Source organism: Paroedura picta, chromosome 12, assembly GCF_049243985.1.
Source record: "Paroedura picta isolate Pp20150507F chromosome 12, Ppicta_v3.0, whole genome shotgun sequence".
NCBI classification, from domain to species: Eukaryota; Metazoa; Chordata; class Lepidosauria; order Squamata; family Gekkonidae; genus Paroedura; species Paroedura picta.
This window is the reverse complement of record NC_135380.1, coordinates 36,408,966-36,552,686: the sequence shown is the minus strand read 5'-3', so window position 1 is coordinate 36,552,686 and position 143,721 is coordinate 36,408,966. Positions and strand designations below refer to the sequence as shown.

The following is a 143,721-nucleotide window of genomic DNA, read 5'->3' as shown; positions in this document are numbered from 1 at the left end:
TGCACGGGGGAAATAACGCACATTTGGGGTGGAATGGCGGCGACTAAAATCACCGATAACGCACGGTGCCGGCTGCAACCGGCTGCAGCTTCGGTGCATGCCGCTGAAAAAGCCGCGTTAGTGAAACGCGGAAGAAAGCGCAGCTTCCGGGTGACCGGGGCACAACCAGAAGCGGCACCGGGAGCACTGCGTACATAATCGGTTACTCTGGGTTTTGCCGCCGTCGCACCCCGTCCCGTGCATAACCGGTGTGCTTCGCGTCTTCCCCCTCTGCGTTTACCATGTGACCCGAAATCGCAGTTTCGGCGGCCGTGCATAATGGGCCTGACAGATGCCCATGCCAGTTCTGAGGACACATATAGTTGTTCTGCTCAATATGCCAGTAGGACGGTGCTTTGAAAAGAAACACTCCTTAAATCTTGGTGTCAAAAAGAAAAAAAAACTTAACATTCCTGGATAAGCCAATGTTTCCGCTGAAACTTTTACGAGACCTTGCAGGACCAGTTTCTTTTGAGGAAAAAAAATGGGATTCTTCCCTTCCATGCTACTCATAAGGTGACTAAATGCCTTGGGCGGGGAAACGCAGAGAAGAATCGTATACCTCTTGCTCATCCAAGCCTTCTTGCCAAAAAAAAATGTCAAACTACCAGAAAGTCTAATTTTGGAAAGTCACATAAATGAAAGGGGGAAAGTGATGTCATCACTCCAGCTGCCGTGAACTTCATTCCTCAGCAGATATCTGCTGGTTTGTTTTTTTTTACCATGTCCAAAAAGCTTTTTGAATAAACCCTTAATTCTTCCCTCCGAAGTCCCATCTAGAGGCCGGCAGTCTTATGCCTCCATCAGGGCTGCTGCTTGCCATGGCAGACCCCAATGTGGTTCTCAGACTAGCTAATCCCTTTTTGAACCCATCTAACCATTAAAGGAGCCTCTTGTGGCGCAGAGTGGTATGGCAGCAGACATGCTGTCTGAAGCTCTGTCCAAGAGGCTGGGAGTTCAATCCCAGCAGCCGGCTCAAGGTTGACTCAGCCTTCCATCCTTCCGAGTTTAGTAAAATTAGTACCCAGCTTGCTGGGGGGGGGGGGTAAATCGTAATGACTGGGGAAGGCACTGGATAACCACCCCATACTGAGTCTGCCATGGAAACGCTAGAGGGCATCACCCCAAGGGTGAGACATGACTCAGTGCTTGCACTGGGGATACCTTTACCTTTAACCATTAAATTCATCTTCAGGTGCCCTGCTTCAGAGGCCTCCAGCTTCTAGGTGATATAGATTATATAGATTATATAGATTTGTGGAACACAATTGAGTCATACACACACTTTAGCCACAGTCTGTCTATGGTTTATTTTTAGGTCAGGCAGAATGTATCTTGAGTTCATTGTTGGCTGCTGTGACACTATGTGTATAGTTATTTCTTTGTCTCTCAAAGTAACCTTGAATTTGTCAAAAGCAGATAGCTCCTGAATGTAGCATTCCTCCATATAAAGGAATGTATTCTTTGAAACAAAAAGCGAGAAAATTCTAATAAGATATATAGCCATCCGTGATAGTTCAGATTGTATGACCTTCGTCATTGACCTGATTGGTCAAAGGGACAGTGAGGGAGTGAGCGTCAGGATACCTCATGATAACGTATCAAGGTGAGCTGCACTGATGCAGACTTCAGAGAATGCACCAATTAGCTTTCTCTCCATGCTTGCAAACATGTATCCTAAATAAATCCTCTTGCTGCTTAGCTGTCTTTGTTGTGGTCTTGTAAATTTTACACTGCATGATCCATAACACAGGAGAGGCATTTCTCAGGCATAGCACAAAACTCTTGAACTCTCTAGCTAAATCATAAGGAATAATGGTTACAAGAATTCACATCTGCAGCAACATGCAGTGAATTCACATTCTAGGTAGGGATTTCCAGGAACTCTGGGATTACACAAGAGCTCCCCAGGGGTCCTGCAGCCTTTTCCAGAAGTTTGGATGGCCGCTGGTGTCACTAGACCACTCCCCCTATTGCTCTACTGGCCTGTTATTTTTCTCAACAATGGAACTGGTAAGTGATCAATTGATTGGCTAGCTGGCTGGCTGCCACTTTCATCATAATTCTACTCCCACTTCTCTGAGGAGGCATGTTACCGCTTCCTGGGTTCCTAGGAGCCTGACAAATATCTAAGGGATTCCTCCATGGTTAAAAGGCCAATTTATGGGATGGGATAGGCTTTGCCATTTCAGCAAGACCTTATATTATATCTTTCCTTTTCTATTTGCTGATCATCTCCAAGATAAGAGCGGAAAGCAGTCATAAAAGGTAGTAGATCAATTCTTTTATTGCCATTCCTGGGCATGAATCAGACATTGGAATCCAGATGACTACTGAAAGTATACTCCTCAGAAATCCAGATTTGCAAATATGCAAAAAGAAAAGGAAATCCTCAAGAGCAAAAAGTTCACTGTATGAGGATGACATTGGACACCACACCTGGATGACAGTGGATACCACACCTGTATGAGGATGACATTGGGCACCACAAAGCTGGCTTTTGAGTTTCTGAGATCACTCAGGATCTTCAAAGCGGGAAGGCCTTCTTTCACCAGAGGTTGGCCTACAATATGAGACACCCTCTTCCAAGTAACTGCAATAACTCAAGTCTGACTCAAGCACTAACAGAAACCCATGCATACCGAGGCTTGCTTCCTATGTAAGTGTACAGTTATAAATCATAGGTAAGTCAATATAATATAGTTTGTTTCAGTAGAATACTTACCTTCCATTCAGCTACCTGCTTCCATCTGGCTCCTCGCCATTTATCTACAGTTGCTGGCTTGTCAACAATTTATTTATCTGCTTCTCTACAAAATTACCAAGTTAAGGCGCTTGTTTGTTTGTATTCAGCTCATTATATATGTCGTTCTGCCAGACTGTAAGCCTAGGACTTTCTTATGTTACAGGCTCATGTAGACCAGGGGTAGTCAACCTGTGGTCCTCCAGAGGTCCATGGACTATAATTCCCATGAGCCCCTGCCAGCATTTGCTGGCAGGGGCTCATGGGAATTGTAGTCCATGGACCTCTGGAGGACCACAGGTTGACTACCCCTGATGTAGACTGTTGCAATGTCTTCTCATTATTCGTCCAACTTAACATGGAAGGATCATACATAATTCACTTGCAATGACTATAAAACATAGGAGGCATAAATCACATGGATTTCTTGTTTGTTCCCAGTTTATTACACTGTGATCTCATGTAATTTTATACTGCAATTCACTAGAAGGTGGTTTTGTGTGTGTTCATAGATGCAAAGTACTGTGTGTTTTCTTTTGGTTGTTTGGTTTCGGAACAGAGGAGAAATCAGTCGCGTGAACGCCTGACAGAGCTGGACCGCTAAAGCAAGAAACAGAAAGCAAGAGTCAGGTTTTTTTAAAAAACAGGATAAAAATTTGCCAATTCTGACCAGATCTAAGCAGTTATGAAAACTTCCTACATACCTTGCAAGGCCTATTCGTCCTGTGTTTGTGCCTTTAATTGGACATGCAAAAGAAATGCAGCTGTTCTGCACTAGGGAGAAAGAATTCTTGCCCCACACTGTCAATTAAAAAAGGACCTTTTCTCACAGTGGGTTGAAAGTTCTTCTCTTCCTGTGTTGGGAGTGGAAAGAGCCGCCAAGTTGCAGTCAATTTACGGCTACTCTCTGTGGATGGCTTGAATGATCAACAGAGAGGTACGGTACAACTTTAAAAACCAAACTAACATAATTCCATATATTTCAGGTTTGATTCCGCGCTCCCCAACATGCAGCCAGCTGGATGACCCTTGGCTCACCACAGCACTGATAAAGCTGTTCTGACTGAGCAGGAATACCAAGGCTCTCTCAGCCTCCCTTCTCTCATAGGGTGTCTGTTGTGGGGAGAGGAAAGGGAAGGCGAATGTAAGCTGCTTTGAGACTCCTTTGGGTAGAGAAAAGCAGCATGTAAGAAACAACTCTTCTTCTTCTAGAATCTATCAGCTGAGAAAAAAGTAGAATGAAAATATTAACACGTCAGCTGATAGAAACTATAGGATAATAGCAAAATAGAGAGTGTGTGGGGGGAAAGCAGAATCACAATGTCCTTGTAGAAATGCATAATTCAGAGAGATTTAGTTCAGGTCACTTCCCCATCTCAAAAAGGAGCTGGAAAGTCATAGAAAGCGAAAATCAAAGCAATAAAACACCTTCCCTACAAGGAACACCTGTTGTTGTTGTTGTTGTTGTTGTTGTTGTTGTTTAGATTTATTGGCCACCCCTCCCTGATGGCAGGCTCAGGATGGCAGACCACAATTTTAAAAAATACAAAATAGATATAAACACATTTGCAAACAGAAGAATAAAATGTAAACTATATCACCAAGGAGAGTGCTCGAATTCTGGCCACATAAGTCAGAGAGATTCTGACACTGATGTTGTATCAGTCTTCAGGTCGTAGGGGGATGGAGAGGAAGGAGAGGGGAGTTAGGGAGTTTTCAGGTTAGGAAAAACAAAACAAAATGTGGAGAGGGGGCAAACTAGACATGCCAGTAGACACAAAACCTGGCGTGAACTGAGAACCTTTTCTTCCCTCCATAAACATTAAAATGCAGGATAAAGATAAGCAGTAGTTTCAAGACTGACCATTTTTAGACAGGTTGTTTAACTGAGAAACTCACCGCCACAAGATGAGGCAAAGGCCACATGTTTAGGTGGCTTTAAAAGGGGATTAGAGAAATGCAGGGAGGAGGCATCTTCTGACAACAATCAGCCATGATAGCTCATGCTAGAACCTCCATGATCAGAAGCAGTATGACACTTCATAATGGCCTTCCCTCCATGATGGTGGTTTCCCCATAGACTGTGGGAGACAGCCAGTCCAACTTTATGGCACTAGGCCATAGGCCATTGCAAGGTCAGATAACAATAAAAGAAACACAGATTATCTCTTAACCAGAATAAAAAATTACACTTAACCTATACCTTCTGCTCATTAACCCACAGCCTCTGCCACAAGGCCAGCTCGAATCTTTCTTGCGGCCAAAGCAAAGGTGGCAACCCTTTGTGTCACGAGTGTATCAGAAAGCAAAGACCCTATTTTGTCATGAGCTGAAGAAAATGCCCCTGGAATGATTTTATTTAGAAATTTCCTCCTTGGATCTATGTAAAATGGACATTCCAATAGATAGTGTGGCAGATCTTCAACTACTGGGTTCTCCCAGGTACAGTGACGTTGTAAAAGAGGAATTTGAGCATATCTCCCAGTCAGAACAGAAGAGGGCATTGACTGAAATCTCAAGGCTGAAAATGCTACCCTTAGCTAGCTCACATTTATATTACCCAGATACAGGGCTCTGCTGTGACCTTTTTTAAGGGTCTTAAACCATGGAGCACACCTGGACTCCACAGTCTGTCAGTTTTTGCATCCTGGAGGAAAACCCACTCTCTTAAGCCTTTATTATTTCCTAGTTCTGCTAATAAATCATCTGGGACAGTGTAATGTGAAATAATACCATCTATGAAGTCAGAAAGTAGCCCTTTAACGTCTATGGCAGAGTTAAAGCACTGATGGCTAAAAGAGTTTGTAGTAGACAGTATATTTTCCTTCCACCATTTTAGCAGGGCTAGATGAGCGCGACCTGTGGGAGACAGCATGCTGTAGATCAGTGGTCCCCAACCCCCGGTCTGGAGACCGGTCCTGGTCTGTGGATAAATCGGTACCGGACCGCGGCTCCTCCTCATCCTCCTCCCTGGCTGCTGCCTCGGGGGCTGCCCTGCCACTCTGCAGCTGGCTCACCTTTGGTGCTCTCCAGCGGCCGCCATGACCGGGGCTTCCCCTTGGCGTGGCACTGCACAGCTGCTGCTGGCAGCGCCCTCAGCAGGCAGTGGGAAGTCAGGGGCACCAGCGGGAAAGCAAGTGGAGCAGGGGCTCAGGCAGCGGCGACATCCCTCGGAAAAAGACTAGCCCCCCCCCTCCCCGGGCCTCAGTAAAATTGTCAAGCGTTGACCGGTCCCCGGTGGTAAAAAGGTTGGAGACCACTGCTGTAGATGATAGATGTTGGGTCAGATTCAGCCATGTCCCTTTCATGCTATTTAACTTGGAATAAAGCAAGCCAAACTCTGGGAGCATTTTTAGGGACTCATCAAGGAGAAATGGGCCTACTCCAGAAATGTGGAGCAACTTGTAAAAGAAGACATCATTGTGGGGGTATACAAATCCCACCCAAATGACCGGTGTGGGCACACTTTGCAGCTAGATTGCAGGAACCGCCCTGAACGTGCCTGGCCAGAAAGGAAATGCCATTTCACTCGACAGTTCTTCACATTTTCTTGCCTCAGCATGCGAGCATATGTGCTGCAGAGGACTGGAGTGACTCCAAAACATCTGACAGTGGTGTGATTTTCAGCGAGAGGGAGACACTTCCTCATTGTGACTGCTGCTGGTGGGATTTCATCATGGCCACAGGCACCCCAGTGTTGCTATTTTTAAGCTAACCACCTCTGTGGTAGGCATTCATGAGAGACACCGCATGGGCTCCTCCGCAGCACATCCTTGCCATAGGAATGGCAGCCAAACCATCCATCCATTCTGCCTATTTGGGCTCCTGTTATCAGAACCTGGGGATATCCTTCTGAATGTTTTGAGGGCTCCCAGAGACATGCTGGAATTTCTAAAGCCTAAGGTAGAGAAATCAATATATTATTCTAGTCTAAGACAGTATAAATAAACATGGTGTGGGAGTGTGGACTTCTAATCTGGCGAGCCGGGTTTGATTCTCTGCTCCTCCTCCACCTGCAGCCAGCTGGGTGACCTTGGGCTCGCCACAGCACTGAGAAAGCTGTTCTGAGCAATAATGTCAGAGCTCTCTCAGCCTCACCTCCCTCACAGGGTGTCTGTTGTGGGGAGAGGAAAGGGAAGGCGAATGTAAACCACTTCGAGACTCCTTTAGGCAGTAAAAAGCAGGATACAAAAAAACAGCTCTTCCTCCTCTTCCCCCCCCCCATTGCCTCTTTCCTCTTCCTCCTCCCCACTCAGCTGCCTCCTCACCCAGCCAGCTGCTAACCACTGGGTCAACTGGCCTGGAACCATGACAGCCTACTCTTTTTGGTTTGTTTGTTTGCTTGTTTTTAATTCTGGCTTCCCTCTTATTGCACTTCTCTGCTTCAGATGTTAATATTTGCTTTTTGTTGGGGGGCAGGATAAGAGTTGAAAAAACCAGGGTGGGAAATTCCTGGTGATAGGGGTAGAGCTTGGAGAGGGCAGAGTATAATGCCATAGAGCCCACCCTCCAAAGCAGCCATTTTCTCCAGTACTTTGCAAGCTGGAGATCAGTTATAATTCCAGGAAGTCTCCAAGCGCTACCTGGAGGTTGGTAATCCTAGGCAAGGTAGGGAGAGATGCTTAGTTTGCAGCAGCAGCTAATAGATACTACGTCCTTGGATCTCTCCTGATTTTCCAATGGAAAACCACCAATAGCGGCCATTTTGTGATTGCTGCTATGAAGTGCAGTCTTAATATTAAGGCAGAATCCGCTAGCCCTTCTCACAGTTTCCGGAGGGACTCAGCAAGGTTGGAGAGCCCCATTCTAGCTGATAGTGGCTCCCAGTTAGGCAGCTCACATTACAAGACCTGAACAGCCACATATCACATCCTTCATGAACACCATTGGCATGCACCACCAACATAGGCTTGTTCCAGTTCAGCTGAACAAAGAATTCCTGTTACAATACTGTGTCGATCATAGCAATGAGTCTGCTCAAATGTTCTTGGGCGTCCATTGTGAAATAGCAAACAGCGGTCTGCATGCAACCTTTCATCGTGCGGATGTTACTTGTGAAGTTCCTCTTCTGGAACACAATGATAGCACAGCACAAGAAATTGTTCCACTGAGACCAATTTTGCACAGCGGCAGCCACACCAGGCCACCCCTGGGGGGGTTGCAATGGGGCCATTTGCCTCGCCACTTCCTGTGTCTCCATGGGGAACTGTTATTTGGCAGTGTACTCTGTCCACCCCAGATTTCTGTCTCCACACGATGTAACCGGAGTGGATAGATTCTGCTGCATAGGGGGGCAGGTTTTTAAATATGTTCATGAAGGTAGGATCAAAAATGAATGAACTGGGAGGGAAGATAGTACAGACGCACTGGGAAACCAATATGGCAATAAAAAATATCCAAATTGGACTTATATAGAGTTGTCTCTCTTCAGTTTCAGTAATTCTTTTATTCTTATTTCACTTGACTAAGGTCATATAATAGCTAAACTTAGCTTGTAGCGTTTCAGGCAATCTGTATGAGAGTTGTTGTTGTTGTTTTACATTTCATTTAAGTGCTTTTATCTGATGTACTGTATTATATTTTACATTTCTTCTAATGCTATCTCTGATGGTCCTGGGTCATATAATAAATCTTAAGACAATAACAAGTTTAATGTAGGAATTTTCAATCTATCTAATTCTGAGCACAGGACATAAAGTGCAGATCAAAAACTGTGCACAACAGGGGCCTCTTCAGATAAAGGGGATTATTTTTTTTAAAAGAGAAGCATTGGAAACCTGGTCTTTGTCCCTTTCCATCAAGGTGAGGTCATAGCCAGTCTCCCCCACCCCCCAACATGGGACCCAGGGCAGCTGCCTGTATTGCCCATGGGCTAAGATCACCTCTGATGAAAAGATGACCAGGGTCTAAACCTCCCCCACTGAGCCATAGTCCCATATGATTACTCCAAGGGGACCTCTTATTTCCTATGAAATGTGTTCACTGATTCTGACTGTATGAAGAAATACCTCCTTTGCCAAGTACCACAGGGAACACACATCACATGTGGCTATGGTTGTCTGTAGTGACTTTGAAGAACTCCTATAGAGTCTAGGACAGAACCAGGGTTTCATGAAACCCTCGGGTTTCTTGACAGCCCTGAAAGAGTTTCCCAAATGGGTGGGAGTACATACATACATACATACATACATACATACATACATACATACATACATACATACATACATACATACATACATACATACATACGTGTGTGTGTGTGTGTGTGTATATATATATATATATATAGGTATAGGTATAGGTATAGGTATAGGTATAGGTATAGGTATAGGTATAGGTATAGGTAAAGGTAAAGGTAAAGGTAAAGGTAAAGGTAAAGGTAAAGGTATCCCCTGTGCAAGCACTGGATCATGTCTGACCCTTGGGGTGACGCCCTCCAGCGTTTTCATGGCAGACTCAATACGGGGTGGTTTGCCAGTGCCTATATAGTTAAACATTTATTGAGTGATATGACCATATATGGTCAAGATTACCTGCTCCCCCCTCCCAAAATGGCCAATGATGGGCCTGGAGGGGGTGGGAAGGGGAGGGACCCCCAGTGGGCGTGTCCACAGCCATGCTTCCCAGCCATATTCTGCACAATTTCACCACTTCTGGGGTTTCTCAAAGCCTGACGATTATTTCAGGGGCTTCTCAATAGTACAAAGGCTAAGAAAGGCTGGTCTAGGAGCAAAAGCTGAGTGGTATTAATATACTTGCTGTGTCCCCTACTGCCCCCAACACTTGCATCCCCCAGCACCAACCCCCACGATCCAGGAATGTGCCAAACCATAATAACATGAGCAAGTTCCCCTAGAAGGGAAGGCATAAACTGGAGAGTATAATGAGGGGGGGGCTGTCTTATGACAAGTTAGTCAGCTCCAATTCCCAGTTAATTCAAGCATCGTGACTGCTCCAGCCAAACAGAATGACAATATCAGGAATAACAATGGGCTAAGCATGAGTCCCATGACTTCATTTTCTCCCTTTGTTTTTTCTTGTGCAGACTGCCAGCACTTCCAAAATCGCAACATTCAAAGCCCTTTCCCGATAAGGCATAAGTGAAACACAGACAAACACACTTGCCAGTATTTGCTACTTGAAACTACTCAGGCTTTTTGATGTCTCATGATTTACTGCGAAGACTAGGCAGAGATCCATTGCTGTGATTTATGGTTGACGTTAATCAAACAGACAGATTGAATTTCAGCGCCCCCCCCCCTCCCTGGCATGCACATATGCATATGTACACAAGGACAAATGCTTCTTTGCAATAAGATTTACCATGCAATAAGATTTACCCAGCTCAGAAGAATGACCATTGGACTCTTCCAGGGCCTGATGGTATCCTGCTAGCAGAAGGACTGTGACAGGATCGGGGAAGCTATTCAAACATTGTGGTTTTGACATTTTTAATTTGTGGTATGGTATATACTGTCAGCCAGGCCTGAGTATGGTCACTGGATGTCACAGGATAAAACCACCAAAAGTGCAGCGGAGATGACGGTGGCTGACTCAGTAACCATGGAAGAAAAGGAAGAAGAAGGGCTGGTTTTCTATACCCCGCTTTTCAAAACCCAAAGGAGTCCCAAAGTGCCTTACGATTGCCTTCCCTTTCTCTCCCCACAGGGAGGACCCTGTGAGGCTGGTGGAGCTGAGGGTACTGTAAGACAGGGGTACTCAACCTGTGGTCCTCCTGATGTTCATGGACTACAAATGCAGGCAGGGGCTCATGGGAATTGTAGTCCATGGACATCTGGAGGGCCATCGGTTGACTACCCCTTCTCTAAGAGAACTGTGATTGGCCCAAGGTCACCCAGCTGGCTGCATGTGGAGGAGGAGTGGGGAATCAAACCCAGCTCTCCAGATTAGGGTCTGCCACCAACTCAACACAGTTCCTCACTGTGGAGTTGGAAAATTACCCAGATATTCAGCTGCCACCCAAATTCAGAGATGGAATCTGCCTTTTCCATCAAGCCCAAAAGGAGTCCCACAATTTGTTCCCAATTGAGAAGTGTCTGTGTATGTACTTGGGGGTGGGGGGTGAGGATGGTAACAAGGCACCCCACACTATGAAGGTGCCTCAATGGTACCATGACATGGGTTTTTTTCAAAATGGCAGCTGGGGAAAGCCCTCCCACCTGGTAAAAGAAAAAAAGGTTTGATTTTTTTAAATCTACTCTTATTTGGACAGGGTGACCCACTCCTGCCTCTTAAAGTGGCCAGTGATGGGCCACACAGTGAGTCAAACTTGCCCATCTGAGTGGGCTCAACATCCAGAAATGGAGAGGTGGGAAGAACTGGGTGGGGAAGCCTCTTGTGCAATCAGGAGGCTGTCTGGATGGAGAGGGGAGGAAATGAGAAGGAGGTAGAGATGGTGGTCATGGAGGAAGTGATGCTCAGGGATCATGAGGCTAACTATCCCGAGCCCAGGGGGATGGGGAAAAGCGGATGCTGACCCTACCCCCATTCTAAGACCCCCATCAGCACCTCGAACCTCCATTCCCCTAAGGTGGCTGAAGGTGGCGCACCCCAAGCGGCGGCCCAAACCGTAACACAGGGCTACCTCCATATGTAAGTGGTTTTAACAGGATGCTCCGCATTCACAAAACAACCTTAGAACAGTGCCAGGCAATGGATGGTTTTGGCACTCCTTCCTAAACATTGGTCCGTCTACCTTAACCAGCCGGCTGGTTGTATACCTGGCCTGCCATCTCGTCTTGGGAACTGGGGACCCAAGTGCTGATTGACATACACCTTCATTTCGGCCATTTATGTGATAGGGACAGGGCCATTTTTGTCCACACTGTGGCCGATTTATCTCAAAATGGGATATAGATATCGGGCGATTTCCAAAGTCAAATTGTATGTAGGAGACAAGCTATTCAGCGCAATCATACCGAGGGCCTACTAAGAAATAAGATGGAAAGCATTTAAAATGGAGTTGATTGCCAGGTAAGTATGCACAGCACTGCTTGCTTAGTCTTTTCCCAGAAACCTAATTACATCACATGGCATTAGGGACGCCAACCTCTAGGTGGGGACTGAAGATCTCTTGGTTTTCCACTTGATCTCCAGACTTACAGAGATCAGTCGACCCAAATAAAATGGCTTCTGGGGAGGGTGCAATCCTTGGCATTGCTCCCTGCTTTGGTCCCTCCTTTCCCCACAGCCTGTCCTCCTCCCGGATCCACCCCCAATCTTAATTTCCCAATCCACAGTGGCATCTTGTCCCTCCAATGGACAATAGTAAAGGTAGGTTCAGACCCTCAAAGTTCCATCTTGCTCAGGCTTCTGCCTCCACCACCAATATGTCCCCAGAGACAATCCTGAGACAGGAAGACAATCATTCACCACCCAAATATTTAAGAAGCAGATGCAATATCCAGCAACTTGCCAAAAACAAAAGCCAGACTTATCTGTCCAGCCAACATCCTCATTAGGCAAGGGGAGGAACGAAGCCCCACTCCTAACATCCTGGCTGATGGTCATTTGTTTCGATGCAGTGATGTCTGGATGTTGGTGGGGTAGGGAGAGAAGCCAGCTTACATTCACTGAAGATAACTGTGCAATGTCTGAGAATGACTACAAACATTCCAGAACAACAAACTCCCATGAAAGGTTCAGCTTTGCAGAAGTTTTTGGGTGGTTTTTTTTAGTTTTTTTTTTTTTAAGAAAAAGGCATGCTGACTGTCACATCAGGACATTGGCAAGATCAAGCAATTGTAGGGCACGAATCCAGGACTCCTGGGAAAGGAGTAGGAACTCAAAAGCTAGGTGGAGTTTTGTCTTCCTGGGGGCTTGCAGATCTGGGCAAGTTACATGGTATGTTGAGTTTACTCCCTGTCTTTGGGATAAGATGGTTACCGGCAATTACCTTGTAAGATTGGTTCGCACTGGTATGGGAACAGATGGGGCAAGCAACATATGGTGATGTGATAGCCTTTGATCACATTCACAGGCAGTTTTATTTCTCCCATGTTTGTGTGAATAACAACTGAATTTCAAGGGAATTGATTGGCTGTTTTGGCAAAGAATTATCATTGGCTGTAATTGGATGTGTGACACAGTTTATTAAGGACACAGTCCTCAGTCTGACGAAGAGTGCTTGTGCTCGAAAGCTCACGCCTTGAATAAATCTTTGTTGGTCTTAAAGGTGCTACTGGACTCTGATTTTACAGTTGACTAATGTAACAGAATTAATTTTTGCTATATATTCCCACAGTCATGTAAGGAGTTCTTAGTCTGACGAAGAGTGCTTGCACTCGAAAGCTCACGCCCTGAATAAATCTTTGTTGGACTTAAAGGTGCTACTGGACTCTGATTCTATTGTGCTACTTCAGACCAACACAGCTACCCATTTGAATCTATGTAGAAAACAAGCACACCAGGGATTCTAAATAGGCCTCCATTAAAAAAAAAATCCTTGCATACAAGAAGTGACAGGGGACTGGATGCTGTTCCACAAATACTAGTTTTCCATGTGCAGGAAATCTTCTTGATATGGAGCAAAATTTAGTAAAATCCTAGAATCATAGAGTTGGAAGGGACCATACAGGCCATCTAGTCCAACCCTCTACTCAGTGCAGGATCAGGCTAAATCATCCATGATAAGTAGCCTCTGTCCAGCCTCTGCTTGAAAAGTACCAGTTAGGGGGGAGCTCATCACCTCCTTAGGCAGCCTATTCCACTGCTGACCTACTCTGACTGTGAAATTTTTTTCCTGATATCTAGCCAGTACTATTCAACATCTAGTTTAATGCTATTATTGACCGTTTGTGCACTGGGAACTTCACTGCCCCATCCCCCTATCAGGAGGACAGATAGGGGGTGGATGAGGTGCACCAGGCCAAATGCTCCCCCATGTGGGGCAACCTGCCATGACTAAAACTCCAGCCCGGCATGAAACCTCCAGTGCATAAACGGTCCTGCCCACAGGAACTGCTCTCTGCCGTCCTCCAAGTGACAACCTTTCAAATACTTCAAAGAGAACAATCATGCCCCCTCTCAACATTCTCTTTCTGGGTGAAACATTCCCAAGTCCTTTCCTCATAGGACATGGTCCCCAGGTAATATGTGTAGGATGGCCTGCAACCAGCTATTGGAATTGCAGCAGGGGAGGGAGGGGGTGATATGAAGCAGTGCCCTATCAACCCAAGAACGGAAGTTAAGCTTCCCACATGTCAGCTGAAGGTCATTTGCCAAGTGATGCATAAAGGGAGGAGACACAGATCCTTTTTCCTTTGCAGCCCACGCAGCCCACGGCCAGGAAGAAGGCAGGCCCCAGCAGCAGCACTGGCTGCCTGATGACAGGTGGAAGCCACACCCATCGCCTTTCCCTCACTAAGAAATGCTTGTATCCCAAGCAGCCCACCTGGTTCACTTGTGCGTTGAGCCATGTCTGGTGCTTTAAACCCTAAGACTAGGGATTGCCAACCAGGGTGCCAGGAAACCCTGGGGTACCACAAGAGCTCCCCAATGGCTATGTGGCTGTTGAGAGCCAGTTTGGTGTAGTGGTTAGGAGCTTGGACTTCTAATCTGGGGAGCCGAGTCTGATTTTGCTTCTCCTCCACAAGCAACCAGCTGGGTGACTTTGGGCTTGCCATAGCACTGATAAAGCTGTTCTGACCAAGCTGTAATCTCAGGGCTCTCACAGCCTCACCCACCTCACAGGGTGTCTGTTGTGGGGAGAGGAAGGGAAGGTGGTTGTAAGCTCCTTTGAGAGTCCTTCTGGTAGGGAAAAGCAGCATATAAGAACCAACTCTTCTTCTTCAGTAATATCAGGGCTCTCTCGGCCTCATCTCCCTCACAGGGTGTCTGTTGTGGAGAGAGGAAAGGGAAAATGAGTTTAAGCAGCTTTGAGACCCCTTCTGGTAGGGAAAAGTGGCATATAAGAACCAACTCTTCTTCTTCTTCTTCCCTAGAAGGTTGGGTGGCCACAGAGTACCATATGGAATCCCCTGTTCCTGGGCTTTCTATTAGCAATTTGGGGGGTACATGTGTGATAATAAGGAAGTCAAGATGGATATAACACACACAAATTTTTTACAATCGTTTGGAAAGAGTAAAAAAGATTATGTAAGAGCATCCTACCTAAACAATATGAGCAGCTTGATTCTTAGAAGTGCTTTTACTGTTCTTTGTTTTCAGACCATGTGGACAGCTGTGTTGGAGGGACGTATTGCTTGTGTCCCAGCTGATTTAAGGTTCTGTGCTTGTGGGAAGCAATTTGTGGAGGACATGATCCATTATCTATTACACTGTCCTCCTTAAGTTGATCCTACATTTAAATTTCTGGGAAGTTTCCTTGTGGAGTACAATGGACTGAAAGTGTTAAAATGTACTTGTTCCTATCAGATAATGACCCTCCTGTTACTCACAAGGGATCCCTTTTCGTAGTGGCTGCAAAGAAAATTAGGGTGAGATTTGTGACTAATGATTTTATTGATAACTTAATGTGAAAGGGAAAGCGACTGTAAGCCGCTTTGAGACTCCTTTGGGTAAAGAAAAGTGGCATCTAAGAACCAACTCTTCTTCTTCTGAATTTTAAAGTTTTGTGATTGTGCTGGAATTTTGGATATATTGTGTATTTATGTATTTGTTTATTTGTTTGTTTATTTATTTGGATTTTTATACGGCCCATTCTTTGTGGCTCTGGGCGGTTTATATGTCTTGCAATGGTTTAAGGCTATAAGCAATAAAATGCATGACTGACTGACTGACACTGACAGATGTCAGTTTGATTGATTGATGGGCTGGCTCTCAGACTTTCTTCCACACCCACTCCTCCAAAGGGGCATGCTACCACTACTGGGATTCTTCAAAGTCTGAAAAAACATTTCAGGGGCTCCTCCATGGTCCAAAGGTGGGGAGAAGATACCCTAAGGCAGGGGTAGTCAAACTGTGGCCCTCCAGATGTCCATAGACTACAGTTCCCATGAGCCCCCTGCCATCAAATGCTTGCAGGGGCTCATGGGAATTGTAGCCCATGGACATCTGGAGGGCCGCAGTTTGACTACCCCTGCCCTAAGGAAAAGGATGAGCAGGTACCCATAGATTCCCTCCAACCTTGGCTAAAAGAAGCTCCGGGAGGATCAGATTCAATCAGTGAGTGGAGGAGTGCTCCTCCATCTCCTTAGCACTGCACCATGGATCCACAGATCCATCCTCTTCCCTGCAGCTGATCTTTAGGGCCAAATGGCACCTCTATAATTCCACCCACAAAAGCCTAGCATCCCTGGTGGTGGTGGTTGTTGTTAGGTGCGTGTCCGACCCATCGTGACCCCATGGACAATGATCCTCCAGGCCTTCCTGTCTTCTACCATTCCCCGGAGTCCATTTAAATTTGCACCAATTGCTTCAGTGACTCCATCCAGCCACCTCATTCTCTGTCGTCCCGTTCTTCTTTTGCCCTCGATCGCTCCCAGCATTAGGCTCTTCTCCAGGGAGTCCTTCCTTCTCATGAGGTGGCCAAAGTATTTGAGTTTCATCTTCAGGATCTGGCCTTCTAAGGAGCAGTCAGGGCTGATCTCCTCTAGGACTGACCGGTTTGTTCGCCTTGCAGTCCAAGGGACTCGCAAGAGTCTTCTCCAGCACCAGAGTTCAAAAGCCTCAATTCTTTGACGCTCGGCCTTCCTTATGGTCCAAATTTCACAGCCATACATTGCAACTGGGAAGACCATAGCCTTGACTAGACACACTTTTGTTGGCAGGGTGATGTCTCTGCTTTTTAGGATGCTGTCTAGATTTGCCATAGCTTTCCTCCCTAGGAGCAAGCATCTTTTAATTTCTTTGCTGCAGTCCCCATCTGCAGTGATCTTGGAGCCCAGGAAAATAAAATCTGTCAGTACCTCTATTTCTTCTCCATCTATTTGCCAGGAATTGAGAGGGCCGAATGCCATGATCTTCATTTTCTTGATGTTGAGTTTCAAGCCAACTTTTGCACTCTCCTCCTTCACCCGCATCAAGTGGCTCTTTAGTTCCTCTTCGCTTTCTGCCATTAGAGTGGTATCATCTGCATATCTGAGGTTGTTGATATTTGTCCCTGCAATCTTGATCCCAATTTGTGACTCATCTAACCCTGCCTTTCTCATGATGTGCTCCGCATACAAGTTAAATAGGCAAGGCGACAGTATACAGCCTTGCCAAACTCCTTTCTCAATTTTGAATCAATCAGTGATTCCATGCCCAGTTTTCACTGTTGCTTCTTGACCTGCATATAGGTTTCTGAAGAGACAGATAAGTTGCTCTGGTATTCCCATCTCTTTAAGAACTTGCCACAATTTGTTGTGTACCACACAATCAAAGGCTTTAGCATAGTCAATGAAGCAGAAGTAAATGTTTTTCTGGAACTCCCTAGCTCTCTCCATGATCCAGCGTATGTTGGCAATTTGATCTCCAGTTCCTCTGCCTCTTCGAAATCCTGCCTGTACTTCTGGAAGTTCTCGGTCCACATATTGCTGGAGCCTAGCTTGCAGTATTTTGAGCATACCTTTGCTAGCATGAGAAATGAGTGCAATGGTGCGGTAGTTTGAACATTCTTTGGCATTGCCCTTCTTTGGGATTGGCATGTAAACTGACCTTTTCCAATCCTGTGGCCCCCTCGTGGTTACTCAGCCCCAAAATCCAGAACTTAATCCACATCCTACTTCTCACTGGAACCAGCCAAATGCCACATAAGCGGCCTGCAAGTCTTCAAGAACTCTTCTTCATTCTGGATATTACAAAAAAGAAAAAAAAATTAAAAAGTGAAGGATAGAAAAACCTGCTGAGTTGCATTATAAATGTAGATGTAAGGTGTAGTTGGGAGGCTCATCTTCTTTTATTAGCAAAAGGGCGTCCAATGGGTACATTTTACAGTCACTGACACATCGCAGGGGTAATTGTGCCGGGTGCCGCTCCTCCCGTCATTACAGTGTTCAGCAGAAAAAAGCCACCTCAGATGAAACCGCCACCACGAGGCCCCTCTGTCTAGACCTGAGCAATCGTTCTCCCCAGAACTGGGCCTGGGAAGCAGAGAGTCAGAAACGCCGAAGGTGAAGAGAAATGACAAGAGCCCAGTCAGCCAAAAGATAAACAACCGTCAGCATTGGCAGGAATTTATCCTGTCAGCCTCTTACTTCGGGACATGGCAGCAGCAAACACTCCAAAGCCCTGAAGAGCCATCAGCAGGGATGGGTGTGCACAGCTGGGCCATAAAAGGTCATGGGCAGCTTTGGGGAGCACTGACAGACAATGTTCTCCACAGCAAACTCACATTGGCTTGCCATCCCACTGCTCCTCTCTGTACACATGCAGAGAAAAACAGGAGGCATGATGTTCTTCCTCTCTCTCTCTCTCGGGCCCTGCCCCCCAATTTTTTTTGTATAACAACAACAAAGGAGTCTTGCGGCCCAGGAGGTGCAATGCCCCAAGCCCCCATGGGTTGGACAACTAGTTTAGAGAAGGAAACACTCATCCCCCCCTTGGTATGAACGGTTTGAAGACATGACTACAAACGCATGAACCAACCCAACGATTTCAATACTTCACATTTCCCCACCCTTTCCCCTTCCATATTGAATTATCATAAGAACCCTGTGAGGTGGAGTGAGGGACCCAAATTCATGGCATTGTGGATTTGAACCCAGGAGCCTCCGAAGGCCAACACTCTAACCATTACACCGCACTGTCTTTTGTTAATAGCACTGCCTCCTCTTCCTATGAAACAAAACCCTGTGACAGTAGCAACATGACCTCAGCCTACAAGTCATAAAATCATCGAATCATAGAGTTGGAAGAGACCTCTTGGGTCATCTAGTCCAACCCCCTGCACTATGCGGGACACTCACAATCCTATTTCTCATCCACTCTAACCTGCCACCCCTTGAACCTTCACAGAATCAACCTCTCCGTCAGATGGCTATCCAGCCTCTGTTTAAAGATTTCCAAAGTTGGAGAACCCACCACCTCCTGAGGAAGCCTGTTCCACTGAGAAACCACTCTAACTGTGAGGAACTTCTTCCTCATGTTTAGACGGAATTTCTTTTGAATTAATTTCATCCCATTGGTTCTGGTCCGTCCCTCTGGGGCAAGAGAGAACAACTCTGCTCCATCCTCGATATGGCACCCTTTTAAATACTTGAAGATGGTTATCAGATCCCCTCTCAGTTGACTCCTCTCCAAGCTAAAGTAAAGCTGAAGAATTTGCAAGGAAAGGTGATGCGAAAACTAATTTTTGGCACCAAAAATCCACTAACCACAAAGCTGCTGCCTGATCTTACCTCCTTGACAAAAAGCTTATTTCTGTCACCAAGTGAGACAATATGTGTTGTGCTAATGCCAGAATTTCAGAATTCCTATTTTACTCTTTTAAAACTTCGAAACTTCCAAAATCCAACAGCTAGACTCCTTTTTTTTTTTTTTTTGAAGGGGGGCGGAATTACTGGACTGCATCCAGCTTAAATGAATAATCACTACATTCCATTGGATTTCTGTTTGTAGCAACTACTGTGTCCCTTTTGGTTTCTGTGTACTTAAACCCGAGGGATTTTACATGGACAGGAGCCCAAATGCCATCGATACATTCCAAGGTTTAAGATGCCCATCCACCTGCCAAGGAAAATACCTTCGCACCTTGAAATAAATAACACCCAGCATCCAATTCTATAACCTTTGATATTATCAATGCAAGTTCATACTGGAGTTTTTCCGTTCAAAAAAAAAAAAAGGGGGGGGGGAGAAATTTAGGATGCCTGAATCAGTTGCAAAATTATGCCTATTGCAGCAAGATGAAACTCCCGCACCTTACCCCGCTCCAGGATGATGGAGCAGGCGGGACTTTCATCCAATCTAATAGAACTCTTTTTATAAGATTAAATTATTTAAAAAAAAAAACTTGGGCCAAGGTCCTTTGCAATCCCTTCTCCTCGACATCAGAGCTGTTTCTTGCTTCTGTTTTTTTGTCCTTTTTTAAAAGGGGGGGGGGTGACTGTTTTTTCTGCCCCCCTCTTTATTTTAAGAATGAAAATATCCACTTTAGGGGGGATGAAAGTTAGGAATATTCCTAGTCCCCAGAAATTCTCTCAGCTTCAACAGCAGAGGCGTTTGAAATGAGATTTGCCCTGGTGCTGGCTTGTTTGAAGCCCTCACTTCTGTCCCTTTGCTTTGCTTTTCCAAATAGGGTGACCCCCTGGCCCAGGGGTAGTCAAACCGCGGCCCTCCGGATGTCCATGGACTACAATTCCCATGAGCCTCTGCCAGCGAACGCTGGGAGGGGCTCATGGGAATTGTAGTCCATGGACATCCGGAGGGCCGCGGTTTGACTGCCCCTGCCCTGCCCTATCCACATTCCTTTGGGCCCCGGGCAAACTCTTGCTCTCGTGATCCCCTTCCTTCCCCTTCGGGGACTTTCCTCACTTCCTCCTCGAGAGCAATCCGATTTCCTTTCGGGCGCAGTGAATGCTGGCGGAGTTTTTTTCCCCGAGCACGGAGGCGTAGGTTGGAAAGGGCGTGTTACTATGTGCCGGCTGCAATGCGATGGGATGAGTTGCGGCGTGCGCATAAATAGGGCCGGACTCCGAGCGGGATCGAGAGGCAAACCGCTACCATGGACAGGGCTGCAGACATCCCCCTGCAAGGCAGCCCGCCCTGGCCGGCCAGGCACCGCTGCAAGCGGGACAGCCGGGGACAGCTCTTCGGCTGCCTCCTGGCCTTTTGCCTGCTGGCTGTCTTCATGCTGGCTTTGCCCGTCGCTTACCTGCTGTCCAAACACCTCGGGGAGCCGCCAGCTTGCAAGGCAGAGGTGAGCCAGGAGGACCGAGCTGGGTGGGTTTGTGGCAAAGGGGGACGCCGGCAGAGAACACATGGGGGACCTTATGGGAGTTTGTAGCTATTGGGAGGAAAGGGAAAGAGGGAAAGGAAGCGAGACAGCATCCCTGTCCATTCATTTCCTCTCTGCCTTCTCCGTTTATGGCTGTTCATTCAGGCCTTTTTTCATAAAGGGCGTTTGACTGGCGATAGGGAAGAAGGGACAAGCTTTCTAGCTTTAGAAAATGCAACAGGTTCTGAAGTGCCTCTGAAGACCTCATGAGTGATAGGGATGTGAGTGTCCTGCATAGTGCAGGGGGTTGGACTAGATGACCCAGGAGGTCCCTTCCAACTCTATGATTCTATGATTTTATATTCAGGTCCCAGCATCTCTGGCTAAAAGATCTTAAGGAGCATGTGCTGGGAAAGACCTTTCTTTTCCTGAGACTCAACAGACCCACCAATAGTCAAAATAGACAAGCCAGAGCTCGATGAACCAAAGGCAAGAACCAGTACAAGACTGTCTCATGCCTTGTCCATTTGGATGGAGCTAAAAAATCTCCAAGAATGAGTTATGTGGAGTTAAATTTGAGTCTGGTGGCACCTTTAAGATCAACAAAGTTAAAAGTGCCACTGGACTCAGCGCTCTGCTGCTTCAGACCGACATGGCTACCCACCTAAAAGTGGAGTAGGTGAAGGGTGGAGGAGCCGAATGGAAACAAGTGACAGAAGCGGGCTCAGATGGTGTCTCTGCACGGGGAAGTATGAAAGATGCAGCTGTCCCATCTGCAGTAGCGTAGCCCATTCTGCAGTCAATTTGGTGTAGAGATTAATAGCGGTGGCTTCTAATCTGGCAAGCCGGGTGTGATTCCCTACTTCCCCATATTCAGCCAGGTGGATGACCTTGGGCTAGTCAAAATTACCTTAGAGCTTTTCTGACTGAGCAGTTATGTCAAGGCTCTCTCAGCCTCACCCACCTCACAGGTGTCTGTTGTGGGGGAGAAGGGGAGATGATTGTAAGCCACTTTGAAATTCCTGGTCGAGAAAAGCAGAATATAAGAACCTTCTTAGCCTTCTCCATGTCTCTAGACAGGACCTTGGGGAGGCTCCCAGGGGGGCAGTAAGAGCCAAGAGGCTAGAAATGTGTATGGCCTGTTCCTTTATTTCTGAGTTCTTCTGCAAATGGGAGTTCTCCCACTGAACAAAAGTAGCTGGTAGTGCCTCAGATCATTGATCCATCTCAACCAAATGGATTCTGCTCATGTGTTCCACTGAGGAACTCCCCAGTCTGAACAAAAAGAAAAGATCTCTTCCATTGTCACTGGGTAAGGAAGAGAGATGTCTGTGCTGAGGAGCACCTTGGTTATGCAGATTAGTGACTCCATTAGAGCCCGGGCAGTCAAACTGTGGTCCTCCAGATGTCCATGGACTACAATTCCCATGAGTCCCTGCCAGCATTTTCTGGCAGGGGTTCATGGGAATTGTAGTCCATGAACATCTGGAGGACCACAGGTTGACTACCCCTGCATTAGAGAACAAAGCAGGAGCCTGGGTCTTAATTGTTCCATGCAGAAATCATTGCAGCGTAGTTTTTCAACAGACTATATTCAATGCAGAACAACAATTGTAGTATAATAAAGCGGTCTAAACTGGTTGGCTTTTAAACTGTTTCATTTGGCTCCATGCAAAGTACTTCCAGGTGTCCTTTTGCGCCAGAGAACCTTCCCTGGGTGGGCAACCTAGCAAATGAGGTTCAGTGTGGGCAAACACAAAGTAATGGATGTTGGAGTAAAAAATCCTAACTATAAATATATGGAGTTCAAACTGGTAGTAACTGGCCAGGAAAGAGATCTTAGAGTCATGGTAGGTAAATCGCTGAAAATGTCAACTCAGTGTGTAACTGCAGTAATAAAAAAAAAAGGCAAATGTTACGCTGGATGACATTAGAAAGTGGATTGAAAACAAATTGGCTAGTCTGATAATTCCCTTGTACAAATCTACAGTGCAGCCTCACTTGGAATATTGTGTACAGTTCTGGTCACCGTTCCTCAAAAGATACTATAGCATTAGAAAAATGCAGAAAAGTGCAAGTAAAATGCTCCACACCTTCCTTATGAAGAAAGGTTCAAGAGAGTAGGGCTTTTTAGCTTGGAGCAATTATGATCGAGAGGTCACATGACTGAGGTTTCCCTATCCCTATTCATGGGATAGGGAAGGTAGAGAAAGTGCATTTCTTCCTCTCTCACAATACAATAATTCATTGACAGTTGGCTGTTCCAGGTGCAGCTAGAACATTCTGTCTGTGGCAATGATGCTCTGTATTATTGGTGCTTGAGGGGCAACCATGGGAGGGTTTCTGGATTCTGGCCCTGCTGGTGGACTTCCTGATGGCACCTGGGTTTTGGCCACTGTCTGAGTAACACAGGGACCATTTCCGCACTAGAAGCTTCACAATGGGATGCAGGCTGGAGTTTGAATTGGGGCAGGTTGCCCTGCTTCTTCCTGTTCCCGCACAGGGAAGCATTTGACCCAGTGCACCTCATCTGCCCCAGATTTGTGCTCCTGCTCGGGAACTGGGGCAGCAAAGTTCCCAGTGCGGAAATGGTCAGGGTGTTGAACTGGATGGGCCATTGGCCTGATCCGACATGGCTTCTATTCTGATCTTACATTTTTAAGTTACAGTTGGGAATGAGCACTGGAATGTATGTTGCTATGCGCATCCCACCAAGAGTAGTCAGATTGTCAGTCTGGCTGGGATTAAAGTCTCCCTGGGAGGAGATGGCTGTGGCTTCTGATTAGCTCCCTCTTGGTTTAACCGTATTCCATACCATGCGAGACTCTGTCCATGTGGTTCTCACTGCCCTGACTCTATCTCACACATTTTGTTAGATTGCCCCTTATATGAGCAGTGTCGGGATGACAGCTTTGTTGCTTTGCTGGAAATTAAGCCTTCTGTAAGCAAGTCTATGACCTTGCAATTCCTCCTCTCTGACAAAGACCCAGAGGTAACCATTAGAGTCACCAGAGTCTTAGCTAAGATGCTTTTATAATATTCTGCCTATTTTGTATTTTATATTTTATAGCAGGGGTAGTCAACCTGTGGTCCTCCAGATGCTCATGGACTACAATTTCCATGCTCGTGGGAATTGTAGTCCATGAACTTCTGGAGGACCACAGGTTGACTACCCCTGTTTTATAGTTCATCTTATCATTTTAAGATCTGTTTGGTTATGTAACCCCATGGCCTATTTTACTATTTTGTTGCAATTTTAAGCCCTACTTCTATGTTTTATACATATTTTATGCCAATAAAAGGTTACTGAGCTCCCACTTGCACAAGAGTTCCCTTCCCCAGCAAAGAGTAAAGTATATTGACTCAGCAGAGGAATAATATCCAGATTGAAAATTACTCCAATATCCCTCCAAGCAGCTGGGCCAAGAATTGAGTATGTCCATTTGAAACGCGAAGCCTGTTTTTCAAACATTTTCTTGCGGTACGACAAGCCTCTCCAAGAATCTGGAATTTATCCTCATGCATTTCACGCAGGCTGCTACGTAACACCTATGAAGCAATTGGCACATGCAGAGGTTGGCGTGAATGAACTTACGCATAGACTTTGCTGACTCTTGTGTTCATTCAAAAGGCTGCCGATTCACACTGCCAGACTGTAAGAGTCATCACTGGAGGCAAGCCATCTGGATCTTGGCCCAGTGGGAAGGGAAGCAACTATGTCAACAGGACTCAGCTGATTAAGATAGGCTATAAAACTTCCCTCTGTGTAATTCCATTCACATAGGCCAGCTGCTCTAATCAACAAAATAAGCCATTCATTCGAATCCTAAACATTAGCATATGGATCATGGCCCTGTTTCTGTTACAGTGATGGGACTTTTTTTCTCTCTCCAGGCCTGTTGGCAAACTTATTTGGGGGGACCAAAAAAAGAAAAGAAAAGAGGATTCTGTATCCCGGGTGGCCAAACTGTAGCTCTTTGGATGTCCGTGCTGGTCAGGGCTCATGGTAACTGCAACCTTTGACCACCCCGGTCTAATACTACATCGATTTGGGGCCCTGCCATTTCCCCACCCATGCCCCTAATCAAAACCTGAGCTCTTTTCATGGTATGGTGAGAAGGCTCATGATATCGCATTGTTACTGAAGCTTAGGATGTCTTCATTTAATCAGAGCTAAAATGGAAACCCTCTAGAATCATAGAATCATAGAGTTGGAAGGGACCTCCTGGGTCATCTAGTCCAACCCCCTGCACTATGCAGGACACTCACATCCCAATCGCTCATCCATTGTAACCTGCCACCCCTTTGCCTTCACAGAATCAGCCTCTCCGTCAGATGGCTATCTAGCCTCTGTTTAAAAATTTCCAAAGATGGAGAACCCACCACCTCCCGAGGAAGCCTGTTCCTGAAAGCCTCATAGATGATGCTGTCTTAATTCTCATGCAATCACTGAATAGTGCTAAGAAGCTTATTTTAGAGTGGCATGCCTGCTTATTGTTCCTCTTTTCTTCAAATATACCATATGCCTATCCCTCTACGCCCAGGCTGGATTAAAGCCAGCTGATGCTCTAAACCAGGGCTCCCCAGGGCTCCCCAGGGGTTAGGCAGACTTCCCCAGGAGTTATGATGTCTGCGGACATCACTGGAGCCCACTTTCCCTGTTGTTCTTTAGAGCTAGACTTTTCCTCCACAATGGAAATGACAATGGATCGTTCGATTGATTGGCTGGCTCCTGCATCTTTCTTCCGCAACCAGTTCATTGAAGGGGCATGTCACCACTTCCAGAGTTCTCAGAAGCCTGAAAAATATTTCAAGTATTCCTTCACAGTCAAAAGGTTGAAAAAGGCTGCCCCTCAGCCCTTCCACTGCTTAGAAGAAGAGTTGGTTCTTATATGCTGCTTTTCTCTACCCAAAGGAGTCTCAAAGCGGCTTATAATCACCTTCCCTTTCCTCTCCCCACAACAGACACCCTGTGGGGTAGGTGAGGCTGAGAGAGCCCTGATAATCCTGCTCGGTCAGAACAGCTTTATCAGTGCTGTGGCGAGCCCAAGGTCACCCAGCTGGTTGCATGTGTGTGGGGGGGGGGCGCAGATTCAAACCTGGCTTGCCAGATTAGAAGTCCGCATTCATAACCACTACACCAGGCTGGTTCTTGTTGGCTTAACCAACAAGATGGCTTAACCAACAAGATGCAGTCAGTTCTCACTATGCCAAAGAAAATGTTGTTGTTTTTAACCAACAAGATGCAGTCAGTTCTCAGTACGCCAGAGAAAATGCTGTTGTTTTTTTTAACACTGTCGATTAAAGTCGAACACAGCAAATAAGGGCAATTGCAAAAAAAAAAAAAAAAAAAAAGCCGATTAAAGTCGAGTGTGGCAGTGAAGGAGTTAAGGCAGGTTTTCTCAACCAGGGTTTCATAAACCCCCACGGTTTCTTGGCAGCCCTGGAAGGGTTTCTTAACTGGGTGGGAGATAATTAATTTTTAAATATATTTTAAAAATTTGTTAAACATTCATCCGGTGATATGACCATATAAAGGTAAAGGTAAAGGTATCCCCTGTGCAAGCACCGAGTCATGTCTGACCCTTGGGGTGACGCCCTCTAGCGTTTCCATAGCAGACTCAATACGGGGTGGTTTGCCAGTGCCTTCCCCAGTCATGACCGTTTACCCCCCAGCAGCAAGCTGGGTACTCATTTTACTGACCTCGGAAGGATGGAAGGCTGAGTCAACCTTGAGCCGGCTGCTGGGATTGAACTCCCAGCCTCATGGGCAAAGCTTTCAGACGGCTGCCTTACCACTCTGCGCCACAAGAGGCTCTATGACCATATGTGGTCATGTAAAAAAAAAAAACTCCCCAAATGGCCAATGATGGGCCTGTAGAGGGTAGGAAGGGGAGGGTCCCCGGTGGGCATGTCCACAGCTTGATAGTGAAGAGAGAAACTGTAGTGCGTCTTTTCCTTGGTTCCCTAAACCCGTGCTTATTTTTGCTGAGTGGTTAATCCAGGGCTGCCCGACGCATGTCGTTCATTCTAAATACTCATCCCTCTAAAGGAGATTATTCTGTGCAAGATAGGAAGAGCAGGATGACTTTTGCCTGTACAAATATTAACATCAGGCTGTAAAAGAAAATTTGGTGGAGGCAGGGAGCTCTAGATTTGGCCCCGGATTAACTGCTTGGGTATTTCCTTTTTTTTTTTTTTTCAGGAGAAAGCTTTCAGGATGCCTGAATTCCAGAAACAAATTGGGACTCCTCCTGGTAAGTCACGCATGATTCCCCCACCCCGGTTATCTTGCTTACTTTGGCAGAGTCTAAGGACATTCTTGCGGCACAAATTCCTTTAAGCAACAAAATACATTGTTGAGAAGATGACTAATTAGGGCCTGACTAGCCGGGACAGCAACCATCCGTGTTACTCCTAAGCATCCCCCCCCCCCCAATGGGACAGTGCCTTCTCCAGTCTGTGAGCACAAACCCCAAACTTCTTTTTCAAAAAAAAAAAAAAAGAGTGGGGGGATGAGAGAGGAAGGATGGATGGGGGGAGGGGGTTGGGCATTCTGCCAACCCAAAAGCAACCCAGCAGGAAATCCCCTCCTCATGCAATTATGGGACAGCATTATTCCTGCAAGCTACAGCAACACAGTCCGTTTTGGCAGACAATCGGGATAAAAATGTAGTACATCAATAATGAATACAGTGATAGAGGAGGAAAAAAGACAGAAATGGGGGGAAGGATGGCAGAAACACCAGAAAAACTTGTTGATTTTTAATTTCTCTGTTTCAAACAACCTGTTTCTTTACTTGTCTTCCCAACAATATTAAAAATAGGATAGCCTCCACGGCTCACATTATTCCCTAGAGCAGGGGTAGTCAAACTGCGGCCCTCCAGATGTCCATGGAGTACAATTCCCAGGAGCCCCTGCCAGCGAATGCTGGCAGGGGCTCCTGGGAATTGTAGTCCATGGACATCTGGAGGACCGCAGTTTGACTACTTCTGCCCTAGAGCAAAGAAACCCCCCAAAAAACCTCCAATTGTACATTAGAATGCATTTTGTCACGTGCTTTATGTTCCAGATTTGTCCCATTCCTGTAGAAAAAGAAGCTGCACATCTATAACAGCAATAAAGGAGTCTCCCCCCCCCCCAGTCCTACAAACACACACTGCACCATGACACTTTGTATAGAAAGCCACACACTGATACTGGAAATATGTTTTGCAATGCCAGATGTTTCTTCGTCTTCCAGAAGTTTCCCGGAAAAAAACACAGTACAGGGAACGCTGACATCCATCATGATTGCTGATTTTTGCTAAGTCCCAGCAGAATGATGTCAACCCTACAGGCCAGCCAATTAGAATTGATCAGACCACCATTAATTTGCAGCTCTTCTCCCAGACTTTTCCCCAATTGATTTTCTCGTTCTCAGATCTTGGCTGCTTCCCAATGGGAGCAGGAAAAGGCACCCCACCCACCCACCCCTGGAAGCCACCCACAAATAATGGCATGGAATGGACAATAGAAATACGCATGTAAGATGGGAGAAACCAGCAAACATCACACAAAGCAATGGTCTGAACTGGGCACCACATGAATGGGAATTGAAAAGTACTTGCAGCTCAATTGTGATTGCTACACAGAACACAGGGAGGCAATCTTGGACCTAACTGGATTCACTGTAATATGTAAATTGGTGATATATGTATGCTGTGCCCATTTCATAAACTGGGATTTGGTATTTTGCTGAAAACTCAAACCAGGATAAGCCTGTTTTCTTTCTTGAAACAAAGATCCAGCCATAACCCAATTTTCTCCCAAAAACATTCTACTCAATCTCAGGAGAACAAACCCTCCTAGGTACTCTGTATGGACTAAAACCAGATTAGACTTAAAGCATGGTAAATAATTACATTTTCTCTCTCATTTTCTTTATCTGTAGCTACAGAATTGAAGCCATGGGCCCACTTGACAGGTAATTTTTAATGACTGCTCAGATTACCAGGGTTGGGGGTAGGATTTGAATTCAAAGCCCAAAACGGGGAAGGGCAGTATTTCTAAGCACAATGAGAATGTTCTCTGTATGCTGTTTCTAGAATCTTAAAGTACAGGATGTGCTGTAGACCTGACTGAATCGGAATCACAGAATCACACAGAGCTGGAAGGGCCCACCAAGGGCCATCCAGTCCAGTCTCTCACCTTCTTGGGGACTTGAAAATCACACCTTCCTGACAGGTGCTTATCCAATCTCCTCCTAAAAACTTCCAAAAAAAGGAGACTGTCACTCCACCACCCTCTGAAGCAGCATATTCAATATGTGAACAGCCCTCACCATCACAAAATGCTTCCTAATATTTAAGTCGAGCCTTCTTGCCCCTAATATGAACCTGCCATTCCTAGTTTCTAAAAGCTGCAGTCAACAACTTAGCCGCCTTTTCAACATGTCTACCTTTTACATAGTTAAACATAACTATCTATCTATCACTCCTTGCCCTCCTCTTCTCCAAGTGACACATACCCAGCTCTCTCGACCTCTCTTTTTAAGGGATGGATTCCAACCCCTGAACAATCCTAGTAGCCCTTCTCCAAACATATTTCAATTTGTCAAGATCCTTCCTGAACTCCAGTGCCCACAACTGGACCCAGTTTTCCAAATGAAGTCTAACCAATGCAGAATAGAGAGTAATATAACTTCCCTTGCTCCTATTCTATGCTCTTAGCAATGTAGCCTAATATCTCATTGGCCTTCTTAGCTGCCATATTGGTTCTATTGGATCATATTCAACGTATTGTCCACCAGAACTGTTAAATCCCTTTCACATGTACTACTCTCAAGCCCAAATTATTTAGTGTTGAGTGCAAATCAGATTTCAGGATGCTATGAAAGCCATTAAGACAGAGGAAAGAAAAAATTACCACAGCAAATGCACAAATTTCTTGAATGTTTTTCATATGTCCAAAACGGTGTGAAAAAATTAAATTATTCTCCTTTTTCCTTCAGTGTCAGCCCCACATGAATTAAAATGTGTGCCAGGATTCCCATCCCTCCTGTGGAAAGATGACCAAACACTGCAGTCTAGTCCTAAAGTCAAGATACATTACGAGAATGGATTCCTGGTGATCTCAAAGCCCGGGGATTACTTTGTGTACGCTCAGGTTACTTTCCAAAATCAAATTACAGAGAAGGATAATTGTAGCTCGGGCAAGGTTACCCGCGTAACACAGACAATCTCAACATCCTCAAGCCGTTACCCTGTTCCAGTCGAGCTACTGAGAAGTAGCCGTACCGTTGGTGAGATACAGAACTGGAAACATGCAATTTATTTGGGGGCAATTGTCCATCTACAAGAAAACGACACCTTGTTTGTGAATGTCAGCAGCGCTAAACTGGTGAATAACAAACACGGGGAAACCTTCTTTGGTGCTTTCTTAATCTAGCCGCTTGTAAGGGATCATAGGGATAGACCTTCCCCCTCTCGAAGCCCCGTTAGGATTCATCATTCTACTTTGCACTATGGAAATCCTACAAAGTTTGGGGTGACTGTAGAACTACTATTATCTAAGTGCGGCCCGTATCCTACCTCTTTGGCTTGAGCTAAGCCTTGCAAGCCATCCACCAGCCACAGGAGGGGCTTCATCCAACTTCAGAGGCTCTTCTTCTGCCAGAGACATTTACAAAGACCTGCATAAGGGGGAGTTAACCCCCCATAAAAAGATTAAATATAATAAAGAATAAAGAAATAATATAGAATGCTGCTGACCAAATCAATGAAAACCTATTAACTTTGGTAGAAAGATAAAAGAAAAGTGATTTGAAAGTCATGAAAAATGTGAGAAAGAACCAATTAAGAAGTTTTGCAAAGGTTCTGGAATGTACTGTAACATTCTCCCTTTTTAGAAATCCTGGGCACGGGCCTAGTTGGAGAAAGGTCCATTATGTTGGAGGAAAGTTTCAGATAACACTGAGCAGAATAGCAGAAGGTTGTGGGGTGGGGTGTTAGTTTTGGCAGTGGGTAATATTGTCTTTCTTCTTCTTATCCCCGGAAAGCTCATCTATTGTGTGGAGGTGCTATGCACATCTTTATTGAATGGTAATTAGGATCACTAGGAATCTGCAAGAGCTCTATGAATTTACCATAGAGTTTCAAGCAATTCCTAGAGAGTTGTGTCATCACTTCTGATTTCCCCAGAAGTAATGTCACACGGTCACTGATGACACAGTCCTTTGACCTGACCCTTCCATTTCTCACTGGTTGCCTGGCTACCCTAAAGCACCCTACAGCAATACAATAGCAGACGTTGTATATTTAAAAGACAGAGCCTTTTCTACTGTGGTACCACAACTATTTGATTATCTATTTATTTAGAAATGTATACCCACTTCTCCAGAGACCTCACCAAAGGTAGCCTGTAAGAAAACTACTAGAACCATTAAATTCAAAACAAAGTCATTAAATAAGCCACTAAAAACAAGCTGACACAATTAAAACAAAAAAAAATTCAAACACCCTCCCCAAAACATGTTCACCTGGGAATCCCTATATTTGCTTTACGGTGCTAGCTAGATCAATGTTATTTGCTCATACTTCTGACAGAGTATAATGTATTGCTTACATGGTAGATATCGTTCTGCTGCTCTTTGAATGTGTTTTATTGTCTTGTATTATGTTTCAGAGAAAAACAGAACCTTTCCAAGGCAATTGGTAATAAATTTTATATATCAATAATTTTTTAAGGACCAACCAAAACGGTTTCTAGGTATACTCCGTTTTCACAATTTTTCTTCAGTGGTTGATTCCTTATACTCTTAACAAGCAATTTATATTTATATAGATAGGCCACCGGCTCTGTAAAGTACTGTGGGGAATGACAGTCAAAAAACATTCCCCTGTTTTTTTACTGTCATTCCCCACAATACTTTACAGAGCCGGTGGCCTATCTATCTATATAAAAATTGCTTGTTAAGAGTATAAGGAATCAACCACTGAAGAAAAATTATGAAAAAGGAATATATCTAGAAACCGTTTTGGTTGGTCCTTAAAAAATTATTGATATATAAAATTTATTACCAATTGCCTTGGAAAGGTTCTGTTTTTGTCTGTTTGTGTTTTGAACCTTTCTTCCTTTCTCGTGTTGTATTATGTTTCTCCTTGTTTAAGTCTATTGTGTGGTGCTTTGGAGATCATTTGATCAAAAGACAAAGTCTTTTAATATATAATTACTGAAATCCTATTATTAGAAATGTAACACAAGCATACATACATGATATCTTTGGAATTTATATATACATATACATATGATACACACACATAGGCACACACTTTTTATATTAGAATTAATAATAAATTTATCTTCTCTCTCCAATTCTCAAAATCAACTTCAGCAAATACTTCCCTCAGCAGCTGCTACAAAGGTGGTCACTTTACCTGGGTTGGAAAATGGAAATAAAATTTTAGATTAACTTTCCCTGAGAACGAGACCCTTGTAGTCACCCAGTTCATTGTATGTTTAATCAATCAATGTTTATTTGTATAATCTCCCCTTTCTAGTTGGCTCAGGGCAAGTCACAACATATTAAAGCAGACATAAAGGTAAAGGTATCCCCTGTGCAAGCACCGAGTCATGTCTGACCCTTGGGGTGACGCCCTCTAGCGTTTTCATGGCAGACTCAATACAGGGTGGTTTGCCAGTGCCTTCCCCAGTCATGACCGTTTACCCCCCAGCAAGCTGGGTACTCATTTTACCGACCTCGGAAGGATGGAAGGCTGAGTCAACCTTGAGCCGGCTGCTGGGATTGAACTCCCAACCTCATGGGCAGAGCTTTCAGACTGCATGACTGCTGCCTTTCCACTCTGCGCCACAAAAGGCTCAAAGCAGACATAATTATATATTAATTTATATAAAATATTTTTATATAAATTATTTTAAAATCACCTCTTAAAGTGTCACTCGAGGTAGATTCTGAGCAAATTCTGAGTGCTCTTTGAGGGGACAAGCTTGCACACCACTACTCCGCAACAATTCTAAACTTCAAGTAACTCTAAATTAAATATCATAAAATCAGGTCACTACAGCTTCCCCAGCTGGACAACATTTGGATCAAAGTGTGAACATTTTATGATGGTTTATACCAAGTCAGACTATTAAGAGCCAGTTTGGTGTAGTGGTTAGGAGTGTGGACTTCTAATCTGGCGTGCCGGGTTCGATTCTGCACTTCCCCACATGCAACCAGCTGGGTGACCTTGGGCTCGTAACGGCACTGATAAAGCTGTTCTGACTGGGCAGTGATATCAGGGCTCTCTCAGCCTCACCCACCTCACAGGGTGTCTGTTGTGGGGAGAAGAATGGGAAGGCGACTGTAAGCCGCTTTGAGCCTCCTTTGGGTAGGGAAAAGCGGCATATAAGAACCAACTCTTCTTCTTCTTAATCCCATTCCGCTCAGTAGTCTGTTTGGACTGGCAGCAGCTTTCCAGGCAGAAGGAGAAGGGGTGTCTCCAAATACCTGCAGCCTTGATACCCTTTAATTGGAGATGCCAAAGGCCTCCCAAATGTAAAGCAAATGTTTCACTCCACAAGGCCTCTTTGAAGTCAGAAATCAATTTATCATTACAAACAAGGACTTTTATCTCCATGTGTTTTTCTCTTCTATGAAAACTGGTGCATTATGTAGGACTAAGATGTTTTTTTTCCCCATAAGTGAATAAAATCCCAAGGAAATTAGGCAAATCATGAAAAAGGAACTGCTGGGGATGTGGGGGGGGGTAACTCAAGGTCAGGGGTAGTCAAACTGCGGCCCTCCAGATGTCCATGGACTACAATTCCCAGGAGCCCTTGCCAGCATTCGCTGGCGAATGCTGGCAAGGGCTCCTGGGAATTGTAGTCCATGGACCTCTGGAGGGCCGCAGTTTGACTACCCCTGCTCAAGGTAATCCATGTGTGCTATCTAAAAACAAGGAAATATCCAATCTAGCCTCCACTGAAAAGGAAATAAGCAGTCCTGTTCTGAGACTCCTGTGTTGACTGTAGCAAAATGTAGCAATAATTGTTCTACTTGTTGTGAAGCCATCTTTTGTTCTTCCATTTATATCTTGAACTGGATTCAAGACTATATTTTTGTATACTTCTTTGTCATTCCCTTTTGGTAACTCTTGCTATAATGACAAATATCCCAAGTTTAACAATCATGTATCATATATAATCTGTTTTATTGTTATTTAGAAATGAAAGGTGTTGTTAAAGGGAAAAGGGACATTAAATACTGGTAGTTGTGGGTTTTCCAGGCTGTGTGGACGTGGTGGGTACTTCTTGTTCCTGTTGTTTTGACAGCAATTGCGGCTGGCATCTTCACGTTCCTGGTAAGCCATCAGTGACTAAAATTTCCAGCCCGAAAACCCACAACACTCCATTGACTAAGGTCATGAATAGACTTTGGAAATTATATAGATTTTGTAAAAGAATTCACCAGCTATTTTGTGCATGAAATCTTTCATTTATACTTCATGAGAATGTTCTTAATCAGAGCCAATTTGATTTTTGTAAATATTTATTTGATATTGTCAAACCAGTCTCTATTTAAAGAAAATAAATAATTTTTTAAAAATCCTGAACTAAATAAATGTATACAGTGTTTCTCATTTACATTTTCCCCCTTTGAGTCCCGCTCTGCAAACTCTTTTATTTGCGCATTTAGATAGGAGAACTTATGAACCACTTCTTCAGTTATAAGGAATCTCAGGATGAGCAACCACAAGGGAAGCAAAATGCATGAGAAAATCAACAAAAAATTAGTCAACGTAACTGAACCTTTGTGTGGGGCCTGGGGATCCCCCAGAATTACAGCACATTTTCAGACTGAAGAGATCAGTTCCCCTGGAGAAAATGGATGCTTTGGAGCAGGGGTAGTCAAACTGCGCCTCTGCCGATGTCCATGGACTACAATTCCCAGGAGCCCCTGCCAGCATTCGCTGGCAGGGGCTCCTGGGAATTGTAGTCCATGGACATCTGGAGGGCCGCAGTTTGACTACCCCTGTTTTGGAGGGTGGACTCTGGGGCATTGGACTACACAAGGGTCCCTGTCCTCCCCTGTCTCCATCCCCAAATCTCCAGGATTCTCCCAACTGGGATGTGGCACCTTTGCACCTTCATTCCCCTCTGATGGCCAGGGGACAACCCAGGAAGTCTAACGAGCACGAATGATAGAGAAACACTCTGTGCTCAGTAGGAAAAGCCTTGTCTTTGGTTTTAACCATTCCTTTTAAAGACTTCACCAACTAAAACTTCACCTTTTTAAAACTTCACCAACTCGTCTTCACCAACTAAATATTTCTCAAGCTGTTTGGGAACACTCAGGGAGAAGCTGGGCCGTGCACACACATGTATTGAATTGCCTTATTTACTTCCAACTGGGAATTTTCAAACCAAATGCCTCCAGCATCCTTTCATATAAACCTGCAAAGTGGACTTACCTGCAATCGCTGCTCATCAAGTGGTCTTCTGTACAGGCACACATGGGGGCCTCACAAGGACCGTTTATGCACTGGGAACTTCACTGCCCCAGCTCCTGTGCAGAAGCACAAATCAGGGGCGGACGACATGCACCAGGCCAAATGCTCCCCCATGTGGATGCAGGAAGAGGTGGGACAACTGGCCACGACTAAAACCTCAGCCTGCAGCCTGGCATGAAACCTCCAGTGCATAAACGGTCAAGTACAGGCCACTTGGGGAGAAGATCTGGCAAGCTTTATTACAAGTTTCTAGACCTCCAGAGTGCTCCCCCTTTCCACCATCTCCAGTGTAGACTTTCCCATCCCAAAGTACACATGATGGGGGAGAAACAAGCACCGTTCCCACCGTTCTCTTTGATGCTTTCAGGAGCCAACTTCAGTTTTAGTCTCATGCTCTTGCTTCTAGCCCTGGACTTGCTTCTAGGGATGATGAAGAATAAGAGTTGGGTTTATACCCCGCTTTTCACTACCCAAAGGAGTCTCAAAGCAGCTTACAATTGCTTTCCATTCCTCCCCCCACAAGAGACACCCTGCGAGGTAGGTGGAGAGCTCTGACAGAACAGCTCTAACAAGACTGTGACTGGCCCAAGCTGACCCAGCTGGCTGCATGTGGAGGAGCAGGGTATCAACCCCGGCTCACCAGATTAGAAGCCGGCACTCTTCACCACTATACCACGGTGGATATTTGTCCACATTCTGCTGGCAATACAACCTTTAATACACAACTGGGGATAGTCAGTATTTTTCCTTTAAAACTGGGCCAGAGGTTGATTGATGCTATCAGAGACTGATTTGTCCCATTTGGTTCAGCCATGAAGAGAAAGGGGAATGAACCACTTTCAAGGCTTGTATAACTCCTGGAATATACTCCCCCCCCCCCACACACACACACATACACTTATTATGGAAAAATCTATTTATAGCATTTGCACATGGTTTTGCATTGCTGGACATTGTTCTAAGTGGAAGGGTCCAAGATAAATCTGTCAGAAAGAGAATTCCCAGATAGGAGAAGGGTGTAACCTGCTGAATATTAGACATGTTGGCTGTCTATTGATGTGGGCTGCATTTTCTAGTCTTGGTGAAAACTAAGATCTTAGATTTTAAAGCAGGATTGCAAAGCCCTTTGCATACCAACCCTGGTTTGAGACACTGTTGCACCCTCATAAGGCAGGATAGAAGAAGAAGTGTTAGGTTTTATACCCTACTTATCACTACCCAAAAGAGTCTCAAAGTGACTTACAATTGCCTTCCTTTCCTCTCCCCACAACAGACACCTTGTGAGGTAGGTGAGGCTGGGAGAGTCCTAAGAGAACTGCTCTGTGAGAACAATTCTGTGACTAGCCCAAGGTTACCTAGCTGGCTGCATGTGGAGAAGTAAGGAATCAAATCTGGCTCTCCAGATTAGAAGCCACTGCTCTTAACTAGTGCACCAAGCTGCCTCACACAAGTCTCAGCCAGTTTCATTTGGTAGCATCAGTCCTTAAAGACTGGAGCTAAATTGTTTAGATATAAAGAAGGTGCCAGAAAACATTTCCAAGTTAAGTTTGTTAAATGCCCTTCACACTCGCAGCATACTTGGGTAAACATGGCTGAATATAGTCACTGGATAAGTCCTAGCAGCCCTTTGTCCGCCACTCTTGGCCTGCTATAACTATGTTGTTAAGGATTAGTTGTGGGTTCATGCTTTTATGATATTGTTTTAATGGGATTGTTTTAATGGGATTGTTTTATGTAACCCACCTCGAGCCTCCGGGGGGAGGCAGGATATAAATAAAACGATAATAATAAAATAATAATAATAATAGTAGTAGTAGTTCAATTACTTTTATTCCACAATCCAGAGTGATCTCTAGAATGAAAGGCCCCCTTAAGGTCCATAAAGGCTGCATATAACCCTTCCTCCAACCCCCCCAAAAGATGATTATTTCTCAGCCAAAGGGATTGTGGGATTGTGTCAGTGCTTGGCTTTTGTGGCCCTTTCTTGCCTGCTCAGGGAAATGCCAATTGCAACTTTCAGGAGGAAAATTTCCACCAGGCCAGACTGGCCAGGGATTCTCTTTTTTGGGGGGGGGAGGGGGGCAACATCTTGGCATGGAATTGGGGTCACTGTAGATGGGCAGGTAGTTGTGAGTGTCCTGCATAGTGCAGGGGACTAGATGACCCTGGAGGCCCTTTCCAACTCTGTGATTCTATGATTCTATGAAATAATAGGGAACTAGACAATGGTCATATATCAAAGAACTGTGCCTAAAGCTTATTTGTTCATGCTCCAATATGGCTTCTAATTCCATCCGATCCAAAAGTTTCTTAGGTAGATACACAGAATATAACTTTCCCGAAGAAGAAAGGAAGATAATTGGATAATAGAAGGATAGGCCCAGTCTAGACCACTTTTAAAATAGCCGGGACAATAATCAAATGTCTCCATGAATCAAGCATCTGCTCTCTGATATTAATTTGAGTCAAAATTGGGGCCAAGACTGTGGCCTCCCATTGTGGATCAGCACTGAATAACTCATTGGGAATTAGATCAGAGCCAGCCTAAGTTTAATCACTTGACATCTCAGGTCAAGAAGCTGGTAAATGAAGAGAAATAATAGTCGAAAATGAACTAAGCACATTAGCAACGGGAAATAGTCCCTTGAAGTGGTCTATCTACCTTGAGGGGGCAATCCAGCAATGCATTTTTAGATCTGGATTGATAGCAGTGTTAATAAAGGACCAGAAGGCTTTTTAAAAGCTGAAGTGAGACATCCCCATTCCTTACTCAAGGCCATCTGTCTCCACACCTGAATCAGATCTCTATACATTTTCTTCTGGTCCAGTAACTCTCAGAGAATTGATATTGTACATTTACTTTTACTCAACAATGCTTCTCTTGGGCTGGTGTTAGCACCTGGGTTGTTGCAAGCTAGGCCCCCTCTCCCTCCCCAATAGTGGGTGCATCAGTCTTTTGGGCACGGGGATAGAGTTATTGATCGCCTTGATTGCTGTGGTTTTTCTGTATTGTATTGGTATGTCCTTTTAATGGGGGTTTTAATGGATTTTATAATGAGGACTTTGTGACCTGCCATGAGCCATTGTATGGGAGTGGTGGGTTATAAATAAATAAATAAATAAATAAATAAATAAATAAGCTTCATTAGTCTGCAGTCACTATTCAACCAGCTGTTCTGCTTGGCTTCAAAAGGTTCTTTTTCACATTGGGAGAAGTTATACAAACAGCTGGAAACCAAGTCTGACTGCAGAAGCCTATTGAGTAAGATGCTACAAAGAATGGAACCCATTATTGTTGTTGTTAGGTTCGAAGTTCTGTCCAACCCATTGCAACCCCATGGACAATGATCCTTCAGGCCTTCCTGTCTTCTACCATTCCCCGGAGTCCAATTAAATTGGCACCAACTGCTTCAGTGACTCCATCCAGCCACCTCATTCTCTGTTGTCCCCTTTTTCTTTTGCCCTCAATCGCTCCCAGCATTAGGCTCTTCTCAAGGGAGTCCTTCCTTCTCAGGATGTGGCCATTGTATTTGAGTTTCAACTTCAGGATCTGGCCTTCTAAAGAGCAGTCAGGGCTGATCTCCTCTAGGACTGACAGGTTTGTTCGCCTTACAGTCCAAGGGAATTGCAAGAGTCTTCTCCAGCACCAGAGTTCAAAAGCCTCAATTCTTTGACACTCAACCTTCCTTATGGTCCAGCTTTCACAGCCATACATTGCAACGGAGAACCCATTATAATCAAGCCTTATCACTAGAGTCAGAGCATTACTGGCCAACAAAATTTGATTTGAGGACAGAGAAAAAAAATTGTGCTGAAACAGAATAGTGTTCCATAGTGGAATCTATAAGAAAAAAGACTGGGAGATGATAACCTACCATAGCATCACCAACTTTTAAGTGTTTAAATTAGGAGCCAGAATATAATCTATTACACTAGCACCTCTCCCATATGTAAAATCACCAGCTCCATCAACCTCTAAATAACCATTCAATGGAGAAAAATTATCTGGATTGCAAATGTAACCAACTCTAAACCACCACTGTTTATGTCCTCATCCTTAGCTTTTCTGATGTACCAAGGAGGGGAGAAATTCATCATTATCAGGACCTAATAATTTGGAGAAAAGATGATAGTCACTACCAATTGCATTGAAATCACTCAGTAATACTAGAGGAATACTTGGAAATTGGGTGTACAAGCCATCAATAATTTTCCCCAAGTGGACCCATCTTTGAATTGTTACATTGGGCATGTTTAGAAGCACGGCCTTAAACACCTAATCACCTCTGAACACCACTTTGCCTGTGTGGAATTTTGTGCAAGGTGGGTCACAGCTAAGGGTGCCCAGTTCTCCCTCTCTGTCAGCAGAGCTAGTGGCTACCAGGAAGACTGATATGATAATAATTATAGCAACTGGGTTGACCGGTGAAATTCTGCAGACCCTTTGTAATAAAATAGTAATGAACACTTGATATCTAATACATGTAGGTCCTTCTGGGAAGGAAGGATGTGGGGAAAGGTTGGGGGAGAGGTGAACCAGGAGATGTCTTGGTGCCAATGGAACGCTGAGAGCACCTTGGGCAAGAACTTTAAGCTAGGCCTTAGGGCAGCCCCATGCTCATGATTTAAATGAGTCGTCTGCCCTCAAGGCTGAGATCTCACTGATCGTTCTCGCTGATGTAATAGCAGCTAGGAATGCTGTCTTATGAGAAAGGTGTTCAGTCAAACATGAGGCCAGAGGTTCAAATGCGTGAGGACCAGGGATAGTGACCACTGTGGAATTGATAGCATATTTGAGGATAGTTTACTCAAATCCTTTAGAAAAATTTGAGCCATAGCATGCAAAAACTGGGAATGGCTCTCTATATGGGAACAGAAAGATGACATCACTATCAGATGATTTAGACAAACCTGATTGTTTAAGGGGTACCAGATAATCAAATATCGCAAATCAAGAGCAGGAAGCCACAGAAATCTTTCTAGCAGATAGCCAGTTACCAAGCCTTAGTAGAGGTTTTTTGTTTTGTTCTGTAGTTATGTAAAATTGTCAAAACTGAATTAGAGAATCCGTAGGCATGGATGTCAGGTACCATGCTGTTAAGCACAGGAGGTAAAACCTGGGTGGAATAGACCCTGAAATCCCAAAAGGTCATGTGTTAGTGGAAGATGAATGTAACTGTTCCCTGATCTTTGTAAGACAATCAGGAACAAGATTTGTCTGGGCCGGAATGGCATTATAAAAATACAGCACGTGAGTCTGCCTCTATCTTCTAAACTACACTCTCTGTTAAGGGAAGAGTTGGAAATGCAAAAGTCTGGTTCCAGGAAAGCTTCCCTCCCTGCTCTGGAGCAAAACAGTGGGGCCTTGGGGACCCCATTCATTGAAGGTGGGGTACAGGTATTCCTGTTGAATGGAGCATTCATGGTGGTGTGCTTTGTTTGGATTTTCCCCCATTGACCAAGAAGAGGGCAGTAAGTTTGATTAAATATGAACAAATATTCAGGGTTGTTATGAGTGAATGGTGGGGTACACTTGAAAAGTTAGTTATATTACATTAGATACATTTAAAAAAACTTACTCTTTTTAGGAGTTGTTGACCTTGAATTTCAAGGCTATACATACAACAAATTTCAAGTTTTGGGAAAAGATTTGTGCTTTGCACCCTGATTCTGTGAGTCCTCCCTAACACGCTGGTGCAGTCACAAAAGACTCCACTGGAAGCTTTGCACCTGCATGTGCCAGAGCAGAGCCAAGGCCTTCTCTGGGGAATACTGGGCAGGGCGTTGCTTCCTGGGATCCCCCGGACAGTGTCCCGTCCTTCTCCCCCCCAAGCATTCCATTCCCTCCACGGCGCCTGACAGTGGCACTGAGCCAGCTCCGTGATGTCATGGATCTCTCTCCTGTTACGAGAGACATCAGTAATGTTTTGTTTGTTGCAAACAACATTCCAAGTGCAAAATACAGTCTGATTGAAAGCAGACTGTGATCGGAAGCACCCTAACACCCCCACTGCATTGTCTTTCCAAAGAAAAGCAGCGCTGCACAGTGATTACAGATGGCCAGCATGCTTGGAAACCCCAAATAAAACATTCTTTTTCCCCCCATGAGGTTGCAGTGAGAAAAATGTGTTCAAGATCTGCACCCCAAAAAGGTCAAACGGGCATCAACCAGGGCCTGGTAGAACACTCTGCTGAATAGGATCAGGGCCATGAGGGACTTTCCACAGTTCCGCAGGGCCTGTAAGACGGAGCTGTTCCACCATGAAAATAACATCAAATGTCTGACCTCCTACTTAAAGTGTACAACTTACAAGTACCACCAACCAGGAGTGGTTTACATATTTACGGGAGTTAATCTAGCAGAGTACAATTTCTGTGAGAGTAGCCAGATTGGGAGTAGAGGGCCCACCCACAGGGGAAAGGGGTGTCATTCTATGTCCTTAGAGAGTGAAAAGGTGGGAGGAGAGAAGCTAGGGGCCTCATCCATGGGGGGTGAAGGCAACATGTGGGGCCCCTGGAAATGTGGGGCCCATAACACATGTACTACACGGAGAAAGTGGCCCTGCCACCAACAATATGGACACAATTTGCATGCACCTCTATCTCAAAAGACAAAAAGTCGGCCTGCCTGAAACTTTGAGCTTTTTTTAATGTTAATAATTTTTAAGACTGATGATCTTATTGATTTTACTTGCCAAAAAGCCCATCACATAAAAAAGGCAATGGGCGCTAGCGGGGGCTCTGATGGAAAGGGGGGGAGGCGAAGCACCTTGGGGCACTGTGGAGGCATGGGTGAAGTCCTCAGGTGGCGAAGCATATTGGCGGCGGGGTGACCCCTCTGCGAGGCTGCAGTGGCCCATGGACAAGCCCTCGCCATTCTCCCCCAGAGAGGCAGTGGATGTGCTTGGCGGGTTGCGGGGAAGGCCTCCTCGTCCCCTGCCTACGACTCCCCTGAAATCTCAAAAGCCTGCTGGTTCTTGGGAGACATCAGGGGGATTGATTGAAATGTGCAGCCCACTGTGCTAGTCTCATAAGAAGTGTAGCAGGCCACTGAGAGGTGGCTGGGCTCTCTCTGCAGGTGGAGGAAGCAGGGGCAATCGGGACTACTGCTGCCCCCATGTCCTGTAACACGCTCACCCCTTGGCCCAGTTCTGAGCCTCTTCAAACCCAAATGGGGCAGAAGAAGGCAATGTCGGCTTCATTTCAGACTTTCTAGATTTATGACTTGATGCTTAAATGCTCTCAGTAATCAAACCAGTTAATTCATTAATTAACCAGAAAGAATATGGGAGTAGAGAAAGGCCTTTATTCAGCAGCTGCTGAACAAGATGAAGAAGAGTTGGCATTTATACCCCACTTTTCACTACCTGAGTCTCAAAGCAGCTTACAATCCCCTTCCCTTCCTCTCCCCATGACAGTCACCCTGTGAGGGAGGTGGAGCTGAGAGAGCTCTGACAGGACTGTGGCTGGCCCAAAGTCACCCAGCTGGCTGCATGTGCAGGAGTGGGGAATCGAACACCCGGGTCTCCATATTAGAAGCCACTGCTCTTAACCACTAAAACCCAAGAATCAGCCAAAAAGAAGCCAGCTGAAATCCAAATGCAGCCAGGATTTACACATATGCATATTCATACAGCCTGATGGACAAAGGAGCCCCTGAGGACCAAGATGCTGACGTTCCTGATTATGTCAAGCACCAAGCAGAGTAAATTCCCAAAAATAAAATTATAAACAAATAAATAAGCAACCATCTGGCCGCCTTACGGTCAGGCTAAGCCAGGGAGTGTCTTCATGTTATCCCAGCATTCAGCTGCTAGTTCACAGGGAGGAGCATGGGGCCAAAGCTGGGAGGAAAAGCTGACTTTGGGCAAGGCTGTAGAGCAGTGGTTCTCAGCCTTCCTAATGCCGTGACGCTTTAATACAGTTCCTCGTGTTGTGGTGACCCCCAACCATAATATCATGCAAGGGTTCTTTCACAGACATTAAAATGAAACTGACCAGTGGTGTGAAGATCCATTGTTCATGACTGCATATAAATTGTTTTTTTCCCTGCGTTTCTCAGTTTAGTTCTGCCTCTTGTACTGCCGAGCTGCGCCACTACCTGGAGCGCCTGGCAGGAGGCTGCACTGCGCTGGAGGCGCTGCTGGAGCGGCTGGTGTCTGCAGGAGGAGCAGCAACAGTGGCAGCACCCCCCCCCCCCCCGTCAAGCTGCTTGTCCTGCTGAAACTCCTGTGAAAGGGTCATTCGGCCCCCAAAGGGGTCCTGATCCCCAGGTTGAAAACCACTGCTGTAGAACAACCCCCCCCCCCATAATACATGACGATGATCAGAGGAGAAAATTAATTTAAAAATGGCAGCCTGGAACTGTCTAGAGCAGTGGTCCCCAACCTTTTTATCACCAGGGACCGGTCAACGCTTGACAATTATACTGAGGCCCGGGGGGGGGGTAGTCTTTTGCCGAGGGACGTTGCCGCCACCGCCACCGCCGCCTGAGCCCCTGCTCCACTTGCTTTCCCGCCGGCGCCCCTAACTTCCCGCCACCCGCCACCTGCTGGGGGCCACTGCCAGCAGCAGCTGCGCAGTGCCACGCCGAGGAGGACCAACTCATCGACGGAACGGGGACCACTGGCCTAGAGAACCCTGCAAGAGACAGCCTCGTGCTATTTTCATGTCTTACACAACCATCTCCCCATGTCATCACTGTCATCAGTTTCAATTGGCTTCATTTGCATCCGTTGCATCACCTCGTTTTCCCACTAAAATCACTTGTCTGGAGTGGACAAAAATAAATATGTGGTAAGTATCATGAGAGAGCATAAGCAAGACTGTGCTGTGATTGCCCCCCTCCCCCACAGTTCCACAATGACTGGGAGTTTTATGTGAAAGTCAATTGGCTCAGTTACTTACAAATATTCTTTTCATTAGGTTTCCCCACATCCATCTGATGCAGCAGCTGAACGTTTGAGCCCAGTGGTACCTTAAAGACCTACAAAGTTGATTTAAGATATAAGCAAGGTTGGGGTTTGGGGAAGGTGATGAGGACTTACTACCCTCCCTTTGGCCTTTGAGGAACTCAGAGGACAGTGTCATTCACGAGGCAGGGATCAAATTAACTGAATTCTGTATAGAGCACAATTTTCTGATATTAAATGGTCAAAGCAAGTTTCCTACATCTGCAGATTTCACATTCACGTCCCCTCGAGGACAGACTGTGATTGATTACGGCTTATGCACTTTTAACTGCTTCCAAAATATTTCTTCTTTCTCTAGAGAGGCACGTACTGAGAGTGACCCACTGACTCTAAACTGGGATCATACTGGGATAGATGTTTACAGTCCCAGTGTATCTCTACCAGCAGCTCCCACTGAATCTTGTTTGAAACGGATTAGATGGTCCGCTAAGATGGAGAAAGAGATTACATCTCTTTTGGAATCTGAAAGAATGATAGAACTTTGGGAGACTTTAATTAACTCAAGCTCACCTATGACTGCTGTAGAGCTGTATTCTCATATAGTTGACCTTTGCGGCCTTAAAGCACAACCAGTCTGTAACAAAGGCAGCAATTCCTCCTGGTTTGACCAAGAATGTCATATCTAAAAAAAAAAAAACTGAGGGAGCTATTTAGACAGGCCCAATCGTCAGAGGATCAGACTATTATCTACAGTTACTCTGAAAAAAAAAACAGTATAATTATCTTATCTGAGAGAAAAAACGGCTTTATTCTCACGATAATTGGGCCCGCCTATTTGATATGGTTAAATCCAAAAATTCCAAAGCATTCTGGTCAGCTGTAAGAGGACCCTTGAGTGGGAAGACTGGTAATTTAGAACTTATTATTGCCCCCCAAGTTTGGGTTGATCATTTTTCTGCTCTATTTAATGTCCCAGCAGCTCCAGAAAATCTGCTGAATGACTCCATCCCAACTAATGTCCCTAGATGGTCCCCAGTTTTGCCTGACGAAGTAGAGGAACTAATTCTGAGCCTTAAGATAGGCAAAGCCCCAGGCCAGGATGCCCTATCAGCTGAACTTCTAAAAAACAACCCTAAATGGTGGGCTCCACCCTTGGTCAACTTATTTACCTTAATTGACTTACATAGGATTGTCCCAAGTTCTTGGTTGAATTCAATAATTGTTCCCATGTTTAAAAATGGTGACCATGACAACCCTAATAATTTTAGACCTATTAGTTTATTATCAATTATAGGTAAGATTTATGCAAAACATCTTGAACGGCGCCTAACTGATTGGGCTCGCTCTCAAAGAATTATAGGTCCTGAACAGACTGGTTTCTTGCAGGGTAACTCTACTATAGATCATTGTTTAACTCTCTCATGCCTGGCCAAGAAATATACGTCCCAAAATGGTAAGAGGCTATACACAGCTTTTATAGACCTTAAAAGTGCTTTTGATAAGATATATAGGGATATGCTCTGGAATAAATTGCGATTAATGGGTATGGAACCGAGACTTGTGTTTCTTATCCAAAAACTTTATGTGTCCACCTCCTGTCAAGTCCGGTATTCTTCAAAGGGAGACTTAACCTCTAAGATCTCAATGTCCATTGGAGTTAAGCAAGGCTGTATTCTGGCCCCCTTGTTGTTTAATTTATTCATTAATGATTTAGTGCAAAAACTGGAACCTATTAATGGTCATCCCCCAAAACTTGGTTCCCAGCATATTCCTTTGTTGTTGTATGCCGACGTACTACAATACTCTCATATACAAGGGTTGGCTTACAACGATACTTATCCACCTTTTACCAATATTGCCAAGATAATAAGTTAGTAATTAACTATGGTAAAACAAAAGTTTTGGTTTTCTCTAAGAGCGGGCATGCAATGACTTGGTCTATTGGAGGCACTTCAATAGAACAAGTCAAAACATTTAAGTATCTAGGTGTTACCTTCCAATATAACCAGAAATGGCGCTCCCACTGCCAACGAGCTATCAATCTGGCCAAAACCTCATCTTCCTTGATAAAACAGTTCTTTTTCTCTGCGAAAGGTAACCAATTTATTCCTGCAGCAATTAAAATTTTTAATGCCAAAGTAATGTCCCAGCTCCCGTTTGGATGCCCCTTATGGGTTCCTGCCCTTAATAAATCTATTGAGGGTGTTCAATCTGCTTTCTATAGGCAAATTGCAGGGGTTCCCAATTGTGTCTCCTACCATGCCATTTGCGCAGAATTTGGCCAAATTAGGGTAGAGACAAGGGCCTGGATAGCTACTTTTAAATTTTGGGTGCAGAATCCAAAGGCAAGGCTAGGTGAAATTCTTGTGCAGAATCCAGAACGCACAACAATGCATGTGTCATGTCCCAATGTCAATCTTAGGTGTTTGTCCAGGGCTGGAGGTGGGTTCCTCTTCTCCTCTCCACCCCTCCCCTCTTTCCTGTTTTTGCCTCATGCCACAAAATGCAAATGGTATCTCTGAAACATTAAACAATGCTTGTAGCGACTAGGAGTGGAAGGCTGGGGAGATAACCCAGCCCAGCTGGCACCAGTATTTGCATCTCTGAGTTCAAACGCTTCCACTTGAGAACCTGGTAAACCACCCAGATCCTAGGGGGGGGAGCCCAAACCTATATATACTCCCAAAGTCCTTTGTTCAAATTGTCTTCATCAGTTTCCTTGCTGAGATGAATCTCCATTGAAGCCTGCTCCTCCTGTATGTTTCTTCTAATAAACCAGCTTTGATCAAGTGCCTGATGCTCTGGGACTTTGCTCTGTTGAGACAGAAGGTAAACTTCTGGGTGAGCTTTCCATGGGTCATGATAGCGTGGCAAACAGGGTGAATTCTGCATGGGTTTTTTTACCCACTCCCAGTTTGAATAAATCTCTCCCGTCTTCACTGCATTTGATTTCCATATAGATTTTGGGCATTTTCAATTTTCCCTCTGCAACATGCATGATTGATCCAGAGTGACCCTACCTTTCTCCTGTGATATCCAGGAGTGGCTATATTTTTTACTTCAGTTTATATGTCGCCGCTCAAAGACTTCCTGGTTCCCGGTTGCAAGGCTTGTCTTAAAGTAGTTTTTTTTTTAAATATTTTATTTTAATAGACATAGAAAGTAAAAAATAACAGTGACATCACAGGTACTGTGTAGAAAAAAAAGAAAAACGAAAAGCCAATTAACAACCACCGAACAAACACAATATGATTAACTAAATACACAAACTAACATATTTACATAATTAACTCCCAAACAATGCTATTTAAAGATTTTTTTTGCATTCTATAACATTTTTCCAAACTAAATCAAATTCATTCCTTTGTCAGACTCCTTGAATTGTTCTTATATTGTAAGTTATTTTTTCTAGTATCATAAGTTGCTTTAGTTTATTCCGCCACTTATGTATCACCAAGTGTTCAGTTTGAAACTTGAGGTGCTGTGAGCTTGGTTGTGCCCATTAAAGCATGACAGCATAAGAAAAAGCTAAGAATTTAGGGAAACAGGAACTGACTGGAGCCCTGTCTGCCTTGCCTTGCCTTGCCTTGCCTTGCCTTGCCTTGCCTTGCCTTGCCTTGCCTTGCCTTGCCTTGCCTTGCCTTGCCTTGCCTTGCCTTGCCTTGCCTTGCCTTGCCTTGCCTTTTGGATTCTGCACAAGGATTTCATCTAGCCGTGCCCTTGTTTGTGTGCATAAGTTCTCTGAATCCAAGGTGCCCCCCCCAAGTTTGTTGGTAAATCTTCTTTCCATGTGAATGGACTCCTATCCATGGATTTAAGTATCCATAGATCCCCCCCACACACACACGCACACTATTAGATATATAGATCAGAGGTCCCCAACCTTTTTATCACTGGGGACCGGGCAACACTTGACAATTTTACTGAGGCCCGGGTGGGGGTAGTCTTTTGCCGAGGGACGTCGCCGCTGCCTGAGCCTCTGCTCTGCTTGCTTTCCCGCCGGCGCCCCTGACTTCCTGCCACCCACTGGGGGGCACTGCAAGCAGCAGCTGCGCAGCGCCACGCCAAGGGGGAGCACCAGCCATGGCGGCCGCTGGAGAGCACCAAAGGTAAGCTGGCAGCAGAGTGGCAGGGCAGTCCCAGGGAAGGAGGACAAGGAGGAGCTGCGGCCCAGTGCCAACTGATCTATGGTCCGGTACCGATCCCCGGACCGGGGGTTGGAGACAGCTGATATAGATGATGATTAAGCCATCTCTCTTGCAAGCAAAACAGACATATCTTTCTTTCTTTTAAAAAAAATTATTTACTCATAAATCAGACATATACATAATTTTTAAAAAATCATACAGAATACATTGCAAATTTGTTCCACTCCACAAACCCGTAGACACGCCCACTCAGGGCCCCTCCCCTCTCCACTCCACCAGGCCCATTATTGGTTATGGAGAGGGCAGATTGACATGACCATACAAGGTCATGTCAATCTGCCCCCCATAACCAATAATGATGACCAATAACGATGACCATAACCAATAATGATACAAGGTCATGTCACCCAAAACGTGTTTAACACATTTTTAAAAGATATAAAAATCAATTAATTCCCTCCCATTCAGGAAACCCTTCCAGGGCCTTCAAGAAACCCCAGAGTTTCATGAAAACCTGGTTGAGAAAGCCTTCACTAGTTCAGTTAGTTTTATTACGGTCATAGACCAGCACAAGATGATACAGAAACATCCATTAAAACAAGGAATTAAAATATCTTAAAACATAACAATACAAAATAGAATAATAATAAGGTACATGAACACAGCTGTCCAGTTCACTTGAAACAGACCATCCTGTTACGAATTTTGATCGTTGCTGTGCAGAACTTGGCAACTCTATAGGTTGTATCATTATCTAAATCTGTAAGCAGAAGAGAAATGTAAAATTCTCCTGAACGCCCTGGGAATCTCCCTAACAGTGGAAGAATTAGACTAATTTGAATGTCATTATAAAATCGCCACTGAAGGAGAACATCTTCCATGGTTTCTATATGTCCAGAGCCACGGGTACATTTCCTTTCGATATAGGGTATTTTCCTATATCTTCCTTCTAGTACAGCCAAAGGGAAGGCATCACAGCATGCCAATCTTGACTAGGTACTTCAAGCTTGGCCAAATATGTCATAGAGAAAGATGAGTATCTATTGGGTTCACTAATAATGAAAGATGGGTTATTAGCTAGGTCCTGTTGGCGTTCTATGTCAGTCAATCTCTGCTTAACAACTTCTTTGGCCTTATCATATCCCATACTCAGTAAGAACTCAGGAGAGAACCCCAAGAGTGTAATTTTAGCTCTGACGTTTCGTCACCATAAATCTCTTTTATTTTCAACAGCTACAATCTTAGGTGTATTGTTTTGTTATCATATGCAAAGCTATCATTCACTGACCGCCAGGGATGCCAGTAAGTAATTCAGCAGTGGTGCCTCTGGTTCACAGGGGATTTGTATAGAAAGCCCACTAGACCAAAACTGACACTTCTACTTCTGCAAAAGATTTCCCCTTCCCATCCCCTAGGCTAGTTGAACTCCACTGCTGGGTTTTGTGGGTTAAAGCCACTTCTGTTTACAAAGACTACCAGACTTTTTGCATGTGATTCATTAATCTGAAAGGCAGCCAGGACAGCTTCAAGGCTATTGCAATATTGGCACCCTTACTGCCAAGGAGATGTTTTCTACGATGGTTATGGAAGGACTGGGAAATCCCTGTGCAAAGGTCATTGGGAAGGAGACCAAAGTGTAGAACATTACAGACTCTTCTTCACACAACGGACAAGTAAAAATACGCAAAAGAAATCCTTGGAGAAACCTTGAGAATTCAGATGCACATCAGAAAAATATCAGGAAAAACTTTGGAAAACCAAGAAAGAAGTTTACTACCTCCGAGATAGTGGAGTCATGAATGGTGCCAGAGGGGAATGGGGGGAGCACTTTCCAGGAGTGATGCAACATGCTGGTGTCACCTAAAAGTGACAACATCATGTCGGAGTCAGGAGGAAATGTTCTCGTTCTTGGGCAAAGCTCTATGGTAGAATTAGCTTCTAACCATAGAGTTTTGCCCCAGAATAAGTGTCACCCCTCAAAAAGCAGCCTTGACATCCGAACATCACTTCTGAATGAACTTTTCTAATTGTTTCTTAAAAGAGATACAAAGTCCTTAAGGACTGTATCCCTTCTAAGAAACACTTTAGAACTATTTTCTCAGCTTTGAATAGATATTTGTTTAGAATATTCTGAATGGGGTCAAGGAAGGTTTATTCCTCCTGTTGAGTGTCTTGAAAAAGAATCCTTGAAAGAATCCTTGAAATGGGAGGTGGTGGTTATATAGCTGCCCCCCTCCATTAGTACAACCATCCACAGTCATCAACAGTCAGATTTCTCAACAACAATCCTTCTCAGCTTCTTCAATCAAAACAATTTTGGGAGAAGGATTGAAATTAAGGGACTTTGACTGGTCACCTTGTAACACCCATTTAATTTCCGCATATCAATGTTGTTTGTAGAAGCTGGAATGTTTTGAATGATAAACGATACTAGAAATTGAGCCCGCTGTAGAAAAAATACAGCAGGCACTAGCGGGCAGTGGGTGGACGTGGGAGGGCCCCCCAGCTCCCTCGCCCCCCCGGGAGAGAGGGAGGGAGGGAAGGAAGGAAGGAAGGCATAGAGAAAAGGAGAAAGAGAGAGGGGAGGGAGAGAAAGTGAGAGAGAGAGAAGGGGAGAAAGCAGAGTAAGCAATGGGAGAAAAAATGGAAGAAAGAAAGGCAGAAGAGAAATGGATGGATGGGAGCGAGAAAAGAGATTAAGGGGTTAAATTCCTTCAATTTTACAGAATTTATTTCCTGCATTTCTGCAACAAAGTGGCAAACAAATTATAACATACCATAAAATCACATTTTAATGCAATCTAACCAAACCTCTCTTTTTAAAAAAATACTCTACTTTGGAAAGGAAGTCTTTTTCATAGAATCCTAGAGTTGGAAGGGGCTATATAGGCCATCTAGTCCAACCCCCTGCTCAATGTAGGATCAGCCTAAAGCATCCATGATAATTAGCTGTCCAGCCACTGCTAGAAGACCACCAGTGAGGGGGAGCTCACCACCCCCTAAGGCAGCCTATTCCACTTACTATGCAACCCCCCCCCAATATCTAACCAGTATCATTTTACATGTAGTTTAAACCCATTACTGCAGGTTCTATCCTCTGCTGCCAACAGGAACCACTCCCTGTCTTCTTCTAAATGACAATCTTTCAAATACTTAAGAGAACAACCTCAGCCTCTCAACCTCTTCTTCTTCTCTTGTCTCTAACTTTCCTGTGTTTCTATCCCTTTTCAAACCCCCTTCCTTTTGGAAAGGAAAATGCCTCGAAGAAGAAGAAGAAGAAGAAGAAGAAGAAGAAGAAGAAGAAGAAGAAGAAGAAGAAGAAGAACTGGTTCTTATATGCCACTTTTATCTACCAGAAAGAGTCTCAGAGTGGCTTACTATTGTCTTCTCTTCCTCTTCCCACAATAGAAACCCTTTGAGGTAGATGAGGCTGAGTTACTGGCCACTGACCGAAATAAATGTATCTGAATCTGAATGAGGCTGAGAGCCCTGATATTACTGCTGGGCCAGAATAGCTCTATCAGGGCTGTGACAAGCTGAAGGTCACCCAACTCACTGCATGTGGAGGGGCACGGAATCAAACCCATCTTCCCAGATTAGAAGCCACCACTCTTAACAACTACACCAAGCTGGTCAAGAAAGAACCTTAAGGGGGCAGCAAGAAACAATTAGACCGTTTATGCACAGGGAACTTCACTGCCCCAGCTCCTGTGCAGGAGCACAAACTGGGGGTGGATGAGGTGCACCGTGTCAAATGCTCCCCCGTGTGGGTGCGGGTAGAGGTGGGGCAACCTGCCATGACTAAAACTCCAGTCTGCAGCCTGGCATGAAACCACGAGTGCGTAAACAGTCTTAGAAAGGTCAAATGGAAGCATACAAGGACTTTAAAGAGGCATGTCCTTTCCCTCTCTCCTATTATTTTGTCTTTCCCTTTCCTGAATTCCCCCATAGGATGCCCCCTTTTCTTGCAACAAACAAGAAAGCGAAATCAAAACTGGAACTTTTCAGGCTGGAATAGCTGATGAAAGAAATGCAAATTCATTTCTAGCCCACAAAGTACTAAAAAGCAACTGAAAGTAAACAAGGCAACATAGATCCCAGGGTGGGGGGGAACAAGTGACAGGATGACAGAAAGCTGTGAGTAGGGTTGCCAGCCTCCAGGTGTGGGCTGGAGTTTTCCCAGAATTATAACTGCTCTTCAGATGACAGAGACTAATTCAATTGGCAAAAATGGCTGCTTAAGTGGGGGACACTATGGCATTAAACCCCACCGTTCCCAGCTGCCACCACAAAATCTCTAGAAATCTCCCAGCCAGGAGCTGGTCACCCTAGCTGCAAGGGAAGCATGCAAACAGCTGCAGCAGTCCTGATACCTTTGGTTAACCTTTTAGTTCAGAGTGAATTAAAGTTCCTCTTGATAGCTGAACCTGTAAATGAACCTTGTGCAATCTGACCAGAACTCCTCTAGTTCAGTGGACAGTCAGAACTGGAAAGCCTGGCAGTTGACTGGTGGCTAGTCCTCCAGGATCGCACAAAGCAGTTAATTGTCCCCTTGTGACCAGGCGCTGCGCAGCAGAAGACATGGACACATGGCCTGAGAAACTGGGATGGAAGCCCTGATCTTCCCAGCAAGCGATTCTGAACACAGGTCAGGTGGTGGCAGTAAAAAGTGGTGGCAGAAAGAAAGCGAGAGAGAAGACTCTCTCCAGGTGTTGGGAAAACCCGTGGAGTGGACAGGTTAGAATAGGGCCTTCAGGCCAGAGAAGGTCCATTCCACAACATAGTGGTATGGTGATAGCCATGTATTTCAATGTTATAATATTTTAAGGTTAATATATATGTCATTTGTTGATGTGTGGAACATCTACTGGCACGCCCCCCCAATGAAAGTCGATGGGCATGACGTCTGTAGTCCCACCCCCAGGGACCACGCCAGTAGATGGGCAGCAGCGGAGTACTGAGGTGTGTTCAGTGCTCTGACGTCACTGCCACCAGTCTTCCAAGGCCACTCCCACCCTCCAGAGAGGGGGACCAGTCTTGGAAGATGGCAGGGACAGGGTCAGCCCAACACAAAACACAAAGCCTGCCTCCCAGGCTTCTCCCACCTTCTAGAGAGCAGGGCTAGCCTTGGGAAGCAGGTGGGGGTGGGGCCAGCCCAGCGTGACCTGCCACCAGGTAAGGGGGAAGGGATAGGGAACAAGGATTCTCGTAGTTCCGCATAAGAGGCGGGAATCCTTGTCAGTAGATTTTTAAAATTTTGTTTTTACCTTATTGGTTTTAATGTTGTAATTCCTTTGGATGAGCAGCGACCAAAAAAAGAAATCTAGTACAAAAGATCAACCTTTCCTATTCTGGAAAGTCTCACTATCCCCTCTCCCTTTCAATACCATCTCTTTGACAGGATGGCTTTGCACTCATTTTTAGCCATCGCTAATGACATTTAAGGAAGTAGTCTTTATTTGGCCTTTTAAAAAAAGCGCTTTGAAACACGGGAAGCTGCGGATCTCTGCTGAAGACCAGATGCTACTAAGAACTGGCAGTGTCGAGTTACATAGGCCCATGCTTGGTCAAAGACATGTCACACACGAGGGGAAGGTTTGTTAACACTCCCTAGGCTGAACAACTCTGCTCTTGTCAACTCAATCCAGTTGAGTCCACGTCTCCTGTGCTACTTTACTGTCCCAAATGCCCATTGGAGCAGGAGTTATATCTTACTCCATCATTGGGGATGAGACCTTTTTGCTCTGATGAGCTCTTCTTGAGCCTAAAGTCCCACAGAACTCCGACGCTGTGGCTCTTGTTATTTGCAGTTCTTTCTATTCTTAAAATGTTTTTTTTACATTTTTCTTCACTTTGGGGAACACTTTTCTCTTTTGTTTTATTGACACTTTTTATGCCATCAGTGGTGTTTGAACTTGAATTCGGCATGTCCTACACACAATGCGTTCCCAGTTCAGTCCTTGGTAACTGCAGTTGAAGAGTTGCCGGGAAGAACCTTTCTCTGCCAGTCAGCCTTAACAATAACGCCTGAAACAAAATGTAACCTCATGTGCTCGTAGTGAATGTCCAGATGTCTTAAGCATCAATCTCTGGCATGCACAGCTACTTGGGAAAAACTATTGTCTGACTCAGTATGAGGCTATTTTAGATCTGTTTCTTGGTGCTTTTGCCACAAGGTTGTTTTGGGGGGCATGACGAAAATTATGAATCTGAAAGCTTCCCTTTCTGTGCCTGTTTGCCATGATGGGGTTTTATTGAACAGGTGCGTGGATAACTTAAACCACGGAGCAGAAGACAAATAAAGCCCCTTGGCAGAGTAGAACGATCCTGCCTAGACAATGATGTGAAGACTTGGGATCCAAGTTTTCTGCTGATGCCAAACAGGTCTAAGTTTTTGAGTCATTGCAGCAGGGAAGTCCCTGTCAGCTGTGCTGGCAGCTGGGAAGTCTTTGGGGGTATATCTGGGCTAAAAGACCAAAGCTGTTATGTACCTCTGAAACAGGCTTTCTTTCCCTGACATCACATTTTGGTTTTTCCCAGCAGGAGGGGATTTTGTTTTCCCATTGCCCTGTAGATTGATCTGACCCTATGCAAATACAGATGGGTAAGGCAGGCAATTATTCCTGCTAATGTGAACCTCACCCTAAGGGTCACAGGAAGGCTGTGCTGCATGTGACAGAGGGGGCTCTTTGGCTCTACCTCGAAAGCCGTGTTGGTCTCTAAGGGGCTGCTGGGTTTCAATCTCGCTCTTGTATCGCAGAGCAACATGGCCGCCTTCTGAAATGATCTCCAGGGAGGTTTCCAGCTCCCACCGTGCTGCTGATGATAGCCTTCTTAACCTCCGCCTGCTCCCTTTGAAATTTCTCAGGAGCCAGGGGCCAATATGTACTCCACGGGTCAAGAAAGTGTTCTCCCTACCCATTATCTCCACACCGTTATAGCATTTAGTAGGGCTTTATCATGTCCTTCCCCCCATCCCCAGTCACCTTTCTTCTACAATAAAAATTTACAGATACTTTAGTGTAGCCTTTCTCAACTTTTTTTTTTACTGTTGAGAAACCCCTGAAACATTCTTCAGGCTTCAAGAAACCCCAGAAGTGGTGCAACCATGCAGAATATGGCTGGGAAGCACAGCTGTGGACATGCCCACCTGGGGCCCCTCCCCTTCCCACCCCCTCCTTCGGGTAGGGAAAAGCGGCATATAAGAACCAACTCTTCTTCTTCTTCTTCTTCTTCTCCAGGCATATAATTAGCCATGGGGGTGCCGTCGACATGACATATATGGTCACATCAGCCGCTAAATGTTTAATGGATTTTAAAAGCATATAAACAATGAATTAACTCCCACCCATTCAGAAAACTCTTCCAGGGCCATCAAGGAAGCCTGCTTTAGCATCCCCACACAAGAAAGGTGCTCAAATGCTATGAACATTTGGTTGTCCCTCCTGCAGTTTTATCCACCTCTTTAATACTTTTCTTGAGACCAGAACTGGATACATATTCCAGATGGAACTGCCCTAAAATCAAAGGGCATTATTATCCCATTTTACTCTCAGGCCCTTCACCGACGATCCCTAGCACAGAATTGGCCTGTCTGCTTCTGCCACGCACAAAATTGACCTTTGCAAAATGGATTAACTGTCCACCAAAATGTATTATTATTATTATTATAAGATTTATTAGATTTATTAGATTTATTAGATTTATTAGATTTATTAGATTTATTAGATTTATTAGATTTATTAGATTTATTAGATTTATTTCCCGCCACTCCCTAGATAGGCTCGTGGCGGGTAACAGCAGTCTTAAAAATCCCAATCAAAACCCCCGAAAAGACATTAATAATTCCCAACATGGCGGCAACAAATCCCAATCCCCCCCCCACCTACCAAGGCAATAGAGAATGGGAGGGAGCGATGTCTACTTCGGACCCTCTCCCCAGGGGGGCACGCTCTACCTCGCCGACTCCATCCTCAACCATAGACCTGGTGGAAGAGCTCCATTTTACAGGCCCTGTGGAAAGCTGACAAATCCTGCAGGGCCCGCAGCTCACCTGGGAGCTCATTCCACCAGGTAGGGGCCTGGACAGAAAAAGCCCTGGCCCTGGTTGAGGCTAGGCGTGCTTCTCTAGGGCCAGGAACGACCAGTAGATTTTTCCCCGCAGAGCGTAAAGCCCTGTGGAGGACATAGGGCGATTTCAAGTTCTTTTCTTGCTTGATCCATCACAACAACAAGCCTTTAATAGCATATAAAATGCAATATAAGAAGGGAAAGTGCAAAAGGATCCACAGCTAGAGAAAACAAAGGCAAAGATCATGCTTTAGGGTAAGACATAATACATTCACGATTTCTCATGGCAAGATATAAAAACTTTGCAACTGGTTCAATTATATCAGGGTTCTGGGATGTCAAAAGAAACTGAATCTTACGTTCATCCGAATGCAGTTCTCTTTTACACAGCAGTGAGTTAAGAAATGTAGCTCGGATCGAGGAATAAAATGGCCAATGGAAGAAAACGTGTGCGATTGATTCTAAACATCATTGTCCACAGGGGCACAACCTCGCTGACTGCGGGACCTGTTGAAATCTCCCTTATAGAACAGCAGCAGGTAGAGCATTAGTTCTAGCTAACATGAATGCTCTACGCTGTTGTGGGATAATTAGATGGTAGAAGTACGCAGCTAGGGATGATTAGATGGTAGAAGTACGCAGCTAGGGAAAATAAATCGAAAAATAATAATAATAATGACCATATATTGTCATGTTAACCCACTCCTCCCCTCCAAATACACTCCTCCCCTCCAAACTAGCCAATGATGGGCCTGGAGGGGGTGGGAAGGGGAGGGGCCCCAGGTGGACTGTGCGCAGCTGTACTTCCCAACCATATTCTGCATGATTGCATCACTTCTGGCATTTCTTGAAGCCTGAAGAATGTTTCAGGGGTATCTCAATGGAAAAAAAGTTGAGAAAGACCGGTCTAACTGACTAAAGACTGTTCTTCTCAAGCAATCAGGAGGAAGTGTCCTCGAAGGAGCAGGAAGTCTCCAATTGAACCAATCAGGACATGGGAGGAGATTACTTCAAACATACCAGGACGTTCCTAACCATCTTAATGTTACTGAAATGCTATTGTAATACCACTGTTATTAAGGGTTAAGGTAAAGTTATCCCCTGTGCAAGCTCTGGGTCATGTCTTACCCTTGGGGTGACGCCCTCTAGTGTTTTCCTGGCAGACTCAATATGGGGTGGTTTGCCAGTGCCTTCCCCTGTCATTACCGTTTACCCCCCAGCAACCTGGGTACTCATTTTACCGACCTCGGAAGGATTCAAGGCAGAGTCAACCCTGAACCGGCTGCTGGGATCGAACTCCCAGCCTCATGGGCAGAGCTTTCAGACTGCATGACTGCTGCCTTACCACTCTGTGCCACAAGAGGCTCTTACTACTGTTATTATTGTCGTTTTATTTGATGTTACTGAGTTATACTGGACTTGTTCCTATGTTCTTCCATGTTCTATGTAAACTGCCCTGAGTCGAAAGAGAGGACGGTATATAAATATAGGGAATAAAATAAATGAATATCCCAAATATGCTAGCTGCACATCTCTTCCGATGCCCCCTGTAGGATATTCCTCATAAGCTGTTGAATCAGGCACCCAACAGATCATGCGTGTTCCAGCACCAACAACCCTGCATCAGAATCAGTCTCCTTCCAGACCTGCCCAAAGAGTACCTTTGCTCTTCTTTGGCCCTTTTTCTCTTAGTCCTCTGGCTTCCCTTTCTTGAGTAGAAGACTGTGTTGTGCTTTCACCGGAGCTACACACCATCCCAAAAAGTTTGTATTAAGTCATGATGATTCTTTTGTTTTCTACCAGAGATTTCCCGAGAGAAAAAATTAAACAATTGAAAGACTTGCAATTAAACAAAAACATTGTGGGTGGCTCTTCCTATACTAGGCTGGCTCTCATAAACCCCAGATCCTGAATCACGGGTGAAGAGCCAAAGATAAAAATAGAACAGTTTTCCGTCAAGAAGCAGACTATGTCAGCAAAAAAGAATGAAACCCCTTTAGTTCAAAAGGTTTTTTACAAATAAATGTTTTGGCTGGGTGCATAAGGATAGGTTGGGGTGCTGGGTGTTTTAGAATAAACTGCATGTGATTTGGATTAACAGGGCCAGTGTCAAACATAGAGTTGCCAGCCCCCTACCCTTCACTACCACCAGGGGATTGGGGAGGGGAAGATTGCCCGATCCAGGTTGAGAAACTCCTGGAGGTTTGAGGATGGAGCCTAGGGAGGACAGGGACCTCAGTACAAGAGTCCACCTTCCAAAGCATCCCTTTGCTCCAGGGGAACTGAGCTCTGTCATCTGGAGGTGATCTGGATCCCCAGGTCCTACTAGAAGGCTGTCATCCCTAGTCAAGAATCAGCATTAAGTTTGCCAACCTCTAGGTAGAACCTGAAAAACTGGAACTAGAACTGGTCCCCAGACTACAGAGATCAGTTTCCCTAGAGACAAATGGCTACTTTTGAGGGTGGACTCTGTGGCATCATACCCCGCTGGGGTCCCTTCCCAGTTCTTGACCCTAACATCTCCAAGAATTTCCCATTCCACAGTGGGCATCCCTTGAGCCTCAGGCATGATCAGGAATCTACTAAGAGCCATGCCACCAAAGAGGACTTCCTGATGTTAGCAGCGAAGGAAATGGAGTGTGAGAAATCCCCACATTCCTTCCTTTCCAGGCACCCTCCCCTCAAGAAATGGGTGCTTGCTCTTCTAATGGTGATTCTGCACTAGCAGCGCTGCCAGTGCCACTTTCTATGTCCCTTTGGAGGAACACATTTCAGTGATGGACCCAATCTGTCCTGGATTTGTACATCCTAATAGACACTACCCGCCCTGCAGGGGGCAGTGTTTTGTTTGTTTGCAGGAAGGTGGGATAGCATGAGAATGCAATCCTATTTTCCCACACACAAAAAATGCCCCAATTGGCCCTGCGGTGTCACAAAGCACCACAAAGCTGAGTGGGCCATTTTTTTGTCTCCTCTGGGCCTCAGTAGGGTGAGGACAAGCCAGGCCTGGAAAGCACAGCTCTTCCACGTCCACACGGGCCTCCAGAGCGCCTAAGGGAACATGGAAAACATCTGTGTCCCCTTAAAAGGGGGCAATGGCAGGCTAACTCACATTGGGCCTGAGAGAGGCCCACCCTGGCAGCGACCTCATGTGGAAGCAGGGATTGGCCCCACTGACATATGACCGCCCTCCTGGCCTTTTCCGCCTGTACAAAATCATGCAGGAGGTGGGCTGGGGTACCAAAGGAAGGGAGCACAAAACAGAACCTGTGAGGATCCAGATAACCTCAATAGTCTGTAAATATCTGGGTATTCTACTGAAAAGTAGGAATATTATTTTAAATAAATTTGGGCTTGGTTCTCTCCCCCCCCCCCCCTTTGTGGCACACAAAGGCTGCAGGGAACTGCCACAGGGTGACATGAGATCCCTGGGGCCACGGTTGAAAGAACATGTGCAACAGTGCCATCTAGTGGCAAAGAAAATGTGCCGGCTTCTTCCTAACGGTGCCATTGTGTGTTGCTGGAAAGGTCGGCTTGCCTGGGCTTTGCTCTGGGGGCACATGTTGCTTTCTTGTTGAAGCAAAGTAGACCTGTGCTAATCTTCTCTCTATTGTTCTAATTTTAGGTTGTTTTCAGTATTATGACCTCCTCTTTAGCTAAGCTTACTAGTAATTAACATTTAACCCCCATTTTAAAAAGCTAACCCTAATTTTAATGTTAGACCTATTGTTTTATTGTTTAGGTCCTATTATTATTACTTTTCCAAATATCTGTCGATTTTAAGTAGGCTGAATACACCTGACTACTGCGTACCTGGAAAACTGTTAGTGTTATTAGAGTTATAGATGCACTAATAAGGAAAAACACATTGAAAATCTGGAAGAGAGCTAGTGACTGAAAACTAGATACCTTCTTTCATTAAGCAACTCTGATACTTTACAGCTCTTACTTTGTTTATATTGGATGCTATACATATTTTATGAGTGTTAAGAACTGGTGTGTGTTAAAACCAGACCTTTGAAGAAGGCCCTAAAAGGGCCAAAACGCATCATAGAATCATAGAATAACAGAGTTGGAAGGGACCTCATGAGTCATCTAGCCCAACCCCCTGCACTATGCAGGACACTCACAACCCTATCACTCATCCACTGTAACCTGCCACCCCCTTAAGCCACAGAATCAGCCTCTGTGTCAGATGGCTATCCAGGCTCTGCTTAAAAATTTCCAAAGATGGAGAACCCACAACCTCCCGAGGAAGCCTGTTCCGCTGAGAAACCACTCTGACTGTCAGGAACTTCTTCCTGGGGTTTAGATGGAATTTCTTTTGAATTAATTTCATCCCATTGGCTCTGGCCCATCCCTCCGGGGCAAGAGAGAACAACTCTGCTCCATCCTTTATATCGTTCACATAGTGAATAACATACTTTTTGCAATAGCCTATGGGCTGGATATATGTTTTTAACTCCAGCTTGGTACAGTGGCTAAAAGCAGCGGATTCTAATCTGATTAGCCGGGTTTGATTCTCCGCTCCTCCACATGCAGCCAGCTGGGTGACGTTGGGCTAGCCACAGTCCTGATAGTGCTATTCTGCCTGAGCAGTCCTGCCAGAGCTCTCTCAGCCTCACAGGGTGTCTGTTGTGGAGAGAGGAAAGGGAAGGCAAATGTAAGCTGCTTTGAGACTCCTGGTAGAGAAAAGCAGTATATAAGAACCAACTCCTCCTCCACCTCTTCTCTTCCCTGTTCAGTGGATGAAAAGAGAGCTTCCCTCTGCCTCTGCAAAGGTTCAACTGCAGGTTAAACCAGGTCAGGCTCAATGTGAAATGAAGCCACACTCTTCTTCATGTTGTTTTTCTCCCATTTCAACCCTTTGCTTGTTCTTTTATGCTCAGGCAGAGATTCAGATTTATTCATTCAAATGAAAAATGTTGCAAATGGCATCACAGGAAAAAGAAGGGGGAAAACCTGGTAATTTCATCTCGCCCGGAGGCTATTGTTTTCATGCCAGAGTCGCTGCTGTGCAGTTCCGTGGCAAAAAAACAGAGGCGTTCTCCCCAGGACGGCTGCGGTTAAATTGGCCAGCCTCAAGCAAAGCACACATGGAAATGACACAGTTGGTACAAGAACAAGGAAATGCACGGAACTCCATCCGGTGCTAATTATTTCCTATGGAACCATGAAAGGACAGCTTGGCCTTTGAGGATACTCGAATGAATATTCCCCGTGCGTTCCTTCGTTCGTCGGCTCAAATTTAACTTAACATTTTAGATTAAAAATGGTGAGCAGCCCCTTTGGCAAATCTAATTCCATACAGATTGATTTAGGCATGGAAGTGTATGGCTCCGTCCATCTCCATGGGTTTGCAGGTTGTTCCTGGGTCCAGTTCAGCCAGTTTGGTGTAGTGGTTAGGACTTCTAATCTGGCATGCCGGGTTCGATTCTGCACTCTCCCACATGCAGCCAGCTGGGTGGCCTTGGGCTCGCCATGGCACTGATAAAACTGTTCTGACCAAGCAGTGATATCAGGGCTCTCTCAGCCTCACCCACCCCACAGGGTGTCTTTTGTGTGGTGAGGAAAGGGAAGGCGACTGTAAGCCGCTTTGAGCCTCCAACGGGTAGGGAAAAGCGGCATATAAGAACCAACTCCTCCTCAGTTCAGGACCAGCTGCTTCTAGGTGGACCTAACCCCACTACAGCTTGGTGTAGGGTGGTTAAGAGTGGCTGCCTGTAATCTGCAGAACTGGGTTTGACTCCCAGCTCTTCCTCCACATGCAGCCAGCTGCGTGACCTTAGACCAGTTCTCTCAGAGCTCTCTGAGCTGACAGGTGTCTCTTGTGGGGAGAGAAAGGGAAGGTGATTGTAGGCCACTAATAGGCCACCCAATCCCACTTCCGGAGTGAGAGAGCTTTCTTTGTCTTGGTGCCAAAATTCTGGAACTCCCTCATATTCATTTGTCCCCTTCCAACAACAAAAATACCTTTATTATGGTTATTGTTGCCTTCATCCCTTCCTCTTTGCTGGCTGGGGAAAGCCATGGTCAGTAGAAAGGAGGGGGGTGAAATGCCCCAAGAGGCCCTTCACCCCTATATTTAACCTTCTACTTTGGCTTTCCCTTGCTTCAATGTGGTGGGAAGCAAAACAGGAGGGTTAAATGGCTTCAGCCATTTAAATCTTCCTGATCTGCTTTCTGTCACTTTGAGCGAGGATGGCGGAACCATTTGGGATTTAGCCCTCTGATTTTGCTTTCCACTGCTTTGAGGTGGCAGGGAACAGAACCAAATGGTTTAAATGGTTTGGGTCTGCCACTCAGCTTTGGTTTAAATGGCTCATGAACCTACAGCAGGCTTTCTCAACCAGGGTTTTCTGAAAACCTGGGCCTACTTGACAGCCCTGGAAGGGTTTCCCAAAAGAGTGGGAATCAATTAATTTGTAAAGATGTATTTAAAGTTTGTTAAACATTTATTGAGTGATATGACCATATATGGTCATGTTGACCTGCTCAGCCTCCCAAAATGGCCAGTGATGGACCTGGAGGGGTGGGAAGAGGAGGGACTCCGGATGGGCATGTACACAGCTATACTTCCCAACCATATTCTGCATGATCACACCACTTCTGGGGTTTCTTGAAGCCTGAGGAATGTTTCAGAGATTTCTCAATGGTAAAAAAGTTGAGAAAGGCTGGCCTATTTGTAAAGGTTCAGTTCACGAACTACAAACCACCAACCAAGCCAAACCAAAAAAATGCAGTTTATGCCCATGGTAGATGTGGAGAGAAAATCATAGATGGGGAGTCATAACAGATTCAGAATTAGACATTGGCTTGATCAAGGCAGAGAGCTGTTCACTCAATAAACATGCAGAATATGACCACTAGAATCTTCAAGGAAACACATTCTGTAATTGCCTAGCAACCATAAAATATTCACTTAGATCAGAATGTGATCGCCACTGGAATGAGTGGACTAGGAGCAGGTAAGGGGATAAAGAAGAGGATAAAGATAAGGGGATAGAGAAGATGTAAGAAACTGTTGGAGAGGCACATGGAAGAGAAGGAACTGGCCTACTGAAGACAGGAAAGCCAGCTTGGTGTAGCGGTTAGGAGTGCGGACTTCTAATCTGTCGAGCTGGGTTTGATTCCATGTGACCTTGGGCTCGCCACAGCACTGATAAAGCTGCTCTGACTGAGCAGTAAGATAAGGGCTCTCTCAGCCTCACCCTCCTCACAGGGGAGAGGAAAGGGAAGGCGACTGTAAGCTGCTTTGAGGGTCCTTCGATTAGAGAAAAGCACCATATAAGAACCAACTCTTCTCCATCTTCTTCAGTAATATCAGGGCTCTCTCAGCCTTACCTCCCTCACAGGGTGTCTGTTGTGGGGAGAGGAAAGGGAAGGCGAATGTAAGCCGCTTTGAGACTCCTTCGGGTAGAGAAAAGCAGCACATAAGAACCAACTCTTCTTCTTCATAATCAAAAGTGGGGCAACCTTAAAAATAGGGTCTGGAGGGTGACTACATTACAAGTGGAAAGCTGTGAAACAGGGAAACCGTGTACCTTGCATTTCCCTACCACTCTTGCCCATCCAAAAAGTAAATAGTTTGCATTTCCAATGTGGGCTGAGCAGTGTGCTTGTTATGTACATATCTGCTGAGTCACTCTGACCTAAACCTTTTCAATAAGGCTGCTTTGTGACAACCAGTTCAGCAGATGCTTGAAGTCCCAATAAGGCGGAATGACTTCTGTTCCTTCCTTCCTATCAGTACCATGTCTTCTTGTAAATCTGAATTATCACCCCCATGCTGACAAGTGATCGGGTTGGCAATTCCCAGCCGACGCCATCACCTTCCCCACCCAAAGCACCTTGCTGTCACTTCCGATACGGTTAGCGTCATCGGGGCAGAACTTCCCGTAAACATCTGAGCGTCACCGCAGGGGTGCGATGGAACCTTCAGCAAGTACCGTGGCTCGGTTGCTGAGGTTAGGTCAATTTGTGAATGTCTGGAGTCTCTTCCCAGCATTTCAGGAGCTGTTGACTGTCAAAATAACCACATGAGATAACCGTGCTCTGAATCTGTGAATTTTGAAATGACTGGTACTGTTTAACCAAAGAGGGTTTTCATGGGCACACAAAACTGGCTGTTGGTTGGCTTGGTTTTGTTTCTTCTGAATTCTTTCTACTCCAGTGCGGGCTTCGGACACATGAAGTTGCATTGTATCAACCAAAAGTATTGGTCCATCTAGTTGTACATTTTATTATGGCCCAAGACCAGCAAATATTGGTCCATCTAGATTGACTCCACTGACTGCCAGCAGCTCTCCAAGATCTCAGGTGTAGAATCATAGAATCGTGGAAGGGGACCTCATGGGTCATCCAGTCCAACCCCCTGCACTATGAGATGCATGGATAGAACTAGGATGCTTCTGTGGCAAACCATGCTCAAGTATAGCCCCTCCCATCTTCAAGGTATCACAACAAATGTGGATCGTTGCCTTTCATAGCCATAACACTGGTCCACCTAACTTAAGTTTCCCAAGCTGGTCAAATAGTTGTTTGTATGTGAGTGTGTGTGGGGGGGGTCTATCTGGAATCCATTGCTAATGGCTGTAACAACCTGATATTGCACTGCAACACCCATTCAAATGCATGAGCACTAAAGCTTCACCACAGTCATTGAGTCCCACTGCACTGCTAGGAAACCACTCCCTCTGTCTTCTATAAAGTACCACAAGTTGGAGATAAGAACTGTACTAAGAAGAGATTCAAATGGGTAGCCGTGTTGGTCTGAAGCAGCACAATAAAATCAGAGTCCAGTAGCACCTTTAAGACCAACAAAGATTTATTCAAGGTGTGAGCTTTCAAGTGCTATATATATATTTGTAAGGTGTGCTGCAAACATTTCTGCACACACTGGATAATGCACATTCAATGTGCTTTTGCAGCTGGATTTTCCTGCATGAAATAGGGAAAAAGTACATTGTCCATCATGTGTGGGATGATAGTTCTGATTGTAAATTGCCCTAGCTATGAACCCCAGAGTAGTGGCAAGTCTAACAAACTGTCGCCAGAACAGTGGAAATCAGCAGTACATTCTAAGGAAAAATGTGCACAGAAGAACCCACCCTTAGGGTAGCCAGGTCCTTCTGGCCACTGATGGGAGATATGGGGGGGGGGGAGGGTAGTGATAGCCAAATAGCTAAATTAGGGTTCTTTTGCCCATCTCCACTGAGAGAAGAACCATTTTTATATTTTTACTGCAGAAGCAATATAGACACAGGGGAGTTCTGAAAGCTGTGTGGAGAACAATACAATTAAAGGTAAAGGTAAAGGTATCCCCTGTGCAAGCACCGAGTCATGTCTGACCCTTGGGGTGACGCCCTCCAGCGTTTTCATGGCAGACTCAATACGGGGTGGTTTGTCAGTGCCTTCCCCAGTCATTACCATTTACCCCCCAGCAAGCTGGGTACTCATTTTACCGACCTCAGAAGGATGGAAGGCTGAGTCAACCTTGAGCCGGCTGCTGGGATTGAACTCCCAGCCTCATGGGCAAAGCTTTCAGACGGCTGCCTTACCACTCTGCGCCACAAGAGGCTCCTACAATACAATTACATGAGATTAAATTGGAGGCAGGGAAAGGTGATGCCTTTACAGGTCAAGCCTGGGGTCTCCACCCCGCTTGGACATCCCATGGAACCAGCCTGCAGCCAGCAAGCCATTCCCCCCCCCAAAAAAAAAGTTGCTGGCAGGTTCTGAAAAGCTGTTTCCATTATCTCACCCTCCCGCCCAATTGTTTACAGAAATGGTAGTGACTCACTCTTCTTAAACTTGAGGGGGACTATCTCAGCTATAACCTTTGGTCTTGTGAGAGAGCTTATCAAAAACTACATTCCAGGCCATTTTCTTTGCCTGGTCAGAACCAAAGACTTGAACCAGGATAGGATGTAGAATTAATGCCAATCTAATAACTATATGATCAATCAGAAGGTTGCAATCGTTTTTGTTTGTTTTTTTACCACCAGTCCATCAGTAGGGCTGGCAGATCCAGGATGGGAACCTCCTGGAGATTTGGAATTGGAACCTGAGGAGGACAGGGAATTTGGTGGGGTCCTATGCCTTAGAGTCCACCCTCCAAAGCATCCATTTTCTCCAGGCGAACTGATCTCCGTAGTCTGTAGATAAAAAATGTAACTCCAGGGATCCCCAGGTCCCAGCTGGAGGCTGGCATCCTTGCCTGGCTTGCAAAAGATGATGGATGAGACTGTAGACCAAACTCCTTCTTCACACCCTCCCCAGTTTTGCCATGGGAAATTTCAGTCAGACAAGCACTGTGACTTCTGACCTGGGGGGGGGGGGGAGTGACTCCCAGGAGAATGGGAGACCGAATCTGGAGAGACCCCCTGCCAGTCAGCCTGAGCTTGAAAGACCAAAGGCCTAGCTCTCTGTAAGGCAACTCCCTATCGCCATGAGGAAAGTGTTCACAGTTGCTATCATAGAACCATATGCTTGCCTGCCTTTGGGCCCTGCCTATCAGGTAGCACCTTTGGACCACAGAGCACAGGTGTCCCCGACACACCCAGCCCTGAAAAGAGGGCGATGCTGAGTCACCAAGTTCTCTTCTGCTCGCCAGTCACCTGATTCACGTTACTGGAGCAACACGCAGGAGGGAACTGATGCAATAAGAGATAGAACAGTTATTATAAACCAGCGGTGCCAAGGAGGAAGCAGAGAGAGGCTGCCTGTAGCAAAGAACAGGAGAGAGAAAGAGAGAACCTGTGGCTGAAGGAAACATGGCCTGAGTGATTATTAAAGGTAAGTTGAGATGGGCTTTACTTAAAGCAAGGCTACTCTTGGCCACTGAGAGGCTTCTGTGGAAACCAAGGATGGGGGTCAGATTAGGAAAGGGAATTGACATTACGGCTTGTGCTTTGCTCTTGGCCTCTCTCTTCCTTCTTCCTTCCCCCTCCAGGTACTAACTTCTTCTACTTGGTGCTTCCCAATTTCCCCCCTTCTCGGGCAGAATTATGAGCCCCTTTTTCTATAGAAATCTGGTCTCTGTACAAGAAGGCACCTGCTGAATCAGATGCACATTCCATCTCGTTCAGCATCCTGTTTTGTACAACAGCCTGGAAAGCTATTGCCCAGTTCCCTCTGTTATATAGGAAAGGGGAAGGGCAAGGCCAGCAAATGCTGGCAGGGGCTCATGGGAATTGTAGTCCATGAACATCTGGAGGACCACAGGTTGACTACCCCTGCTTTAGCATGGAGTTCCTACCCGTCTGACAAACTGCCCTCCCTCCAAGGAGCTCAGGATGCTATCTGTGGCTCTCTGTTCTCCAAGTGAAGCTAAGAGAGACCAGCCTGACTTCACCCAGTGACCTCCACCTTTCCTAGACTACTTGTCCGTCACCACACTGACCTTCATGCGTCGGATCATTCTGCACCCTGTGACTGCCTTTTGCCTATGCTGAACCTCAGAATCGTGCCAAGCTGGGAATAGACCAAAAAGGGCCAAGCAGTCCAGCCCCCGCCCTCACCTTCTCCGGGACTTAAACATCACATACTCCTGACAGGTGCTCATCCAATCTCTTCCGAAAAACTTCCAACAGAGACTCCACCACCCTCCGAGGCAGCGTATTCAATTTACAAGTAGCCTTGACCATCAGAAAATGCTGTCTAATATTTAAGTAGGACCTCCTTTCCTGTACTTTGAACCCATGGCTCCTAGTCCTTCTCTACAGCTGCAGTAAACAAGTTGGCTCCCTCTTCAACGTGCCTACCTTGTACATAGTTAAATCCGGCTATCCTATTACCCCTTGCCTTCCTGTTCTCCAGGCTACACATACCCAATTATCTCAGCCTACCACACTTTGGCTTCCTTAGTTGGTGTGCGCTGCACACCCCGTTCTGTGGGCATGTTCTTTGGGCCAAGTTTCTCAGAAAAGTTACCTTTCCTTTGTCTCCAGCCTGCGGCAATGCCTGCTCAAGAATTGCCCGTATGTGCGGCTGCAAAGAAGAAGAGGACGAGGCTGACTCACCCCAAGCAAAGGATCAAGGTAAGGAGTTCTTGGTGGGGACAAATCTAGCTGACTAGCATGGCAGAGCTCCTTCTCCTCAGAGGATTTGCCAAAGTTAGGTGCCGAAGAGAAGGCAATGAGGACCAGGTGAGAAGCCCCTTCCCCAGTGACTGTTGATACTAAATAAATAAATAATAAACAAACAAACAAATAATACCCATTGCAACTACACGGTGGGCAACGGGTGGGAGAAATCATTGGAAAATATCCTGTAGTCCCAAACTCTTCCCCTCTGATATTCTACAGTCCCACAGGTGTGAGCAAGCCAATTTTACTTCTCATTTCTTAAGGGGAAGGTATCCTGTAGCTTAAAGTAAAGGTATCCCCTGTGCAAGCACCGGGTCATGTCTGACTCTTGGGGTGACGCCCTCTAGCGTTTTCATGGCAGACTCAATACGGGGTGGTTTGCCAGTGCGTTCCCCAGTCATTACCGTTTACCCCCCAGCAATCTGGGTACTCATTTTACGGACCTCAGAAGGATGGAAGGCTGAGTCAACCTTGAGCCGGCTGCTGGGATTGAACTCCCAGCCTCATGGGCAGAGCTTTCAGACTGCATGTCTGCTGCCTTACCACTCTGCGCCACAAGAGGCAGATGCTAAACTGCTCTCAGCATTCTGTGCCTTCCAGATCATGTTCATTCTTTATCATGTGATAGTTTCTTTCCCCCCCCCCCTTATCCTTAATTTCTAAACTCATTTTTCCAAATAACTGAGAAGTTCCCTTTACGGTCCTCTTAGGTGTATAACAACCTTTGTCTATGGTCAGCTTTGTTTTACTGCTTCCCCTTCAGGTCAGCTACATGTACAGCACAAAATGTATTCTTTCCCATACATTCATAACCAGCTGATGGGAACAGCACAAATCATTGAAAAATAAACAAATGTCTGTAGATCACCTCCATCTGTATACTGAATCCCTTCCAGGCAACAAATAATCCCAGTTTTTTTAGCTTCATAGGTGTTGGCATCTTCATTCACATTCTTACCTGGACCTAGTTTCAGTTTCTTGCATTAAACAAAGAAGAAGAAGAGATGGTTCTTATATGATGCTTTTCTCTACCCGAAGGAGTCTCAAAGTGGCTTACAGTCGCCTTCCCTTCGCTTTCCCCACAACATACACCCTGTGAGGTGGGTGAGGCTGAGAGAGCCCTGATATCACTGCTCGGTCAGCATAGTTTTATCAGTGCTGTGGTGAGCCAAAGGTCACCCAGCTGGCTGCATGTGGGGGAACGCAGAATCAAACCGTCTTGCCAAAATAGAAGTCTGCATTCTTAACCACTACACCAAACTGTTGCCCAGAGGCTGTCATGGCCTGCTCCTCATCCAATCCTTTCACTTTATATATATACTAGCTTCAAAGCCCGTTCCTAAGAACGGGCCTTGAAAGGGTCCCCTCCCCTGGCCCCTAGCCAGGCAGCTTAAGGTGGCTTTGGGCTGCAGCTCACAGCCAGATCAAGTGGGGTGGGGGCAGGGGCTGGCCAGCTCGATAGCAGACCCGGGACCTGGAGACTGTTGTTAGCAGGGCCAGCCTAGCAGGCCAAGAGGCCCTTGTTAGCAGGCCTTCCACTATGACCATTTTGCCCAGGGCCCTCTCCCCTTACCTGCTGCTGGCTCCAGGCAGTGATGTGCATCTGAGAGTATAGAGGCTAGAGTCCAGGGACAGAGGGCAGGAGCTGCAGGGGCATGGCCAATCAGGGCTGCACCCTGATTGGTCCTATTCCAACTTGGATAGCTGGACATGTTCCACCCCCCAGACTGTTTCACAAATGGAACCATGGATATATATATACTAGCAGTAAAGCCCATTGTGTGCTGTGATACAACAAGTTTGATGTGGGTTTTGTGCTTCACTTGGAAGCTGGCAACCATAAGAGGAGGTTTCTCTGTGCACAACAGTCCTGAACCAAGTCAGGTTCAAGCACAACCAGGAAATATGGAATTCCAGAACATGAGCAACCGATCAGAAACCTTACCTGCTCTCTGCAACGTTTTATTGATCTGAAATAGGCCAGGGCCCTATGTAGCTGGTTGGGTGGCTGTGGAGGCATTATACTCTTTTGATGCCCCACTTTCAAACCTCAAGGAATATTTCTAACCCAGGGGTAGCCAGCCTCCAGGTGGGACCTGGAGATCTCCTGGAATTACAGCTTATCTCCAGACTATAAATATCAGTTCTCCAGGCAGAGCTGGCTGCTTTGGGGGATAGGCAAGACTATTGTGCAAAAGAAGCATGTTGTGGAGATGAAACACTTGAGGCCTACTACAAATGGTTGTTGTACAGATGCAACAGGAGGCAAAAGAACCCCTGCCACAGTTTCATTTGCACAACAACCCTGTGCAGTAGGCCTCACGTGTTTCATCTTTATGGCAACCTTGAACGGTAGGCCTCAAATGTTCAGAGAGTGATGGAGAAAAGACACACAAAAGGCTTGGCTGCATCTTCCCTCCAGCAGCAAGGCCAGCCAGAGCAGCATTTTAAGTTAGAAGGAGCTTCTCTGTGGCCTCCCTGTCAGCCAACGGTTAGGCAGAAGGGAAAAGTCCCCCCCCCCCTCTAAAGGAAAGCATGCCCTTGTCCCCTGCGTTGCTCTCGGAAACGCCTCCCTCCCCTCATCAGGGGCTCTTAGAGGCTCCCTTCACAGCAGGCCTGAAGGGAAGGGGTTTGTATGTGGAACATACAAGAGCAGCTATTGGCTGGGGGGATTCTACCAATAGGAGGTTTTAGAATGTTCAGCATTTTGTCAGGTTGTCCAGTCACTATTTTATGAGCCAGTTTGGTATAGTGGTTAGGAGTGCGGGCTACTAATCTGGCGAGCCAGGTTCAATTCTGTGCTCCCGCACATGCAGCCAGCTAGCTGGGTGACCTTGAGCTCACGACAGCGCAGATAAAGCTGTTCTGACCAAGCACTGATATCAGGGCCCTCTCAGCCCCACCTACCTCACAGGGTGTTTGTTGTGGGGAGAGGAAAGGGAAGGTGATTGTAAGCCACTTTGAGACTCCTTCGGGTAGAGAAAGGTGGCATATAAGAACCAACTTCTTCTATATAGATATTTCTTTGCAGTCTGAAAGGGGATGTCCCACTTCATCAACTCCACCCTGTCTTTATCATTTCTAGGACTCTCAAGTGTAGGGTAAAGATATATTCTTTGCACCACATGATCCTTATAGGAACACAATTTACATGCATGGGAGAGTTTCCCCTCTGATTAGATGCTACCCAAGGCAAGCATTATTGTTCATTGAAATCAAATCAGAGTTGGGAAATAACACACACAAAACAACACATTTATGTAACTGATAAGCACGGCTAGTTCTTTGCCAACCCGCTTCAGACCTTAGTATCTAAAAGTAACACAGTATCTGAGAACTGAGGCCAGAGAGCTGGGCATATAAGACGATCCCCCAACATTTCCACTCTAAATATAGAGTTTGTTACATTACATTACAGTACTGAAGTGCACCCGGCGTATAGGACGACCCCCCCCCCCCACTTGGAGGCATGTTTTTCAGGGGGAAAAAGTAGTCTTATACGCCAGCAAATACTGTATTTTAAAGGTTTAGATTGGTAAACTCAAAATACATTGATGTTTGACTTTTAATTCTTTTTTGAGAGAAGCAGCACTCAGACAGAACTGGGGAAAATGGGCTCATCCTGAATTCAAGGGCCTGGCTATCATGAAACGTTGGTTTTAAATACCTCCCACTATACAAATAAACATCAGATTTCTCAGCACCCAAAGAAGTCTTGCGAAAGACTGGAGGAACAGGTTCCTGAACGTCTGCATAGCATTTCTTCTCTAGTAGTCTTCTACTAGGAAGGGAGAGGAATGGGAAGGCGACTGTAAGCCGCTTTGAGCCTACTTCGGGTAGGGAAAAGTGGCATATAAGAACCAACTCTTCCTCTTCTTCTTCCAATTCACATGTACTCTTCCCGGGGACTCACTCCTGTATATGGAAATCTGGGCACTGCCACATCCAAACTGTGCCATTTCAATGCTTAATAACTGCTGACATTTCAATGTTCATTCTTTGTGCATTTCTAGGTGTAAAGCAACCAGTATGCCACATGCCACCCAGACGAAGCGGGGCCGGTCCCTGTTCAGAGCGGCCCCCTGGAACATGAGGATAGTGTAAAAACGGTGAAGGGCTCTTTCCCTGGAAGGGGTTCCTGTGCTGCTCACCGTTGAAAAAAAACAGGATGTCACTAAATTTGCAAGGACTTACTCGTGCGTCATCGCAGTGCACCATGAAGACAAGTTCACAAACTTCCGTTCACGTGGAGACGAACTTGTCCGAACTGCCTCCTGCCTGTGATAGCCTAATGTTGAACCAGAGTGAAAAGCAAGCATGCTGCTACCATTAAAAGATACCTTGTATTGCTATTGGTCCTTAAGAGTCATTCTGTTATCCTGGGAAATGACAAAGGTTGAGGTAGTCAAACTACGGCCCTCCAGATGTCCATGAACTACAATTCCCATGAGCCCCTGCCAGCATTTGTTGGCAGGGGCTCGTGGGAATTGTAGTCCATGGACATCTGGAGGGCCGCAGTTTGACTACCCCTGTCTAGGGAGCTAAACTTCCTCTCCCCCAGAAGTGAGAAGTCCAAAGCAGTTTTCACAGGGTCATCCACCCCCCCCCCCAGAGAAAAAGAGCAGTGGCAGCAATGCCATCATCCTGTCAACATCTGGTTATTCACAGGCTTGGAAGGAAAGGGGGTCAAGGAGAAATGGTTCCAATTAGTCCATCTGGGACATACCCAACACCCACCATGCTCAGAGCATCATAGGCTGCTGTGCTAAGCTTCCCGTCCCAGAAGCTAACACTGGCTGAACCAAATCCATTACTTCCCCCAACCTCATGTGTACATGCATGAAACTGAACTGAGCCATCCTGGAAGGCAAAGTATGATGACTGGGATTCCAGATGTGGTTCTCTGTCTCTAAAAAGCAGTTGTTGGGCAGATGTAGATCTGGGACACGGCATTGTAGAAGGAGAGGTTAACACATCCCCCTGCACAATTTCCAAGATCAAGAAGGTCCCCATACCAGATTCTTTAAGCCCCATTATTGCATTTATCTGCTAAAGCCAACAGGAAGCCATGGCTTCCTCAGCGGAGTCAGTCCATCTCCTCTTCAGTCCCCTTCTTTTTCTGCTGCCACTCCCAACTTTTCCCAGCATTATTGCCTTTCCAGTGGGGAGGAGAACATCTTTGATAGGGGAAATGATACTGGGAGGAATAACTTAATCCCACCCCATAGAGCAGTAGCCCTAATCTATACCTTCCACCTGCAGTTGGTCTTCATTGGTCAAAATAGCATTTATGGAGTTCTAAATCAGGGGTAGTCAACCTGTGGTCCTCCAGATGTCCATGGACTACTGCATTTGCTGGCAGGGGTTCATGGGAATTGTAGTCCATGGACATCTGGAGGACCACAGGTTGACTGCCCCTGTTCTCAATCACATAAGAGGATCATTGTCCATGGGGTCGTGATGGGTCGGACACAACTTCTCACCTAACAACAACAAAATCACATAATACTGGAGTTCCAGTTATAGAATCATAGAATCCTAGGGATGGAAGGGGCCATACAGGCTATCTGGTCCAATCCCCTGCTCAGTGCAGGATCAGCCTAAAGCATCCAGGGTAAGTCTCTGTCCAACTGTTGCTTGAAGACCGCCAGTGAGGAGGAGCTCACCATCTCCTTGGGCAGTTGATTCCACTGCTGAACTACTCTGACTGTAAAAAAAAACATTATCCTGGTATCTAACTGGTATCATTCTACATGTAGTTTAAAGCCATTACTGGGGGTCCTATCCTCTGCTGCCAACAGGAATCTTTCCCTGCCCTCCTCTAAGTCAGTGGTCCCCAACATGTGGCCCGCAGCCCGGCCATGGCACCGGGCCGCAGTTCCCTCTCCCCGCCCCCCCTCGCAGTAAAAAACTTCCCAGGCCGCAAGCTTGCGGCCCAGGAAGCATCTTACTGCGGGAGGGGGGGAGAGGGAATCAGGGCCGCGCCCACGATTTCGGCCGCGCATGGCGCATGCGCGATGCGCGGGCAGGGCAGTTGTCCTGCCGGTCCCCAGCCTAAAAAAGGTTGGGGACCACTGCTCTAAGTGACAACCTTTCAAATACAATAAGACCACAATCATGTCCCCTCTCAACCTCCTCCTAGTTGTTGAACTCTAGAGTTACTTAAGAAATTTGTCACACTCCAAGTTGCTAGACAAAAAGATACTTTTATTGAAAACATATTCTTTGATGCTGCCAAAAGCTTTCACTGTCAGAAGGCTTTCCATCAGCAGTGACTTTCTTGCTCCCCTCATGTAGCATTAGATGCCTCTTGAAATGCTCCCCCTGGGACATGGAGGACCACCAGGAACGCTGGATGCCTGCAGTGGGCAGAGGGGGGAGGACAAATTGTGTCCCCCATCCACAGAAGAACCTGGCAGGACCCAATCCTTTGTTCGCTAGCTAACAGTCCACTCCAGGGCCAAGGCATTTCTAATTTTTTGGCCAGTGAGATGAGGTTTCCAGTGTCCAATGTCCATCAAACTTGGCAAGTGCAGTATTGCAGTGGTGTGGATCTAGGGCCAAAAGGTTGAGCCTGACATCCAGTTCAAGACTTGTCCCAACGGGCAGTTCCACCAGAGTTCCTGCTCTCCCCACGAAAAGTTATCATCCGGTGGTAGAACATCCATTTTGCATCTAAAAGGTTCCAGTTTGAAATCCCAGCATTTCCAGGTTGAGGATCTCAAATCTGGGGAAACCTGGGAGAGCTGCCATTGGTCACTGGGGAGAGGGTATCAGATTCGACAGACCCTTGTCTTAACTTAGTACTAAAATGTGTCCGTTACATGAAGACATGGATGCCTCCAGAGAATTTCCACTTCCCACTCTAGCTGATGGAGAACAATCAGCATTTCCCCCCTTCCAGGTTGTGGGAGCTGACTCTCTTCTTTCACTGCCAGTTGACGATGTGCACAACGTTGGGCTGGCTGCAGGCCACTTCCACCTGTCAGCTCAGCTTGAATGAAAAACATCTCCTCCCCAGCACTGTGAACTCAATGAATTGGCAAAGGCAGGGGATGTGGTTGAACATCACATGGCGTCTCTCGGGGACCTCAGGCAGTTGATCGCTAACCAGGAGTCTGATGTAATAGCTGCTGTAGATCGTCAACAGCTGCAGGGCCATGACCTGGAACGAGACATTCACCACCATTTACTTTCAGCCAACCACTTCTCAAAGGTTTCTGATAAGTCACCAGATTCAAAGGGTAGACCAAATACTGTTGAATACCTGTGTTCACAGGGGAAAGGGATCATAGCAGTACACAGGCTGCCAAAGGTCTCCAGTCCTTTGTATCTTCAGTTGAAGGATTCCGGGGAGCTGATGCCAAGAACTACTTCCGCCAGGAATAGGAAATACTTTACTGAGCAAGACGGACAGGTAATCTGTCTTAATATAGTCTGTCGCACCAAGGTACGGAAACTGCCATCCAGTCACAGCTGACTTATGGTGATCCCATAGGGCAAGGGTGGCTAAACTGTGGCTCTCATGTCCATGGACTACAATTATCATGAGACCCTGCCAACATGGTAATTGTAATCCATGGACATCTGCAGAGCCACAGTTTGGCTACCTCTGCCATAGAGTTTTCAAGGTAAGAGACATTTTCAAGACAAAAGGTTGTTTTCCATTAACTGCCTGGTGTACCTTGGAGGTCTCCCATCCAAATACTAACCAGGGCTGACCCTGCTTAGCTTCTGAGCTCTCATGAGATCAGGCCAGGCTAGGCTATCCAGGTTAGAGCTGTTATACCATAGATCTTGCAAGGAGATACGGGGCCCATCTACACAAGACTCATTATGTGGTTCTTGACCAGGCTAGCTGGATCAATCCAGAGAAAAATCCTTTAACAGCCATTGTCTCCCCAAAAGAGTCCTGGGAATTGGTGAGGAGGCTGAGAATTACATTAAAGCTTCTTTGCCAGTGTCAAAGCACAGAACTACCATTCCCATGGAATCACCCAGTCTGGATTTGACAGACTCATGGAAGAGGGATCTATTGAAGTCTTCCCACCATGGCATGTAAATAAAACCTCCAGTTTTGGAGACAGTATATCTCTGAAGGACAGGTCTTGGAGAGAAAGCAGAGGGAAGGGTGATTGCTTTTGTGCCTTGTTTGGAGACATTGCTAAAACCCAGTCCCACTCTATTAGAAATCCCTTTGCCAGACCTAGAGGATAAGTCTGTCCTATGAATTAGCTATTACATCTCAATGCACCTTGGAACACCAGTAGCAAAGGCCGCAAAAAACCTTTGTTGCTTGGTGAACAACTGGCTAGACACTGTAGGACAAAATACTACAGCAACAGTACAGGAGACATTGGAAAATTACCAGGACAATAATATCCTTTATATGCTTTTTATTATCCTTTATATGTTTTTTTAAAAAATCTTTTGGATTCTGGCCTAAGGAGGGAAGGAAGGACCATATGACTAAGACCATATGACTAAATAAGCCAACAAAATAGAGAAAAACTGTGTCTGAAAGGAGGACAATTTGAAAATGCAATGAAGCTTCTGCTCAATAGCTATCATCAGTTGTGGTCCCAATAAAGAAGACTTAGTAGGAATCAATAAGTACTAAAGAGTACATTCCATTTTCATTAGCTGTAAGTAAATGAACTTTCAGAGATACTCAAATGCTAAGAGAATGATGTTCTCTATCAAGGCTGAACTGCATTCCAATGGAAGCTTACATCAGCAAGCCAGTTTGTTCATTGCATCTTCAAATTGTCCTGCTTCAGACACAGCTTTTCTCTTTTGTGCTGGACACTTTAGGAACCAGCTAGAGTTGCCAACCTCCAGGCCTGGGGATCTCCTGGAATTGCAGCTGATCTCTAGATGCCAGTGATCTGTTTCCCTGGAGAAAATGGCCACTTCAGAGGGTGGACTCTATAGCTCAAGAACTCAGCGAGGTCTCCCCTCCACAGACCTAGCCCTCTCCAAGCTCCATCCCCAAATCTCTAGTTTTCCAACCAGGAATTGACAACTCTATAACTAGTAGCTATACTAGATGGTGCCTAAGCCTGATACCATTCACAGTTGTATATTGGGTTTGCTCAATGAGGTAAAGCTCCTGAGAGTCCACATGATGTAGTGGTTAAGATCAGCAGACTCCTATCTGGAGAACTGGCTTTGCCCCCACCCCACCCCACTCCTCTACAGGCAGCCAGTTGGGTGACCTTGGGCTAGCCCCAGTTCTCTTATGACTGTTCTCAGACATCAGTCCTCTCAGAGCTCTCTCAGTCCCATCTACCTCATAGGGCATCTCTTGTGGGGAAAGAAAGAGGATGGTGTTAGTAAGCCACTAGAACATCTTCACATAATAAAAAGAGAGGTCAAAACAACCCAGCTCTTCTTCTTCTCTCTAGCTCAAGCTTTCTGAACATTTTTACCATTGAGAAACTCCTGAAACTTTCTTCAGGCTTCAAGAAACCCCAGAAGTGGCACAATCATGCAACATATGGTTGGGAAGCATAGCTGTGTATATGCGCACCCCAGGCCCATCATTGGCCAGTTTGGGTGTGGCAGGGCAGGCCAAGCTGACCATATATGGCCATATCCCCCGTAAGTGTTTAACAATTTAAAAAAATCATGATTATGAACTCCCACCCCTTCAGGAAATTCTTCCAGGGCCATCAAGAAACGCCAAGGTTTCACAAAACCCTGGTTGAGAAAGCCTGCTGGAGCTCAACCTTTCCTGTCTGGGAGACAATGCCTTTTAAAGCTGCCATCACAGACTCAAAACGGGGACGCCTTTCCTGGCACAGCTTGTGGCTGTTAAACTTCCTGCTTCCTGAACAGCTTTCAGAGGCCTGAGACCTCGTATGGTTTTAGAAAAACAGCATCAACGGACAAAACGACAGCCTTCACCTCAGAGGCAGCGTCCCTGATGAGTCACTGAGGAAAGAGAAGTCACGCAGCTCTAACCTCCCCGTTGCTAAGAAAACCTTACCTTGGGGGCACCATCCGGGATCAGCCGGAGGAGTTCTCGACACTTCAGGAGACTTCTGCTATTATTGGTCATGTCGGGCAGCAGGGGCGACTCCTCTATGGACCCTTCAGCATTCTCTTCCTGGGCTGGGAAGATGGCGGTCTCGGTTACAAGGCAGAGCTCATCTAGGTTGTGCCGCAGAACAGGCTGGAAAAGGGAGGGAAGGCAGCAAAGGCATAGGGTAACTCACATCCCGCCATGCCCATATGTCCAAAATTCTGTTTTGTTTTCTACAATCCCTTGTTGGGCAGGCCCAGGTGCTCAAACAGTAACAGCAAGACATAGGTTAGGGTAATTTGCCAGAGAAAGGGAAGTGTTGGCCTATTCTCTTCAATGTTCAACATCTAGGGTTGCCAGATGGGGGGCTGGGTTGTCAGATCTAGGTTGGGAAATTCCTGAAGATATGGAATTGGAGCCTGGAGAGGACAGGGATTACAGTGGGGCACAGAGCCACCGAGTCCACCCTCCAAAGCATCCTTTGTCTCCAATGGAACTACCTCTGAAGTATGGAGAGGAGCAGTAATTCTGGGGGATCCCCAAGTCCCACCTGGGGGCAGGCATCCTGAGCTATACCACTACAGCATACAGCCAGAGGATGTTTACCTATCGACTAGGGTTGCTACCAGTAGGTTAGGAAAAACCTGGATATTTTGAAGGTGGAGCAGGTAGCAGGTAGGATTTGGGATGGGGCGAGACCTCAGTGGATTATCATGCTATGGAGTCCACCCACCAGAGCAGCCATTTTTGCCAGCAGAATTGACCTCTTGTCTGGAGATGAGCTGTAATTCCAGGGGATCCACGGGTCCCACCAAGTCCACCCTCCAAAGCAGCCATTATTTTCAGGAGAACTGATCTCTTTAGTCTGGAGACAACCTATAATTCCAGGGGATGCCTAGGTCCCACCTGAGAACTGGCATTCCTACTATCAACTCAGTAGGGATTAGGTGACACATGAGGCCAAAAGGGTTCTTGCAAAACTTCTGAGTCTAGCCTGATTCTTTGATCTAAGCACTTTGTGGGCTCTTTACTCCAATATACTAGACTCCCAGACACCGGCAGTGACACATCTACTGAGATTTTGAGAATCAAATGATGTGAAGAGCAATTAGCAGTCAGCCATGTTTGCATGCCTCTCCAGGTAGAGAGGCTGTGTACCACTGAAAGTAAGAGTGCATGTGCACAACAATAAAACAGAAGGCTGCCAACATCCAGGTAGGGTCTGGAGATCTGGAATTTCAGCTGATCTCCAGACTACAGATATCCCCTGGAGAAAATTGCTGCTTTGAAGCACCATATCCCAATTTAATCCCTCTCTCCTGAAACTCTACCCTTCCCAGGGCCCAGGGCCCACCATCAAATCTTCAGGAATTTCCCAACCTTTGTAAAACAATGCACACAATAAAAATCATATGCAATCATATTTAACAATCACATCAAGAGTATTATTTCGTAATGCTTTATCAATGAGCACATGTGTCTTATAATATAGCAGTAGGGAAAGCATGCAAATCAACAAAAGGAACTGATGCAAAGCATTGGCTTTGGAATTAATGCAATAAATCCTCCTAGTTCTTAGCAAGACACCACACAAAAAGAATTGTGATGAAATCGTGCCTATCATCACACCACAGTTGCTTTGTTGAGGTGTTTTGTCAGGGCAATTACGCACAAAGGACAATGTTGCTAAGTCTGAGCGCTATTGAAATGCGCTGTAGGCAAAAGCGGCACGTCGCGGTAATGCACACAGCCCTTTCTATTGAAAACAAGGCTCTCCCACTAGCGCTGTTCTCCTAATGCACAAGTTTCCGGTCTTGCCGAAATCGCAACAGAGGAGGCGATATTTTTCGGTGCTTCCTCCTGCCCCTGGCCGTCAATCAACCAGAACAGCTAATTAACTATAAGATTGTAAGCCGTGACTTCTTCGGGTAGTAAAAGTTCCAGCTAATTAACTGTTGTGTTTTTGTTTACCTTTAAGAACTCTTTTTTAAAAACTTGAAAACACCAGTAGCAATGCATATTCATTACTTCCATGTAACAGAGAGACATTTTCTGCTGGCATAGGAGCTGGCGCTTAATCGTTTGCACGTTCTTAAAGAAAAAAAATCCGCCCCTCTTGCTATTCCTGCCTGAAATTATGGGCAGTGTCGAAGGCGGGTGGAGGGGGTGGGTGGGCTGTATTGTGCTTGGAAATGGTACAGACACTTGCTTGTGGAGTGATTTCAGCCAAAGAAGCAATGCTTATTCGTTGCTTTTGCTGGTTTAAGGGGGGGGGGAATGGCTATCACGACACCGGAAGTGCGGGTGTGAGAGATTAGGGAGGGACATCCTTTCTATCGCTACATTGTGAACGCACATGTCTTTTCCGGATGTGTTGCAGGTTGTTCTCAAGAGTCTAGTGGTTTTTTAAGGGGGAATCCACTTTTGTGGATTCCCCGAAAAGCGCTACGACGAAGCCATTTTTGCGGGAGTGTTGCAGGAGTGTTGCTGATTGTGTACGACGTCGTGAATAATGAGAAATATATAGCATTACACAATGGCAACACTTCCACTTCAATATACACAAGTACAAATGGGTTCTCAGAGCACACAGCAACAAAAGAAATGTGGTGCCATTATAGATTCTGGATCAGAACACAGAAGCAAAAAATTCATAGAATCCTAGAGTTGGAGGGGGCCATACAAGTACTCCAATCCAACCCACTGCTCAATGCAGGATCAGCCTAAAGTCATGGAGCTTCTCTGCCATCTCCTCATCTTCCCTTAATCCCTTTGTTGTCCAAAGGCCCCATTGCTTCCTTAGGTGGCTTCCTGCTCTGGATATATTTGTTTAATGTTTATTTTTTTCTCTTGATTCTTTTTCAAGACAACCTGCTCCTCAAGATCTGGTTTTATATGTCTAATTATAAACTTAAATTTCTTTTGCCACAGCCTGTGGTCCTTCCTGTTCTTTTCCTTAGGGCAGACCTTCCACTCTTTAAAAGAAGCCTCTACTTTTTATAGCTTCCTTGACTTGTGTCGTTAACCACTCAGGCCTTCTTTTAGACTAAGCAGTGCCTCTCTTAACCTGCTGAATGCATTTTACTTGGGCTACAATTAGTGTGGTTTTAAATTTCCAAGCAGCCTCTAGGGATTTGACTCTCTTGTATTTCCCTTTTTCCTATTCCTCTTGTTTTTGTAAAGTCCTATCTTTTGAAAGAGAATGTGAGCACTTGGGACTTTAGGAGTAACTTTCCATTGACCTGAATGCTGAACTCAGTAGCGTTGTGATTCCTGTTCCCAATTCATTTAACAAGCTCTACATCTCCTGCTAAGTCTTGAGACCGGCACAAAACCAAATGTAAAATCACTACTCTCCTGGTTTGTTCTCTGACTAACTTTTCCAGTGCATCAAGACTACTTTTTTTTTGTTTTTGCAGTGCAGTATTAATGCATATTTTGCACATGAGTACTACAGACCAGCAGAAAAGTCATTCATTATGATGGAATTCAGAGAAATTGTGCATTGCGTACAAGCTGTGCTCAGGAACTGCAGAGGATTCACATGTGAGAATTCTACTTTGGAGGTAACTGGGGCACCACAATCAGGCCAGAAATTTGTCTGAGGAGAATTTTGAAGAATCCTTACTTTGGGGACCACCCCAGAGACATGCCCAAGCCATGACTCACCTCCTGGTTCCTCTTCATTTCTGTAATTGACTCCTCTAAAGTCTGAAGACATGGCTCCACGTTGAAATGTACAAACCACAGCTGAGGAACATGGGAAACAGGACAAAACATGTTTTTCTTATGGCTCCAGACAGATAGAGGGAACTGTGTGCATGACATAATCATAATTCCCAAGCACCAAAACTAGAAACTGGGCACAGAATCCAGTCCCCCAAGATTCTCAGCTTTCATTGAATGGAAAGAAATATGCCATAATCCTTTATGCTGGGATAAGGATGCTAGTCCTCAGGTGGGACCTGGGATTCCCTGGAAATATAGCTCATATTCACACTGAAGTCATAGGTCCCCTGGAGAAAATGGCTGCAGGGTGGACTCCATAGCATTATTTGCCACTGAGACCCCTCCCCACCCCCAAATTCCACCCACTTCTGACTTCTACTTCAAATCTCCAGGTATTGCCCAACCCAGAGCTGGCAACCATATGCTTGGAATGTCTGCTTGGAAGGTCAAGGCCAGGTGAAATCTGAGAAACCAGCAGCAATCAGAACCTGCTTTCCTCCTAGCAGCCTGGGCAATCCATTGGGATCCATTTTGAACCGGCATACTCCATCATGGAATGGGGCTATGAATATACACACCTGCTTATCAGGGACAGTCTTGGGTTTTCAGTAACCAACCCTGGTAAATCACACACACACACACACACACACACACCATTTTTCTAAGACCTCAACAGTGTCCACTGCTATCTGGGCCAAACCAGACAAGATCCTGGGAAGTCCATGAATCTGTCACCATTGTTTTTTTTACCATATATAATATGTGGTTAGTATGCATACAGGGATCTGATTCAGATCAGAACCATGAGAAGAAGAGCTGTTTTTTTATACCCCACTTTTCACTACGCAAAGGAGTCCCAAAATAGCTTACAGCCACTTTTCCCTTCCTCTCCCCACAACATGCACCCTGTGAAGGAGGTGGGGCTGAGAAAGCTCTAAGAAATCTCTTCTGTGAGAACAGCTCTCAGAGAACTATGACTAGCCCAGCTGGCTTCATGTGGAGGACCTGGGTGGCATGACCAGGATGGCCCAGGCTAGCCTGATCTCATCAGCTCTCAGAAACTAAGCAAGGTCACCCCGGTTAATATTTGAATGGAAGACCACCAAGAAAGCCCAGGGTTGCTCCGCAGAAGCAGGCAATTGTGAGCCACCTCTGGATATCTCTTGCCTTGAAAACCCTACAGCAGGAGTGGCCAAACTGTGGAGCTCCAGATATCCATGGACTACACTGTCAGGGGCTCATGGGAATTGTAGCCCATGGACATCTGGCAAGCCACAGTTTGGCCACCCCTGCCCTACAGCAGGGGTAGTCAACCTGTGGTCCTCCAGATGTTCATGGACTACAATTCCCATGAGCCCCTGCCAGCAAATGCTGGCAGGGGCTCGTGGGAATTGTAGTCCATGAACATCTGGAGGACCACAGGCTGACTACCCCTGCCCTACAGGATTGCCAGAAGTCAGCTATCACTTTACAGCACTTCCCATCACCAGCACCCAGGCGTCCCAATCAGAACTGATCTCTTGCCCATCGGACAACTGCATTAAAAGAAAAACAGCTCCCTGGCAGCTCCACTCAAGGAACTCCCAGCAGTCCCTGAGACATTTTCATTATAAAGAATCTAAACTCCAGGAAGCCCTGACCCAGTGCCATCTCTCGGCTAGGGTGACATTAGTAAAAAGGATACCCCAGAGTTAGATGGAAGCTGTTCGACACACACACACAAAACTGTACCTGTGGGATGCTGTGAAGCTGGTCCAATTTGACAGTCACTCCCACCAGCAATTCATGCTTCATGAAAACTTCATTGGCAGCCACCAGCCTCATGTCTGTGTTCGTATTCATCTGGTGCACAAGGAAAGCGAGGAGATGTGAACGTGTCTGAGCCACTGGACTCTCACGCAAAGGGGAAATGGGGAGGGCTGCTAGCATTGTTATCGCATGCTTCAGACAAAATGGAGTTCCAGGTTAGTATAACATTGTGAGTTATGGATCGGGATGTCCGGGGTTTGAATTCTGCTTATGCTGTGAGCTCAGACTTAAAAAGGGCTCTCCCTGCTGTCTCTCCCTCTTCTTTTATTAATTTATCATTATTATTCTTCATTGAATTTCTATACCATCCTCCCAAAACGGCTCAGGATGGCGCACAAAGTGGGTTAAAATTAAGAGTAAATTAAAAACAGTATAACATTAACAGAACAAAACAAAACAAAAACATAAGTAATAAATTAGCAGCCTCAAGCAATAGCAGCCCGCAGATATGCACTGCACATAAGTCTCCAGACTAGGCATCAGTCAATGTTTTTGTAGAGGAGGGCTGCAGATTTTATTACATCACTGGCCCCAAACAAAAGCTTGGTGGAAGAGCTCCTTCAACCTTCCCTGTGATATGGGGGAAATGACTGGCCTACATTATAGGGGTGGTCTCATTTGTAAATTCGTGATATAATAAAACAGAATTGGAGTTTTTTTGCATGACTCTTGAGATTCCATGAATTAGACAGGATGGTTTTGGTGGGGGGAAGTTACTAGCTTGTCTTGAGCTCAGCCAACTGATGCTCAAAATCTTTTCGTCCCCCAGGGAGGTCCTGCACAATCCAAGAACGGCTTCTGTTTCTTTGTGACTGGGCTACTCTCCAGACAGCAGGCCAAGAGCCAGAAATGTCTCTCCTGGAGAGTTAAGTAGTCTGGAGAAGGGGGTGCATTGCTGTCTCCAATCCTCTCCCCTCCCCCTCCTTCAAGAAAAGAAAGAGGCTTCTGTTACGCTTGTCTTCTCCTCACCCCCATCCTGAGCTTCCCCAGTCGAGTGCAGAACACTTTCTGTTGGGGGGGGGGCAATAGAGGAAGACATGAGTTCAAATCGATCTGAATTCAGCAGGATCCATAACAGAAAAAACAAAGTCAGTGCAGAATCAGCCCAGGTAACCTATCAAGCCTGGCCCAGTTGCCAACCACACCCCATTTGTCTTACCTTTCCCTGCTGCTGATGAATGATGAACCTGATGACCAAGGCAGCCATAAGAGCCGCTAAGGTAACCAAGATGCTGATTTTCCAGCTCTGTCCTAAGGAATAGATTTGCAGAATGGAATAAAGATTTATCCAGAGAGTCACATAGATAACCTGCAAAAAAAGGACCCAGAGGAAGTATGAAAGACTGGCCAAAAATGTATGATAACAAAGAAGAATGGACAATAAACACGGGACCTTTACTTGGCCAAGATGATACTGGCAAAGTGAAGTGCTATTTGTTTTGGTGTATTCGGGACATTCATTTATTGGTTTAATTTATTTGATTTCTAGGCCACCCCTCCCTGAAGAGCACATAGAATTTATAAAGGTAAAGGTATCCCCTGTGCAAGCACCGAGTCATGTCTGACCCTTGGGGTGACGCCCTCTAGCATTTTCATGGCAGACTCAATACGGGGTGGTTTGCCAGTGCCATTACCGTTTACCCCCCAGCAAGCCGACCTTGGAAGGATGGTTAGTATTTGATCCGGAGACCTCAGAGTATTTGGGTGGTAGTCCCTCCAATGAACACCAGGGGTCATGCCATAGAGGCAGGGAATGGCAAACCACCTCCCAACATCCCTTGCATGGCTGCCAGATAATCCTCCAATCCCCTGGCTACATTACAGGTGATAAATAAAATCATAAATAATGATCCAAGGTTTGGTTTCTCTGGCAGCCATTCACAATCAGAGCCCAATCCTCTGGAGAGAAGGCCAGCCTTGTGGGGATCTGGTTTGGCCCAGCACCCTGCCCATCAGGATTCCCTGCTATCACCCAAACCCCTTAGTTCATTCAGACAAGGGGCAGTAGCATAAGGGAGCTCTGGGAGCCATTTCTAGCAATCAGGCCTCTGGATTTAGACCTTAATTACAGCACACAGCACAACAAGCAGCATGCAGAGTCAGTGAGAACAACCTAGAATCATAGAACAATAAAGTTGGAAGGGTCCTCATGGGTCATCTAGTCCAACTCCCTGCACTATGTAGGAGACTCATATCCCTATCGCTCATCCACTGTCACCTGCCACTCCCTTGAGCCTTCACAGAATCAGCCTCTCTGTCAGATGGCTATCAAGCCTGTGTTTAAAAATTTCCAAAGATGGGGAACCTACCACCTCCCAAGGAAGCCTGTTCCACTGAGAAACCGCCCTGCCAGGAACTTCTTCCTGATGTTTAGATGGAATTTCTTCCCCTTGTCCAATGAGCTCACGGTGTCGGTCAGGCGGTTTACCCCATCAGAAACCTAACTCTGTCATGGACAGTATTCTCTGCCTTGATAAGCAGTGGCTCTCCAGGTGGAGACCTTTCACAGGACCTATTTCTAGGGATGCCAGGCTTCAGGGGGGAGCAGGGGATCCCCTGGACTTGCAGCTCATCTCCAAACTACAGAGATCATTCCCCTTGAAGAAAATGGATGCTTTGGAGAATGGGCTCGACAACACCGAGGTCCCCGTGCTTCCCAGGTGCCATCCCAAAATCATGAAGATTTTGCCAACCTAGATCTGGCTACTCTATCTTCTCCCCTGTCTCCCACCATGCCTCTCTCCCGACCCTTTATAACTGGAGATCCCTGGGGTTAAAACAGGGACCTTCTGCGTGCCTTGCAGATGATGTGATGTCCCCTGGAGCCGCAGTCTCAATATCCTAAAAAAAAATGCCATGAGGTAGATACAGCACAGTGAATGGAGCTGGACTACAATTCCGGAGGAGACTTTATGGCAAGCAAGAACTAGGGCCCAGGTCTTCCTGGTCCAAATTCCATGCTCCGTACCCCATTGAGCTATCGGTTCTTGGCCCACTTCCAAAGGTTTCTGAGTTCAATGGACTTGGGTCAGATTCATCAGGATGGCAGAAGGGTTGGGCACTTTGGTGCCCGAAGCAGCCAGCGTCACAGTATGGGGGGGGGGAGGCACAGGTGCTGGTGCGCTGGTTGGCGCACACACGCTGGCGCAGAGCCAAAGTGCCCAACCCTAGTTGGCAGTTCTTTGCTGGGAGGATGCTGGCAATCAGCGGGAGCAGAGGGTTGCTCCAAAAGACTTCAGAGTTATTTTGGAGCTCAGAAAAACACATCCAAATCCTAGAATCATAGAGTTGGAAGGGGCCACAGAGGCCATCTAGTCCAACCCCCTGCTTTACGCAGGATCAGCCCTAAGCATCCTAAAGCATCCAAGAAAAGTGTGTATCCAACCTTTGCTTGAAGACTGCCAGTGAGGGGGGGGGCTCACCACCTCCTTAGGCAGCCTATTCCACTGCTGAACTACTCTGACTGTGAAAAAAAATCTTTTCCTAATATCTAGCCTATATATCTAGCCTACTTGTAGTTTAAACCCATTACTGCATGTCCTCTCCTCTGCAGCCAACGGAAACAGCATCGTGCCCTCCTCCAAGTGACAACCTTTCAAATACTTAAAGAGATCTATTATGTCCCCTCTCAACCTCCTTTTCTCCAGGCTGAACATTCCCAAGTCCCTCAACGTATCTTCATAGGGCTTGGTCCCTTGGCCCCAGATCATCTTCGTCGCTCTCCTCTGTACCATTTCAATTTTATCTACGTCCTTCTTGAAGTGAGGCCTCCAGAACTGCACACAGTACTCCAGGTGTGGTCTGACCAGTGCCGTATACAATGGGACTATGACATCTTGTGATTCTCCCCCCTCCCTCACTGTTGCACGATTATCCTTACCACAGCAACTGCTATCCCAAATGCTCTGGAGTTGTAGAACATGTACTTTTTCACTGCTGGTTCCAGAACTGCATATTGGACTAAAGTTCTCCACTGGTCAGTTGTCATCTGTTTGGGAAGCAATACAAGAGTTAAATATCTTTCCAGTGTGAGACCCAGCCTGAGGGACTGGTTAAAGACTCTAATCTGGAGAAGCAGGTTTGATTCCCTACTCCTCCTCCAGCCAGCTGGGTGACTTTGGGCCAGTCACAGTTAGAGTTGTTTCTTGCAGATCAGTTCTCTTAGAGCTCTTTCAGCCCCTCCTACCTCTCAAGGTGTCTATTGTGAGGAGAGGAAGAGAAAGTGTTTTGGGACTCCTTTGGGTGGTGAAAAGTGGGGTATAACAAATCAGCTCTTCTTCTTTTGCAATGTGCCTGTGTCTGCCATTTAATATCTACAGGAAACCACCCGGAGAGCTCATCTGATGACTTGAAAGGATCTTTCACCCCTATGTTGATGACACCTCCGCTATCTCTCCTCTCCATCAGGAGTCAGGGATGCTACGGACCAGTTTAACCAGAGAAGGGTGGCTCAGCAGGATGAGACGAGAGTGAACAAAGTAATTGCAATTAAATCCAGACAAACTGGAGGGGCTTGAGCTGAGGGCAAAGATGATGCAGGAACGGATATTCCACCTCCATTAGATGGGGTTGCACACTCCCTGAAGAAGTAAGTTCACAACCGGGGTATGCTGTTCCATGCCTCACTAGCATTGGACACTCAGATGACAAAGATAGCAAGAGGTGCATTCTTTCTGCTTAGGTGTTGGAGCTGTGTTGGAGCTTGTGGGACTTGTGTAAGCAAAAATCACATGGGAGGCAGGCTAAAGCAACGAGGGGACTAAAGTGAGAGCAAACGAACAAGCCAGTAAGATTGAGTCTAACGTAACTGCTCAAATGCCACTCAGCTAGGTCAGTGCAAAACAAAGGCCATCTGGTACTTTCACAAAAACAGCAGTAAGCAATGCATTATCTTTAGCAGTGGATATCTAGTCTCAGTGGATATCTAGTCTCTCAGTCATTGTCCATGGGGTCGCGATGGGTCGGACACGACTTCGCACATAACAACAACAACAATCTAGTCTCAGACCGATTCCGCACGGAGGCATAAAATGCTCGCCACCTCCTGTTTGCAAACACACAATAGGATACCGCATGTTTCTTGATGGGAGACTCCTCCTGTGTTATCCCACTGCCTTATCTCAGCTTTTCGCCTCCTGACAAGGTGGCAGAAAAGCAGGAAGCATGGACAACCTGCAATTCTCCCCCCGCTCCTTGGTTGTCAATGAAAGCCACCAATCCCTTCACAGCAGTTGTTTTGGGACTCAGATTTCCTTCCCTCCCCAAATCCCAAAATTAATTTTAAAAACCACACACTTTTGCATTAATTTTTTTAAAAAACTTTTGCATTGCTATGGAGAAATGCCACAATTGCTTCAGGATCACATCATAACAATAAAACATTTCCTTAGATTCCTTTTTGGGATTCTTTGTATAATGGTCTCTATGTTTGGTTAGATTTGTGATAGGCTGGCCATGGTAACTGGACCCCAACAATTGTGTGTTAACAATAAAGGTTTAAAACAAAGAGCACGGATGCCAAGCTAATAGGGAAAGGGCAGCTGCATCACATGTCCCCCCCCCTCTTTCCCTGTTCATACCCCACCACCAGAAAACATAAACAGCAATGTGTTTTAGCTGTCTGATCCCAATATTATCTTGCACACTGAATAGAACATTTTATTACAAATGAGGTCGCGTCACTTTGAGGACCTGTAACTACACAGACCGCTGCATCAAAAAAAATTTTTTTGATCTAATTTTTTTTATCAGGAAATTGAGAGGGGAGGTTAGGTGCAAGACTAAAGTATGTCTCCCTCCAGACAGGCTTGCTTCTGTTTGTGCCCTGATTTGCAACGCAATAAGAAGAAGGAAATCGGAATTTTGCGATTTCCCTCATCACTGAGCAAACTGGATGAAAACTTGTGCCACCCACTGGAGAGCTCTGGCTTGCTGCCGATGTCATGTGGAAGCACAAAAACCCATGAGCAATGAGAGGCTATCCAGGGGCAAATTCCTCATGTGGAATCGATCTCAAAGTCACTTTAAGTGGATCAGACTCCTGGATCTGATGGGTACGCATGTGAGTGCTGTTTATAAAAGAGATGGCTTTGTATTGGATCTTCCTGTGCTCGATTCAATTACCAACATCCAGTTTGGGTGCCTATTAACACATAGAAGTCACTTAGTTTTGGATGCTGGCCAGTGAGAGTGAAGAGGTTGCACCTCTAGAAGCCATCAGTCCACACAAAATGACTGCTTATGCACACCAGTCTGGTTGATCCCGATTTCTACATGCACAGAGGCTAGATAAGCATAGGGCATTGCGTCAAATGGCATTACAATAAAAGCTGAGGCGTGGAACCTCACCTGGATTCCCAAGCTCTTCAGTCTTGCTGCACAAAGATTCATATCAAAACGGGCAGGTGAGCCAGCCTTGTGAGCAGACAGGACCATGAGGACTTGACCATTGAGAAGTTCTGGAAAGGGCCAGTAAAGGAGACTTGGCATCAAGATAACAGAAATATTCAATATCTCATCACCCAATGTAGATAGAGGATTTGATGATCCAGGGATGGAAACCAGCAAGAAAAAAAGCTGATAGTTATCATGGTGATTAGTTCAGTTGGCCCACTGGTTCCTGAACAGGGCTTTGTATTATACTGGTCATTCCTTCTCTTGTCCTCCATGCATTCCTTGTCATCTTTCTTCCAAGGAGTTCAGAGTTATGTAAGTGGGTGGGATTATCCAGTTTGTTTCTCTTCCCCATTTTGATAACCTTGTAATGTAAAGTAAGGTAAAAGTAGGGATCCCCTGGAATTACTGCTCCTCTCCAGTTCCCCACTGCAGTCCTTATCTTTCCCAGGCTCCACGCCCAAATCTCCAGGAGTTTCCCAATCTGGATCCTGCAACCCTAGGCAAAAGAGGCCAGCCTGAGAACACTGACAAAGCTTGATGGCTCAAGAGGGAGACAAGGGATGCCAATGATCCATCTCCAATCACTAAACCCCTCAGGCCATTGAGACGCTTGAACCAAATCCAGTCTACTCAAAGATACTTCCCAAACTGTAAACTCCCACAGTTTAGAAACTCTAACCTTGAACTCTGGTCTGGTTTACAGTAGCCACCAATGCACTTGGGGGGGGGGGGAGGACAGAAAATTACAAATCTCAATAATCCTATCAAGAAAAGACGGTGCTGAGCATACTCAGAATAATCCAGGCCAGTTACAGACAGCTTTTACCAACTGGAGGCTCCTGCACATTTTTGAAAGGGTAAATTTGCTCTGAAGGAGCTGACTGTCAGGGATGAAGAAAAACCAGACTCTACTTCAAACACAATGTAGATTCTTGCAAATCCCTTTCTCTGAGAGACTCTGTTCCCATGGGTGCAATGTCACGTACTTCTGGAACGTCCCACATTTGCACAGCTTCATCATCATCCAGCTAAGTAACTGAAGAAACTGAAATGTCCTTGTGCGGACGAGAAACACTGGTTAAATGTTATGTTATGTGACAAGGACCCAATGTTTTGTCTAAGTTAATGTTTTATGGAAACCATCTCACCTTAAATGCTTAATAGTTCTTGTATGTTGATTTTGCTTATGCCAATCAAGGTATTCTGATCCGATCTGATCGGATCGGATTGGATCAGGAATGGCGGGGGTGAGGAGGAGAAGCTGATCTCTCCTGTCTTTTAAAAGTTATCTCAGGAAAAGCTTCAAAAGACTCTCATTTTTTGTCACAAATTCTCTGAGATTTTTTTTTTTAATGTAGTGTGAGAAGAATCAGAAGAGCTAATGTAGCTTCAGTGCTTGCAAGCAGAGAACTTTGGGGGTGGGAGACAGATAGGGTTGCCACCTCTGGGTTGGGAAATACCTGGAGACATTAGGGTTGGTGCTGGAGGAGGGCAGGGTTGGGGAGGGGAAGGGCTTCAATGGGGTACAATACCATAGAGTCCACCTTTCAAAGCAGATGCTTTCTCCAGGTGAACTGAGCTCTGTCTCCCAGAGTTCAGTTGCAAGGTTGGGGGCAACCCTAGGAATAAGGAAAACTACCACCCCCAGTCAATTCTCAGATGGCTCCCCACAAAAATATTTGCTAACCAAAGATGAATCAAGGTACACCAAGAGAATAGCATTATGTAGCACTTGCTATGCCTAGACCAGGGGTAGTCAAACCTGTGGTCCTCCAGATGTCCATGGACTACAATTCCCGTGAGCCCCTGCCAGAAATTGCTGGCAGGGGCTCATGGGAATTGTAGTCCATGGACATCTGGAGGACCACAGGTTGACTACCCCTGGCCTAAACCATGTTGGAGCTATTATTTCAGTTATGCCCATCCCTGATCCAGCAGGAAAAGCAACTTCTGCCTTGGCTCCCTCCTTCTTTGAAGGGCTTTTCCTACAGAGTTTTGTTTTTGCTTGGTTGCCAGCTTGTTTTTGGTGTCTACCATGGCTGCTATTTTATTTTATACCATGACTTCATCATTGTGATCTGACCATCTCTTTATTGCTTGTTAATATTTAGAGGAGAGGAGAGGAATGGGAAGGCGAATGTAAGCCGCTTTGAGCCTCCTTCGGGTAGGGAAAAGCGGCATATAAGAACCAACTCTTCTTATTATTATTCAATGTAACACCATGAGCCACTGGGAATGGCGGGCAATAAATCTAGGTACAATAATAATATTGTAATTATTATAATTATGATAACATATAACAATAATAATTTGTAAGCTGCCTCGAGCACTATTTCAGAAAACAGGGAAGGTAGAATGTAAATGGCATAAACCATGTATCATTTGGTAGAACATCTCTTCTCAGTTCTTCATGCCAAAGTATCACATTTGCCTGGCTACATATCTCCATGCAATTATACCGGGTTTACGCTTTGCTATAGTTGCTTTGAGTCAAGTGGCAGATTACAATAGGACATTTTTTAAAAGAAAATGTCCTATTGTAATCTGCCACTTGACTCAAAGAAACTATAGCAAAGCGTAAATCATGTATAAAATAAGCACAAAGTCAGAAGATCATCAGAAGAGTCCTACTGAATCTTGCCTAGGCTCCACCAGTGTCCTGTTTCCCATAGTGGCCAACAAGATACACCCAGGAAGCTCCAAAGAAGAAAGCAGGGTCCCTTGCCCGCTTTTCTGTCCACCACCACCAACACCACCACCAAAATCCTTTCATATTCAGAGGTACACTGTCACCAGACAGGGAGGTTCCACGATAATGGCTTTGGGATTTGCCTTTAAAAGCTATCTGACGCAATTTCTACAACTGTCAATGCCTTCATTCGGTGTTTCGTGTAAAGTTCTGCTTCACCTCTGTCCTGGATGTCCTGCTCTGCATCACTTACATCAAGTGCCCCCTAGTATTACTGGGAAGAGAAGCAAAACTTTAATGTCTCTAGGTCCTTTCCCCCATGTACCATTTTCTAAATCTCATATGCCCGCTCCAGCAATTCTGTGATGAAAAAGATGTCTCTCTCTTAGCTCAGTTCTACCTTTGAGTTTATTGTTTTTCCCCACCCCGATAACCGGCACAGCAAGTCTTTCACTTTACCTTCCCTCTGTTGAGCAGAGTGTTCCTCGGCTTGACTCCAGCAGTACGAGACAGAGAAAGACAGCTCATCTTTTTTGTCTGTCCCGGCTTGATTTTTGCCAGGGGCCATAGCGAGTCAAAGGTCGACTTCAACGCTCCTGTTATCGTACCAAGGACCTCAGCATTTGCATCTCTCTACTCTGCGTTTCTGAAAGATGAAGAAAGCCAATTGTGTTACTTCCTCCCCATCACAGGGCAGTGGTCAGGCAGAAGTCAAAAATGGGAGAAAGACCCAAACAGAAGCAAGTCCGAGTAATTCAGGGTTCTTTAGCTGTCACCGACACCAAGAGCTCTGCCAGTACTTCTTTTTCTTTCCATGCAACTTCTTTGAGTCATTCTTTGAAGCAATGTTACGCTCATAACAGGAATGGGTGGGGCAAATTCTGGCCAGGAGCCCATTAATGTATACGATAGGCCTCAGGACTGCCAACTTAGGAAAATTCCAAAGATTTCCAAACAGGTGTGTCACCTAAAAAGAAGGTCTTCTAAATTAATTGGGGATGGAAAAATTAGCTTTTAAAGGAGACATAGAGAGAGATGGGTAACTGGGATCTCCCCCCAATGTTTACGGGGATTCTCCCCTTAGAGCTGCTAATCTCAATGGGGGCCAATATTCCTTGAATTTTGGAGATGGGACTTCAAAATCATACAATGCCTTAGAGTCCAGCCTTCGAGGAGGCCGCGGGTGCACTTCTGGGCGCGGGGGGAAGGCCACGCTACTGCAAGAGGTTGTACTTGTAAATCCCATTGTACTTGTAAATACAATGGGCGCTAGGTGTGCTTTTGGGGCTGGGGAGAAGGAAGCCTTCCCCCCCAGCCCCAAAAGCACACCTAGTGCCCATTGTATTTACAAGTACAATGGGCTTGGTCTCTAGTAAAATACATAAAATCACAATAACAGTTCATAATTAATCTTAAAAGTTTCTTGCCTGCAGCCGGTCTATTTGGTCTTAAATGCACACAAAACACACTCAAATACATACACAAGGCTTGTTAAGAAAATTAGGAAAATTATAGAGATGAGAGGGAAGAGAGAAATTTGAAGAAAGCAATATTACTAGTCACTATGTGAAGAGATCCATGGAGACAGCAGCAAAACAATCAACATTTTAGGGACAAAGAGAGGAAGCCCACATGCAAGTGAAAGTATATGTATGGCACCAAGCACACACACACACAGCTATGGCACCAGGTTATGTAGTTTATAGGGTAAAATGCTACCAGAAGCAGTGTTATTTACCCCCAAAACAATAACTTGATGGACTGTCTGAAGGTAGACAACGACTTTGGGAGACATGTGCTTTACCTGAAATAAACTATATTTGCCAATGGTTCTTGATTACCCTAATTAGGGTAAATGAGTGCAGGAGAAGTTACTGAAAACTGATGACATTCATTGTGAAGTTCTTGGGAAACCTATTGTCCTAAAGTATGCATCTCCCTGGACTGGGGAAAGTGGTCATTAGCCAGTCAGCTGCTCTTTCCTGCATACTCTAAAATACATTGTTCAGACTTGTCCTTGGTAGACGTATATTTTTACCACCCAAAGAAGTCATGGCTTACAATCAGTGTGTTGCTGTACATATTTGAAAATGATATTGTATGGAGGGTGTTTATGGATTTCCTATCTATAAATGGCCCCTCAACAAGAGGATGAGTCAGCTCACTAACAAGTAAGAATTTCCCCGTTTCTTTGTGCATCCTTTCACCATTGCTGTTCATTTACTGATTTTGCTCAGAAGCTCAATGTTTTATTTATTTGTTTGTTTATTAGATTTTTATACCACCTTCCCATATGGCTCAGGGTGGTTCACAGATAACATTGCAGGAGTAATGCATAGAACAGTCTAAACACATAACATATCAACAATAATCTAACCATGATTATGATTGCTCTTTACAGCAGAGATCCCCAATGTACCGGCACAATATCCTAGCAGCCACCAAATGTTTTTTAGAGGTGGACAGGACCAACAGTTTTTGTCCAGCAAGGCTTCTGAGTGGCAATCAGAGATTGAAAATTACACTTATTTGGGCAGGTTGACCTAACCCCTCCTAAAGTGGCCAATGCTGAACCTGGAGGGGATGGGAAGGGGAGGGGATCTGGCCATTTAAACCTTTGCCACCCGAGGTTTCCTGTATGGTGGGGAGGCATGAGCAGCTGACATCACTTCCTGGTACCTTGAAGTCTGAAAAATATTTCAGCAGTACCTCCATGGACAAAAGGTTGGAAAGGGCTGCTGTATACAAAGACATTTTTCACTGAAGAATTCCAGATAGTGATGTACTTCCATCAATTCATTTCAATGTGTTGATGCACAACATTTTGGGGGACGGGGAGGGAATTATTTCTGAGCATGAGAAAACAGAAGACATTATAGAAATAAAGAACCACTGATTTGATCTTCACAAGTGCAAAACAAAATGAACACAGTGATCTGGGGCTGGAACAGTAGCAAGGCTGCAAAACTCCAAATCAGTTCTCATTGTGAGGAGAAAACAAAGAAGACCCAGAAATGCTGCCCTACACTTCTTGAACGAAGGCTGAGGTTTAAAATGTTGTAGGTTAGGTGTACCCCACCTGTGGTCACCTTTGGAATTCTGACAGAGTAGCGGGCGTGGAGACAAAATGGCTTCAACAGGAGGAGGAGTCAGCCACAAGCTGAGCTTACCTTCACCAGCACAGTGAAAATACGCACCTGATGTCAAAGCAATTATTTTAAAATTTTTCATAGGTAAATCCCATCCTTCCCATCCCCTCCAGGTTCAGCATTGGCCACTTTAGGAGGGGTTAGGTCAACCTGCCCAAATAAGTGTAATTTTCAAAATTTAAACAATCCTTTTTCCTTCCTCTTTGCTTGGAGCTGAAAACAGCAGGCACAGCATGGGAGGGCTGTCTCCAACCAACATTTTGAAAAGCCTCCTACTGTGATGCCATTGAAGGACCTTCTTGGCACCATGGTTCAGAAACCCTGGTATATAATATGGGCATAAATCATATTGTAAATATCCCACAATACCAAAATATCAAACCAAGGATTGAATCCAGCAGGTGTGAGGATTTCTACTTGCTGACTACAAGCTGATCAGCAATCCCCCTCCCACATGAATCCCAAATGCCCCCCATCCTGTTCCAGTGAATGTCCAACCTCAGCATTGCAGGGGAGAAGGGGGAGCAGAGATTTGAATCTAGGATTACCAGGCCTCCCTAGCAGGGGGTAGGGTTGCAGGGTCCAGGTTAGAAAACTCCTGGAGAGTTGGGGATGGAGCCTGGGGAGGACAGAGACCTCACTGGGTACAATGCCAGAGTCTACCCCCCAAAGCAACCAATTTATCCATGAGAACTGGTCTGTAACTCCAAGGGATTCCTGTGGTCCCATTGTAGGCTGACTTCCCTAACCCAAACAGAAATGATTATGAAATGAAATCAGGACCAATTGTTCTGTCCTCCTCTTTACAAACCCAGAAAGTAGGTCAGGCTAAGAGGGGGGTAACTTGCCTAATCCCATTCCCTAAGCTTCGTTGCCCAGTGGGGATCTGCACTGCAGGGTCTTGTCCACCCACACCCCAGGGCCACACTACATACCTAGGATTGGCCTCCTCCGTTGTAAAATGCTGGTTGCTCTTAAGTGATCCCTCTGCAAGTAGCAGAATGGATTGAAGGAAGTACAGAGAGATCTTGGTGAAGTCAATGTGCCTGCTGGCTCCTGTTTGACAATCCAAACAGACAGCGAACGCTCCATTCCGCGTTGTGCCGTCAAAGGCAGTTCTCAAACAAACAGGGAAGTTATACTCATGCGCAGAAGCAGCTAGGAAGTAAAGCAGGCGTTTGCTGGGCAACAGTATTCTGCCATCTAACACGGCCTGTGCCGCCAGCTTTCTGGGCTGGATTTTGCACACTCCTGGACACGAACTCTAGACATTCATTTTGGGAGGGCTCTAAAAATACCTCCATAGGGAGGCCCCAATCTGTATCAAAGATGTTGGGCAAGGAAGGGTTAACACCCCAAGGTTGTTCCCCTGGTAGGAACTAGCAGTTTCCTTTATTGTTAAGCACATATGACCAAAGATCTTGAGCATAAAACCAATAAATCAAAACTGGATAGGACAGCGTTAAAGAGCACAATAAAAATAGAGGAAACTGCAATAAAAGTACACGTATCTCACAAAAAGCCTAAACAAATCTAAAAACACATTCAATAAAATAGATGAGTCGACAACAGTTCACATGGGGTCAGCAGAACAGAACTCGTTTTAGCAACATCAGAGCCAGTTTGGTGTAGTGGTTAGGAGTGCGGACTTCTAATCTGGCATGCCAGGTTCAATTCTGCACTCCCCCACATGCAGCCAGCTGGGTGACCTTGGGCTCGCCACGACACTGATAAAACTGTTCTGACCGAGCAGTGATATCAGGGCTCTCTCAGCCTCACCCACCTCACAGGGTGTCTGTTGTGGGGAGAGGGAAGGGAAAGCAACTGTAAACCACTTTGAGCCTCCTTTGGGTAGACAAAAGCAGCTCCCCTCCTTCCTCCTCCCTCCTCCCATGTCCACAGTGATGCTTCTCAACCATATTCCACACAATTGTGCCACTTCTGAGGTTTATCGAAGCCTGAAGAACATTTTAGGGGTTTCTCAAAGCTAAAAATTTAAGAAAGGCTGGAGATCTCTCAGAATTACAACTGATCTTCAGACAACAGTGGTCAGTTCCCTATGACTGCTGTGGAGAGTAGTGTTTATGGCACCATACCCCATACTCTCCTCCTGTAACCCCTACCCCTACCCCCAATCTCCAGGAATTTCTTTAACTGGGAACAGCTTAAGTAAAACAGCAGCCTAAAGCAACAAAGGTACACTGAAGGAAGATGTGCCTTTCAGACTAGGTAAACAGCAGAAGGAAGGAGAGCAGAGTTAACCCCTTCTTCTCCAGCACCATGGCCCCAATCCACACCAGCTACAGAGAACTGCATATTAAAACCCAATGCTATGACTGGAATGTATTTAGATATTTATGCTTCACCTTTCTCCCTCCTCCCCCCCCAAAAAAGACTCACATCTTCTCTATTTTAGCCTTACAAGAACCCTGCAAGGTAGGTTACGGTGACCAAAAAGACTTGCTTGAGGTCACCAGGCAAGCTTCAACATAGGTCTCCTAGACATTAGTCTAGGGATACCCAAACTGTGGCTCTCCAAATGTTCATGGTTTACAATTACCAGGACATCTGAGTTGAGTCTGCACTTTGTTTTTTATCCTCTCCCGGCCAGAATAAACCCCTCCACTCTGCACGGTATTTGATTTCCATTTTGATTTGGGGAGCTTTAAATTTTCCCTCTGCAACATCCATGATTGATCCGCGGTGACCCTACCTTTCCCCTGCAATATCGAGAAGTGGATATAGGTCACTTTTAAAGCCCCCAGTATAAGTGTAGATGTTCTGCATTTTGCAGATTAACTTCCTGCCTGTACCTGTAACATTGACATAGCAAAGCAGTCTGTCCCTGATTGGCCAGTGCATCAGTTCAAAGACTTCCTGGTTCCCGGATGCAAGGCTATTTTTGCCCTTATTTGGGAATCTCCAGAAGTCCACACTGCTCTCTGCAGATATTTGCCTCTTGGATTTATTTCCCCCTCCTCGTTCTCTGTGAGGCTGCTGCCTCCAATCCTCTCCCCCCCCCTCTCATTCAGGAAAAGAAAGAGCCTCCTGCTGTGCTTGGCTACCCTCCCCGCTCTGAGCTTCCCCAATCAAGTGCAGAACACTTTCTGCTTCAATGTGGGGGGGGGGAGGGTAGGAAGGAGGAAGACTTGGGTTCAAATCGATCTGAATTCAGCAGGAGCGACAACAGAAAAAACAAAGTAAGTGCAGAATCAGCCCTAGAGGGCCAATTTGGCCAACTTTGCCTGATACTCTTAAACATTACTCCAGGCAGCCTCTGCTGAGTTCTAACAGTAGAATGCTAGTGACAATATGCAGCTCTGATTAGACTATGCTAGGTAGACAGGCAGGGAAACAACAGACAGTAAGGAAGGAATTTGAACTTCAGCCTGCCTAGTCTTGAGCCAGATGAGTCCAGATTATTCAAAAATAATTATCCCTTCAATTAGTGCAGCCAGCTCTGGGCTGGGAAAGGGCCGGAGATTTGGGGTGAGGAACCAGGGTTTAGGGCGAGGAGAGTCTTCTGCAGGGTATAATGCCATAAAGTCCATCCTCCAAAGCAGCTATTTTCTCCAGAGGAATGACAATCAGTTGTAATTTCAGGTGATTTCCGCACCCACCTGGAAATTGGTCACCTTCTTTCAAATTTCCCAGGCTGTTAAAAACAGAGAGCCTTCTCCTCTGTGCCTCCCGGACTAATTTACTTCTTGGCCCATAACAATTTTAGACTTTTCGTTTCGCTTTCAGACTTACCAACTTGTGAAACTCTCCAATTCCATTGTTGGCAGGAGTTTGCAAACGATGTGCTTGTCTCGACTCTGCTTCTTTTTTTGGGGGGGGGGGGATATTCTGTTGCCTTTCACAGAAAGAATACTTACACCCACTTGGTAATTAAGGTCAGCCAGCCAAAGCAGGCGTGATTGTAACAGAAGAGGTATTGAACGGAAGCTGAAAAACGTTGCCCAACGTGCAGAGGAAGTTCTCTGCTAAAGGAGAAAGAGTAAAATTCTGGCATGGGGCGTGTATGTGGGTGGGGCGTGGACATTCAGCATGTCTGCCTTTTAGACTCCAGTGGTTCTTTTGTGGCTGCTAAGAGTCTTTCTTTGCACACAGCTAAGGTCAACTTGCAAAATATCTCACACGCATGCAATTTCTCCTTCAAAGCTGCCAGGACACCGGTATTCAACAGAGTTCCAGTTTCGTTTTCTGTCCAGCTGCCTGCTCATTGCCCTCCACCCCTCCCTCGCTCCAGACCTATTACCTTGATTTCCTCACCCTGTTAAAGAAATCATGTGGGAAGGAAGTAATAACCAGGGGGCCAAATCTGACAGATAGCGTCCTTTTGAAAACAAAAATGGCAGCTCCACTTTAAGGGCCTTTTGCAGACTTTTCTTTCCTCCCAGCAGCACAGCAATCTCAGACCACCCAAAATATCCCTCCCTGTGAGCAAGCACAGGCTCATTATGCACACATTGGATAATGCACTTTGAATGCACTTGAAAAGTAGATTATTCTGTTCTGCACAGGACAATCCAGCTGCAAAAGCGCATTGAAAGTGCATTATCCAACATGTGCATAATGGACCACACAGGCGCACATCTGCTGCCTGTGTCTGCCGGGAGGAAACCCCAGTGCTCTTTTCTGAATGCCTGTTCCTCACCTTAACCCTTGCCCTACTCTGCTTCCATTCAAACTGTGACATAAGGTAGCCCTGGCATGTGGGGAGCGTGCATGCATTTCTGACTTTGCCTCTTATTTCGTCCTCTCTGTGCTGCCCGGGGAGGGAGAGAGGAGAGGACCCGTGCACATTTGGCTCAGTGGGTTAGCAGCCTCTGGCTCACCCAACTTTGCAAGCCTCCCCCACCAACCTTCAGCATTATGCCTGTGTCACACCTCTTCCTTAAGTACTAGGCTCTTTTCTCTCACCTGGGCTGTTGTGCATGGCACTCACAGCCTGGCTGGTTGGTCAATTCATAAGCTTACATAAGGCCAGCAGCTTCCACCAGGCACCTGGCCCTGCAGGCATCTTGCTTGGGCTTCCTGCAAAGGCTGAAGCCACTGTCAGCAAGCCCTAAAACACCACAAAGTCTTTGGGATGCAGTGAGGTTTCTCTGATGTTGACTGCACACTTTTTAAATACAGAGATATCAACATTTTTGCACAGCTTTGTATCTATCCTATTTTATCTCGCTTTCCTAACTTTCCATCCAGTTGCTTCGTGAAGTTGTTTTGACCACTTATCTCTATTGCATTCCAAAGCTTGGTTGGCCAGGACAGAGTAGAATGTATTTGGCCTTCCAGGAGAAATGAATTTTGCTCCTCATCGCTCCAACAGAGCTTTGCCCTGGGTCCAGTGGTGGGATCTTGTGATCCAGTGGTGGGATCTTGAGGTCGCCTGAACAGGGTCTTTTCAACAAATTAGTCCAGGGGTTGGATCAGCCTCATTTCTCACTCCACATTTTCTGTCTGGCTTGGATGAAGCCAAAGTTTATTAATAAACCTTCAGCCAGTCCTTCAGTGTCTCCAAACACTGGTTGACCACTTCTATTGCTTCCCGGGAGTTTGATGCAAAGGCAAGAGAAAACCAGGATATCCAGGATCTCCTGGCCATTGGCAAGGGATGTGGGGTTGGGTTGCCAGATCCAGGCTGGGAAACTTCTGGAGGTTTAGAGATAGAGCCTGGGGAAAACAAGGACCCCAGAGGGGTATAATACCACAAAATCCTCCCTCCAAAACATCCATTCTCTCTAGGGGAACTGACCACTGGAGATAAGCAGTAATTCTGCCTACAGTTGCCTATATGCCCCCAACCTCTAGATCTATAAAAGCAGCACATTAACACAAAACTGATTTTAAATGGCTCCTGGTTTTGACCAGGTCTCCAAGGATCACACCATATCAACATGGAGGTTGTCCCCAGCATGAAGGTCCTCTTTGTTTGTATACGTTGGGGGGAGGGGGTCGGAGGAATCCAAATCATCCACATCAGGCCAGAGAATTCCTTCAAGATATCATTTTAATGGCTGCAGCCAGTATAAGCCAATTAACTAGTGACACTGAGACTCTTTTCCCAAATCAAGTGCCCACATAAAAAAACACAGGGTTTTTTTTTATACAGTTAGCACGACACATCCGAAACTAGGTCATTAGCTAATCAGCCACTCCTGTACATTCAGTAATAAGCATTGTACAGGTTATGTTACACAGGGCATTCTCATACTTCATTCCAGTCCCCTCAGAGGAGGGCAATCAGAAATGGGAGCAATTTGGGGTATTTAAATGAGGTGGGGTGAGATGAGATCTATGGCCAGGAGCTAGACCTTGTTCCTTTCATGTCTCCTGTCTTAGGAACGTCCTGCCATCCCTTAATCTGTACACTGAAGGCTGCCAAGGGACCTGCAGAAACCTTGCTCTGTACAAAGGTCAGCCTCCATTTGTCTAATGGCACGAGCCTTTCCAGAGGGAAACTAAAATGGCCGCTCCAACGCTGAATGCAAGCCACTGTGCCAACCCAAAAGGAGCACGGTGGCCAAAATACGACTCATTTTAAACAATTAACATGACAGCTCATTAAGACTGCCAGATCTAGGTAGGGAAGCTGAAGCTGAGGAGGGCAGGGGCCGCAGTGGAGTCCCATGCTGGAGAGTCCCCCCCTCCTTCCAAAGCAGCTGTTTTCTCCAGAGGAACTGATCGCAATAGTCTGGGAAAGAGCTGTAATACCAGGGGATCCCCAGCTGCTTCCTGGAGGCTGACATCTGTACAATGCATGTAGGGGCTCAAATTGAAAGGAAAAGAAGCACTGGAAGCAGGGGGTGGGGGGTTGTCAGTTTTTAGACCTAGGATTTACGAAAATTCAAAGGAAAATCTTCAAAAAGTATCTCAAGTGGCTTTTTTCCCCAATCCCTATGTCCACTGCTTGTGCGGTGTATTGCCAAAGAATGTCCATCAGGGAGATGTGGGTTGCAGTCCCTACCTCTGCCCTAGAAGATTCACTGACCTACCCTGAAGGGTCATTGGGAGGATACAATGGAGGACACGGGAATAATTTCAGCCAATTGGGGTCTCCATTAGAGAGAAATGCAGGGCACAAATGAATTCAATAAATCATAACTTGCCCCACCTGCCTATCCTTGGCCTAGAAATGCCAGTCCCCAGGTAAGATCTGGGTTCCCCTGGAATTAAAGTTTATCTCCAGTCTAGAGGCCTCTTGTGGTGCAGACTAGTAAGGGAGCAGACATGCAGTCTGAAAGCTCTGCCCATGAGGCTGGGAGTTCGATCCCAGCAGCTGGCTCAAGGTTGACTCAGCCTTCCATCCTTCCGAGGTCAGTAAAATGAGTACCCAGCTTGCTGGGGGGTAAACGGTAATGACTGGGGAAGGCACTGGCAAACCACCCCGTATTGAGTCTGCCATAGAAACGCTAGAGGGCGTCACCCCAAGGGTCAGACATGACTCGGTGCTTGCACAGGGGATACCTTTACTTTTACCTTTATCAGTCTGGAGATCAGTTCCCTGGAGAAAATGGCTGCTTTGGAGGGGGGGAACTCCATAGCATTATACTCCACTGAGGTCCCTCCCCACCACTACTCCCGCCTACACCCTCAAAGTCTACACACATTTCCCAAACCAGAGCCGACAAGCAACCTAGGCCTGATTCTGGAACGCTCCCCTGTTTTCTTTCCTGCCCTATGCCCACCGTAGCAGCCCAATCAACATGAACTCATTGGAAGGAAGAGCCAGGGAATCTGAAGCTTGAGGAGAGTGGGAAAGGACCATCCTTTGGGGTGGGGGGGGGGGGGGGAATTTTATCTCAGTCGCTAAACTAATCCTCTCTTGCTGGTGATTCAGCCCCTTCTGCAGCCTCAAAATGATCAGATATAAGTAAGAGGGGGGGGGGGGGGGACAGCCTACAGATTACCTCTCTGCTCTGGCATCAGCCTCCAGCTCCTGCTGATTTCCTCTCAAGACTGCTGGTTTCCTCTCAAGACAAGTAGATGAAGAGTCTTTCCCACAGGATCATTTCCCAAAGAAATGGGAAAATACCAGAAGGACGGGGGCAGGAAAGGGGGGGGGTGGGTTTAGGCAAAGAGAAGACCGGGGCTAATGTCTTGAATGCTTTCCCCTCCTCTTAGGCCTGGCCAAGGCCAGTGGCCTGCAAAGGAATGCAGTCATGTGCTTGCCAAATCCTCAGTTTTGGTTTCTTCCTCACAAGGACATCACCCAGCAGGGCTTCAAGCCAAGACAAAACCTTTCCCGTATTTGAGGTCTTCTCATCCCATCTATTGTCTTTGCTAGTCTTCCCACGGAATTTGTTTCTTTTGCAATATTTGAGGGTGGTAACATGTTTTCCCAGTCTTTATATTAAATTTTCTGCCAAATGTTTTATCTTGCTTGGGAAAAGGACATACAGTTCTTTCCAGGATATATAGGACCTGTCAGAGTAACTCCAAACTTAGATTTGCAAAATTCAGATACGTTGCTAGAAGACAGTGTTGGACTAGGGAAGTTAATCTCCAGGTGGGACCTGGGGATTCCTCTGGCTTCACATCTCATCTCCAGACTACAGAGATCATTTCCCCTGGAGAAAACAGATGCTGTGTAAGGGTGGACTCCACCTAGGGATGCCAATTTCATGTGGAACCTGAGGATCCACCCCCCCCCCCCCAAATTATAGCTCATCTGCAAACTGAAGAGACCAGTTCCCCTGGAGAAAATAACCACTTTGGAGGAGGATTCCATAGTATTATACTGCATTGCGGTCTCTCCCCACCCCAAACCCCACCCCCTCCCAGCTGCACCCCCAAAGTCTCCAGGTATTTCCCATCCCAGAGTTAACAACCCTAGCTCCATCCTCACCCAGCCTGGATCCAGTCACTCCACTTCCCCCACGCCCCTTGCTGGTATCAAAAGTGAACCAGGCAATCCAATTTTGGAGCTTCTTTCCCCTAATGGTAATATCATATGTCCTGTGCTCTCTCCACTAGTCTGTTTCCTCTGAACAGCCCCGGTTTTCTGATACTCAGGACCAGAATAGGCCCTGATTTGAATCACTTTTCAGCCACAAATCTCACCGCTTGACCTTGAGATCACCCCTTCTCAGCCTAACCAACCTCACAGAACTGTTGGGACAGCCATGTATGTTGCTCGGAGCTTCTTGACGGACGGGTGACAAGTTTGACTACATGAAAAGCAAGCACAGAGATGGTTCAGAATACCTGTTTATCAGAGAATCCCTGTTGCTTTGGTTGTTTTGTCCCTGTCCTCAGAGCAGCCCTGCTCCTACCTGGGCTTTGGAGGATGCCTTCGTTAAAGTGCACCAGCTTTCCTTCCACTGTGTAGACAACATGAAAAGGGACACCATTGTGATCGGCGGCTTAATGTCCCTCTGCTTTTGAAGGCTGCGCACAGCAGGTTACTGCTGATTAAACACAAAATGACAGCTACAGCGGCTGGCTATACAGCCAGCCCCTGCAGTTGTACTCTTAGCAACAGCGTGATTGGCAGCAAAGAACAGGTAATCATCTTCTTCCCATGCTGGGATCAATCCACAGGCAGAGCAGTGAGGGGCCAGGTTCTTTTTTTTCAAACTGGCTGTTCTACATGTGACAAGCAGAGGTGTAATGGAGGGAGTGGAGTGTTGAAGGGAAAACAGCTCTGTAGAATGCTGGAAGGGACATGCTTCCTATACAATCACAAAAAAACCCCACAAAGAGTCCTGTTTCTGGGCATTTCCTAATCGGCACACAATCCCCACTGGGGGGGGAAGGGGGGCAGGGGGGACAAAGTTGTCCTGTGTGTCTCTGTGTAATGTTGGAATATCTATAGCGTGCATGATTCAATAGCATTAAATGCCTCCTACAGGAGACGAGATACGTAGTTAGCATATTTCGATTGAGAAATTCTTGGTATTTTTTCAAATAACCTCCTCCTGTGTCCTGATCGGCTTAGTTGGAGAGCTTCTGCTCCTTTGAGTGCACATCCTCCCTGATTGCCTCCCGAACAACAGTTAGACAGTTAGAACTCTCTCTCCTCTCTTCTTTACGTAGCCATTTTTGTTCTCAGTAAGACAATTTTAGTCTTTAAATAGCTGGTGTTCTTCCCCTCCTATGCATATTGAAAACTCTGCCAACACACAGAAGAGCTCTTCCGTCAAATTATTTCCACTCAGGCATTTTATTTATTTTATTTATTTTACTTGGTTTTCGACCCTGTCTTTCTCCCCCCAGGGGAGTTAACTCAGCTGATGCTGTTTTCTCCTCCTTCACGTTATCTTTGCCTGAAAGTTTTCAGGTAGGGCAGGCTAAGAGGGTGGGGACTGCCCCAGTCACCCAGCAAGTTTCCATAGCAGAGTAGGAATTTGGACTCAAACCTCCTAGATCAGGGGTAGTCAAACTGCGGCCCTCCAGATGTCCATGGACTACAATTCCCAGGCGCCCCTGCCAGCATTCGCCAGCGACCCCCAGGTTGAGAAGCACTGGTGTAGTGGTTAAGGGCAGCGGCCTCCAATATGGAGAAGCAGGTTTGATTCCCCACTCCTCCTCCACATGCAGCCAGCTGGGTGACCTTGGGCCAGTCACAGTTCTCTCAGAGCTCTCTACACCCCACCTACCTCACAGGGTGTCTGTCGTGCTTCAAATCAGAGTCTGATCCCCAAACCAGAGTATCACACATACACAGACTCCTGATGGACCTGATGTTCCTACACCACTTTGGGGCGATGTCAGCATGTTGTGCTAAGAAGTGATGCTATTCTGGGTTGGAGTGAGTTTGGGGGGATGATGTACAGCCAGAAAGGACTCCTGCCCAGAGTAGTAGACCTGGCAATCCTAGAGAACTCCAAGGAATACCACGCAAAAGCTAACACGTAAGCTAACGTGAGTTTTATGCCTCCTGTAGTTAACTGACAAAAATTAGTATCATTAGCCACGATTCTTCAGGTAAGACTCCATCCATGCATCCAGTCTGAATTCAGCTATTTCAGAGAGCAAACCCTGACGTTCCGGGCAAGGCAGATCTGCAATGGACTGGTGCTCTGTTAAATAACTGTCCCTACTTCTCCAGGACTCCCTGGAGAAGAGCCTAATGCTGGGAGCGATTGAGGGCAAAAGAAGAAGGGGACGACAGAGAATGAGGTGGCTGGATGGAGTCACTGAAGCAGTCAGTACAGATTTAAATGGACTCTGTGGAATGGTAGAGGACAGGAAGGCCTGGAGGATCATTGTCCATGGGATTGCGATGAGTTGGACACTACTTCACACCTAACAACAACAACAACAACTTGGCAACAGTGCTCCGTTCTGCTCAGACTCCATTCTGCTTTTCCAGACAAGCCCAGCTACCTACCTGAATCTACCTTCACACAGACAGCTCAGAGTTATAAACTTGGCTCTGAAGTAGGTTAGGCTGACCAAGAATGATTGATTCAAAGATCACTCACTGAGCTTCCGGACTGAATGAGGGATTTGGAGCCCAGCTCCCACACATCCTAATCAAACGCTCTAACCACTATCCCAAACTTACAGTTATTGTGATCTTTCATTGCAGTCATTCACTGCCATGTGAATTCTCCAATGTGGATTCCCCTTCTTGGCCATGTTCAAAGGAAGTTGCATCCAAAGGTCGGCTTCAATGTCTTCCATTCACCCCAGGACTTCTGACAGCTCACGGCTGGAGAATTCTGCAAAATAACTGAAGCCAACAGCGTATTTACAGACGGCAAGAACTGGTGCAGGAGCTTGCAGAGCTTCTGACACAAGCAGAAACTTGCACACTGCTATGAAACCTACCAATTATTTTAGCTAATGAGTATTTATTCCTTCTCGCCCATTGGCCGTTGAGTGCTAACCGTATATTAACAACTTTCTCCAGTGCTAGATAAAACCTGCCTTGTTTTTTTTCATACTATTACGTATAGTAAGCTTGCTTCCTTGATCAAGTTTGGGCATCACATTCCCACAAGACAAGCTGGAACGGATCCAGGGGAAGCCCATCTTGCATGAGCTTCCTGATGCTATCTACTGTTTTTGGCACATCTTATGAGGCTCTTACAGGGTTGTCAGCTCTGGGTTGGGAAATACCTGAAGATTTTAGGGGAGGAGCCAGGGGTGGGTGGGATTTGGGGTAGAGTGGAACCTCAGTGGAGTACAATGCTATGAGTACAATGCTCAGTGGAGTACAATCCACCCCCCCAAAGGGTTTCTCCAAGGGAACTGATCTCTTTAGTCTGGAGATTAGATCATTCCAGGGGATTCCCACTGGCATGCCTAGAATCTTAATTGTCCAAAACTCCATGTCACAACCTGTTGTAAATTCTGAGGAGCTGACACATGGCAAGTTGCCAGGTCATGAATCACATATGGGTGGAGAGAGGACAGTAGAAAAAAAAACTACCTATGCTTCATGTCCCATTTCCCTCACATCCCCTCCGTCATCTACTGCACATGGCTCAAAGGACTTTGGCAACCTGCCTGCCGCTTATGCACCCTGTTCCTGTCTTTGCACACAAAGCCTAAAGTGCCAAGTGCAAAACCCATACAGTTCATTGGCCTGGACCTTTTGGGAGGATTGGCATGAACTTCTCCCTCCTTTTCTGATTGGTCAAAAGTGAACCATATTCTGGCAGGGATCTGATTTAAGCAGAGTGGAGCAGTACTTGCAGAAACAAAATGCCCAGCCTTCCTCCATGCACAGCAGCTAATGTGCCCGTTCAAAATAGTGCCCATATGGGTCCCTAGAAGCAGTGAGGGCGGGAGGGAATTAGCCAATATTGCACACCATTTTCTGCTTCTCAAATGGAAAATATGGATAGCCAAGCTTCGCTCTTGCCACAATTTGTTTTTGTTTTGTTAAACTTTTTTGTGAGCTGTCTTGGGTTCACTGGTGGCAGAAAGGAAAGATTAAAATGCTGTAAACATATATTCTAATTTTTAAAAAAAACTTAAAAAAAACAATCATGTGGATTCTTTGTGGTTCACCCTAAACCTAGTTTTTAATAATGCTAAGAGGCCCTTTTCCCCGAGAGTCTTCTTTGTTTTACAGGACAGAACAAGACGTGGACCATTTGAAACCTACCCCTAAGTCCTGAGAAACAGCAGGGAAGTTCTACCTAAATAGTCTATACACTAAAATTAGATGCTCCAATCTGCTCTGGTACTTATTTTAAAAATGCTGTTCTTGGAATTTTTGTGCTGCAACATCACTGTTCCCTGCAAAGTTTGGGTTAATTAAAAAGCATCTGGATTTCTTTGGACCGTAGCAATTCCAAAAGCAAAAACAAAAAAAGTCAGCTCTGCAGGTCTAGCATTGCAAATACGATATTGATCTGACAAATTCCTTATTGCATTCTTCCCCAATTTGTGAGCTGAGGCAGGTCAGCATTATATAAAACCCATGTAATTTTTCTCTTTTCTTGCCAATCCAGGCAACCGTGACATGAGAAGGGAAAATAATGTGATTTACGTAAAGCCCTTTTTTCCATTAAAGACTCTTTCCCCCTGCCCTGCCTGAGGACATTTTTAAAAAAGATCCCATTTGAAATGAAACAGTGTGGTTAGTCTCTTTCCCCTAAATCATTAAATCAATGTCTTAATTGACCTCAATGGAATTATACCTATTTTCATGAGCTGCTGGCCTGCCCCAATCTCTTTTTGCAGTAAATCAGCAGCAGAATAGTCAGTTAAGCGGAACTTTATTTAAAAAGATAAAATTAATTAAAGAAGCCCAAGAAAGGCCATTGGGAAAAACCTTTGATAGCCATAGCAAGACTGGAAGAGAAATTTATGGTAATTCGGCACCCAGGACAGTGCGCCCCATCCCTCTCTGCCAAAACTGAGATTTAAGCTCCTCCTGCTGGGTTGGATTTTCCCTAAAGAATCAGATTTGTGGTACTGGCACCACGCCATGCCTATAGACAGAATTTCTTAAGTAAAGAATGGGAAAGCCCCCAGTACAAATTTAATTCCCCCAGAGCTTTTCAAACAGAAATTGACAGGTGTTATGCCATCCACTGAGAGATATACTATAATAGTACCATTTTATAAAGAGCCTCTTGTGGCGTAGGGTGGTAAGGCAGCAGAAATGCTGCCTGAAGCTGTCTGCCCATGAGGCTGGGAGTACAATCCCAGCAGCTGGCTCAAGGTTGACTCAGCCTTCCATCCTTCCGAGGTCGGTACTCACCCAGCTTGCTGCTGGGGGTAAACGGTAATGACTGGGGAAGGCACTGGCAAACCACCCCATATTGAGTCTGCCATGAAAACGCTAGAGGGCGTCACCCCAAGGGTCAGGCATGACCCGGTGCTTGCACAGGGGATACCTTTACCATTTTATAAGAAAGGAGACCAAGAGTACTTGTCCAATTTCAGGCCAACCAGCCTCTTACAGGCCAACCAGCCAGGAAGCTTTATGCTCTGTCCCTGTATTTCTAACATGTAGGTAGGTTAGAAACTAATAAAATCAGGCCAGTTTTAGGTGAGGGACTGGTGCAGGTGATCACCTTCTGACATTATAGTGGCCTCTTGTCCAGAGTATAGATTGTGCATCAAAACCATCTAACGTTGTATTTATTTGGCTACTTTAATATTACTTTGTTTTATTTATATAAGATTTTAATATTTTGTTTTAAAAATGCTGTTAGTTTCCTCAAATATTTTTCATGGAAAGGCAGCAAGTGGTCCAGTTTTTAGGTACTCGTACTGTATTTTTGCATTGGACCAATGGACATATGTGGATGAGTTTGTCATTTTTTTAGCTGAGATATAGTCATGACTTGCAGTATTGGCAATGGCAACATTGGTTGCTATCTGAATATGACTCTGTGGGATTACAGTTCTGAGAGAGCTATCTCCTGGAAGCTCTAACTGAATCAAGACAGAAAACAAAACCTATGGTAATTGTCTATCAATATTTGATGTTAATTAAGAAATATGCAGAGTCTCAGGATTGAAAAGAATAAGGTTGCTTGTTTCACCGGAGCAATGGGATATTTTTATACTGGCTCTCTCCATGGATCTTAAGATTTGATTCATTCAGCAGAAAATTATGTTTAGAATCATAGAGTTGGAAGGGTCCATACAGGCCATCTAGTCCAACCCCTGCTCAACGCAGGATCAGCCCAAAGCATCCTAAAGCATCCAAGAAAAGTGTGTATCCAACCTTTGCTCGAAGACTGCCAGTGAGGGGGAGCTCACCACCTCCTTAGGCAGCCTATTCCACTGCTGAACTACTCTGATTGTGAAAAACTTTGTCCTGATAGGATATCCTGGACACCTTTATCAAAGGAGTGAGTGAAGTGTTTAACTGCTGCCGTTGTAACTCACAGGACACGTCCCTTAAACTAGCGATCCCCAACCTGTGGGCTGCAGATCACATGTGGTCCTTCAACTAATTGGAGGTGGGCATCGAAGGACGCCTTCTCTCCCCCCCCCAGCCCTTTACTTCATCTCCCCCGGCCCTTTACAACACACTTCGGGTGTCATTGTCTCCCATCACTCCCAGATGGGACTATCTTGTTGCAGAGAAACAAGCTCAGGGTTCCCATTGATTTGTCATTGTCATGAGTTAAAATTTCCATGAAAATAAAATGTTCCTTATGTTCATTGTTGTGGCGTGTCTGTATCTTATTTTGAAGGGATGTTTAAACATTACCATAGCGATCAGAAAGCGCTAGGGTAGTGGTTGAGAGTAGAGGAGTAAACTACCCCCCCCCACACCGGGCCTCAGTAAAAGGCGTTGAGTGGTCCCCGGTAATAAAAAGGTTGGGGACCACTGCCTTAAACATATACTTTGGATGTATTCAGTCATTTGGTTTTTCTGGGAAGCAGTTATTACTCAATCAATTCTGTATTAGAAAGTTCATTGAATTGTGGAGAAGCTTATGTAATTTTAAATTCTTGGAGGCTAAGAAATAGCCAACAAAATGGACTCTCTCTGTCCTTTCTACTGCTGTTAGATTGGCACACTGAAAAGATATTACAACATGGCAAAAATAAAAACACACCTCTGATTAATCCATGGACTGAGGACCTTGATACTCTATTTTTATTTATTTATTTATTTCATTTATTTATATACTGCCTTCCCCAAAGGCTCAGGACAGTTTACATGAAATGGGAACAATACAATTAATTCGGTTTATGTTGATGTGGTAACAACAGTAAGAGTAACAACAAGATAATGACCCGGTGGGGGGGGGGTCTGAAGTATACATCACCTCCCCCCATTCTCTACCGCCTTGGTAGGCTGGGAATATTCAGTTTAGGAACACTCACCATGGATATGACTCCTCCTCCTCTTCCTCTCCTCTTCTTCTTGTTCTGCTTGTGCTTTTGTTTGTTTTTGTCCTTGTGCTTTTGCTTCTGTTTCTGCTTCTTCAACAAAGCAATGGGGCGGTTGGATAGGTATGCCCGCCCCCCACCCCCCGCCTGTTGCTCTTTGTCAGGGATTCTTGGGCACGCCCCCACTGTCCACCCTCCAAAGCAGCCATTTCCTCCAGGGGAACTGATGTCTCTAGTTTGGGAACACTCGCTGTGGGATCATAAACCTCAGTTCTGACTGAACTTGCTATAATCATGCTCCAAAAGCAAAATTGGCATTGAAGTGTTTGTTCTCTAGGGAAGCAAGGGATTTGGGGGGACTCTAGCAGTGTAAGCAGAACCCAGGGCAGCATGAATTCAGAGGGCACCTCTGCAGGTGCTGTTGCCCCAGCCCAGATGCTACTGGGAAGCAGGTTCTCCTTCACGTCCGCATAGCATAATGGCATTTTCTGGCACCTCCTGGTTTTCCCTGCTTTTCTGTGATCTTCACTAAACCTGCTTTAGCACAACATTGGAGGAAAAGTGCAACAAAAACTGGATGGCCGCTAAGTGGGTGGTAGTCTAGATTTTCATGGACTAGGATCCTGGCTCTAGGATTCAGTGTGTCTGAATGTGGAGGTTCCGATCAACTACCATGGCTAGTAGCCATTGATAGATTTACCCTCCATAAATCTATCTACTCCCCTTTATTCTCATGACCATCCTGACATCCTCTGGCAACAAATTCTGCATTTGAATCACTTTCTGTGTAATGTCGTATTTCCTTGTGACCTGAACCTACTGCCCATCATTTTCATGGGATGCCGTCAAGTCCTAGGTTTTTGGCTCTAAACTGCTAATGATCTTGGTTGCCCTCCTCTGCTTTATCCATTTCTTCAGTGCTGTTTGTGAGATCCAGTGAGCAGAACTACACAGCATTCCAAATGAGGCCCCACCTTCAGGCTGGTGTCAATCACACATGGTACTGGAGGCAAAAGACTTCCTGGATTCCTCATGCCGGTCTTCAAGGTTTTATCACAGTCTAATCGGCTTTGAGTTGCCTGGGGATCCTTTGCAATGTTCCCAGAGTGAAATATGCACCCGCACAGTCTTGAATGTTTGTGCCTTTCAGTAATTACCTGATGGCTGCCTATCGGCAGTTTGTAAAAGGCCCAGGCTGCTTTCAGTTATACCAGGCACTTGTGTTTATAGGTCATGACTCAAAAGTCTCAGCTGCCAAATTCCTCAACCAAATGCCAGCTGTCAATGTACTACAAAATAACTGTGGATTTTGTCATTTACAAAATCATTATTCAGTATGCACTGGCTTACATAATAGGCTTCCGGAGTCTCCTGTGGTTTTGTTGATTCACTTGCATGGTGAAATACCTGGAGATTTGGGAGAGAAGTCTAAGAAGGGCAGAGTTGGAAGAAGAGAGGGACATCAGTGGGTATAATGCCACAGAGATGACCTTCCAAAGCAGCTATTTTCAACAGGTGATCTCTTTCACCCCAAGATTGTAATTCCAGATCTCCAGCCACCATCTGAAGATTGGCAACCCCACTCCAACCCCAGGAACATTGCTTCTGGGTAGTGCAGGATCTGTGTGGAGTAAGGCCCATGGGTGAGGAAGCTGTAGAGTTACCAGTTCTGAATTGGGAAATACCTGGAGGCTTTGGGGGTAGAGCCAGGAGTAGGCAGGATTTAGGGTGCGGAGGGACCTCAGTGGAGGATAATGTGATGGAGTCCATCCTCCAAAGCAGGGGTAGTCAATCTGTCGTCCTCCAGATGTTCATGGGCTACAATTCCCATGAGCCCCTGCCAGCAAATGCTGGCAGGGGCTCATGGGAATTGTAGTCCATGAACATCTGGAGGACGACAGGTTGACTATCCCTGCTCCAAAGCACTCATTTCCTCCAGGGAAACTGATCTCTTTAGTTTGGAGATGAGCTGTAAAACCAGGGGATCCTCCCCTTCAGTTGGGAACGAACAAACAAATGAACCTGTGTGCTCTTCTGTAAGTGCTAACTAACTTTCTCAAGGTCAGAAAGAACAGCTGAAGTGCTGGAAAAACCTATGACTGCCTGCACTGCACCTTCTGCTGCTGGGTCACTGGATCCAACCCAATGCACATGATATCTGTGTGCATAATGCCCATGCTTAATATATACAATGCTGATGCACTGAAGTCCAGATAACTGAGGAGAATGTGTACTTTTTTACAGGGGAAGTTAGGTGAAAGGAAACAGAAAACAAGGAACTAAAGATTCAGTTTCAGCAAGGTGGGAAAAGCAAGCAAAAACAAAGGACTCCAGGCCTGAGACAACAGAGGTGAGAAAGTCAAAGGCACTCTAACATGGATTCTCCTACCGCTTCTCTTCTTGAGCTCTTGGCAGAAAAAGGCAAATGCCTGCAGAGGGGCTGATGGACATGGATGGATGCAGGAAAGGGAGGGAGGCATTGATTTTTTTTTTGTAGGATTCATTGTACAGGGCAGCCTAAAGAGGCTGATCTTGGCAGATTTCAAAGAACCTGGCGAGACACACACAACACGGTGGAAGCCCAGTCTAGCTAAACACAAGCTTGGATGCCTAGCCAAGAGATGAAGCCGCAAAACCCCAAAGGAAACTGCACAGCTTCGAGGTAATAAAATTCCACTGCAAAGGACCCCAGCGTGGCCCATCCATATTAATTGAAAAAGTGAAAGTAAAAGCTTTGACAGATAAACAGAAGCGGGGAAGTATCTCTCAAGCCATCCATGGTTTATTGTTACCCCATCCGAGCAGGTCATCAAAGAAAGGCCAAAGCTTTCCCCACAGGTACTGTGGTTGCCATGGTTTTCTTCCAAAGCATTGGCAACTAAGCACATCCACGAGCCCTCAACTTTGCCAGCCTCCATCATCCAAACGCCTTGATCCTTGGAGTGCCCTCTTTAAAGCTCCTATTGAAGCAGCATCAAAATAAGACCCACTTCCCAATGGGAGCCAGAGTTGTGTTCTCTGCCTAATGTAATTCTCTGTTCAACCGAGGGTACATCTAGGAACAAAAGCAGAGCCTTGTGGAATCAAAAGAAAGATCCCTCAAGGTCGGCATTGTGTTTAGCGATGAGCTGACACAGAATTTTTTAAGCTGCATGTTGCCATTATCGCTGATTATGATCTGTCACATTTGATTCAATTGCCATGCTGTACCATTTTGCTCAGCAAAGTCGGAGGCCTTCCTCCTGTCTAAGGAGCCACAGAAACGCCAACTTCAGCCACTGAAAAACAGCCACCTCTTTAATTCAACATACAAAAGAAGGCTAGTCAAATGGAGAGTCTGAAAAAAGGAGAAAAATTTGACCAATGGCTGTCCCTATATTTCCTTGTTTTTATTTACAATATAATAAGAATGTTTTTTTTTTCTTGAATTTTAATAGATATTTCCTTCATACCTATATTATAAAAAAATGTTGCAAAAGGAATGGACAGAGATCAAAAACCAAAACTGATTCCGGATGTACAATTTTTTTCCTAACCCTTGGAGCAGAGAGGAAACCTTCATGAAATCTGGAGCCTGAGGGACAATTTATATGAAAAACTTGAGGAAATTAAGACACCACAGATTTAAGAATTGTACCACTGAAAAAGAATTAAAAATTGAAAACGGGAAATTGAAACATTTTGTATATTGCAACACTTCTTTAATTCAGGCATACCTCACCTTTCACCCCAAAGGGGTCCCCCCAAAGTGACTTACATCCTCCTCCAGTTGCCCCTGGGCCAAGGGCCTAGTGTGAATTACCCCCAAACATTCCAGACTGGAATTTTTTGTAATGAAATTTTTAAAAAATTAGTTGCAGCAAAAAGAAAAAGTCCCAGGGAACTCTTGTTCATCAAAAATCTGTACAAAGAATAGAGGGTTACACAGAATTGTATATATCTAAATCATAGGGCGGGTTCAATGCAATAAGGCCTCTCCTTCAGAGATACCTCCAGGACCACCTCCCAAAGTCTGCAGGCCAGCCCTGGAGCCCCTGACGTGGCATAAGGTCACTGGGTCAGCACATCATTTCAAGTTTATATTAAACAAAACATATTCTCTAAACAATGAGCCTTTTATGGCGCAAAGTGGTAAAGCAGCTGGCATGCTGTCTGAAGCTCTGACCATGAGGCTGGGAGTTTGATCCCAGCAGCTGGCTCAAGGTTGACTCAGCCTTCCATCCTTCCGAGGTCAGTAAAATTACCCAGCTTGCTTGCTGGGGGGGGGGGGGGGGGGTAAAACGGTAAATGACTGGCGAAGGAAATAGCAAACCACCCTGTACTGAGTCTGCCAAGAAAACGCTAGAGGGTGTCACCCAAAGGGTCAGACATGACCCAGTGCTTGCACAGGGGATTCCTTTATCTTTATTCTCTAAATTCCTGGTGTCCACTTGGACCAAGCTATCACCCATAGTTCTATCAAGGATGTAAAGTTACAGCAACCTAGAATCTTAGTCAAAACATAATTTCTTAGCATATCTATAAACCATTTCCCCTATGTTCCATTATAGGTAAAAAGTTACATGAAAAACAGCATTTAATACAGAAAGAGATATCCGATCTTGCTCTCCAGTATGAAACTAATGACAATTTCTGATAATTGTATGATCATTTAGAAGGTTGTAATCATTTCGCTTCATTCATCATTTCACCACTTTATGCTAACCACCGCCGAGTGAGGTAGGGTTGGGATGAGAGAGTATGAGGTTCCATGGTATGAGTCGAAATTTGAACCTGGGTCTTCCAGATACTAGATCAAGACTCTTATCCAATAAACCATACTGGCCCTGAATTTTGCTAGTAGGATACAAAACAATAGAAAGGCTATTACCTCTAAACTCCATTTACAAACCCCTAGGCTGGCCACTGTGGGAAATGGGATGCTGGATTAGACAGACCCCTGATTGGATCCAGCCTGACTGTTCTTCTATTGTTATTAAACATAGTAAGAATGGAATGTCCATGTATGGAGCAAGGATGCATTTGAATATCCCTTGCTGGAGATAGTAAGGTTGCTGTACTCATGCTATGATCATGTGCTTCTGTTGGCCGTTGTTGGAAGCAGGTTTGAGACCAGATTTCCAGAAGGTTTGTTTGGATATGAATATTCCCATTTTTAATCTTCTAAAAGAAGTAAAACACATTTTCACACCTGTGCTCTCTCTCCTCACTCAATATTCTCCACAAAAATGAACACACATTTCCCTGTTATTAGCCCCCAGCTCTGAGAGGTTCACAGAACATGGACATTTTCTTCAGGCATTGAGGTTGGCTGACCTTTCCCTCATCATTTTGTCTAGTCTACTTCTCAAACCACCCATGAGCCATTACATCTTCTAGCAGGAAGTTAGCCAGTGTCGTGTAGTAGTTAAGAGCAGCAAACTCTAATCTGGAGAACTGGGTTTGATTTCCCACTTGGGCTAATCATAGTTCTCTTAGAGCTGTTCTCACAGGAGAGATTTCTTAGCATTCTCTCAGCCCCACCAACCTCAAAGGGTGTCTCCTGGGGGGGAGAGGAAGGGAAAGGTGATTGTAAGCTGCTTTGGGAATCCTTCAGGTTGTGAAAAGCGGGATATATTTTTTAAAAAAGCTCTCCTTACATGTTGCCAGTAATTCTCCCACTTGTCTGAAATCTACTGCAAACATTGAGGCATCCATGCTTTCCTCCAAAGGACCTCCTTCTCTTCCTCCCTTAAGAGTGGTTGATGGGTCACAACTAGAGATCAAGCCTTCCTTTGCTGAGGTGATACTATGCTTACAGCAGCACTTTAGCCCAGAGACACTTGGATGGTTGTGTTTTTTTTTAATATTCATTTAACAACCACCCTTTTTCCATCACAGAATTCAAGATGTCTACATAGGCTTCTAGGTCTGCCCTTCCACGCTTCTTCTATCAGAAAATGCAAGGTATCTATATAGGGTTCTAAATCTGCCATATATAATCAAGATCGTTCACAAGCTAGACACCTGTATTGGGTGAGAAACTCTGGTTTTGGTAGAACTATTAACCACTGTGGTGGGAAAGAAATCCCAAATCATGATGCAACGTGAATTTTGTAATCATACTTCATGCAGTACTTACTGCATTTTAGGGTCCCTTGAAACTTGTTGGGATGATCCTTACCAGTATCCCATTACTCCACAGAGCAAGGGTTATTTAGCTGTTAAAATATTTACACTCTAACTTTCCTTTTAGCTTATGCTGGTTGCCTTCTTCCAATAAAAAGAGCCTTCCTCCCTCTTACCTCTTCCATTTGAGAAAGGAGGATGGTTAAATTCACTCTGCCATATTTTTACTACATAACCCTTTATAAAATGAATTGCACGATGAGGATCTACTCATTGCATCTGAAGATGCAGGCTCTAATCCACCAGAGTTTATGCTGAAAGTTTTGTCAGTTTTTTACTTATACTACATTGCTAGCATTCTAACTATAGACTCCAGGAATAGATTATGGGAGATCTGCAAGGATTTGCAAGAGGCATCTCATTTTACCTTACTGATTTGAGAGCCAGCTTGTTTGTAGAATCATAGAATTGGAAGGTACCTGGTGGGTCATCTAGTCCAACCCCCTGCACTATGCAGGACGCACACAACCCTATCGCTCATCCACTGTAACCTGCCACTCCCTAAAGCCTTATCTTTATACAGCTGTCGCTGTATAAAAATAAAAGGCTAAGAGGTAAGTGGGCGGGACCAGTCCAGATTGGCCCCTCACCAGGACAGACAACAGTTCTAGCCAGTCGGGTGAGAGCTTCGTGCCTTCCAATTGGGCCCTCACCAGGACAGACCAGAGTTCCAACCATTCAGAAGGCGTGAAGCCTCACCCACCTCAGCCTCGCTGCCGCCTCCTCATTCTGCACAATTTCCTTTCTCTGTAAACCCCACAGTCCCTACCCTTTCCCTGTTTCTTCCTCTCCTTCAGACCCAGCCACCAACATACCTGTATTGGGGCCACATTCAGGTATATTTATTTACTTTCTTCACAATTGAGAACCCAAAGCAGGTTCTACCATTCTACTCCATTTTATCTTCACAACATTCCTTTGAATTGATTTAGGCTGAGGATATGGGGCTGGCCCAAGTTTACCCAGTGAACTTCCAAAGCCAAGTGAAGATTTAAGCCTGGGTCCCTCAGATCCTTGTCTGACAATCTAACTACTATGACACACTGCCTTTCATAAGGCAGCTGCTGTTGACCAGCAGTAAACAGTTGGGCTTGGGTGAGTCACACAAGTCACACAGTAGTAAGTAGCCCAGTGGTTGCTGGCTGGCCTGGCTCCAATTAGTCTTCCCTTAAAAGCCATCTTTTCCGAACTGAAAAGAGATTTGACAACCGGCAATATTATTGTAGTCGCCTAGCAATAGACACTGAGGGCATTTCTTACTTACATGCACCGCATCTATTAATTGGGGTGTTTGGGGGGGGGTTTTAAAATGATTGCTCCACAAACCTGGGGAAACATTTCGTTTGTAGAAAGACCTGTCTTGTCTAAACATGGCCCCAGGCTCCAGATTTAAGTATCCATAGATGAGCTATGTTGAGAGAGATACTAATACTTCTTCCAGCTTTAGTTGCTTTCTGGGGAAAGGGTCAGAGAGCAGACAAGCCACTTACATAGATCTCAAGAAGAGATAAGGACATGTGTTCAGAAGATGTGACATTTTATTCACTCTTATCTGTATCTCTCCCCACCCCCTCCACCCTTGGTGGTACAAAAAATAGGATGCCTCATAGATTTCAGTGCTGGCATTGATGCTCCAGCCCTTGTTAACTTGGCTTAACAGTATACAGCTGTGTTGTATATATTTATTCCTGTTATCTGCAGAAGTGCAGACAGTTACTTCTTTGTCTAGTCTGAGAAAGGATATACCCACATTATCTACAAAGCACCAGCTTTGACTGCAGCAAGGATAAAGGTTATTTTGTACTGCACAGCAAGGACTCATTCTCAACATGCCAAAGGGCTGTAACCCATTTCCACCAGCCAAGAGCACAAAAAGCATAAAAATTATTCCATTTGCCTCACTCACTTTGTCAGTTCTGAGCGCCTCACTGCAGTCACTTGCCATCGGTTTCAGCAGACAGACAGGACACCAAAGCAGGCTGTCAGTACCAAGAAGCAAAAGTAAAAATATTCGTTCACGAGACAGCTTGTCAGAGCGCTGGGGGGAAGAAATGCCTTGTCATTCCTACCAGGAACCCAGTTGCACGGTGCCAAAAAAAAGAAAGAAAAAGGAATATGCAATACTGCTTTTCCTTCAGAGGTCACCAAGAGGAAACAGGGGCACATACAGGATGGGGGCTATGCCAAGCTCCTTGTGCCTATAAGGCTGAACCTGCTGAGGATGACAGAAGCCACAAATCAAGCAACTACAAAGAACATAAGGGAACTCTGCAGAAAGGCGGAAAAAATGACTTTGTAAATTAAGCAAATGGGAAAAGGAACGAAAGACTGATGAGGACTGAATGTTTCAACAATCCCAGAGAGGAGAGTTCATGAAAAAAGAAAAAGGGTGTAGAGATGGTGAGGAATGAAGGCTTTCAAGACCTATGAGGATCCAGAAGTATCCTTTCAAAATTACTCCTCCCCACCCCATGATTCATCAGAGATCCCAATGCGAAATTATTTATGGCTGACCCAAAGGCTTTTTCCTTGAAGGTATCTGTCCAAACCTCTTACCTTTTAGCAAGTCATACCATCAGTCTATCAAGGTCAGTTCTGCCTACTTCAGAGAAAGGACTGGAAGCAAGAAAACACCACCATTTATCATGCCAGCAAAATGTTTTTAGGACATGGGAGAGGCTGGGCAGGGCATTTGCCAAGGAAAGTTCCAAGTGTCTTGTTAAACAAGGCCCTGCTTTTTAAGGAGAAGCCACGACTCAGTGGCAGAGCAGCTTTGTATGATGAAGGTAGGGGCTCATGGTAATGATAGTACTTGGACACCTGGGGAGCCACAATTTGAGCACCCCTGTCTTAGATTCAATCCCTCACAGCTCTAGTTGATAGGATCAGGCAATATATGATGTGAAAGACCTGGAGAGCTGCTGCCAGCCTGAGTACACAATTCTGATATCGATGGACCTTATATTTCTTCAGTATAAGGCAGCTTCATGCATTCACGCTCAGTATTCAGTCCTGGAGGTAGGTGGGGCTAAGAGAGCCCCGAGAGAACTGCTCTGCAATAACAACCTTGAGAGAACTGTGACTAGCCCAAGGTCACCCAGCTGGTTTCATGTGAACCCAGTTTTCCAGGTTCAAGTCTGCTACTCTTTAACCACAACACCACACTGGCTCTCTCCCGAGTCTTCTCCAACATATAGAAGAGAATTACCACCCTATGTAGGGTTGATGCAACTGGGGAAGAACTATCTAGTAAAAGCAATCCTTACCTCACACCTCTTTACAAAGGTAAGGAAACTGTAGTTTGCAAAATCTGTTACAGGCTCCCCCTCACCCCAGAAGCAGCTAGATTCTGTCACACTGAAAGATACGACAAACTGGCTCTAATGTCTTTAGCTGCTCCTTGAATTAGTCTAGGAGAAGAAAGAAGAGACTGGAGGCAAGGAAAAAACAAAACTTCAAGCCAACTCCAGGTTAAATAAGAGCTTTACTCATCTTTAAGCACCTTTGAGCTTAGGCATCTAGTTCAAGTTAAACAGGAGGATACAGACTATGATTGTTTAAACAGAACCTACTTCAAAATTCTTCCACTACTGCACAAAATGGTTTCTTTCTGGGCTCTAGTCACTACGATAAGATATTCATCCTTACATACAACCCCCCCCCCCCCGTTCTCTCTATAAGTAAGTGAAGGGTTACCGTTTGTCAAAGGATTTAGGTCCCATGTGTTAATAAGTTAAGAGGTATACAGGGGAGGGAGGGGGGAACCCAGCAGACCTCATGGCCTTCTCAATTCCCCAAATACTTCTTGGGCAGAACATATCAAGCTTAATACTTATCAGGAGCTGCCCACAACTCATTTTCCACTTTGAATTCCCACCATAATGCACTTTAGGGATAGACAGAACTAGGCTATCTTTGGATATACTTCCCCAAAAATCATACAAAAGGGTTAGTGAAAGATTTCAGTGAAAAGATTATCTACAACTCTTCTTGGAAATAAGTTAAGATCTTTTACAAAAAACCCCAAAAACAAACCAGTACAGCTACGAGTACTGACAAACACAGAGTTGATATTGCTGAGTATTTCCTGAAGGCCAAGGTGCTCCTCTTATCCATTAATGCGGTAGTTCTCGTGGATCTCTGGCTTTATATCAAAGACAAAGTCCAGCAGGGCAGTCAGGACTTCCTCCCTGTTCTTCTGGAAGTTATTCTGGAGGACAATCATCTTCCCCTGGGTATCCTTCTCCACCTCAGTGGCTGAGCTGCCGTGAGAGCCAAGAGCCTAATGCAGCCAAAAGACAGAACGAAACAGACATGAGAAAACAGACGGGTCTACAAAGAGATCCCGTTGCTGAGCTTTTCAACAAAGTAGCCCAAAATTAAATAGTGATCTATCTTTGAGCTACCCTGTCTGAAGCCCACTCTCAAGATAGCCTATTTTGGCGAACCCAGCATTTCTCAATTTTTTTACCTTTGAGAACCCCCTGAAACATTATTCAGGCTTCAAGAAATCCCAGAAGTGGCACAATCGTGCAGGATATGGTTCGGAAGCATACCTGTGTACATGCCCACCCAGGGCCCCTTCCCACCCTACAGGATTCATGAAACCCTGGTTGATAAAGCCTGGTCTAACCAATTACAGAATCTCAGACACAGACATTTAGTGTATAACTTCTTGATTATGTTTGATAGACGAATCCATCTATAGTTACTTCGGTCAGCTCTGCAGTCATTCTTAAAAATAGGTACTATGACTGCAAGGCCCGTGTTGTGAGATTTGAGCTGTTTAATCTATATAAGTAAAAAAGGCAAAATCAGTGCCCTCCAGTCTACATTTGTTTTTAGCTGGAATATAATCGCTGCCTGGGGCCTTCCTGCTTCTTAACTGTCACAGCAAGAATTTTACTTCATTAGTAGTTATTGGCGATCAGTGAGGTGTACTATCTAAGGAAAGATTTGGGGAGGAAAATTTATGTTGTTCATTATATAGAGAACTGATGTCTACAGAAACACAAGAATGTCACAGACATGTTTTTACTACCTGAATGAGTCTCAAAGTGGCTTACAATTGCCTTCCCTTCCCCTCCCCATGACAGCCCGTGAGGTAGGTGAGGCTGAGAGCTCTGAAAGAACTGCATGTTGTCCAAGGTCACCCAGCTGGCTGCATATTTGTACAAATTGGAATATTTTGAGTTATAGTGTAGATTGGATTCTAGATATTCTGGTCTCGCTAATGTTCAGTGTATGTTGGAATACAATGAAAAACGTTTTTTTTAAAGGTGCTCTACCACCTTCTGCTGCTGCCCCAGCTCAGTCAGCAGTCTGAGGCAAAGTGAGTGAAGTTGTTGGCCACAAGAGTTAGGGGCGGGAGACGCAGCCTGATTGGGCAGCCAGGCGACCACTCGGGCGGCAAGACAACACAGGCAGGAACATTCACTGGCCCTTAAATTGTGAGGCCCAAAAGGTCATTAGGCCTTTTATTCTAAGTACAGATAGGGTGTGATTTTGTCATTTAAGTATGTTTACACCTTGTATGGAAGCCATCTTCAACCTCAAACAGAATAGATGGAGTACACATGCTTGTGGCAAATAAAAGAATTGAGGGAAAGTAGTGGGAAAGAGAAAAGTAGAAAGTTTTAACCAACCGCAGCTTCCTTCGCTTTGAATTCCTTCTCCCTCTGCAGGCGATACTGTTCTATTTCAGCCTGGGCTTCTTCTTTTGCTTGTTTCAGCCTCCGATTCTTCCCTTTTCCCAAGAAAAATGGAGAGAAGCAAGAACATTAGGAGTCACCAGAGCTATTAGACAGACTGTGTGGTATAGTGGTTGGAATACTGGACTAGGCTCTGGGAAAGCCAGTTCCAAAACCCCCAAACGGCCACAGATTGAAGGGGGGTGGGTGGGGATTGAGCTCTCAGCCTAACAAACCTCACTGGACTGTTGTGAAACATGAGGAAGGGATGTTTGCCATCCTGAGTTTCCAGAGGGAAGGATGGGATTCAACACACTGCAGTTCACCTGTAAGTAAAGTAGCATGTAGGTGCTTTGAGATTTAAGAGGGGCTTTTTTTCCATTGGTAAGATCCCAAATACTTATATTGGGGAAATGGTACTTTGTTATTAAACAAATCAGCCTTACAAAGCAATTTCATTCAGTGAAGACTCCAATTCGAACGCTGACCATGATGGCCACTATTAAGTCCCAAGCAAGTCTGTGCTTATGTCTCCACTGCAGGATTGTTGAGGCTAAAAGGGCGGGGGGGCACACAAGCTGCTCTGAGCTCTCTGGAAAATATCATATGCCGGGGGGGGGGGGCTGTAAAGAATAACTGGGTTTTTTGTACCTTGCTTTTGACTTCCCTTCCTTCCTCTCGCCACAACAGATATTCTATGAGGCCGGTGAGCCTGATAGAGCTCTCCTTTGAGACTCTTTCAGGTAATAAAAAGTGGGGTACAAAAACCCAGCTCTATACCTGAAGTGAACAAACTGAATTGTTCATACAACAGCCCCATAACGTGAAGAGGCTGACTCATTTCTGAACAGCTTCAGCTGGTTGTATCTCATTCATGACAGGGTGCATGGCGAATGTGGGTTAGTCAGATACTTCCCCATTCTGCAGCCATACGACATCTACCATGATTACAGGCCTTAGTAGTGTACAAGTCTAAGGCTTTGGACCCTCTTCCCAAGATGACCCTGGGGAAGATTTTCAGATGGTGAGCAGACATTTCCAAGGCACCAAGGAATGTAAGCAAAACATATCATTCTAACTCTGGAGGGAGGGGTCCACTGAGCTCAAGAATTCTACTGTCCAAGTTACAAGAATCAGTGAAAGCTGCGGCTTTTTGGACCCTCAGTGCTGCATTTTCTCAACTGTTTGAAAAATCACTCAATAAGAGTGATCTGGAGCAGGGCCCTCAGCTCCTTGGATAATCAGCTGTTGAATGCAGGCCTTCCAAAATTAGTTTGCATTTTCTTTTTAGTATAGATCCTCTTCCTATATGCATGCTGGTTTGGGTAGTCCCAAGGAGAAAAGTGGCCTGAAATGCTCAAATATAAATGTGACTTGTGAGGCCACCTGCACCCCACAACTGAATAGCCTGCCAACAACCTATGGTGCAAGCATGCTGGCAGGAGATCATGGTAACTGTAGTCCACAGACATCTGGACAGTTTGGCCACCTCTGAGCTAAACTGTCATGGAATAACCAGCTGTGCATAAGGCCAGTAAGTAGCTCTGCTCACTTTACTCTTTAGTAAAGAAACAGAAGTGATACTGTGAGTCATCCGGCATAGCCCAAACGCTACAATTTGCTTTCTTTTCCACTTGCGTGTCAAATGGCCACTACTTAATTCTCTCTCAAAAGTCACCTTAAATTCTTGAAAGGCCCAATGTGCTCTCTCTGCCCATCATTGCTACCAGACTGTGTTCCCCTCCCCACCAGTTGAAACCCAGTTTTATCAAAACATAGCAGACAGGTCCAAGGCCAGCAGGACAACCAATTTCTCCCCCTCCTCTAAAGGCTGACTTCAGCCTTGCATGGCCTATTTCCCTTTTCCTCCCACTTCCCTCCATCTCATACACACAGTCTTGATCAGAGTGGCTTATCTTCGCTTTATGGGTATTGTTTTTGGGTTCCAGATCCTGCTCCCTGGCAAGAGCTAAAGAATCCTGGGTAGCAGGTCAGGGGGAAAACCCACCTCTAACCTTCAGAAACGGTCATGACTGGGGAAGGCACTGGCAAACCACCCCGTATTGAGTCTGCCATGAAACCGCTAGAGGGCGTCACCCCAAGGGTCAGACATGACTCGGTGCTTGCACAGGGGATACCTTTACCTTTAACCTTCAGAAACCACTGCCACTCAGGACAGATAGGTCTGTCTGGACAGAAGTCACTGGAGGGGCCCAGTGGTCTGGCAGATGGAAGCTGCACTGTTCATGTTACCCAAACCACTCCCTCTATTCACATCCTAAACAGCTGCCTCCATCACATGTACATGACAAATCTCTCATCTCAATGTCATAGCTAGCTGTCTCATCCCTTCCTTTCCACTCACCCAACTTGACTCAAGCCCCAACCCATGTTCAATTTCCTCTGCTGATACCCCTCCAAAATTCTCCTTTTTCATTTTATTCTTCTAATGGCATTCCAACACCATTCTTCTGGAATTTAAACCAATGCAGCTTTGCCTTCCACCTACCTAAATTATCAGAGAAGACACCCCCCCCCCAAGAGCTAGCTTGGAGTAGTGGTTAAAAGCAGTGGCCTCTAATCTACAGAACCAGGTTTGATTACCTACTCCTCCACACGCAGCCAACTGAGTGACCTTGAGCCAGTTACAGCTTATTTAGAAGTGTCCTCGCAAAGGAGTTCTATCAGAGCTCTCTCAGGCTCACCTATCTTACAGGGTGTCTGTTATGGGGAGATAAAAGGAAGGTGATTGTAAGCCCCTTGAAACACGAGGACCAGTGAGTAACTTTGGGTCAATCCCATATCTCAGAGCCCCACCTACATCATAGGGTGTCTATTGTGGGGAAAGGAAGGGGAGGCAACTGTAAACTGCTCTGAAACTCACAAGGCCCGCTGGGTGACCTTGGGCCAGTCCAGTTCTCTCAGAGCTCTCTTATCCCCACCTACCTCACAGGGTGCCCATTGTGGGGTGACTGTAAGCCACTTTCAGACTCATGAGCCCTGCTGGGTGACCTTGGGACAGTCCCAGTTCTCTCAGAGGTCACAACCCCACTTCCCTCACAGGGTGCCCATTGTGGGGCGACTGTAAGCCACTTTGAGACTCATGAGCCCAGCTGGGTGACCTTGGGCCAGTCCAGTTCTCCCAGAGCTCTCAGCCTCACCTCCCTCCCAGGGTGTCCGTTGTGGGGAGAGGAAAGGAAGGCGATTATAAGGCGCCTTGGGACTCCTTTGGGTGAAATGCCGGCAGAAAAACATTACAATCTTATTAGACATTATTATTATACCAATTGCATGCGTTGCCCGCCCTATCCCTGTGGGCTCAAGCGCGCATGGCATCGGAAGAAGAACACGAGGGGGGGGGGAGGAAGGGGGAGAATAACGAGCCGGAGCCCCAGGACCCCCCGGGCCCCTCGAGCCCCCTCCTCACTCACTCTTGCGGGCCTCGGCGACCTTCTCGGCGGCCCTCTTCTCGGCCTGCAGCAGCTGCTGGATGCCCTGCGACTGGCTAGCCATGGCGGACGGCTACGTCGCCTCGGAGTCGCGGCGCCCCCCGGCAGCTCCTGCCGGCCCCTTCCTTCACTCGCCCCGCTCTCGCCTCAGGTTCGGCCGGAGGGAACCCGGGACAAGCCCTCAGCTGACCGGCCACGTGACGGGGAGGCGGGGCCGGCAAGCCCCTTCCCTTCTTCTCCGTCGACCGCAGTCGGCGCCGAACCGCTCTAGGAAGGGTCGCGTCTATGGTAAACGCGAAGGCCTATCAAGAAACAGAGACGGGCGGCTTTTCCCCTAGATTAGCATATTAGTGTCGCTCTAGGCGTAGACATCTCGATGGTGCAAGGAACCGCCCTCCGGATTGAGCAATAGGGGATTAAAGAGGAGGGGAGAGGGAGATAATCCCGTTTGCATCACGAGTTCCTCTCGGGGGGGGGGGGTTGTCTCGCGCCTCGCGCCTCGCGCCTCGCGCCTCGCATCTCTATGATTTGCTTCTTTTCCTCCCTCTCCCCCCCGCTCCTGCTTTGTCATGCAGTTTGAGAAGTCGGTTATAGATGGGGCCTGGGGATCCCCTGGAATTGTAGCTCATCTCCAGGCAACAGAGATCAGGTCCTCTGGAGAAAAATCCCCCCCCCCCAAAAAAAAATCCAGGAATTTCCCAGTCTAAAGGTGGCAATCCTGGTTATCGTTTTAGCAAAGAGGATATAAAACTTAAAACTGGACCAACATCAATTGCAGTATACTAAGTATAAAAAAAAGATAAGGTTGTTTCAGCTTCATAAGGCATAATTTTAAAGAAATCAAAATTTAACGGCAATTCAAGCCAGAGTTGTCATTTACCCAACAGATGAACTCTCTGATAAATAATGAAGGAAACTCTTTGTACCTAGGGAAATTATAATTATGAACAATTAGTGAACATAATTTCTGATGACTTTTGCTTATTCCAAAATACAAAATATGCAAGGGATCTTCAACAGTAACTTCTATGAGCCACAGGGGAGGGTGGTATATAAATATAAGAAATAAAATAAGTAATAAAGAGAACTGGGAAGAGTAGATTTGCAAAGTGAAGGTGGGTTGCATAGAAAATGAAACATTCACATCATAATTACAATATTCACTAGCAGCAATACAATTATGCCTTTCTTATTCAGAAAATAAACAGAGACCTATCCAGAGACCTGCTTGAGGTACCTCACGTGCTTTTAAAAAAGCATTAATATATATAACATTTTCAATGTTAATGCACAAAACCACCAAGAAAAACTAAACTTTAGTACCACGAAGTAGCAAAGAAGTTTTTTAGGTGGGGTGAAAAATAATAATTTTGGGCATGGTGGAAACCTCGAATCTGCAATTTTTACATTATAACATGTTTTAAATGGAGCCCAGCCATAATAATAATGTTCCACAATGGTGGAGCACTTTACTGGAATCTTTATTCACCATGGCTTATTATAGATTGCTGTGGTTGGTACGGATGCTTTATGGCCCAACTTGGATTTGGGCCAGGGGGAAATGACAAAAATTTACTCTCTCTTCACTTCTTAACTTATTATTAGTTTTTAGTTTTAAGTGTACTAAAATATCAAGAACTAGATCACATTTGAATGGGTGCAAAAATCTATCACAAATGCATAAAACCTCACAACTGATAGGTCTGTTATATTAATAAAACAAGTTAATGTCTCCATATAATCTCTATTTTGGAGCAAAGGAAGAATTCAAAGATTTCTAGTTTCAAGAAAATAATTACATTCAGGTAAGGTGATACAGAGTTTCTATTCTACCTGCACCACAGTTGCATAGTCTATCAGAACACATTATTTTATGATAACTGCCTTACAAAACTCTAGATCAGCCTTTTTCAATGTTTTGACCATGGAGGAGCCTCTGAAATAATTTTTCAGACTTCAAGAAGCCCTAGAAGTGGTGTCAACTGGCTGCAGCTCCCTGCCACATCCCCCAGAAGTGGCATGTCACCTCAGGTGATATCACTGCCCACGTTAACAGGCAAGCTTGAGGAGAATTCAGGTGGGGAGAGATGGGAGGTGGTTCAAAGCTGGAGTAGGCATACAGGCTCCACCCGCTTCCAGTTCAGAAACCACGAGAGAAATCTGAACAAAAAGCAATGGAAGTAGCACGTTCCCAAGATTGTAGCCAGGACTCTTAAAGGCAGGAGGGAAAAGCCCCTGGACTCCCTCCAGAATTCCTGAGGACCCCCGGGGGTCCACAGAGCCCTGATTGGGAATTCCTGCTCTAGAAGGTAAAGCATTAAGGCATACCAACATAAAAACATGCCTATAATGAGGAACAGTCAAATATCAACAGTGATTGGGAAATTGATCAGATGGAAGAGTACCTGGAAAATGAGCAGAACAAACACATTGTACTTTACAGATTGTACCATTACAACCATTCCTAAATAAACATTTCTTAATAATTTGTATAACTTCCTGCCTGATAACTATAAAGGGAGACCAAGAAAAGATTGAGAAGTTGAAGTCATTGCTTTACAAGTAGTGTATATCCCAACAGAAAATATAAGAATCCACTCTGATCAAGGGGAGATGTTCTCTTGGGTGTCCAAGGGTATACTTTCAATTTTAAGAGAAGCCTTAATCATGCCTGAGTTTCAAGACAGAATTGTCCCAATTTGGCTTGGAGGGCCACTCTCACTACATAATTTGGGATTCCAGAAATGGAGCATAGGAATTTAAGAAGATTTAAAGGATGCTCTTATTTTGTCAATCCGGATACTAGCCTCGTACAAACTTTGCATGGCCACCTTGGTGGTAAACAGTTTTATGTGGATGGGATAGACTAAGCCCCAAATGAATAAAAGAAACAAGGTAAGGTAAAGGTATCCCCTGTGCAAGCACCGGGTCATGTCTGACCCTTGGGGTGACGCCCTCTAGCGTTTTCATGGCAGACTCAATACGGGGTGGTTTGCCAGTGCCTTCCCCAGTCATTACCGTTTACCCCCCAGCAAGCTGGGTACTCATTTTACCGACCTCGGAAGGATGGAAGGCTGAGTCAACCTTGAGCCGGCTGCTGGGATTGAACTCCCAGCCTTATGAGCAAAGCTTTCAGACGGCTGCTTTACCACTCTGCGCCACAAGAGGCTCTGTAAAAGAAACAAAGATATCTCTTAATCCCTTAATAAAAGCAGCTTGTTCTAACCAAGTTAACCTCTGGTCATACCAACCCCCTCTGTGTTTAAAATAGGGACCTCCTCAGTATTATAAAATTTTGCTAATGGTGTACTTGTGATCCCCCCCCCCCATAAAAAATACCAACCTTGGATTTTTGATCAGTAACTATCAGGCACATGTTCAGACAGTACAAAGGCAAAAGCATCTATCAGAAAGGGCAGCCCTAATGTTGTTCTGGACTGAAAAAATGTATCATCAGCAAAAAGTAAGACAGAAACTTTAATGTTAGCAATGAATGGAGAATAGTAGTCCTGGACAGAGAGAGCAGATATACTGTTGATATATAAATTAAATTTATTATGAAGTCCGGAGTCAAGCAGGGATGTTGGAACTTTTAAGTCTCTTTTAAAATGATAAAGCACCTGCTCTTAAACAAGATGCATTTCACTTGCCAAGATTGGGGCCCTAGAAATACCCATTTGATTATATGCTGATGATGTGATGTTATTATCATGATCTATCAAGCTCTGATGATTAATAGAGTCTTTCTCCAACTACTGCCGGGAACAAGGTCTCACAATTAACTCTGTATAGTCAAAGATATTGGTTTTTCACAAAAGCGAGAAGAGATTTAGGATACAAATGGATTTTAGAAGGTAACAAATTAGACCAGATTAAGTCTTTTAAATATCTGGGAGTAATTTTTGATTTAATTTAGAAACCTCAGTGGAAAGTTGTGATGGCAGCAGTCTGCTATAGCATAGCAATAAAACACCTTTTTTATAGGACAGGTGGACAGTACCTTCCAGCAGTGATTAAAGATTTTAGCACTTAGATGTTGTCTGAACTCCTATAAAGCAGCAGTCTGGGGGTCACAGGATAAATGATCCTACATCAGCCACTAATATAATTTGTGCATCAGATCTGTGGGATCCCAAAATCTCTGGCTGATGCTGCTTTTAGAATGGAACTTGGCTAGCATTCCATTGCAGCTGTCCCCAACCCCCAGTCCGGAGACCGGGACCGGTCCGTATATCACTCGGTATCGGGCCATGACTCCTCCTCGTCCTCATCCCCAGCTGCTGCCTCGGGGGCTGCCCTGCCACTCTGACGCCGGCTCACCTTTGGTGCTCTCCAGCGGCCGCCATGGCTGGGACTCCCCCTCGGCGTGGCACTGTGCAGCTACTGCTGGCAGCGCCCCCAGCGGGCGGCAGGAAGTCAGGGGCGCCAGCGGGAAAACAAGCAGAGCAGGGGCTCAAGCAGTGGCGACATCCCTCGGCAAAAGACTACCCCCCCCCGCCCCTGGCCTCAGTAAAATTGTCAAGCGTTGACCAGTCCCCGGTGATAAAAAGTTTGGGGACCACTGTTGCATTGAATCTAGGGCTTGGATACTGCTGGTAAACCAGAAACACATAATTATGTTCTCTGAAGATAATGACTAATTTTGTTGTATGAAACAAGATCATTTTTCCAGATGATGGAATCCGGCTATAATAGAGGGGGGGAAACCCCTGAATATCATATTATGCCCAGATAAAGTAGGGTTTTTTTGCATTAGGGAGCCCCTATCCCTTAAGACCGTCCATCAATTGATGATGAAGTCTGATACCAACAGTTCCGTCTGATGGTCTAGGTGTGTTTGCTTATCTCTCCAGATAAATCCCACTCTCTACAATCGTCAAATATTTTTTTAGCTTTAGAGTTCCAAGATGTGGGCAAGCAATTATGTTCACAAGATTAAGTGCACTACCATCTGCAAACTCAAAGGAACATATTTGTTGAAACCATGATGGATGTTTTGCCATGTAGCCTGGTTTTCATCACTTGCCTATTACTGTCAATTAATCGGGCCTGTATTCCCTGCTACCACTTTGATCCTTCAGCTAGCCCATCTGCCTTAGATCTTAGGTGTAAATGCCTTCCTCCCCCCCCCCCATACAATTGGGAATTGATTGGGAGATGCTATCTCAAAGACCTTGAAGCACCACAGACTGTCCATTTTGTCAACAAGGACTGTTCATGACCATACCGTTTGCCACTGGGAGGGGCTGTAGACATTTGGTAGATAAGGGGGTGTTAGTTTTGAATCCCCAGTCATGGCAAGGACCCCTTGATGATCTGATAATTTCTTCTTCAATAAAGAGGTTTCTTTCTCAAAATGAAGTCTGATTATTGGAAATAATTGGAGATTCTCACAGTATTATCCGATATGTCGTTTTCAGAGGGATATTGTGGTGGTGACTTAAGGATCATGGAGACTATGAAACATGTTTTCTTTGAATGTCCATTTTGTTTGACAATCCAAACAATTTAGAATGGATTAAGCCACATGTGCCAACAAAATAAGCTTCCAGACGGTATTTGAGTTACTAAAATGGTGGATCCTTGGCCAGTAAATACCTTTTAAAGGCTAAATTCCTTGTTCATACCATGAGAGTTTGGGCAGCTTGTAACAAGACATCTTCAATACAGTGTAGCCTGACTCTCTGGCTCGAATTCTTCCATGGAAGGAAGGAAGGATTTGCTAACCTAACTTACTTCTATGGGCACCAAGGTGCTTGCCTCTACTACCTCTCCTGACACCAAACAAGCTATTCAGAAAGTCCAGAGAACTGAGCTAGTATATAAGAGATAAGAGATAAGTGTTGATTTATTCTATTATTTTTATTGAAAACATTACATTTCTTCCTTACAAAAAGTGCAGCTTCCAAACAGTCTTCAAGGTCAGCCCTCAAGTACAGCATATTGCCATAGACCAATCTAGACATAACGGGAGGCACGGGTCACTGTGACTCGAACGTACAGATCCAGGACTAGAGGCAGCTGATGCACCAGCCAAAGTTGGGAGAAAACACTCCGAAACACCTCAGCCAATTGGCTTTTAATGATGACTATTGTGTCAAGTAGCACTCCTGTCGGTGAACCTGACGTTTCAAGGGGAGTCTAACCCCCATCTGAGACAGGCGAGATCTCAGTTTCTGGTTTGCTTTTCTACTAATTCTGTCTTGTCAGGATTAAGTTTCAGCTTCTTCACCCTCATTGAAGACTCCATATACTGGTTCAGAAAATCAAAAGCCTCCCCAAACTTAGGAGGAAAGAAAGAACTGAGTGTTGTCCTCATATTGTTAACACTGGAGCTCAGACCTCCCAATGACTTCTCCCAGCAGCTTCACATAGATATTAAATAGCACGAGGGATAAGATCAAAGCCATATCTATGGTTGAGGCTGGGGCTGCTGTGGTACATCGACTGCTCTCCCCCGGGCTTCTTCTTGAACACCGTTGACCTCCTTCTCTTTTTTTAGGAAGGGAGGTAGGAAGGGGATTTTATTATTGTGCCGCCATGCTGTGATGTCTTTAAGTCTTTTAATGGGAGTTTTAATGGGGTTTTAAGACACTGTAACCTGCCACGAGCCATTTGGGAGTGGCGGGAAATAAATCAAAATAACAACAACAACAACAACAACAACAACAACAACAACAACAACAACAACAACAACAACAACAATAATAATAATAATAATAATAATAATAAACTGTGGGGAACTCCACAGGTCTTGGAGGGCCCTTATCCAGCCAGTGCTGAGGCAGCTGCATTAGTTATCAGTTGTAGCCCAGATCAAGTTCAAGGTTCTGTTTTTGACCTTTAAGGCCCTTTGTGGTCTGAGGAACCACCTCCTTATGCCCCCCACAGTGCTCTTCACTCTGTAGGTGCTAATCTATTGGAGATCCCTAACCTGAGGGAAGTTCATCTGGCCTTGACCAGGGCCAGGGTCTTTACAGTCTTGGCCTCAACCTGGTGGAATGAGCTCTGAGGGCCCTGGAGGAGGCATCACAGTTCCGCAGGGCCTGCAAAACAGAGCTCTTCTGCCAGGTCTTTAGTTGAGGCCAGGGCATGTAAGATCATGGGCCCCTCTCTAGGCTAAGCGGGGCCATCAGGGTTATCCTCACAACTCCCAAGGTGGGATGCTGTCTGGTTTAGATTGGAGTAGGGAAGGGTTTGATCACCGCTTGGACATGTTGGATTAATTTTTAACCCTTTTCTCTGCTGATCTTATTGGGATTTTATGGGGGGAAATGTTGTTACCAGCCACAAGCCATTTGTGAAAGTGGTGGGTAAGTAAAAGAAATAAAATAAATAAAAATAGCCAAGGGACAGAGCAAGAATCCCCCAGCACCACCTTCTGAGACCCCCACCCCCAAATTAGTGCTGAAACTCAGTACCCCCATGTTAATACTGTAGCACCATGCTAACATTATAATAAGCACCCCCCAGTGACGAAAGGGGGCTCAGTAGGACACGATGTTTGATAGTATCGAAGGCTGCAACCCATAGATCTTGGATACCATTCAAGGGCAGAGATGCAGTGACAATCTTCCTTCCAAGATCTCAATGCCAGAAATTATACTGGATATATCTCCAGTGCTATTTGGTATGAATCATAGTGATGCTTCTTGTGCACAGTATGACAATGGTGTTGTTCACTGACAGTTCTGTCTGTCACCCTGCCTTCTGCAGATGCCTTGTTGGATTATTTCCCAACCCCACCCACCTTTCTTAAAGCCCGTTCATGTTTTTCTCTTTGCTCATTTCACCAAAGTTTGTACCTGATCTGTCAGCCTTTCTGGCTTTTGCTTTAGCACTTCTAAATTGTCAACCTGTATGCATTGAGGGTTTTTTCCCCCCATAAGGTCAATTAACATTTGAATAAGACAACATGCTCTTATTAAAATGGAACATTTTAATGTTCTCCTGAATCAGACCTAGAAATGTGAAGACCCAGAAAAAAATGTGCTTCGGGTAGTGAAAAGCGGGGTATTAAAAAAACAGCTCTTATTCTTCTACTACTTCTTACAGCTTGGTGTAGTGGTTAGGAGTGCAGACTTCTAATCTGGCAAGCCGGGTTTGATTCTGCGCTCCCCCACATCCAGCCAGCTGGGTGACCTTGGGCTCGCCACAGCACTGATAAAACTGTTCTGACCGGGCAGTGATATCAGCGCTCTCTCAGCCTCACCCACCCCACAAGGTGTCTGTTGTGGGGAGAGGAAAGGGAAGGTGAATGTAAGCTGCTTTGAGACTCCTTTTGGTAGAGAAAAGCGGCATATAAGAACCAACTCTTCTTCTACCTGTGCTCCAAGTCCCCAGCAACTGATTTTAAAAGGCATACTGCCTCTGGCACTATGATTAGAAGCCATTAATAACCCAGTCACCCATGAATTTGTACACTCCCCTTTGAAAAAGAAGAAGAGGAGGAGTTGGTTCTTATATGCCGCTTTTCTCTACCCGAAGGAGTTTCAAAGCGGCTTACAGTCGCCTTCCTTTTTCTCTCCCCACAACAGCCATCCTGTGAGGTGGGTGAGGAAGAGAGAGCCCTGATATTATTGCTTGGTCAAAACAGCCTTATCAGTGCTGTGGTGAGCCCAAGGTCATCCAGCTGGCTGCATGTGGGGGAGTGTGGAATCAAACCCAGCTCGCCAGATTACACCAAGCTGGCTCTCTTGAAATCCTTGGTAGCCATGACCACAAAATGTCGATATGACTTCCTTTTGTCTGTCCTGAATCTCTCAACTCCAGGGGTTGATCCTGGGTTCTAGAATTATGAGAGAGGGAGAGGGGTTTCTCCCTGCCCACCCTCTCAATGCCACTTTTAATTCTGTAAACCTCCACCATGGCTTCCATTACTTGTTATTTTTCAAATCTAGACAGCCCTGAAGGTTTTCACTGATCCTCAAAGAACAGCTGCTCCAGTCCCTGGATAATTTGGGTTGCTGTTTACTGCACCTTTTCAAGTTCTACCATATCTTTTTTTCAAATGCAGAACTGTGCGCAGTATTCCAAATTCAGTCTCACCATATATTGATGTAAGGGCAGTAGGATAACAGCAGTTTTCTTTTCTATCCCCAAGGTAACTATGGCCGGCCTGGAATGTATTCTTTTCATAACTGCTGCGAATTAGGATGGGCTTTTTCCAGCATGCTAGCCACTACCGACCCAAGGTCCCTTTTCAGATCTGCTTCTGCCATCTCAGATTCCATCAGTGTATCTTTGATGGGTCTTCTGTAGAAACTCTCGAGCATTTCTTTTTTGTGTGTAGTTTATTCAGCTCTGAGGGGAAAAAATATTTTTGGACTCATCTGAACCAAAAGCCTGCTCGCTTTTCATTTAATGACCCCGTTAGCAGACCTGGATGTTAATATAACACTGGATGTATGCAATTATATAACTGCTGCAATTGAACAGTGTCTGTTTTCAGGGAACATTGAATAGCAAGAACGTTTTGTTACATCGCTGTCTTTTTATGGCCAAACAGCTTATTCTAGGCTTTAAGACCTAGAAGGGATAGGAGGATACGCAGAGCTGAGATTATTTGCCCCACTATGCCTCACTTTACATTTGCTCACATGGGATCTCATTTGCCATTTAATGCCCATTCCCCCCCTCCACCTTTGAAGGGGTGTTTTTGGAACTCTTTGCCATCAATTTTGTCTCCAAGGCCCTAAATAATTTGGTATCATCTGGAAATCTCCCTCTTCACCCTAAATTCTAGAAGATTTATGAACAAGTTGAAAAGCATTGGTCACAGTACAGATGCTCAAGGGACTCACTCCTCTGCTCACACCCCTCCATTGTGAGAATGATTCATTTATTCCTACTCTCAGGTTCCTGGTTTTCTCTTTCTTTTTTTAAAGACCTAAAGTTTGCTAAAGAATCTGGGACGGGACCCTTCAGGGAATCTTAATAAACAATGTCAACCCTCTCATTAAAAAAAAAACTATTTTGAACAGTTTAGTGCTGATGTAGTCAAACTGGCCCTCCAGATGTCCATGGACTACAATTCCCATGAGCCCCTGCCAGCATAGTGCATGGACATCTGTAGAGCCGCAGTTTGACTACCCTTGTGAGAGACAAGATTTACCTTTCACTATGTCGGTTTTGATTCAGCAGTGCTATTTGTTCTATAAGTTTAATAATTTTATCTTTAACAATGTTTTCCATCTATTTGCCTGGTACAGACATTAAGCTAACCAGCTTATACTTTCCCAAATTCCCCCAGATCCTTTTTTTAAAAACAATGGGGGTTACATTGGCCAGGCTCCAGCCTTTGAGTACAGAGGCTGATCTTAGGGACATGTTGCATTTCTGTGATAAAAGTTTAGCAGTTTCACATTTGAGTGCTTTAAGAACTCTAGGATGGACACACTCTGTTCCTTGGGAACTGTTAGTTTGCAGTTTGACAATGAGTTTGAGAACTTCCTCCTTTGTCCTCACTCTAAACTCTACTTCCTCCCCACCAGTAAACAACCAGGTCAGAAACAGGTCTTTGCCTTTTATCTTCAGCAGTGAAGGCAGATGAGAAGAATTTGCTGAGCTTCTCAGCAGTCACCTTATTCTACTGTCATCCAGCGCTCCACTCCCTTAACTAGTTGATTTCCTGCTCAATTTCCATGATGATGTTGATGTTATTACTGTATTTATAGACTGCCCCTCTCTGCTAGCGGGCTCAGGGTGGTTTACAACACAGATTAAAACATTCATGGTCAGATTGTTTTTGTTTTTGTTTTAATTATATCTTAAAATTTAAACTCCCATCCCAAGCCTCACTCCACCCCAATCATCTTCATACCTGGCCTGCTGTCTAGATGGGCTGTCGGTCAGGAATATATGCCCAGGCAAGAAAATAAAGGGGTGCGGGGAGGAACCTGGGTGTAAACTGCACAGAGCTTTTATTCCAAACCCAGATTGATTCAGTCCCTGCCCTCTACACAGAATGCAATTTCCGTTTGGATTTGGGGCGATTTAAATTTTCCTTCTGCAGCATGAAGGATTGATCCAGAGTGACCCTACCTTTATTGTGTGATATCTTAGAGTACTTTTAATGTTCAATACATTTTAAAATGTGGTAGAGAACCTCTGCTAGGCCACACCTGGTCATGTGACACGCTTGTCTTAAAGGAGAAGCCCCTAATTTCTCTCAACTTCTGTTGGTCCTGGATTTTTCTTCCCTCCTCTGCCTTTTTCGATCTTCTCCCCCACCCCCTCCAAGAAAAGAAAGAGGCTCTCTGCCTGGCTCCTCTCCCCCCCCCCCTTCAAGAAAAGAAAGAAAGAGGCTTGGCCCCCCTCCCTTCTGAGCCTTCCTAACCACGTGCAGAACACTTTCCTGTTTCAATGGGGAAGGGGGGGGGAGAGGAAGACTCGAGTTCAAATCGATCTGAATTCAACAGGATTGACAGTGGAATAAACAAAGTAAGTGCAGACTCTGCCCTGGACAGATGGGAGGACAACATGATGTTAAGCTGTCCTGGCTTCAACCAGAGATCTGGCAGTTTAGGGCCATTGTACAGGCTCTGTCAAACCATGCTAGCTTTGTCAGGGCCCTAATCTCACACAGCAATTCATTCTACCAGGCTGCTAGAATTCTTTACCATTGGTTTACATGCTTTGAGATGTATGTTCCACAGAATCCTTTTTGTTTTGAATCCCTAATAGCCTTTTTGCATTGTCTCGGTACAAGCTGGTGTTGGGTTTTTGTTTGCTTCGTATGAATAAGCCTTCCAGCTTCTGAAGAAAGCCTTTTTCACTCTTAATAGCTTCCCTCATTCTGCTTCTTAGGCATCCTGCTGACTTCTAAGACTTTGACTTTGTGCTACCTTTCCCAACCTGTGCTATACATTCTACCTGAGCATCTAGTACTGAGGTTTTGAGTAACCCCCCTCCCCAGTCTTTTCAAGTGATTTGACCCACTTGACTGTTCCTTTCAACTCCTTTTTTTTACCAGATTTCTCAGCGTAGTGATGTTTCGTCTTTTGAATTCAAATATGACCGTGTTGGAGTTCCTTGGCATTTCTGGGTATGCAAATTAAATTCAATGTCACAGTAATCACTGTTTCCATAGTGAAACAGTATGCCCTCAATTTTGCTTGTGGAAAACTAAGGCATTTATAAATTCCATAAATATGTAAAATATTGCAACTGCATATGCTCTGTTATAAATAATGCACTTTATGCTCTTAGCCAATAACATCCATTTAAGTTTGATAGGCCCATACTTATTGCATATATTTCAGTTCTTCTCAAAACGTCCACTTTTTTCTGATGGGGGGGGGAACAGACAAAAAAAATGGTTCAAAATTTCTACAAATTTTACATCCCTGGTCAGACCCTTGGTCCCTTTAAACAGCATGATCTACTCAGATACATAGTAACTCTACAGTAGGGGTAGTCAAACAGCGGCCCTCCTGATGTCCTTGGACTACAATTCCCATGAGCCCCTGCTAGCAAACACTGGCAGGGGCTCATGGGAATTGTAGTCCATGGGCATCTGGAAGGCCGCAGTTTGACTACCCCTGCTCTACAGAGTCTCGGGCAGAAAAAATATCTTTCCCCAAACCAGATATCTGAGATTTGTTAAAACAAACACACACCTGCGGATATCAGGAACTGATCCTGGACTAGACTAGCTTGATCTCATCAGATCTTGGAAGCTCATCAAGGTCAGTCCTAGTTAGTACCTGGATAGGAGACCACCAAGGAAGCCTGGGGTTGCTACACAGGGGCAGGAAATGGCAAACTCCCTCAGAACACCTCTTTCCTTGAAAGTCCTATAGAGTAGGGATGTGCACATATGCACCACCTCAGGCTTCAGTGATCGCCGAAGAGGCTGGGCCAAGCCGAAGCACACATCCCTACTACAGGATCACCATAAATCACCTGTGACTTGATGGCAATTTACCCACACACATTAGAGACTGAACCTGGGACTTTCTGTGCATATAGCTTGTGCTCCACCACTAAACCAAGGCTTCACTCAGACAGGCAATATGAATTTGCTTCTAGTGACTCTTGGTCAGCCAGCGTGATGTAGGGGTTAAAAGTGGTGGCTTCTAATCGGGTGGGCCGGGTTTATGTTTTTATTTATGTTTTGGATTTGTTACCCACCGCTCTTGGCCGAGGCTGGCACAGTTTAGAAGTTAACATCATACCATAAAACAATATAAAAGCCATAAAAACCATAAAACCCCACGGTTAAATAATAGCTGACAAAATAGAAGCAAAGAGATTTATTTTCAGCACAGACCACCCCAGTAGCAGGCTCCCTGCAGCCTCCCTGTGTTCCTATCAGGTGGATGGAAGATGTACCATGTGTGAATATCCAGACAACAAGGGGGACCTAAGGATCTTCCTGCCCCAGCCTGGTGGCAGAGCTCTGTCTTGTTGGCCCTGTGGAACTGTGATAGTTCTGACAGGGCCCTCAGCAATTCCAGGAGCTCATTCCACCAGGTGGGGGCCAGAACCAAAAAGGCCCTGGCCCTGGTCGAGGCTAGGCGCACTTCATGCCTCCACTGGGCGACCTTGGACTCATCACAGTTCTGATAGAGCTGTTCTGACCAAGCAGTAATATCAGGGCTCTCTCTGCCTCACCCACCTCACAGGGTGTCTGATGTGGAGAGAGGAAGGGAAGGTTATTGTAAGCCGCTTTGAGACTTCTTCAGGCAGTGAAAAGCAGAGTATAAAAACTAACTCTTCTTGATTAAATTCAGTGTTCTGACGGACAGCAGCGTCCCAAAGAAGATGCTTTCCCAGCATCCTGTTCCAGAGACCCTTTTTATGTGGATCTCTCAGGGATTAAACCAGGGCTCTTTTGCATGCTTTGTTATTCCTGTGAGCTGTGGTTTAAAATCAACTTTGTCTATTTATTGCAAAATTGGGTACCACAGAAAAGACATACCAATAAGTGCTTTGTCATCTGTTTCTTTCAAGATGTTGCCTCAGCATCTGAATCAGCGTTCTTCAGAGTGTCATTATTCATTATGGTAGTTTGCACATTTTGAACAAATGTGTGAAAATTGCTTTTCCCAACACAATTTTTGTGTACCACCTGGTCACGACACCTTCCCTCCCAGCAATTTTCACATTTTCTTCTATGATGTCCTGATGATGCGTTGTTGATTTTGAGGGAAATTTGAAACATTGCCACACAATACCAAAATATGTGACAAGTGTCTAAAAATAAGAGTCCTGCATAAACAACTACTTGGTGTAAACCAGAGACAAAGCAAGTCCTGTCGTATGCTGATTAACATTTAAACAAAATTCATACTTGCCTTGTATTCCTCAGTCATATTGGACACATTGCCAAATTTCTCTAACAAACTTCCTAAGTAATTCCTTCTATTTTTAGTTCATCTAGTTCATCTTGTGTCCCATGCCTTCTGTTTTTTAGGGTTGATGTGAAAATTATTCCTTGACCATTCAACCACAGGCTCTGCATTTTACACATTGGATGATTTTCTCGGTCTGTTTCGTATGAGATATGCCATAATAAATCAGATTTTTTATATATCAGCTGCTTTTGTTGATTACATTATCTCACCTAAAACTGCTGTGAATTAGTTCTCTGTGTAATTTGAAAAGATGTTCTTTCTGTAAAATAAGATACTCCTTTACATGAGTAACCTTTTGCTTCTCTAAACTCAAAACCCAAGAGAGCTAGTATAGTGTAGTGAGTGTCAGCCTCTGATTGGGATACCTGGGTTTCATTCCCCATTCTTCCACATGTAGCCAGCTCAGTGATCTTGGGCTAGCACAGTTCTCTTAGGGCTGTTCTCCCAGAGCAGTTTTGTCAAAACTCTCTCCTTCCCACCTACCTCATAGGGTATCTGTTGTGGGGAGAGAAAGGGAAATGTTTTTGTAAGCCACTTTGGGTCTCCTTCAGGTAGTGAAAAGCAGAGTATAAAAATGATATCTCCTCCACCTCTTCAAATCAAGATTAAGTTAAAAAAACAAAAAAAATATCCACTAGTCCTAACAAGAACATGAAAAAAGACATGGATAGAGCTGATAAAGGAAGTCAAGAATTTAACCTAGCTGATAATAAATTTCTTGCTCCAGTGGATACCATAGGCAGGGGAATAAGTCCCAGAAAGACAGTTGGTGTATTCACCTGAAAGGAGGCAACAGCCCTGAATGTAAAACAATCCATCTGAAAAAGGCTATTCACAAGGAAGTTAGGAACCAAAAGGTTGACCTGCAAAAAAAATTTTTTTTAATTGTCAGATGTTTATTACATAAAGTGCACTAATTCGGCATATTAAAAACATAGTCATCATAATTTTAAAACATCACATTTCTAACTGCACATGGAATAGACCAACACAGAATGGACCAAATGCATTTTGACCCTGAGGGGTCTTCCTCAGTGGTCAAATTATTGTGAGGAATGCACCCATGTATAAAATCAACATCAAAAGTAAGGTGGCCAGACATTCCGGTTTCGCGGGACGATCCCAAATTTTCAGGATTGGTCCCGCGTCCCAGGCCGTTTTCCAAAAATCCCGACTTTGGCTGCGGGCAGGGAAACGGGAAGGTATGGGCGGCGGGTTCACACATGGCAAGGGAGGAGGCGGAATTGGCCGGTCTTGCCCCTGTGGAGGGAGGGGGAGGGAAGGCTGAGTGCCCCCCCCCGCGTGTCAGGAAGGGAGGAGGGGAGTCCGGGCAGGCGGAGGGGGAAGCCAGCCGGAAGGAAGGAGGGAGGGGGCTCAGCTGGCCCCAGGCCGGCGCCCCCACCCCGTGACCTTTGGGCCTGGTCCCTGCCCGCCCTCCCAACCGCTGAGCCGCGGCCTCAGTTTCCCCAGCCTCCTGCAGCGACTCTTTCAACCCCCCCCCCCCGGTCAATGGTGTCCTGCTTTGCATTTGTTAAAATCTAGTCACCTTAATCAAAAGGCTTGCTGAGTGGCAAAGAAAAATATGTTAGATGCTGCTCCAACTAGTCTTTCTAATGTAAAGGTATATGATTTGGAGCCCACCTTTTAAAA

At 45.4% G+C, this 143,721-nt stretch overlaps 3 protein-coding genes and 1 long non-coding RNA gene across 12 annotated transcripts; 2 read left to right on the top strand and 2 right to left on the bottom strand.

The window, feature by feature from the left end:
• The first annotated feature begins 20,305 nt into the window (after window positions 1-20,305).
• TNFSF15 (TNF superfamily member 15) lies at window positions 20,306-33,399 on the top strand. 2 transcript variants are annotated; one of them, XR_013225917.1, is made up of 5 exons: window positions 20,306-20,603; window positions 26,827-26,878; window positions 28,556-28,588; window positions 29,615-31,280; window positions 31,699-33,399. XR_013225917.1 is itself a non-coding variant. In XM_077306205.1 (4 exons), exons 1-4 carry the CDS (start codon window positions 20,409-20,411, stop codon window positions 30,049-30,051), a joined length of 717 nt encoding a protein of 238 aa, XP_077162320.1. In that variant the 5' UTR covers window positions 20,306-20,408; the 3' UTR covers window positions 30,052-31,404. The 2 variants fall into 2 exon arrangements, 1 of the variants encoding a protein (XP_077162320.1); XM_077306205.1 differs by lacking the exon at window positions 31,699-33,399 and having other exon boundaries at window positions 29,615-31,404.
• Window positions 33,400-63,179: 29,780 nt separating this feature from the next.
• Window positions 63,180-72,688, top strand: LOC143821799 (uncharacterized). The gene is made up of 5 exons (XR_013225913.1): window positions 63,180-63,215; window positions 65,496-65,552; window positions 66,863-67,044; window positions 68,199-68,288; window positions 72,350-72,688. It is a non-coding gene; the product is annotated as an uncharacterized LOC143821799 (long non-coding RNA).
• Window positions 72,689-74,522: 1,834 nt separating this feature from the next.
• Window positions 74,523-121,884, bottom strand: TMEM268 (transmembrane protein 268). 8 transcript variants are annotated; one of them, XM_077304957.1, is made up of 11 exons: window positions 120,479-121,884; window positions 112,399-113,832; window positions 107,654-107,821; window positions 93,446-93,632; window positions 90,250-90,359; window positions 87,782-87,889; window positions 85,061-85,210; window positions 83,824-83,934; window positions 82,033-82,113; window positions 78,328-78,513; window positions 74,523-75,501 (listed from the first exon to the last, which is right to left on the bottom strand). In XM_077304957.1, exons 4-11 carry the CDS (start codon window positions 93,552-93,554, stop codon window positions 75,322-75,324), a joined length of 1,035 nt encoding a protein of 344 aa, XP_077161072.1. In that variant the 5' UTR covers window positions 93,555-93,632; window positions 107,654-107,821; window positions 112,399-113,832; window positions 120,479-121,884; the 3' UTR covers window positions 74,523-75,321. The 8 variants fall into 8 exon arrangements, with proteins under 8 accessions (XP_077161072.1, XP_077161074.1, XP_077161073.1 ...); XM_077304959.1 differs by lacking the exon at window positions 120,479-121,884 and adding an exon at window positions 105,349-105,464 and having other exon boundaries at window positions 112,399-114,213; XM_077304958.1 differs by lacking the exon at window positions 112,399-113,832.
• Window positions 121,885-122,037: 153 nt separating this feature from the next.
• Window positions 122,038-127,974, bottom strand: ATP6V1G1 (ATPase H+ transporting V1 subunit G1). Its single transcript, XM_077304964.1, has 3 exons — window positions 127,694-127,974; window positions 124,218-124,318; window positions 122,038-122,854 (listed from the first exon to the last, which is right to left on the bottom strand). Exons 1-3 carry the CDS (start codon window positions 127,773-127,775, stop codon window positions 122,681-122,683), a joined length of 357 nt encoding a protein of 118 aa, XP_077161079.1. The 5' UTR covers window positions 127,776-127,974; the 3' UTR covers window positions 122,038-122,680.
• Window positions 127,975-143,721: the final 15,747 nt, after the last annotated feature.

Coding starts and splice junctions, on each gene's coding strand:
- TMEM268 (XM_077304957.1), bottom strand. CDS start 93,554: ATGGCCCCTGGCAAAAATCAAGCCGGGACAGACAAAAAAGATGAGCTG. Junction 78,514..82,032: donor AAATGAAGAGGAACCAGGAG/GTGAGTCATGGC, acceptor TCCCTTTTCCAG/CCTGTTCTGCGGCACAACCT. Junction 75,502..78,327: donor TCCCGGATGGTGCCCCCAAG/GTAAGGTTTTCT, acceptor GTCTCGTTCCAG/GTCATGGCCCTGCAGCTGTT.
- ATP6V1G1 (XM_077304964.1), bottom strand. CDS start 127,775: ATGGCTAGCCAGTCGCAGGGCATCCAGCAGCTGCTGCAGGCCGAGAAG. Junction 124,319..127,693: donor GGTCGCCGAGGCCCGCAAGA/GTGAGTGAGGAG, acceptor TCTTGGGAAAAG/GGAAGAATCGGAGGCTGAAA. Junction 122,855..124,217: donor TCAAAGCGAAGGAAGCTGCG/GTTGGTTAAAAC, acceptor TGGCTGCATTAG/GCTCTTGGCTCTCACGGCAG.
- TNFSF15 (XM_077306205.1), top strand. CDS start 20,409: ATGGACAGGGCTGCAGACATCCCCCTGCAAGGCAGCCCGCCCTGGCCG. Junction 26,879..28,555: donor ACAAATTGGGACTCCTCCTG/GTAAGTCACGCA, acceptor CTTTATCTGTAG/CTACAGAATTGAAGCCATGG. Junction 28,589..29,614: donor GCCATGGGCCCACTTGACAG/GTAATTTTTAAT, acceptor TTTTTCCTTCAG/TGTCAGCCCCACATGAATTA.